Genomic DNA, 144,179 nt, shown 5'->3' on the forward strand with positions numbered 1-144,179 from the left:
CCTTCATCTTCATACCATAGATGATGGGGTTGAGCACTGAGGGTAGCAGAAGGTAGAGATTGGAGAGGAGAATATGGACATGAGGTGGGATATTTTGACCAATACGGTGGGTGACAGACGAAAAGAGTGCAGGCACATAAGTGACCAGGATGACAAAGAGGTGAGCTGAACAGGTGTTGAGGGCTTTGAAGGTGGCATCTCGAGAGTTGAGGCGTACTACAGCCTGCAGGATCAGGGCATAAGAGAAGCCAATAAGCAGCAGATCAAGTCCTACCACGAGCAAGATCACAAAGAGTCCATAAATTCGATTGGGTCTAGTGTGACTACAGGCCATTTTCACCACAGCCATGTGGTCACAGTATGTGTGAGGAATGACCCTGTGGCAGAAAGTTAACCTTTGAAGTCGAAGAGGCATGGGCAGGATAAGAATCACTCCCTTGGCTACAGCCAGCAGTCCCAGGCGTCCAACTAGAGAATGGCTCAGAATTGTGTTGTAGTGTAATGGCTCACACACAGCCACAAAACGGTCAAAAGCCATTGCAACAAGGAGGGCTGATCGTACTACGGATGCTCCATGGATGAAGAACATCTGGGTAAAACAGGCACTGGAAGCTATGTCTCTATCATTGAACCAGAAGAGACACAGGACCTTGGGCATCAGAGTTAGAGTAGATATGAGGTCAGTCACCATCAGCAGGGCCAGGAACAGGTACATTGGTGTGTGAAGCGTGGGCTCTGTGATCACGAGGAAGAGGACAGCACTGTTGCCAATGAGGATAGCCAAAAACATGGAGAAGAAAGGAAGAGATAGCCACAAATGCTGTGACTCTAAGCCAGGTATGCCCATCAGAGTGAAGGTCATGAAGCTGGAATGGTTGAAGAGTAGCATGATGGAAACTTGTTGGTGATTGTTTAAAACAAAGTTTAGACACCTGCCAATGAGATATGCATGGCAGGTTGTTTTTATTTGTTTATATTCTTTTTTAAACTTTATTTTCATTGCTAATTTTTTAATTAATTTTTTAAAAATAAATGACAGTGGAACACATGACAATTCTTATTACACATATACAGCACAATTTTTTCATATCTCTGGTTGTATATAAAGTATGTTGACACCAATTCCTGTCTTCATACGTACTTTGGATAATGATGTCCATCACATTCCACCATCCTTGCTAAATGCCTGCCCCTTCCCTTTCCCTCCCACCCCGCTGCCCTATCTAGAGTTCGTCTATTCCTCCCATGCTTCCCCTCCCTACCCTACTATGAATCAGCCTCCTTATATCAGAGAAAACATTCGTCATTTGTTTTTTGTTTTTGTTTTTGTTTTTGAGATTGGCTAACTTCACTTAGCATTATCTTCTCCAATGCAATCAATTTACCTGCAAATGCCATGATGTTATTCTCTTTTATTGCTAAGTAAAATTCCATTGTGTATATATGCCACATTTTTTTATCCATTCATCTAGTAAAGGGCATCTAAGTTGGCTCCACAGTTTAGCTATTGTGAATTGTGCTGCTATAAACATTGATGTGGCTGTGTCCCTGTAGTATACTGATTTTAAGTCCTTTGAGTATAAACCGAGGAGTAGGATAGCTGGGTCAAATGGTGGTTCCATTCCCAGTTTTCCAAGGAATCTTCATACTGCTTTCCATATTGGCTGCACCAATTTGCAGTCCCACCAGTAATGTATGATTCTAATGACTTGCTGAATTGGGGGCCAGAGAAGATTGTAGGAATTCTTAAAGCCAAAATCTGGTTTCAGTTCTATGTCTCAATACCTTTATTATCCCATAGTGAATTCTCTATGGGGATTTGGATTCTTTTCTGCATAATACATGATGTAGCAGACCTTTATTTTCACCCCTCCCAGTTCAGCAATCCTATACTCCATTTTTTTTTTCTGAAATTCTGAGTAAGGATAGGATGAAATATTTTTTATCCTTGAGGAAATAAAGGAAGAACATAATGCACTTACTGGACAGCCCTTTGAGATTTTGACCTATTTTATGCATCTCTTTGGGTTCTGCTTTTTCTGGACTTCATGTGTAGATTGTATTACCTTCAATCATGAAGCATTATCTTTAATCAAACTATTCTTCCACTGGGCTACTTAAGAGTACTCATTTTTATTCAACCCCTTTTTATACCAAGTAGAATTTCCTCTCCTTGTAGAGATGTATCGGCAGTATTAGCAGTAATTAAATTAAGGAGGCTTTCTGCTGATAAACACCTGTATTCCATCATTCACACATTGTCCACTGTATCTATGATTATTAGGACATTGATATTTAATTTGATTTATGGCTAGTAGCCTATTCTTATGGCTCTAGATGTTAGGAAACAAGGTAATGGTATTTAAAATGATATTTAGAAATCCTTTTAGCTGCTCTGTCATGAGGATGATTGTTTATTCTTATAAGATGTATGTATGTATTAGTATATAGGCAAAATGAGGGAAATCGGTATTACACCTGTTCTTCTAGAAAGAAGCTAATGTTTCCAGGGATTACTGGTATAGTATAGTGCAGAATATGGGACAAAAGGACCAATAACAGAGGAAACTCATTACTTGGATAAATGAAAATATATTGTCACCAATACTTTGAAGGACAGATAAAGGAAATAATCCTCCTTATAAAAGTGATTCAAGGTGCAATTTGAAGGGACCTTCACTTGTGCCCAAAAAGACACTAAGAATGGTTGGTTCTGGAGAAGGCAAGTAACATCCAAAATGAGGTTTGCCAAAGAGGACCTGTATATCCTATACTGCATAAGAAGAAGTGCTGAAGATGAAAACATTTATGTAGTCATGTGGCTTGGATCTCCTTAGTAATATGAGAAGGCCACTGTAAAGAATACCCTGACATTTTCATAACTTGGTGACATAATTTCATGAATCACTAAGTTCATTAATATTATTCCAGAATATAATTACTACCATAAAACGTAGGGACAATACTGGGATATTTAATTTTCTCTTTTAAAACCTTATAATTTCATAACCATTTGTTTCAGGTTATCTGTAGTGCAATTAATATGACTTCTGTTTAACTTAAACAAAATGCACCACACACAGGACCATTGTAAATTACATGCATGTAGTAGAATTATAAATATTAAATTTATTTATGCTAAGTATATTATGCATATTCTTTGTCTTTTTAAAAACAATCATACTTCAATATGGTTCACATTTTAGAATCTGAATTCACTCTTAATTATCACTCCTCTTGTTTTTATTCATTCTTCAGCTAAAAATCCCCTTGCTTTTTTTTAAATAGTGATATGACCTTCACTCCCTATTACCAACTAAAACTCTCAGTGAGGAGCACTCTTTATATATTACTCTTCCAGACAACTAAAATTTGGCACTCATAAATTTAGTACCTTTGGTGAGGTTTCTATAGGAGTACACAGAATTTAAACTTCCAGATTCTTTTTTTGGGAGTGTGTGGGGGGAATGAGGATTGAACCCAAGGATGCTTAACCTATGAGTCAATCCTCAGCCCTTATTATTTTTTATTTTGATACAGGGTCTCACCAAATTTTTAGAGCTTCACTAATTTGCTGAGGCTGATCTTGAACGTGGAACACTCTTGCTCAAGCATCCAAGTCACTCAGATTACAGGGGTGCACAACCATACTTGGCTGAGCTACCAGATTCTTTCCCTTTCTTAAAGCTGATCTCCATTCACAAAGTATCTGTATTAGGTTAAGGCAAAGCATTTAGCTACGAAAATAATTGATGGGGTATTGATGAGTTTCTTTATTGATTCTGAATCTAATCACACATGAACAGAATGGGAATGAAAATGTGAACAGGGACATGAAAGGCACTACTAAAGAAACAGAGCAATTATAGATCATACTTTTGTACTTCATCATTCCTGCCTTGCTTCTAGATCAGTTAAATATTGAGGCAGATGAAGTGATTTCACAATTCAGTGTCTATCACCATCCCTGAACACACTCACATCCTTCCAACCTTCAAACTCACCCTGCCAATAATCTATTTTTTATGGTATAAAGATTTCTGTCCTCTTGTTCTTTACTTATCTCTAAATCAGTGTACTGACTTTTTTAATATCTACAAAATAGTGCAAAATTCCAATAGATCCAATCATCCATTTATAGTTAGTCATTCTGAATTGAGCTCTAAAATACCAATAATTATTTTTCATATAACATTGATTTCAAAAGTCATTACCTTTCATAATAGCTACCATCTCACATTTAACTTACAAATGCTCTCAGACAGCAGCATTTGTTTTGTCACAAACATAAAAAAAAGCAAGGGGATTTTTAGCTGAAGAATGAATAAAAACAAGAAGAGTGATAAATAAGAGTGAATTCAGATTCTAGAATGTGAACCATAATGAAGTATGATTGTTTTTAAAAAGATAAAGAATATGCAGAAAACACTTAGCATAAATAAATAAAACACTTCAAGTTTTGAAAGAAATAAAATTGTCAGAACTTGAATTGTGGATTACAAAGAATTATAAGTTACATTATCTCCTGGCAAAATTGCTCTAATTCCACACATTGATGTCAGCCTCTGTAACATCAAGAGAAGTCATGTTCTCAACAAGACTGATAGTGTCCCAAAATAAACACAGTCCACAATGGGAGTTACAGGAGACTCAGAGATCTCCTTATGCTTTTGTTAAGCCAAAACTCATCCCCCAATGTACACTTCCTCCACTGTCAACACACAGCACTCCCTGTCCCCTTTGCCACAACAACCTATTTATAGGAGGTACCACAAAATTATATAATTTGGATTTGAACAAAAGAATGTGTTAGGTTTGGACATCCATCTTCCCCTCAGATGGTTTCAGAATTAATCTCACCATATCTTACATCCTTATTTCCTGTTTCCATTTGAATAAAATCTAGGTTCTCAGTTAGGTTTATCATCATGTTCTTTCCTATTTTTTTTAATTGGTGCATTATAATTTTACACAATAGCGGTATTTATTATGGCATATTTTTTCATGGACATAATATTATTTGATCAAGCCCATTCCCCAGTTTATCACCAATGGTCTTGTCACTTAGTTATGGATTCTCCTAATTATATTCAATGCTCTCATTACCCATGCCTTCCAAATTCTTTACATTGTGCACTTCAGTTTCGTTTTTGGTTACTGCTACAACTCCTCACTGGTCTTTCTGCTTATCTTTCTGCCTACACACTGCTTGTTTCCCTGTCAGCAGTCATATTATCTTTAATGTATATAAATACAAATAATAGGACATCATAACCTTCAGTGGCTTCCTGTTATAGTGGAATGAAATCAGACCTGTACCATGGTGCATGAGGCCCTCTGATATACTCTGTCATGAATGCTGTGATGCTCGTGATGAGCAAGGCAGCTTCTGGCTTCAGCTCACCCCTTCAGTTTCAGCATCTGTCACTCTCCCCTGACTCACTTTGTTATTGGCTATTTAACTCTTCTTGAAAGAAAGCTTTGCCTGCATCACAGTGCTGGCCCTTGCTTTTCTGTTCCCAGAAAACTTCACAAGACTCCCTTTTTGTACCTTAGACTGAGAAAATTCCATTGCTTCTTAAATTTATGTTTTGTCCATACTAAACCATTTACCATTTTTTAAAATGACCTTTGTTTCCAAACACCTTTATACTTCATGGAATCTAAAAGTGATTCTCAGTTCTGGCTGCACACAAGAAGCACTAAAGAGTTTTAACAATTGTGATAACTGGGTTCCTCCAATTCAATCAGAAAGCACAGAATCAGAGCCCAGCAAATTCTTGAAAGTGCTTTCCTGGGTGGCCTCATTGAGAAGGGCCAGCCCCACACAAGCCAAATTCCAATCAGTGCATGCCCCTGCGTTCGCCTCACTCTCTCTGCCTTCTTCTTTTGTCCCATTGCTCCTTATCCTCCTTCATCACTCTTTGTTCCAGAGACAAACTTTCTGTAGTGACAGCACAGTTTAACAAATGCTACAAGTTGGGATATAAAGGAGTTTATGGAGTATGAAGAAACTCTTCCTTCCCAGGGATAAAGAAAATTTTGAAGAAGTAATGTTTGTTGTAGCCTGAAACAATAGCAAGATTTATTCAAATGCGAAGTAGGGGAGAACATTCTGGATAAAGGAAAGAAGCAAAAAAGATACATTATCAGAAAATGTAGGTGTATGGAAGAAATTGAGAAATTCAACGTGCTGTGTCAATGAGAGTCCTGAGGACAATGTCAGAAACAGACCCTTGACTGTCATCTTCTTTGGAATAGGATGTTTTCCTCATCCCTCTACTCAAACTTTTCTTCACTCTTGCTCTGGCTCTCACATCATGGCTTTGCCTGTTTCCATACTGCTGTTGTCAAGTGCTTAGGCTAAGTGTTTTCTTTATGCAGTTCCTCTCATTTAATTGCTGTTTATTAACTGCTGTCTATGAGACAGCATTTGTAAACTAACTCCATCTTGCCATAATTTGTAACATCCCATTAGTACTATTATTATTAATAATAATAATAGTTATTATTATTATTATTATTATTATTATTATTATTATTATTTTGGCCATAGCCAGGGTACTCTACCACTCAGTTACAAACCCAGCCATTTTTTTTTTGAGACAGGGTCTCACTGAGACCCAGGCTGGCCTCCAAGTTTCACCCCTGCTTCCTCAGCCTCCTGAGCAGCTGGGTTTACAGTACATGCATGTGCCAGTGTTTGTTGCTTCTTTCTTCATTATTTTGAAGCCCTATGGTCTTGGAACTTAATTCCTTGACTCCTTAAAACTTTTGTATCCTTGCTCAACTTTCAGAAGGCAGACAGTCATTTACGTATCTACAGTAGAATTGCTGGGAAGCTAGGGAATAAGTAGCGGCTACAGAGATAGGAAATTGAGAGAAAACAATATGAGGGGAAGAAGGGGATGCAGGGGAGTGGTTTTAATTATTTAAATCAGAACTTACCTGGAAATGATCTACTATATTCTGTTTAACAACTTCTTCGCTTCTGATAGCCAGAGCATTTTTACTTGAAAGTCACAACTTGGATCTGCCTATCCCAGAATAGAATGTGATTTCTCTTTTTTGCTAACCTTGGGAAGCACGAGTGGAGGAGCTTTCTGCCAACACTGGTTCTCCTGTCTTTCTTTGCTGTAACAGAACACTTAAGTTTCCTTGGAATAGTGGGCAGAAACTCTCCCACTACAGAAGGGAAATTTTGAACTCTATGATTTCATCTTCCAAGAATTCTGGGCACAGCTGACTCTTTGGAGACCAAGAGGGCGGGTACAAGAAGTAGTTCATTAGGAGATCCCTTTGGGCCATTTATTCAAGGGGCAATAAGACCTGAAAAGCAGTTCCCAGAGTAAAAGTTATAGTACTTTTTTGTTGTTGTTTTTCTTTTTTTCTGGAACAAAATAAATTGTACTTTTATTGTGTCTATCATTTTTTTTAAAGATGGACACAATATCTTTATTTTATTTATTTATTTATTTATTTATTTATTTTTTATGTGGTGCTGAGGATTGAACTTAGTATCTCAGAAGTGCAAGGCAAGCACTCTACAGCTGAGCTATAATCCCACCCCCATAATTCCCATTTAAAATTTTTTTATTTGTTTTAGTTAGTTATAGATGACAGGAGAATGCATTTTGATTCATTGTGCACAAATGGAGCACAACTTTTCACTTCCCTGGTTGTACACAATGTGGAGTCAAACCATTTGTGCAATCATACATGTACCTATGTAATGATGTCCATCTCATCCACCATCTTTCCTATCCCATGCCTCCTCCTCTACCCACACTCCCCTCTGCCTAATCTAATGTTCTTCCATTCTTCCTATGATCTGCCCCCACCCATTAGGGATCAGTATCCACATATCAGAGAAAATATTTGGACTTTGGTGTTTGGGGATTGGCTTATTTCACTTAAAATGATATTCTCCAATTCCATCCATTTACCCACAAATGCCATAATTTCACTTTCTTTTAATGTTGAGTAATATTCTATTCTGTATGTGTACCACTGTTTCTTTATCCATTCATCTACTGAAGGGCATCTAGGTTTGTTTCATAGTTTAGCTGATGTGACTTGAGCTTCTATGTACACTGATGCAGCTGTGTCACTGTAGTATGCTGATTTTAAGTGGTAGAGAAATAGTTTGACCAGTCCCAGTTTTCATGTAATTTTTAAGCCCTTTTTTGCTTGTGTGGTTGCATTATTTTCACTTTTGTCACAATATGAGCAGCTGTTGGATGATGTTTTTACCCTACAAATCCAGGAGTTTCTTTAACAAAAATATGAACTTTGCAATTAAACTTTCTTACCCTTTGATGAAATGCTAAACAGTATTGCTATTCATATTCATTTTTAAATGGTATGTGATAATTATAATTTTTGTGAAAATCTAGATGGCACTAATACAATTTTTCTGCTTTTTGTTAATTTGTGGTCCTTCTCTTCTCAAATCCAGTGTGCTAGTGATTAAGTGATTCTTAATTAGGAATCTATATGCATAATCTACCTATTATGGAATAAAATCTATTTACTATTCTAACTGTAACATATAAGAGCAATAAAAATAGTTCACAATATATTTAACAACTGTATGTACAATGCATGTAATGCACACATAAGTATATATGTATGTATAATACATGCAAAAAAGATGTTATATTTTTTTCAAAAAGTGATCTGAGACATAAGAATAGAAAACTAATTAAGAAGTCAGAACTTTATCTCTAGAAATAGGTAGATGGTGATGTTGATTCGAGCCATGTCACCATGTTAGATGTCACAGGAGAGTGGGGAATTGAAGTTCTAAACCTCAGTTTTGTGTTCTGACAAGATAATCGTTATTATTAAAATTAATAATAATAATAATAATAATAATAATAATAAAGTCAGATATGAAAATCCCAGTTCTTTTTCGATATTGTCAGAATTTGAACAATTAGAACAATTGATTGATGGTACCTTCTTGGGTATTTCCCTACAAAGGAATGACTGAATACAATAGAATTACGATGCTTAATGCTAGAAAAAAAAGGAAAAGGTGTGCTCATTACAAATCACTATCCTTGGAGTTATGTTATGGCCTATAAATGTGACCTTGTTACACCCAGGTCATTGGAAAAGTTTCACATTAAAGTAAATTGCCTTTTCAGTTTTCATAGATATTAAGGCACAATTGAGTTATTTTCCTTATTTTCCATAGTTAATGACAGAATGTCAAAGACATGAAAATATTTAGTATCAAATTTGGATGAATACGTATGGCTCATATCCACCACAGGAGATGTAAATCAAAGAGCTCCAATCTGTTGGAAGCAATGTAAGCACACTTAATGATAAATGGACTAATTTGGTTAAGGAGTAAGGATGGACTCCAGAATCTCTTTTCCAGAATCTTTTTTTTTAAAGAGATTCCTTTAAATGGGCCGTTACATTGTTCATTTATTTATATGCTGTGCTGAGAATCAAACCCAGTGCCTCACACATGCCAGGCAAGTGCTCTACCACTGAGCCACAACCCCAGCTGGTTTCCAGAATCTTAATGTCAATATAATTGTGATTTTACAGACTAATGATTGGCTTGGGAATAATTGATTCTTTTTGTCCAGAATTAAATGGCCTACTGCTAATGGGGCACAATAGTTATTTGGAACCAATTTATGGCCCCAGCATCTATGAGGTTGCTTGGGAAGATGTATTATAGGGTTCCCATGAATGCAAATGAGATGGACACAAAAAACAGCAAAACATGTAAACCTCCACAATTTCAAGTATAGATGGAGATATCTGTGTTTTATTGGTATGATCATTTAACTTCACTGTTTATCCCACAAATTGGTCAAGAGGTTGCAAGTTGCCATGTGGAATCTCTGACCAATTATGCCACAGTCAGGCTGCAGCAAACTAACCAGGGCGTGGTGATGAGGAACTTGTGTACATTGATACAGCAGGAGTGGGAGCCCTTTATTGTAGGACAAGAGGGGTGTATATACATTCCACACAGCTTATCTTAATTAACATAAACTAGATACAGCAGTCAACCAATAAGGAATCTCCACACTTAATGGCTCGCTGGCGTTACTTCTTGGCGCCATCTTGACTTGTTTACAGACCCTAACAAATTAGACTGAAAAAGCTCTCAATGACACTGTGAAAGGTATTTCTGTCCTGAACTCAGAGGTGACACTCAGGAGAAAAGCTGTTTTACCAAAGCAAATGGCTTCAGATGTTCTCACAACAGCACAGAATTGTACTTGTGCCATCACTTAGACTAGATATCATATTTACATTCTTGATAATGTGATTCAAATTTTCGAAGATTTATACTCCCAAATTTTCACCAGCTTTATTTTGGGGACAGCTATATTTTCACTAGCTTTATTATGGGGACAGCTTTTCAGTTCATGTCTTTCCACTTCTTCCTGGTGGAAAAAAATTGCTGATATGTATAATCTGATGTTGCTGTGTGTATTTTTGCATTAATCTTAAATGTTTGTGCTCAGAGGACATCCATTTCCCAGACAGCTTTTCAATCTATTTCTATTGAATCTTACATAGATTTACCATGAACCCTTAGTAGACCTTGTCATAATCAAAGCATTTCACTTAAACATAGCAAGAATTAGACATCCCAATTTATATGTCTACATCCTCAATCACCAGGGAATAGTTAATAATTTAATTTCATTATTTGATGTAATAGAAGAAAAGTCCTTTTTGAACCTCACAAACTGTTGTCTACATCTCAGAGTTTAAGACAAGTTTAAGGCGTTCCCAGTTTAAGACAATATGGGTTTTAGGGAAGTTGGATGTTGAAGATTATTGCTGCTGGGAATAGGGCTTTCCTGCTGCTTGAGTTCCCGTTGAGTTCTCGGGAGATTCAAAAAGTATTAGGAAAAGAAAGCCTCGTGGAGTAGGTGAATTGGGCGGCAGCAGAACTGTGATTTCCCCAGAACGTGTGTGTAGAGGCCGGTGTGAGTTCGGGAATAAGGAATTGCTGTTTGAATCTACAAGGTGTGCGGTGGCTCGTGATTCTGTGCCCAGCCAAGACTGCGGCAATAAATAATTTCCTTATTTCAGAAAATCCGGACGATGAGATACATTCCATTCATAATATGCTTTCATGTTTTCTTTAAAGCACCATCTCAATCTATAATTCTCTGTTTGATTGATTTTATTAGTAGAGGAGAGAATACTCTTTGTAAAAATTTTTTATATTTATTTTTTAGTTATAGTTGGACACAATACCATCCTTTTTATTTATTTATATGTGGTGCTGACTATGGAACCCAGGGCCTTGCACGTGCTAGGCAAGCACTCTACCACTGAGCCAGAACCCCAGCGCACAGTACTCTTTTATTAAAGAAAATAATCTCTCTTTTTTCCCTCCTAGACCATAATTTTCAGGAGACCAGCAACAATTACTTTATAAATTACTTTAAAAAACTCTACCATGTTCTCCAACAGTAGAAAATTTCCCTCTGTTTTTGAATGAATAAATACTTTCTTTTAAAAAAATATATTTAAAAAATGCTCTGAATTTTTATCACAAGAACAATTCAAAATTTTCCACCTGTCATAGGAATACTTTGGTTTCATGAATGACATATTTTTATAAATAGAAAATGTAGATTCTCAGATTGCATTGATGAAAAAACATTTCTGAGCTAACCTTCTTGTTGCTATTTTGGGATTTAACATCTTAGGAATTCCCTTTCTTTGTGGGCCTTTTTCTCCTCATGCCTTAAAAGGAGGCCTATTGCCCTTACATCACTTAGCTGTTTACTCCTTCCCATAAATTCTTGATGTTCATAATTTGTGTGTCATATATCTTTTGAGAATACATCTTGATCTCATAACAAAGCTTTTCTCAAAATGCTGTTTGCCTAGTAAGAAAGTGTTTCCATTGTGAAGACATCAGACTCTGTCTCTGCTCATAACCACAGTAAATTCTAAATCATATCAAGGGCACACTGGCTAAACCTTGGATCATTTGTGGTCTCATTCTAAACACAATGTTGTATTGCTAATGTCCTGGAAGAGATTGACCTTGCTCTCTGCCCTAGCACAATACAGATTCTTGTAAAGCCTCTGCAAAAAGGTGCTAAGTGTAAAATAAGAAAATATGAGGATCATATTGTATAAGAGAATTTACCTGTCTGTAAAAGAATATAGTCTTAGGATTTATATAATATTAAATGCTTTCATAACAAAATCACATTTTATATTATGTTAGAATCTAACTGTTAAAGACATTATTATTGCAGTATGTATATACGTGACTGTATGACCAATGTGATTCTGCAACCTGTACAATCAGAAAAATGAGAAATGATACCCCATTTGATTCAAATGTCTGAAATGTCAAGATCATTATATTGTCATATGTAACTATTAAAAAATAATAAAAAGGGTTGGGAATAAAAAAAATGGCAAGCAATGCTTTTTCTGTAAGCTCAGATTCATTCCTTCTCTTAATTGGATCACTAGGGAGAAACAAATGTCAACCAGGGAAAAACACTTAGAAGAATATGGGGAAAACTAAACATGGAATTTCTCTATGATCCAGCAGTTCCTATTCTGGGTATGTACACAAACGGTTTTAAGTCAACATTTCAAAGAGATATCTGAATACTCATGTTTATTTCCATGTTATTTATAATTGCCAAGTTATGGATTCAATCTAAGTGCCCATCAAGAGAAGTCCAAATAAAGAGGAGTGATATATACAAACAAAGAGTACTTCCGACTTCAAGAAGAAAATCTGCCTTTTGTGATATTAATGGAGTTAGAGAACATTATGCTAAGTGAAATAAGCCAAACACAGAAAGACAAATACTGCAAACTCATGTGGAATCTAAAACAATGGATATCCTAAAAGCAGAGAGTATAAATGTATTTACAAGAGACTGCAGGTTAGGGAAATGGGCAGCTGAGGCAAAAAAGGGGACAACACTTCTGTTAGATGGGAAAAATAATTCTGACTTTTAGGTCAATTAAACAGAATCCTGAATATAACTAATAATTGATTACTGAACATTTCAATCACTGAGAATAAATTTGTAAATAATATTACAAATTTATTTAATATTATATATCAAATATTAAATATTTGGGGTGATGAGTACATTAATATGTTTAACTTAATCTTTTCACAATGTATTACAAATTTTAACACCACTTTGTGCCCCACAAATAAATACAACCACAATTTGAATATAATGAGTAAATAAATTAAATAAATAAAACATATAGCTTAAAAAAGAAAACAAATGGGAATATATCAAAGAGAAAAGGCTATGAAACATGAGGCTATAAAGTGATAAATAAGCATTTCACAGAAGTAGCAGGTTTTGCATAACCAAATGATTCCCATTCCAGTTCTCTTTTGGAATTCTCATCTAATTTCTGGAAAAGAAAAAGAAGACTGCTTTATCTCAAAACCTGTTTCCGACTTGACTGGTTGGGTGACCTTACAAGATAAAGACAATATGAAAAGCAAGAATTTTTGAGGAAAGATAATAAGTCTAATTTTGATAATAAGTCTAGTTATTTAATTTTTAACAATTCTGAGCATCCCCTGAGAGTTTTCTCAATATGATAGATAAGTCATCTTGCTAGATAGGATAAAATTTCTACTCAGTGGTTACAAATCTCAGAGACCTTTTGTTCAATATTATACCTATCATCAACAATTCTGTATCATGCACTAAAAATATTAAGATGGTGGAAATCATAGTTACTGTTCTTAACACAATGGTTTTTTTAAAAAAAATCATATTGCTTACACCTAATCCCACTTTTCAAAGTTCTGTAGGACTCAACTAGGGGAAAAAGTGCTAAGATCTATGCCATTATGTGATTCTTATTTGAAATATTCATCTACCATCACTTAATTTCCTGTCAAGCAATTCTTTTGTGATCTCCTTAGATGGGCACACAAAATAGTATAAAAGGAAATATTACTACGCCCAATCTGTGACATAGTTTATTTCTGCAAGTCACAGAAGTTTATTATTACAAAATTTTGGTAAACTAGAATAAAACATCAATGGAATCAACTTTTAATAAAATGGCCAAAAAAATTTCATCACTCATTTATAAAAGTCTACTTATTATTAGTTGTTAAACACCTGAGTCAAGGAAACTTGGGATAAATATGAAGAAAACAAGAACATACACTTAATTGCAAAAGTTTTGGAAATGCTAGAATCATTACATAAATATTCCATCATGGGATAACTGAATATGATACAAAAGGATATTTGAAATTCTCTAGATAGTTAACATAATTATTGTCTTTGTTGTTGTTGTTGTTGTTGTTGTCTTGGCAGTGTTGGGGATTGAACCCAGAGGCTCATGCATGCTAGGCAATAACTCTGCCACCAAGTTGTACACCCAGTCCCGAAATTGTGATTACGTTTCTTTTCTTGCTAAAATCCTAGAACTTTCTTATAATTAACCTTAAATTACTGTAAGAGATAGACTGGAACAATCATTTTGTTATAGCCCCAATCTAAACAGAGAGAGTTCAAAAAAATGTTTAATAATGATAATATTCAGAGATAACAATGCTGAAATTTTTTTTTCCTTTTATTATATAAAAATATGTCTGCATCTTTCAAGGGCTCCAATAGCTCCAAATTCCAGGTCTCTGAGTTCATTCTGATGGGATTCCCAGGCATTCACAGCTGGCAGCACTGGCTCTCCTTGCCTTTGGCTCTGCTCTATCTCTCCACAATTGGTGCAAACATCTTCATACTCAACACCATCTACCAGGACCCTTCTCTGAAGCAGCCTATGTACCTCTTCCTGGGTATCCTCTCTGTGGAGGACATGGGCCTGGCTACTACCATCATGCCAAAGATCCTGGCCATCTTCTGGTTTGATGCCAAGGCCATTAGCCTACCAAAGTGCTTTGCTCAGATTTATGCCATTCACTGTTTTCTAGGCATGGAGTCTGGTGTCTTCTTCTGCATGGATTTTGATTGATATGTAGCTATTTTTCATTCTCTTTGCTACCCAGTGATTCTCACCAATTCCTTTATCATCAAAGTTACTCTCTTCATTGTGCTTAGAAATGGCTTGTCATTCCAGTGCCTGTACTTGCAGCCCAGGGTCATTATTGTTCCAGGAATGAAATTGAACATTGCCTGTGCTCTAATCTCAGGGTCACAAGCCTGGCTTGTGATGATAGGAGGCCCAATAGTATTTGTCAATTGGTTCTGGCATGGCTTGGAATGGGGAGTGATCCAAATCTTATTATACTGTCCTATGCTTGATCCTGTGCTCTGTCTTTAGGCTGAAGTCTGCTAAAGCTGTCTCCAAGGCTCTGAGCACTTGCAGCTCCCATCTCATCCTCATCTTCTTCTTCTTCTTCACAGCTGTTATAGTGGTTTCAGTAACTCACCTGGAACAGACTAAGAATGCTTTGATTCCAGTTGTACTCAATGTGCTGCACAACAACATCCCTCTTTCCCTCAACAATATTGTTTATGCAATAAACAAAGAGCTTAGGGATGTATTCACAAAAGTGTTTTGCTTAGGTTTAAGAAAGAAGTAAGACACTAGAAACCTTCTCCTTAATGAACAAGAATTTTAGCTTATTCTAACTGTATAGTAGAATTTCAAAGAGGACAGAGGAGTGAGTGCATGCCTTTGAGATCCTTTTTGTTCATGTTTTTACATATATAACTGTGAAAGTTTCTGAAAAGGCAAAAAAGAAAAGTGCACATAGTCAACCTAGGAAATAAGTGACAAGAGCATGAATTACACATCATACTCTCAGAATGTTATTGCATCTCTTTTTATAATCTTAAAACCAGTGAAGAGAAGAAATAAGGTGTAACATATTTTATTTTATATTTCAATCTAACCTGTGTTGCTTTGCTTTGAAATTTGATCTTGTCTGCTTTCTTTTGGATATAGACTCAGAGTCTATCATGAAGCAGCTGGGATATTTTACAAGGTATATATTGAAATATGAATATTAATTTGGTGTTCAGGTCTACCAGTACCTAGAAAATCTATCATATATTATGTACTGTCACTCTCCTTTCAGTTAGATTAAAAAGGGTCCTTCTACTTGGGTCTCAGGTATGATGAAAATAATGTGAAGAGTTTCCTTTATTAGCCTGAATATATTTCTTTGTGAGACTTGAATATTTTTTCAGGTAATACAAGAGAGACAAAAGACATGACGTTTTATGGATCCATGAAACCATTTTCTTTAATGACACTGTATTTCAGTACATTAACATAATTTAAGAAAACATGTGTTTGATATTTTCAGTTTCTCCCAAATAAGCATTACCACAATAAATAGGGGAACTAAGGGAAATAAATAAAACAGAGATGACAGATTTTCTCTGTGTTTTTATTTGTACATTATAACCAAAGATGCCATGATATCCCAGTACAAAAATGTACACACTACAGTCCAGAAGAAACAAAACTATCATGAATATATGCAAGGGCCTATAAAATGCTGCAAAGCATAAAGAAAATGAAGAGAACATTGTGAGAAGAGGTAAGGAGTGTAAACCATGGATTCTAAAAGCAAGCCATGATGTTGTTACAGAAAAGAAAACCAAGCAAAAGGCACCCCAGTGTTTATTTAATGTGGATGCAGATTGAAGAGCATTTATTTTACACCATTGTCCTGAGTGTGGAAATCAAGAGGCTTCTCTGGTTTAAGTGGTTTTTATTCTCACTTCATCCCACATCAGCCAAAAGTTTATAACCTAACACAGGATATAGAGGTTTACCACAGAACCCAGTCAGAAGTGCAACTCATTTTTTTTTTTTTTGATTTGGCAGTTTGAAATTCATAAGAACTAACTTACATCCAGTCCCTTTAAGCTACATGGTCTCTCTTCTAGTGTGTGGGGCTGTGTGTGTATGTGTGTGTTTCTATGTGCATGCATGTGTCTCTGTGTGAGAGAGGTGGGGTAGGGAGAGGATTGTTCTCTTCTCACATGGAATGGTTTCCCTGTCTTCCTGTAGACTGCCAGGTTCAGATCCAGGTTTTCTACAGTGAAAGTTTATTCAAATTCAAGGACTTTCTGTAGAAAATAAGAATTTGAAAATAAACAGCTATTTATTTTAAATGAAGAAATAATACAACTTTAGAAGCTGCCAGCAATATCACAGAATCCTGAACAAAACACAACATTTTAAATAACTTATTTTCTGCTATATTATCTATAACATAATTTAAATTGTTTATATTTTGATGTTATTTTAAGTTAATGGAAATGTAAAACTAGAAAAAGAAATTATGCATACTCTTTATAGATATTCATCAAATATTTACATTTTGCCTCATATGATTTTCTCTTTATTTCCATGTGTACACCTTTATATGTGTTTATGCACCATTTTTATGAACTAATTGAAAGTAAGTCATAGACACTCTGTCTGTTCACTCAAATAATTCACTGTGTATTTACAATAATGAAGACAATGATCAATGTAACCATAAAAAGAAAAAAAAAATACACTGATACTATAGTACAAACTAATCCATAATACATATCTGTATTTTACAAAATCTCTATAATATCCATTATGGCAATTATGTCCATGTTTGAGATTTGATCGGAGACTAAATGTTTTATTTAGTTATCATGTCTTTTTGTAATATGATTTTTAATCTTGTTTTTCCACCAGCTTTACTGAAGTAGGATTAGTCAATAAAATTTTGTATGTTTACATAAGAGATTTATGTCAGACTCATTCCCTTGTCATTCGTACACTACTTTGAATCTCAACATCAGGTTCATGCATAAGACAGGGATCCTAATTAGAATTAGCATAAGACAAAGATCCTAATTAGAATAATACAAGCATATTCCATGTTTGTATCAGTACATCAAAATAGATTCTACTCAAAAGAACAACAAAAAAGCCATTGCGTATAAAAGAACAACATCAAAAAGCCAATTTCACAACTAATAGGTGAAACAAAATATCACATTGCATAAGGGATATAGCCACAGTATCTTTTTCTCCATCCTAACCTTTTAGATATAAAGTGATCACATGATTATGATGGTTAACATTTCCATGTCTGTATAGATAAGATGTACTTTTGTCAAGCATATATAAAACATTAAGACAATTAGATCATATTCTTATTACTGAAATTACCCAATTACCATCAAGTCCCAAAAGAAGAAGTGATAAAAGCAACTTCCATCACAATGCATTAAATTTGGTTAGACTATTTTTATTTCCAGTACTGGGTTTTAACCCAGGGGCATCTACCACTGAGCTACATCCCCAATCTTTTCTAAAATTTTATTTTGAAGACAGGGTCATTAAATTATTCTGAACTTTCAATCTTCCGGCTGCATCCCTGCAATTTGCTGGGATTATAGGCATGTGACACTGAGCTCAGCTAGGAATATAAAATTTTAAAACAGTATTTTTATTCAGCAATCAGTAGCATTATAAAATGATAATTATAGTTTATTATCAATTTGGCAGATATCTATTGGCATGAAAGAAAGGATGGAGAATCTCATACACAATAGAAATTTATTTTGAGAAGTAATTAGATCAGAAATGTCATAAAAGTTTCACAGTGATGCTCATTTATCATAACATTTCTTCTCAAAATGTTTGTATCTATATATACCATGTATAAATAAATTGTACACATATGCCATCACAAGAATCCTTTTTTGGAATGTACCACTTAAATAACTGTAAATCAATATAGTAGTCATTATGTTGTAAAAGAGTAGCATCATATTTTGTTAAAACAATAAATGCATATCAATACATACATATACTTATTAATGTAGAAATATATCTAACCATTTTCTTTAAAAATAATATATTTCAGGACAATAAGATAATTTAAGAAAATATGCATTTGATAATTTCAGTTTTGATGATGTTTAAGACCACTATAATATTGATCCTTCATTTTTCTTACACGAAAGAAAACTTTTTAACAAGGAATCGTGTTCACACAATCCCTAGCCTAGCTCAGAAAGTAAAAAAAAAAAAAAATTTCCATAAACATTAATTAAGTGGATAAAGTGCTACATTAATAATGAAAGAAATTTAATAAATGAATTATGGTATGAATGCATAAAACATACTCTGCTTACGTACTTTTGATCTGTTTTACATAAATTATGCAGTGAATAAGAAGCAAACATATATCTGCCATAGGATTAAATCTCACTAAAGTAACATACATTTTTATTTTCTTCCTTTCTTGTGTATATTTCCTAAGAGACAAAACACACATAGGATATTATTTCCTTTCTTATCATAATGTGGGCACTATGAATTCAAAGTCTCATTCTTTTTCTCTCCCCATAGAACTTGATTTCCATGGCAGAATCTGTATCTCTGATATTCTGAAATAGTCTCTTGGGGACACATGGCATACAGTATCCTTTCAAGGATCCATTAATTAGTACAGATATAAAAGAATTCAGAGTTTGACATCTGTGCATGTACATTTATTCTAGGATTGTGTTTTTCTTCAACCAAGACTCTGAACACCTGGACAAGATTATATTCAGCTATTGCCCAACACAAAAATTAAGGTATTCAAAACTATAAAAGAGGTGATAATGACAAGATTATTTTCTGTAAGCTGTATGATAAAGTGGAGAGGAGTGTTGGATATAAAATTAATTGCTTATTATTTTTCCAGAAATAAATCTGATTATATTCATATAATTTGAAGGCGACAATGTTGTGTGAGGTTGGATTGTCTTGGAAAATGTTTGTGTTCCCAAATCCAGCACTAAAATTCAGTTGCTTTTGGGTGACGATGATAATCCATGTTATTTCAAATACTTATTTGGTAGTGATAGAAGTCAGATGTGGATCATTCCCATTAAATGAAGAAATGAAAAAAAAAAAACCCTATAGAACAGTTCTGTTGCTTACTTTTTACCTGTTGTTCCCTTATTCTTTGAAATCAGGGTCTAATTTTCCTTGGTTATTTTCTGGAAAGACTGAGCAATGTCTTTGTTTTGTGTAGCAAAATCTAGATAGAACAAGCAACCTCATATGAAAAGAAGAATGATACAAATAACTGAAGATGGTTTAATAGAAAAACGTATTACCTACAGAGTTTAAGAATGAGGACAAATAGCAGATAACATCAAAGTTATATTTTAGATGATGATACTCATGCATAAATATTACTAATTCAGTTTTTCTGCCCACACCTCAGCATAGCTGAATCAATTTCTCTGCAGAAGAAATGAAATAATGATGTGTTGAAATTGTTTTAGGTTAATACTAGAGTCTTTAATTTCGATCTTGGAGAGCTTTGTGAATGTATTGAAGATGGAACTAACTTGTGTAAGCAAAAGACCAGTGACAAAGCCATACACATAACAAGTAAATATGAGAAAATGTTTATCTAGTATTTTAAAAGTACTTCAGAAAAGTGGACAAGTAATCAAAAATATTTTCTGTTTAGAAGTTATTTATTATTTTATTATTCCTTTTGTGTTTATGTGTGTGGCACCAGAGATTGAACCCAGTAGCTATTGCACCACTTAGCTACATACTTATGCCAATTTTGTTTTTTGAGACAGGGTCTCACTAAGTTGATGATGTTCCTGCTTCAGCCTCTTGAGAGTCTTGGAGATAACAGTTTTGCACCACCAACCAGAAACTCCGCTTAGTTTTTCTTTCTGCTTCTGATGCATGGATACATATTTAAAGGGTAATAGAACTACCTGCTCATACTTGGATACATGTACGTCAGTATATAGCCACAGTATCCTTTTCTCCACCCTAGGCAATTACTCTTTCTGCATAACTATAATTAAAACAATAATCTAACATTTTTCACACTTTAAATAAAATACTTTAACTCCAAGAGAAGCTGTGAATGTGCTTTGTGCAATGATATTTACAATGCAATGTATATCTTGAAGCAAGTACTGAACTTTACAGTTAAGAGGTACTGTTTAATGTACTAAAGAGGTATAGAGGGAGGAAAGAATAATGACCCTATTGACTAGTTCATACTAAATAGTTGTAAATTATTGAAACATAATTTTATAAACTTCTTATTTCAACCTTAATTAAATGCATATTATTTATTTGTTTGTGTGAAAAAAATATAAATATATCCACACATGTACAGACTATATATGTTTTAACCTAATAATATATGTGTAAGAGTCCTGAATATGTTGAATAAAAATATAATTTACAAATTTACTGAGTTGTAAGGACAAAACCTTGTTTGTAATTTTGGTTTTTAAAAGAAAATCCTTTCTTTGTTGAAAAGGCCAAATTTTCTGCTTTATTCTAAGATAAAAATTAATACACTCCTTGAAATTCCAAGGTTAACATTTTAGCTTATGTCTAATCCACTTATCTTAAATAGAAAATTAAGAGTGGTTTATAAGAAGTCCATATTTTAACTTTCCTTCTGTGTTCACAAAATATGAATGTTAATCTGTCTTTCATCATTTGTATTATGAAACTATCTTATAAGGCCTGGAATCAAACATGTTGATACAATTAGCTTTAATGTCAAAATGCCAAGCATTTTATTTCTCCAAAGTGCTCTTGACCCAAGTGTTTTTCCTTTGAATTCTCTTTGTCTAACATTAATATAACCTCCCTGATACTTTGGGATACTGTTTACTTAAAAAATATCTGTATACATTTTTAAAATTTGTGTTTTATTTTTATTCTATACACTCCTTCAAGCTGCATAAGTAATTTAAAAGTAATTATAATTGTATTTTGTAATCGGAAGTTTAAATGATTTGTTTTTCTTGCCCAAACTAATATAAACATATTATAATATAAATATATATCTTTGTCATTTTATATTTTCTTTTCATTTTCTTTTTCTCTATACTTTATGACAATAAAGCTTTATTTATTTATCTTTCTCAGTAATCTTAAGGAATATAACCTGTAGTTTTCTTTCTTCTAGTGTGTTTTATGCACTAAGTGATAAAACTTAGATTACAATTTAGTAATTCTCAAAGTGAATTTCAACATGTCATGCATTCATTATTCATCTATTTTATTTTTTATTTTAAAGATACCTTTATAAATATGTATTATTTGTAAATTGATTTGATAGACACTGGTGATGTTTTGTTGTATACTGTCCTTAACATAAATGATTTTATTAAACTGTGAAGGATTACTAAATATGAATTTATTTTTATGGTATCATCAGATAAGGAGAAGTAAAGAGAATAATTTTTGAACCAATGGATTTCTTACGATTCATCGCAGCTGTTGGTAATTGCATTATTTTTTGAGCATTTAGAGGATGAATCACTATCATGTCTTAAGGACATCTTTGTCTTCCTGATGATGGTTTTGCTTGAATAATGAGTAGGATTTGGCCATATTTGAGGAATGTAGGCAAAGGGAACACCAAAAAATAGAGGATTGTCCATCACAAAACCAAGAATACAAGTTTATATAAGTAGGAAAAATAGCAAATAGGAAAGAATACGATCCCCACCATTCTGATATGTCAGGATTGTCATAATGCTTCAGGTCTACAGCATTTGCCCATTTTGCTGATAGGTCCTCTTGAGACTAGGTTAAATACACAGGTGCTCCTTTGACACCAGAATAGCTCTAAGACTTTGTCATAGCCTAAAATTATGCCCTTGAAAAGTGTACTAATTAATGTGTACAACCTGAATTTTTTCACAGTTTTTGAAAGAAGTTGCCTTGTGATTTATCTCACTTGTCTTCCAGATGTTGGTTTATGATAAGAAAATACAACTATGCAGCCTGAACAATTAAATGATGGCGGTATGCTTTAACAAAGTCTTTAATTTTCCCCAGCAATATCATTTTATTTATTTATATTTTATATTTTATAAATTCTTTGGTAGTTGTAGATGGACAGAATGCCTTAATTTTATTTGTTATGTGATGCTAAGGCTCCAACCCAGTGCCTCACATGTGCCAGATAAGCACTCTGCCACTGATTCAAACCCAGTCCCATGATTGTATTTTTAATAAATTATTTTTAGTTGTCAATGCCTGGCCATAATACATGAAGATTTATAGAAACAATAAAAGAAATGACCTGTTACCATTCATAGATTTTATTATTTTTTAATAAAGTCATTTATGTTAAGCACCATTAGCAACTTTCAATTATGAGTAGAAGTTTAATTTGAGAAAAAAAATTAGAAATGCACATAGACTAGATATTGGAAAGGACAAGAAGCATGCATCATAAAAAATGAGAAGACTAAATCAAGCATTTCATTGGCTGGTGAGATCCCAGGATCCTTTGAGAAATGTCATTTAATAATTCTAGAATGCTTTGAACAGTGCTTGGTAACCAACAATAAATGTCAGTCATTAATTTTAATTTTATTTTGGTACTCGGGAATGAACCCAGGAGTACTTAACTTTTCCAAGCCCTTTTTATATTTCACTTTGAGATAAGGTCTCACTAAGTTGCTTAGGGCCTCACTGAATTGTGGAGGTTGGCTTCCAACTTCTACTGCCTCCCTGAGTTGCTAGGATTACTGGTTTATACCACCGTGCCTGGCATCAATCATTATGTTTTTTGGCCATCAGTGAGGTGATCAAGGCATTCTTCTTTAAGATCACATACACAGTGATTGTGCACAACAATTAACAGTTAAATCAGGTATTCTAACAAAAACTCCTAGTTATACTTTGTTATGAATTATGTAGATGTGAATCAGTCTTTAAAATAATTGATGTAGATTCAGTGTTGGTGATCAAAACAGACTGCATAATAAGAATTGACTGAATGAAACAATGAATTAACAACAAATAACAAACAAGCAAAGCTGTCCTTGGCCACTCAGAAAAAATTGGTTTATAATGGGAAGAAAATACAACTATGCACCCTGAGTACTTAAACCATGGCGGTATGCTTTAACAAAGTCTTTCCATCAATATGATTTTATTATCTTTGGTAGTTGTAGATGGACAGAATACCATCATTAAAATGTATTGCATGATTTAAAAAAGTGTGGTTGAGGGGAGAAAGTACCCTTAACCTATGCTTTCTCTTCTCTTTTTCCTGTTTCAGCTGATTCATGACCATAGTAGCTTGATCATGCTGATCTTGAATCAAACAGATCTGACCCCAGCTTCGTTCATTCTTAATGGAATTCCAGGGCTGGAGGACATGCACATCTGGATTTCCTTCCCATTCTGCTCCATGTATGTTGTGGCTGTGGTTGGGAATTGTGGACTCCTCTACCTCATCCGCTATGAGGACTCCCTGCACAGACCCATGTACTACTTCTTGGCTATGCTTTCTCTAACTGACCTTGTCATATGTTCTAGCACAATCCCTAAAGCCCTCTGCATCTTCTGGTTTCACCTCAAGGAAATTGGATTTGATGAATGCCTGGTCCAGATGTTCTTCATCCATACCTTCACGGGGATGGAGTCTGGGGTGCTCATGCTTATGGCCCTGGACCGCTATGTGGCCATCTGCTACCCTCTGCGCTATTCAGTCATCCTCACCAATGATGTCATTGGAAAGGTTGGGCTCGCCACCTTCCTAAGAGGGGTGTTGCTCATTACTCCTTTCACTTTCCTCACCAAGCGCCTTCCCTACTGCAGAGGCAATGTCATCCCTCATACATACTGTGACCACATGTCTGTAGCCAAATTATCCTGTGGCAATGTCAAGGTCAACGCCATCTATGGTTTAATGGTAGCCCTCCTTATCGGAGGCTTTGACATCCTGTGCATCACAGTCTCCTACACCATGATCCTCCGGGCGGTGGTCAGCCTCTCCTCAGCAGATGCTCGGCAAAAGGCCTTCAGCACCTGCACCGCCCACATCTGTGCCATCGTCTTCTCCTACAGTCCTGCTTTCTTCTCCTTCTTTTCCCATCGCTTTGGGGGGCACACAATTCCTCCATCTTGCCACATCATCGTGGCCAATATTTATCTGCTTTTGCCTCCCACCATGAACCCTGTGGTCTATGGGGTGAAAACTAAGCAGATACGAGACTGTGTCATGAGGATCCTTTCAGGTTCTAAGGAAACCAAATCACACAACATAAAATAAATAAGCATGTGCAAGTGGAAAAGAAGAAAATAATTATATCTAAAATTTGCCTGTTTTTTTTTTTCAGGACATGATAAATTCCTTAGCTGTGTAAAATAATACATCTGTTTTAACCACATATATACATACAGATGGAGCTTGTAGAATTGTGCATTTTCCAAAAGTGCCTTGATAATTTTTAAGTCACTGGTATGTCCAGCAGTTTTCTTTGAATTTCACATTCTAATATGTGTGAAAAGTTGTCTAATAAGTATACCAAATTTCCCTTAAAAAGATCTCAGGAAAAATGAGCAAAGTCAAATAGTAATTTCCAGATTGATGGCCAGTAGTTACATTCTTCTGGAAATATGTGCTACATATTTCTTTTCTTTTTGTGGGGTCCAGGACTAGGAGTTGAACTTAGCAATTGAGCCATATCCCCAGCCCTTTTTTATTTTGGGGGGACAGAGTCTCACTAAGTTGCTGAGACTGGCATTGAACTTGTGCTTCAGTCTCTCTCCTAAGCTTACAGACATGCACCACCATGCCCGACTACATAATTCTTCCTTTTTTTTTTTTTTGGTTTTTGGATTTCCGTTATATATAACATTATGATTCATTTTGGCATAATTATACAATCATGAAATGTAATTTGCTCTAACTCAATCCCCAGTACTTCTCTTTTCCTAACCTCTACCCTTCCCTTGTTACCAACCTCTAGTATACTGATATTTGTTCTATATTTTTATAGTTTTTTAAAAATGTCTTTCTTCAGTGACTTCTTACTGAAGAAGAAGATGGAATACACCCCATGAAGTCATTACTATTATGAGTTTGAAGTCTTTCAGCATCTTGCTAGAATCATAATTTTAGTCTGACTAGGTCTTCCCTTGTCTGGCCACACACATAGTTATTTCACAACAGAATAATTGGACATTTAGTTTCCTTCAACAGACCTTTAAAGAGCACACTCTGGAAAGAGAGGTAGTTTTTTAAAACCAAATTTAAAGGTAATTATAATATATATTTGGTAGGAACCACATGAGAAGTGATCAAAATCCATTTCTTTTAGCTTATTTCCAGTTGTGAACACTATAAGGAAGTTAGAAACTGGATAAAATTTTCATATTTATTGCTTATTCACTAAACCAATTAGACAAGGAATATAGAGTAAACTGAATTTTAAACTTTTTATTTGTTTTATTTAATTTTACATAACTGTGGGATTCATTATATCATATTTGTACAGGCACATAACATAATTTTCCAATCTCTTCCTAAATACCTTTATTTTCCTCTTTTTCTCCCTCTCCCTGATCACTTGCCCTACTTTACTGGTCTCCCATCTATTATTTTTATTATTAATTTCAATTAGTGCATCATATACATATATGTGGATAAACTGTGATATAATTGTACATGAACAGCATAATTTGGCAGATTTATGTTTTCTCTCATATTCAGAAGTGAGAGAGAGAAAAAAGAAATTTAAAAAGAGGTGTTGGGTGTGGTAGTACAACCTGTAATCCCAGCAACTCTGGAGACTGAGGCAGGAGGATCACAAGTATGAGATCAGTCTCACCAGCTTAGCAAGATCCTATCTCAAAATAAAAAATAAAAGGGGTTGAGAATGTACTCAGTGGTAAACTGACCCTGGATTAAATTCCAAGGACTAGAACACAAAGGAGGGTGGGTGTTGATATTTAGGAAATCTTCAGGAAAGTGATATGGAATTTATTTTTCTATACAACTGCAGAATATTTGTTATCTATCCCACATTCAGTTAACTATAATCAAATTATACTTTTTATTTCATGAATCTTTCTATATAATCCTATTGCAAAATGTGCAAAATATGTGGCACATACATGGTTTAATGTATTTTATCTTCACTTATTCTTCTTCAGCATCATCGTCTGAAGCATTGTCTATGAACTAATTATTCCTCAGAGGAAGGCAGGCTCCAGGAACTGTTTTCCACATGTACCTATAGGGCACTCTTCTTCAGACAATCCAAGATGTTTTTCCTTCTCTCTTAATCCTCCAACTATACTCCTATTTCCTATCTCCCTTGATTCTCTAATTAATCTCCCCAGTAGTTTTGGCATATATTTTCATACATGTTTCTTTGAAAACAGATGTTATCATTAGTCATTTTGTTTCAACTTAAATCTGCTTTGTTATTCTAAAGATTTGAACCTATTTCTTACATTCCCACTGAGCAGATTAATATATGTTTCTCTTGGTATTTATTTTTCATATTTACTGACTAGTAACATTAATTTATATTTGTTTCAAAACTAATAAGGCTAGATACAACTTCTGTTTAAACATGTGTCTCCTAACTTTGCAACAGAGAAATTCAGTTGTGTTTCTATACACTAAACAAATACTCCAAAAAGAAAATCAAGAGAACAACCTCTTTTTTAATGATATAGAAGTGAATGAAATCCATGGAAATAAGTTTACCCAAGCAAGCAAAAGATTTGTGCAGTGAAAAAAAATCAAACTGAAAATATTAAAGATAACACAAAAAATTGGAACGATGTTCCATATTCTTGAATTAGAAGACTTGCTATTGTTAAAATGCTGTTTTTAAAATACCCTTATTACTCAAGGTGACCTATAGACACATCACAATCTATAGGTAACAATAATTTTTTATAGAAATAGAAAAATGTCATAATATTCATATGGAACCACAAAGAAGTCTGAATATTGAAAATGATTTTGAGAAAGAAGAATAAAGTTGGAGACTCAGATTTATTATTTCAAAACACCTTATAAAACCCCACTCATTAAAGCAATTTAGTAAATTCAAACAGTTTGAGACATAAATAGACATCGACCTATGGAAGAAAACAGAGAATTCAGAAATAAACTCTCACTTGTAGGGTCAACTAACCTTCGACAAGGGGGAAAGAATAAACAATAGGGAAAGGATGGTCTCTTCAATAAAAGATTTTGGTGAAATAGAATGTCCATATGCAAATGAAAAAAGTGGATGCTTATTAATTTGTAATTTTTAATTATAATTGTAAATAAAATAGAAATTGTTGTGATACATTCCATCATGCACAACACATATTTGGTATATCTGTCTCCCCTAGCCCCACTACCTTACCTTTTTCCTTCTCTGATCCCCAATTCCTAGTCTACTGGTCTCCCTTATATTTTCATGAGGTCCCTTTCTTTCCTTTTTTATCTCTAGAGAGAAAACATATGACCCGTGACTGAGTCTGATTAATCTCACTTGGCATAATGTTCTTCAGTTCCATCTGTTTTTCTGTGAATTGGTAAATTTTTTTTCTTTATAGCTTAACAAAGCTCTATTGTATTCTATACCACATCTTTTTCTATTCATTCATTGGTTGTCAGACACTTAAGTTGGTTCCATGACTTGACTCTTGCAAATTGTTGCTGCTAGAAAAATTGGTAAGCAGATATCACTATTGTATGCTGACTTTAATTATTTTGAATAAATATCAAGGAGTAGCATAGCTGTGAGCGCTTCTAACACACACACACACACACACACACACACACACACACACACAAAAGGGACTCGAAGTGGTTTGTAGTCTTAAATATAAGACCTAAAACCTTAAAACTGTTAGAATAGATCATAGTGAGATCATGCACCCTGAGATCCCTTGTATCTTCTCTTACTTCAACAGCATTTGGATGAAACATACCCACAGACTCCCTCTCTTATGCCCTCCAGTCATTTTCACATCTCCTGACCTATCACAACCACTAGGAACACACCTCTGCTTCCGGGAAAGCTATGTTTATGCTTCTTTGTTGCTAATTTTTTTATTTAGTTCCTTATTGCTGATAAAATCTGTCAGAATTGGATTTTTCAGAATTCTTGATACTAATTAAAAGCATTTAGAAATTAGAGAAATGGTTAATCAAGAAAAAAAAACTAGCTGAGTCTTTGTAAAAGAGATTTTGGTGTTCTTTTAACAATTATAGTAAATGTCATATAATGTAGAATTTATTTCAATGGCTTTTATTGCATTAACACTACTAAGGCCTTTAACACTATATAATTCCCAAAATGTTTTATTCCACCCCCCAAAAAATGTCATACATTTTTTAATTTTTTTTTATTAGCTACACATGACATTACAATGATCTTGGCACTTCATACATGTGAATCAATTGGGATATAATTTCTCATTTTTCTGATTGTACAGATTGCAGAATCACATTGGAATATAGTCACCTATATACATACAGCAATCATAATGTCTATTATTCTGCTGCCCTTTTTATCCCCCCCTTCTTCTCCCCTCCCCTCCATCACTTCTCTCTATCCAATCTAATGAGACACACTTTTTTTTTCTTTTTCCTCCTCACAACATCATACATGTATTCTGTATAATGATTAGGATCTCCTACCATCTTTTGTGCAACTCCCCTTCTCCCTCCTTTTCCCTCCCACCACTCTTCCCTATTTAGTGGTAATCTTCTTCTCATGCTCTTCCTCCCTATCCCATTATGAGACACCCCCACCACCTTATATCAGAGAAGACATTCAGCATTTGTTTTTTAGGGATTGGCTAACTTCACTTAGCATAATCTGCTCTAATGCCATCCATTTCCCTGCAAATGCCATAATCTTGTTATTTTTTAGTGCTGAGTAATATTCAATTGTTTATAAGTGCCACATTTTTAATCCATTCATCTATTGTAGGGCACCTAGGTTGGTTCCACAGTCTAGCTATTGTGAATTGATATTGAATAAACATTGATGTGGCTGTGTCCCTGTAGTATGCTCTTTTTAGGTCTTTTGGGTATAGTCCAAGAAGGGGAATAGCTGGGTCAAATGGTGGTTCCATTTCCAGCTTTCCTAGGAATCTCCATACTACTTTCCAAATTGGCTGAACCAATTTGCAGTCCCACCAGCAATGTATGTGTGTACCTTTTTCCCCACATCTTCACCAGCACTTATTGTTGTTTGACTTCATAATGGCTGCCGTTCTTATGGGAGTGAGATGGTATCTTTTGATTGCTAGAGATGTTGAGAATGTTTTCATGTATTTATTGATTGATTGTATATCCTATTCTGAGAAGTGTCTGTTGAGGTCCTTGGCCCATTTTTTGATTGGGTTATTTGTTTTCTTTGAATGTCACTTCCTTCTTCTAGTCCCTGGTATCCACAATTTCTTCCAAATCTATGAATCTACCTATTCTGCATATTTCAAATGAATGGAATAATATAATACCTGATAATGTCTGTCTTTTTATACCTAACATACAGCTCCCAAGGTTTGTCCATGTTGTAGCATGTTTCTATATTTCATTCCCACTTATGACTGAATCATAGTTCATTGTATGAATATGCTACATTTGTTTATCTATTCATCAATTGAACAGATTTAGCTTCTTTATAACTTTTAGCTATTGTGCATAATGCTGACATTAAACTTTTGTAAAAATTTTAACAGAACTATGTTTTCAGTTGTTTTGGGTTTACAGTTGTCAATGGAGTTTCTGGGTGGTGCAATAAATTCTTTAACTTTTTGAAGAAATTCCAAACTATTTTCCACAGTCACTGAATCATTTTTATATCTTTGTCAGCCACATACAAAGATTTCAATACTTTTATATCATCTCAAACATTTGTTATTTTGGATATTTTTGAAAATTTATATGCAGCCATCCTAGTGTGTATAAAGTAGAATTTTTTTGTAGGCATTTATTGTTTTTTTTTTTTTATTTTGTTTTGTTTGTACTGGTGACTGAACTGAAGGGCACTTCAGCACTGAGCTACATCCTAGTTATTTTTTTTTTTTAATTTTGAGACAGATTCTCTAAGTTGCTAAGGGTCTTGCTAAATTGTTGAGGCTGACTTTAAACTTGGGATGATCCTGCTTAACTTAAGTTATGGAGATTACATGAGTGCTCTACCATGACCAGTTCATTATAGTTTTAATTTGCATTCCCCTAATGACCAGTGTTTTTGATGATCTTTTCATACATGTCTTACCCATTTATGTATTTTCTTTGGAGAAATGTCTATTAAAATACTTTTCCCATTTGTTAATTGCATTGTCTTCATTGTTGAATTGTAATAATTTGTTATGTTTTCTTGAAACTAAATTCTCCTAATGCCTGTGATTAACAAATATTCTTTCACATTTTGTCAGCTGTTTTTCACTTTGGATAATATACTATTATGCACAAAATTTTCTTTTGTTTAAATTCCAATGAAGTCCAATTTATTTGTCACCTCCTTCCCAACCCCACATTGCCACCATGATCATCCTTTTGGAGATATATCTAAAGAAGCATGGAGCAATTAAAGGCATGAAAATTTGAAATCATTTTTTCCTAAGAGTTTTAAGATTGTAACTTTTATATTTATACAGCTAATTCATTTTGAGCTAACTTTTGTGTATGATCTGAGATAGAAGCCTTTGCTTCTACCCCTCATACTCATTTCTCCTCCTCTTCTTCTTCACATACTGATATCCATGCTTTTCATTGCCATCAAAATTAATTTTTATTTTTTTCAAATTAATAAAATATGGGATTTTTTTAAATTATCAAATTAAAGAAATGTAAAATTAAAATTAATCATTTTAATATTGCAATTCTCACCACTGAGTTATTATCACAAGGTTTAACATCTAATTATTTATAGTTCAATATGCATGCATAACAAACCTTAATTTCACATTATTTTTACTATAAGGACAGTTGTCCATATCCCCAGAGTAAAGTGAGTTAATTTTATTAACAATTAAATTATGATGTATTGAAATCATTTAATTTGTTTTTAGATCAGTGTTATATTACTTTGGTTTAAGTGTGGATTTTTTACTAGAAGTTTTGCAAATGTTCTCAACATAATTTAATATGTATTCATAATAATCTCAAACTTATACAATGATGTAATAACTATCACCAACCTCACTAGAAGTTAAACTGCACTAAAACAAGAGCCCATATTTTCTGATCTTTTTTAATAGCTCCTAACCTTATTTAGGGAGTACTAAGAGTTCAATGATGTGATTTAGATGTAGACATGTAAAAAAAAAAATGAATACAAGAACACCTGAAGCTTTGCTTACAAGTGATTGAAACATTCTGTACTTAATGCTTTTAACTTGTTCACTACTAGGCTTTTTGCAGAAACACAACTCAGCACCAAATGTTAAAAATATGTAATTTATTAAAGATAGCTTGGGTTCATTCTTATCTCCCACCAACTGTGTACATGCTATGACACAAACACACAGATACAGGCACACATGAATAGAGTGATATCCTTATTTATGTTTCATGCATTCTTTTTCCCCCTCCCATGGTGTTGATTCCCACACCAGTACCTGTGTTTCTGACACAGGATCTGAAGTATTCCCTTGGGATATTTAACAGATTTTCCTTTAAAGGCTCAGTTCAACAGTAGTTATCAAGGTGTTTAAATATACATATATTGTAGAGATGTGATTATTTTTAGGAAGACCCTGAACACCCCGACCAGACTACGTTCAATGTTTTGCTGACCAAAAGCTAGGTATTAAAAGGCATACATAGTGGGGCTAGTGGCAGGAAATTTTTTTAAGCAATAAGTTGCATTGGAGAGAGGCTTTGGTTGCATATAAGTTGGCTGTGGTAGTTTCAGAAATACAGTTATGATTCCATTCATCATGTTTGAAAGCAGAAATGTAATGAAAGATTGGGTTTTCTTGGAAAATGTTTTTATTTTTATAGTATTTTTATATATTTTATTGGCTCATTCTAGTTGTACATAATGGTGTGGTTTCTGTTACATGTTCATATATGCACACAATATAACCATATACTTTGGTCAACATCATTCTCCAGTATTATCCCTTTCAAAAATGTTTTTGAAAATTATTATCAGGCTACAATTCAGTTAAACTTTTCATTATGGTTACAATTGTTATTTCCCCGATGAAACAGAAATAGTTGGATCCACTATAATGCAAGTCAGATAAAAACAAAAAAACTACCCCTGACTGAAAGAAATGGGACTAGCTAGAGAATAGTGACTAGTCTTTCATCATAATCAGAACACTTTGCCTCTCCCCTGCCGTCCTTTCATTCCTCAGAATGGGAAAATAATCTTCTTTGGTTCATTTTGTGAAGGGCTTGGTTATGACTGTTTCATCCACTTAGGTATCAGCAACTATCTGGAGGGACTGCTGTCATGTTCAGAGAAAGAGTGTGGATCATAAAGATGATCTAGTGAAGAAACAAATTCATTATCTATGAGATTTGTGAAGAAAAATAGACATCAGATGCTATCTGTGTTATACTTTATAAATGATGGTATTTGTGTACTAATGTCACCATTTCCATACAGCTGTCTACATCCATGGAATATTATGAGTTAATTTTCCTTGAAAGCACAATTACATCTTGATGCATTGAAACTATTAGAAATTGACTTGGGGAAAATTCTAAATTATTTTGAGATTAATATCATATTATTTTGGTATAAATATGGATTTCTTACTGACAATTTTTCAAATATACTTAACATGGGACAAAAGATTCAAGTAACATTTAAGTCAGCTTTAATAATTAAAGCTACAGTTACAAAAACAGCAGGTCTAAAGGTATTTATTTATATTGTATTTAGGAAAGATGTTCTTCAAGTTATATAACAAGTAATCTTGGAAATAAATTTTCTTTTTAAATTTAAGGATATCCATGCTTTCCCTAATTTCAATATTTGCTTTTCTTGAGTCGTCACAAAGTCAAGATTGACTACTCAAGTGTTTTAAGGAAAAATTAGTAATGGTACTCATTTTTTCCCTAGCAACTTATGAATATTCAGTATATACTATCCAAATATTTATAAAAAAACAAATTTCAAGATTAATTTTATTTCCTGGTAATGAAGTATATATGGTTATATGTATTCATATACATATGTGTGCATATAGGTGTATATATACCCACATACAAGATTTATTATAAATTTATTTCTTTTAATAATATCTGGGAAAACATGCTGTATGCAAACACAAACTACACATTTATAAGCCTGACAAAAGAACTTTGATGGAAATTTTGGTATTCATGAAACATGATTTTAGTATAAACAAGTTTTTTTTTCCAAAAGGATAATCATAAGTCTTTTGTTAGCCTTGCCATTATTGGTTTAATATAAACCATTGGTGCTAAAGAAGGAACTGAGGATCAGATAATACACTGTTTATATGATGCAAAGGATAGAGCCATTTAAAAAACTCTGTGTACTAACAAAGCAAGAAGAAAATTATTTCACTGCTTGATATTTGTTGTGACAGAATTTACCGAATCAGAAATAAAACAGTTGGTATATGAGCTTCAAACGACCTACATTAAGATTTTTAAAATTGCTTTCCAACATGATCAAGATCTAACATTTTCTTGTTTTTATTTTTATGTGTAATGAACTTAATATTTCTATCACTTTTAGTATGTTTTTATTATGCCTGTGTGTTTTCTATCTACCCAGAAAATCCTAGTGCATACTTTGAGGGAGATTTATATATTATGTACCTCCTTTTAATTGTATTAAAATATTTTTTAAAAATCACTCTGAATTATGACCAATTGCTAGTGTAGTTCAAATAACTTATTTCTCAAACAAGTGTATTTAAGTTGCCTACTACATTATGCTTTTATGCTTTCTTGGAATTTCCCCTATTTTCTCCAATTCATGATGGATTTCTGAAAAATCTGTTTCCTGATATTTATGAGGTAGATATTTTGGTTTCATTTCTTCTGGTAATTGTAGTTCCTTTTATACTTTCCAAGTAATAATATTTAACAATTCTTAAAGTCGAGTATTAAATATGATTAACTAAGCCAGGATGCTGATTGTTGTTTTCTTTCTAGAAAAACTGAAGGTTCTCAAGAAAAGATCTATGAATACTGAAACTAAGAATGTCTCCGGTAGAATGAGGTTCCTGCTTGAGCACTCTGAACCTTACCAATTGATGAGATTCACCTAATACCCAATGTTCCAATCAGCTTTCTAAAGCCTCTTTGGTATGAATTAATAATTAAGAATAATAGATGCTTGGAAATATTTTAAAGAAATTTTTATAAATAAAATACAGAAAAAAAAACTATAAAAATAAGTAATCAAAATAGAAAATGTGAAAACAGCATATGAAGCAGAAATGCATCATAAGTATGTTTGTATGTGATATATATATATATATATATATATATATATATATATATATATACACACACACACACATATATAAAACATTTATTTGTCAGATTCAAAGGAAATAAGATTTTGGAACTTTTCTATAAAGCAGATGAAAAAATAGATTCAACATAGGAAAAATTTCTAAAAAGAAAAGAAGGATAAGTGCATAGAATAGTTAATTTGATTAAAAGAAGTTGTGGAAAAATAATAAAGAAATAGTGGGAAATTAATTCTTTCAAACTTAAAACAATTTTTAAAACCAAAGGTCATAGATTTTTAGACTCAAAAACTGCAGCATGTACAGGGACTGGGGTTGTGGCTCAGTGGTATAGCACTCCCCTAACACGTGCAGGGTGCTGGGTTCAATCCTCAGTACCACATAAAAATAAATACATAAATAAAGTAAAGGTATTGTGTCCAATTACAACTCAAACAAAAAGGCTTAATGTACTAATGTACGTCCATTATCCCTATAAATATCATTATATTCACGAGCATAGACGTGTTCAAATATTCTCAAATACATGTCAGGGAAAAAAACAAAAGCAATGGATGAATAATTCATATACAGAAGATCAAATTTCAGAATTGTTCTTTTAATATCTACACTGACATCTAGGAGATTGATAGACCAATGTTTGCAAAATATTGAGGGAAAAGAACATAGAACCTCAAATTCTAAAACCATCAAAATCATGTATAGAATATGCCATATACAAACATTAATATTCTCTTTAAGAAAATATTTTCCATGCCATCATTAAAATATATAAAGAAGAAAAATCAAATCCACACATAGTAATGTCAAATGTGTGGTAGATGAAAGGGAATTTCTGGTTCAGAATTATGTAGCAAACCTAGGGAACAACTATATTTCATAGAAAGTAGAAAGTTCCCCAACATGTACTGATGGAAGGTCCAGAAAAATAACTGTCAAGAGCATAATATTAAAAATGTTTTATTATTCTCATAATCTGTTCAAAAATCTTCAGATGTCTATAACAAATCCTAAATAAAATAAAATAATGAATAAACAATATAGAATGGCTAACAAAATACATGTGTCTTATCCAGATACTTAGCAAGGAGTTAATACCTATATTATGATAAAATATAAATCTTAAATAATAATTTGAAAAGATAATTTCACAGAATAAAGTAACGATAGAATGAATGTATGTGTTGTACAGGAATGCAAAGGGCAGAGCAAGTATAGACCTGAAACAGGTGAGAGGGAATGCCTGAGAGGATGCGAACTTCCACAGACAGATAGTGGAGCTGGTTGTTTGTATTGTTATGATTCTCTTTAAAGTACAAATTAATTTTAAAAAAATAAATACATATTCTGTGGCAAGACGTAGAAAAATAATTTCAAAACAAAAGGCCAGAGAAGTGTTAAGTTTTGTACTGGTACATGAAGAAACCACATCTATATAGTGCTTCTACTTAATTATGAAATTATTGCTCAGATTTTATTGAGAATTAAAATGACTGAATACAAATAAAATTCTTAGTAGGGTACCTTCTATGTAATAATAATAAATATGACCAATTAATTAAAAATAAGAACAACAGTAAATGCATCCCCAGAATATCTGCTATGTCACTCATGAGATGATCAATGACTTTCTCCTTAAGAACATACCCAAATGGTGGCATGTAGAGTTATGAACAATTATAGACATAACAAAAATATTATCAGAATGCTCATATTACACTTAACCATAATTTATGAATATTGTATCTATGTCCTTTTTGTCTTGAAACAATAGCAACAGAACCTGGTGAATAGTAGGTGCTAAATATGTATATATTGAATGCATTGATAAGTTAATGAATTAACAAATGACACATGTGTTATTGAGACTTTATTTAAGTAAATATTACCTGTCATTGTAAGTTTGGTTATTTGATATTGAAGTGCACTATTTAATAAGTAAAAGTCAGAGACAACACTACTAAGACGTTTTTATTTTTCTACCTTTCCTAATCTTGAAAGGTCAAAAACTAAAACAAACAAAAACTAAAACAACACAAGCCTCCAGAAGACTACCAAGCTAATCATGCCATTGCTGAATCAAACAGATGTGACCCCAGCTTCATTCATTCTCAATGGAATCCCAGGGCTGGAGGACATGCACATCTGGATTTCCTTCCCATTCTGCTCCATGTATGTAGTGGCTGTGGTTGGGAATTGTGGACTCCTCTACCTCATCCGCTATGAGGACTCCCTGCACAGACCCATGTACTACTTCTTGGCTATGCTTTCTCTAACTGACCTTGTCATGTGCTCCAGCACAATCCCTAAAGCCCTCTGCATCTTCTGGTTTCACCTCAAGGAAATTGGATTTGATGAATGCCTGGTCCAGATGTTCTTCATCCATACCTTCACAGGGATGGAGTCCGGGGTGCTCATGCTTATGGCCCTGGACCGCTATGTGGCCATCTGCTACCCTCTGCGCTACTCAGCCATCCTCACCAATGATGTCATTGCAAAGGCCGGGCTTGCTACTTTCTTGAGAGCAGTGCTGCTCATCATTCCCTTGATTTTCATCACCAAGCAATTACCCTATTGCAGAGGCAACATGATACACCATACTTACTGTGATCAGCTATCTGTAGCCAAGCTATCCTGTGGAAATATCAAGGCCAATATAATCTATGGTCTGATGGTTGCCTTCTTGATTGGGGGCTTTGACATCTTGTGCATCACAGTCTCCTACACCATGATCCTCCGGGCGGTGGTCAGCCTCTCCTCAGCAGATGCTCAGCAAAAGGCCTTCAGCACCTGCACTGCCCACATCTGTGCCATCGTCTTCTCCTACAGTCCTGCTTTCTTCTGTTTCTTTTTTAACCGTTTTGGAGGCCACACAATCCCTCCATCTTGCCACATTATTGTGGCCAATATTTATCTGCTTTTGCCTCCCACCATGAACCCTATTGTCTATGGGGTAAGAACAAAGCAAATACGAGACTGTGTCATGAAGATCCTTTCAGGTTCTAAGGAGATCAAATCCCAGAGTGCATGAAAGACACATTTCTCAGGAAAAGGGAAGAGGATCCAGGGAAAGAGAATAGGAAAAATGATAGTTTTTTCTACTTATTTAGTCAGAGGCTAGTGATGCCTTCCTGAGAGTCCCATTTTGTCCATGACAAGAGGGTGTTGAATGGTACATCCCTATTAAATAGTCTCAAATTCCAAGTCACTAACAGGTCCTTTCTCTGAGTTTTTATTCTCCACAATTCTATGAAGAACTTTTCTTACATTTAATCCACATTTCCATGAACAAACATGAGGGGAATTGGAGTCAATTTTCAGTAGAAGTGTCCAGAGGATGGAGATCATGAGACCATATACTAATTCATCTTGTTTTCAAAATAGTGATCAGAATGTCCAGTTTGAAGGGCAGTTGTGACTTCCCCCTACAAAATGCACGCTGTCATTACCAAAATTCCTCTACTGTCACAATGTGATCTTCCTAATGGATAAGCTATGAAACATACATGAGGACTTTAGTGTGAAATTTAACTTTTTGGAGTTTTAATTTGTAAATATGTCCACTGATCACATTTCTCCCAAGTTGATCCAAACAATACACTTCCCCACAGACTAAAGAGATACATAGTTCTTTCCAAGATCACCTTCAATATCAAACACACTAGAGAGATAGAGAAGTCCTTTACTTACACTAAGAAGAATAAAAATAAATATTTTCTTAAGAACATAGTATAAGGGAGGTACAAAAATACTTACCTTGCCTTCTTCGTATTTGAGAAGGAAACTCATGAAATAAGCTACATTCTCTAATTTTTAAGATTTTTACAAATTAATAATTAGAGGACAGACTTAAAAAATAGTGCTTTGATGTGATTCTACATCATGTACAACCAAAAGAATGAGAAGTTATACTCCATTTATGTATGATGTGTCAAAATGCATTCTACTCTCATGCATATCTAATTAGAACAAATAAAAAAATAGTGTTTGATATTAATGTCAACAAAGTGATATCAATTAAATAGGAATACACAATAAAGTCAATGATTTAATCTCTCCCCATTCAACAAATAAGAATGCAAATATATTCACCTGAATCAAATAACATGTACTCATGAATTTCTATTTAATGATGGTATTTCTTTCTGTTATTCTTATTTAAAAATCCTACAAAATAGCCATGCCACTACTCAAAATACAATCACCCCTTTAACTACTTAATTAAAGGAAAGCTTCTGTTAAAAGAAAAAAAAAAATTAACATTCACTTTCTTCATTTTCTCCACCAAAATCACTCTTCCTGAACTTGGCATTTATCCCAGTTTTCTTGAATTGCTTTTGTCAATTTAACCTGTGCCTTTCATGTTAAATTGCATAGATAGTTCTCTGTTCTCATCTAACAGAGCCTCTCAGAAACTCTATCAGAAAAAGAAAAAGAAAAACAAAAAACACTATTATTTATTTATTTCTTCTGCCTTGAAACACTACTTCAAAAACACTGATCAATTCATTTTTTTAACTTCAGAAACACTAATCATTTCATATTTTCCTTGCTGAAGACATATCACAAGCACCAGAGTTATATGATGACATTGGATATCTTTGCCTTGCTTTTGAAGCAGATGGGAATGATTTTAAATAATCTCAGTTGAGTGTCATGCATACTGGGTTTTGTACATATACTTTCTTAAGCTAACAAGACTTGGTTGAACTGAGTGTTTTTCTTATAAATCAGCATAGAACTCTATAAAATCATTTTTTCGATGCTTTATGTGCATATAAAATAATTATAAGTTTCTTAGTTTAATTTTAATATAGTAAAAATATTTAAAAGTGAACTTTGCCTGGTAAGTCATGCATTATCATTGTGGTGAACATGATGTGATCATAATCTTATTTCAAAATATCACTATTGATAACTAATATTTCAATTATATTTTTATAAAATCATGAAGAAACTATGTGCATATTTTGTTTATACTGTCTGTAATGAAATTGCTTTTGAAATTAGTGTTAAATACTTTGCAAATGAATTGAACCATCTTTTCCTATTTTACCAAGTTATGGTGATACTTTGCATAATCCAAGAATAATCTATCTTGAAGTGTACTCATCAAAATAGAGAAACAATATGGCTCTGTTGTTTTTTTAACAGCATATTTACTTATTAGAAGAAAAACAGTGAGCTGTATTGGTTTGGATGGAATATTAACTTCTTTAGTAAATTTGCTCTATTTGTATTTGCATTTGCATTTCTTGTGTTACTTTTTATTGTCAATTTTGTTAGGAGCTATTGTTTGTAATTTGATTGGCACTCTATATTGAACTCATGTAGTTTATTTTTTTGCAGGGTGATTTTACTTGGGAGGGAGCTCAAATGTGACTTACGCTCTGAATTTTCCTTATTTCTCAGAGATGTATCTAAATTAATAATATTTTTACATGTAAGCTTTTCTTTCCACTAATCTTATATATTCTTATGCTTTACCTCTGGTTTTGTTGTTTTAATTTCTGCCCTTGTTCTTTTTAAGTAACACATATTTATTGTAAAAATAAATGGTATTTACTGTGGCATTCCCATACATGAATATATGGAGCTTAGTGCAGTTCTATCCTCTTCTACACCCTGAATCCTATTAAAATTATCTCCTTCTCTACTTTCAGGATCCCATTTTTTGTTGTTTCCATATGTGAGCAAAAACACAATATCTGCCTTTCTGTATCTGGTATATTTTGCTTAATATGATATCTTCCAGTTCCATTCATTTTCCTGCAGATGAAAGAATTTCATAACTCATTACATTTGAATGATACTCTGTTCTGTATTATTGTGTTCTTTATCCATTAATCTATTGACCGCCTCATAGAAGAATGAAATTATGCCATTTGCTCCTGCAAAAGAGATCATCATGTTGAGCAAAATAAATCAGAAAGACATATATTACATATTTTCTCTCATATGATAAAACTAAAATAAATGGGGGGAAGTATATCATGAATGTGAATGTAGCACTATTAGTGTAAAGGAAGAGAATCAGGGTAGAGAAACAAGAAGACAAAATGGAGGTAATAGGGAGTGAATATAACCATGTTATAACCATGTACAATACGTGACACAATGAAACAAACTATACTATATAAGAAAAATTTGAAGTAAATTTTGATGACAGCGTTCCATGTGATATTTAGCACATGTTTTGGAAAGAGCATAAGTAACTCAGTAACAACATTAAAAGCAAAAGGAAATGAATAAAGGAACATATGAATCGTCATCTGTGAATGATTGAATCATTTTGTACTTAAATACTTTCTATCTGTATCTCACAAGGCCTTAAATACAAAGAAATGTCTAGAAAATACTATTGAAATCATGATTTTTATTAAAAATAACATGATCATTCTCACTCCCTTTAGTATTCATATGCTCATGTGCAAACATGCACATAGGTACACACAAATGAAATTATTTCACTTTTTTATGTATTATCACATAGGCCATAGAAAGCTCCTGAAATCTTTATTTCACTTCCCTAAAATTAATGTTGTTTCCACACCAACTCTGATATATCCTTCAGGATATATAAAATAAACCTTCTTTTAAAGGTTCAGTTTAATTCTACAGATATCAAAGGATTTAGACAGTGAGTACAAGGCATATATATATATGGTAGAATTCTGATATTTTTTGAATAAGACCCAGAATAGCTACATAAGATTGTTTCCATTTCCCTGTTTTGTCATTCAAAAGTGAGGTGTTAAAGGACATGCAAAGGGGGTACTACTTACAAAGTATTTTTTGTTGATATTAGTAGGTACATTGGCGAGAGCTGCTTTGAATATAACCTAATTCGTAACTATGACCTCAGAAATACAGTTTCGATTCCACCCACCTAGTTTAAAACAGACAACATTGAGAAGATTGCTTTTGTCTTTGAAAATGTTTACTTTTTACAATTATTAGATTTCTATACAGTGCTACTTTTCATAATGAGTATGAATATTTGTTTTCCCTAGACAAATTGACAGTATTGGAAATGGTAGAAATCAGGTATAAATTGAAATGGAAAAGAACCAAATTAATGCCATTTTGTTCTGACCTGACTCCATGTTATGGTTACTTAACAGGTTTCTTTTCAGCCTTCTGACATCTGGATCTCTGTGGACAGTACAGTAGGACCTTCCTGCATCTCTAACTATGGCCCTTATGTTTAACAAAGATGACTCTGAAATATGTCATCAAACAATTTTCTCATGTAATCAAAATATCTGTCTCATCAGAGTTTTTCTGACCTATATGTGCTAATTGTTCTTGTGATTTTTGCCTTTATGAACTCTATATCTCCAACATTCAGTTGCTGGGAGTTCTTTGATGTGGTAGCCTGCCATACTCATTAAAGGACTTTTCTCCCATTTCTATTCAGCTCAATATGTGTGATAGTTTGTAATTCTCATGCACTCTGTAACAGAATCACCCATGAGACGAAGAAAGAGCTAGAGAAGTGTTGTTAATCACGGCCTGTACCCTATTGTTTTTACCTGTCCTTCCTTGTTCCTCCAGAGAAGAATCTAATTAAACTGCTCTTTTCAACATAGACTTAGACATGACTATGTTTCACTCATCTTAGCAGAAGTGACTGGAATGAGCCCACAGTCACGTGGACAGAAGAACTTGGGTTGAAAAAATTGAGTATGATCATCTGAGGAAATAAACTTACCATTTATGGGTTTTGAAGTGAGAATAAACACTGGATGCTTTCAAAATAATATTTTGTAAGCAGTGATGCTCTTGTTCAGAGTTATTACTTCAGTTGACCTTACACAGAATAATGTGTGCCCATTTTCCCTGCAGAAATGTAAAGACATATGGTATTAAAAGCATTTTAGATGCATTGTAAAATGTCTGGTTTAATTTGTTCTTAGTTCTATATATTATTTGGTATCAGTTAGAATTTTAACCCAGAGATTTAAAAATACAATGAACATGAGACATAGACTTTTGTTACAATAAAACCAATATTACCAATTAAAATTATAACTGTGAAGGTGTGATGAGAGACATAGATAGGATATTTAGAGAGAGTTTGGGAATATAAACTCTTGAGAATACAACAAATGTCACCTCAGCTATATATATCCTATTATCAACTAAGGGCATCTATGTTTTCCCCATTTTTTCTACTTGTTTTTGTTACATCAACACCTAATAGTTAAGAGTTGACTCTTAAGTCAATTTTATTGAGAGCGAGTGTTATGGTTTGGATTTGAGGTGTCCCCCAAAAGCGCATGAGTGAGACAATACAAGAAAGTTTAGAGGTGTAATGATTCTGTTATGAGAGCCTTAACTGAATCAGTACATTAATTCCCTAATAGGGATTAACTGGGTGGTAAATGTTGGCAGGTAGGGTATAGCTGGAGGAGGTGCATCTCTGGGGACATGGCTATGAAGTAAATATTTTGCTCCTGTTGAGTGGACCTCACTCTCTGCTTCCTGGTGCTTTGTTCTCATCTGCTTTCCTCTAGCACACACTTCTTTCATGACGTTCTGCCTCCCCTAGCCTAGAGTAATCGAGGCCACCATCTATGGATTGAGACCTCCAAGACTGTGAGCCCCCAAATAAACTTTTACTCCTCTAAAGTTGTTCTCATTGTTTTTTTTTATTTTTTGTTGTTGTTGTTTTGTTTTGTTTTGTTTTGTTTTTGACCACAGGAGAAAAAATCTGATTAAGACAGAAATGAACAAGTAAAGATTGCAATTTTTCAGCAATTAGTGACAATGTTGAAGATAAGAGACAGGTATATTATACTATTTTATTATTTTGTTTGGGTTTAAAAATCTGTATTAAAATTCTTGTATAAAAGATTAAGTTTATCTAACATTTAGCTCTTAGGATTTTGCTTACCTTTGGGGACAAGGAAAGGAGAAAGCAATTTTCATTAGGGTATAAGAGAAGCTGGTCTGTTTCTTGTTTAAACAAGTGTTTTCACTGTGCAATTATGCAGAGAACTTTATGTATTCAAGCCTGTGCATACATTTGTGCATGCATGTGATCTATGAATAAAAAATTTAATTATTAGAAGCTGGGATGCAGCCCATTGTTGCACTGATTGCCCAGTCTATGTGATGCCCTGGGTTCAATCTCCAATACCACCTAAATATTTACTATTAAAACCACATCTATATGTCTAGCTTAATTCCACCATGATTAATTATGACTTAAAAATATGTTTGTTTAAATATATATCTCAACACACACATACAAGTTCATAATATCTCAAATACATACCTTTAAAAAATTATTATATAACCTCCATCAACAGAAGTTTCATACATTAAAAAAAAACCTTTATTGTGTCTGCACTTTAGATCTCTAAAGCAAACAATTCATTACCAAAGCCAAACCTCACAGACTGTGATATCAGATCACTTTCATCTTCTGCTGCTATTATGACCTACAACATGAATGATCTTTAACAGTCCTGATTTTCTCTAATAGTCAGTTTAGTTAAAAACATGGAAAATATATCACCTGATTTATGGAATTTTAAAATGGTTTATAGAATAAATGAATCGGTTGTGTCTCCTATTAGAGTTTCTTTTTTAATAAGAAAGAAATAAAAAAAGTGAGTGAAAGGATGAGAACATGAAAGAGACTAAATTCTCCTTTACATTATGATCCTGGGTTAGACAATTTCCAACACTCTCACACTGACAGTTAAGAGGTGTAACATTCAGCTTTTTTTTTTTCTATTACTAAGGATGTTCCAGGATCTCAGAGATTCCAACAGCTCTCAGTTCCAGGTCTCTGAGTTCATACTGATGGGATTCCCAGGCATCCACAGCTGGCAGCACTGGCTCTCCCTACCCCTGGCTCTGCTCTACCTCTTAGCCCTTGGGGCCAACATCCTGATCCTGACCACCATCTACCAAGAGGCAAGTCTGCATCAGCCCATGTACCATTTCCTGGGCATCCTGGCTGTGGTGGACATGGGCCTGGCTACCACCATCATGCCCAAGATTTTGGCCATCTTATGGTTCAGTGCTAAGGCCATCAGCCTCTCTGAGTGCTTTGCTCAGATGTATGCCATCCATTGTTTTGTGGCCATGGAGTCAGGCATCTTTGTCTGCATGGCTATAGATAGGTATGTGGCCATTTGCCAACCTCTGAGATATCCATCAATTGTGACTGACTCTTTTGTGACCAAAGCAACCTTGTTCATGGCAGTTAGAAACTGTCTAAGTCCAATTTCAGTGCCCATCTTAGCTGCTCAGAAAAATTACTGTCTTCATAATCAAATTGAGCACTGTTTTTGTACTAATCTTGGAGTCACTAGCCTCTCCTGTGATGACAGGAAAATCAACAGCATCAATCAGATATTTCTGGCTTGGCTGATTATGGGAAGTGATCTGTGTTTGATTATTGTATCATATGTTTTGATTCTTCAGTCTGTACTGAAGCTCAACTCCAAAGAAGCTGCATCCAAGGCCCCAAATACCTGCACTTCCCACCTCATCTTAATTCTTTTTTTCTACACTGTCATTGTTGTTATTTCCATCACTCATAGTGGAGGAATGAAACTTCCCCTCATCCCAGTTCTACTCAATGTGCTACACAATGTTATCCCCCCTGCTCTCAATCCCATGGTGTATGCCCTCAAGAACAAGGAGCTCAGGCAGGGCTTATGCAAGTTGCTCAGGCTGAATATGAAGAGCAACTAACATGGAGAATACATGCTTTTTATTTTCTCCACATAGTTACCCCACTACAGTGTTCAGTGACTGCAAATATGAAGAGTTAATAATAGACATACAGTAGCATCTTTTCAATTTTCATAGGAAAGCTATGGCAGCAACAAAAGCTTCTGAACAATACATGTGGAGCTAATATATGAAATCTCTGTATTACCCACAAAAATCTCATGACAAGAGTAACATATGATGCTATTCGTTTCAAGAAATCCAAGGGAAAGATGTGAAGAATTTACAATTTATTATATTATGTATTTTCCATGACTAGAATGTTCAAATAATGTTGAGTAAATATGGTTAGAGCAAATATTTATCAATATCTACTATTAAACTGAGTGTATAGTACTTTTATTTTGATGTAATTATTGATAAAATAGGAGCTATTTTAATTAATATTTATTGATGCATTATTATTACATGTAATAATGAGATTCATTGTGACATATTTGTACACACATATAACAAAATTAGTCACTTTCACTCCCCAGTCCTTCCTCTTTTCCTCTCCTCTTCTGCCACTGAATTCCCTTTCTCAGATCTATGCCTTCCTTATAATTTTATGAGAACCCCATTTTTTCACTCACTTTTTCTAACCTTGCACTTATGAGAAAATATACAATGCTTGACCATTTGAGTCTGGCTTATTTCACTTAATATAATACTCTCAATTTTCATTCATTTTCCTGCAAAAGTCATAATTTTATTCTTATTTAAGGCTTAATAAAACTCCATTGTGTGCATATATATGTGTGTGTGTGTGTGTGTGTGTGTGTGTGTGTGTGTGTTGTATTATCACATTTTCTTTATGCATTCATCTATTGACAGACACATAGATTGGTTAAATAAATTGGCTATTCTGAATTGTACTGATATAAAACATATATAGACACTGGAGTTGTGTCTCAGTTATGGAACACTTGCCTTGCATGAGTGAGACACTAGGTTCAATCCTCGGAATGGCATAAAGATAAATAAAATATGTATTGTGTCTATATACATCTAAAAATGTGTTTGCATTATATGTCACTATAGTATGCAGACTTTATTTCTTTGGGATGATTACTAAAGAGCAATATTGCAGTGTCATATGGTGATTCCGTTTCTGGTCTTTTAAAAAATGTCTTATTATTGCATTATAGTTGCACATTATAATGGTGTTAATTTTGACATAATCACACATGCATAGAATGTAATTTGCTCCATTTCAGTTCCCAGTATTTTCTCTTTCCTTTCTCTCCTTCATTTTCACATCCTCTTTCATCTACTCTCATCCTTTCTTCATCCTTTTATTTATTTGTTTTTAAATTGATGATTTATAAACATAAACAAAAATAGAATTCCATATTGTGTATTTACTTACATGCTTAGCATAATTTGGTCAATTTCATTTCCTTTTATCATTGCTGTTCTCTTCCTCCTCAATCCCTAGAACCTCTACTCTACAGATCTTCCTTTTATTTTCATGAGATTCCCCCCACCACACACATCCTTTTCCCCTTATTTTACTATAGCTTCTGCATATTAAAGAAAACATTTGACCCTTGACTTTCTGATCCTGGCTTATTTCACTTAGCATGGTGTTCCATTATTTGCCTGCAAATGCCATAATTTCATTATTCTTTATGACTGTGTAAAACTCCATTGCGCATACATACATACCATATTTTCTTTATCTATTCATCTACTGAAGGGTACTGAGAGCTGGTTTCATACCTTGGCTTTGTGTATTGTGCAGCTATAAATATTGATGTTCTCATATTAGTGCAGTGTGCTAAATTGAGTTCTTTTGGATAAATACCAAGGAATAGGATAACTGAATTACATTGTGGTTCCATTCCTAGTCTTTTGAAGAATATGGTAGGAATTAATTCAGCAGTTTATCATTTGTCTTATTATGTGTCATATCTTTATTTGAGCGACAAAGGACTTGAATATGCATTTCTCTGAGAAGTTATGCAAATCACTAACAAATAACTGAAAATATGCTTGATATTTTTATTCATTAGGCAAATTCTATTTAAAACCACAATAACATATCATTACACCTACTAAAATGGCTATAACTAAAACTACAAAGAAATCAGCAAATGTTGATATATTGTTGTTGAGATGTAAAATTGTACCATAGCTGTGAAAAATTTAGACCATCACACAGTAATTGTAATGATGATAGGTTCCAACATTTAACTCTGGTGTATAAATCCATCATCACTGAGATCATATATCAGAACAAAAACTTATACATGAATATTTATAGTAGCGCTATTACTCAAAAAGTGGAAAGACACTATAAGTATATTTAACTTCCTGAATGGATAAACAAAGTTCAATATAATTATCTATACAAAACAATTATTCCATCAAAATATAACTGTGAGGTAAGATATCAGTTTAACTATAATCACTATTTTGCTCTTTGTTATGTATCACATCACATCATCTTGTAAATCTTGATATACAGAATAAAACTTTATCTTTCAAAAGTTCTATTCAATTAAGGAGTTAAGGGCTTGCTGCATATTACAAAAACAAATCAAACATTAGTGCAGTAATAATTCAAAATAATTAAAAAATTAATGAACCAAATGAACAAAACTGACAAAGTACTGGTACATGCTACACATACACTTGTTTTATATATACTACATGTATAGTTTCTTTCCACATTTTTAATTGTTGTATTAGAGTTGTACATAATAATGGGATTTGTTGTTATGTATATACACACAATATTAAAAGATATTTTGGCCAATATCACTACTTAGCACTTCCCCCATTCCTTTCCTACCTTTCACGCATGGTCCTTTTCCTTTACTTATCTCCCTTTGATTTTTATGAGATCTCCAACCCCCAACATTTCTTTTCGTTTTTCCTCTCTACCTTCCACATAAGAGGGAAAACATACAAATCTTCACCTTCTGAGTTTGGCTTGTTTCATTTAACACAATGATCTCTAGTTTCATCCATTTTCCTGGAAATGACATAATTTCATTTTTCTTTATGGCTGAATAAAACTCTACTGTGTATATATACCATCTTCTTTATTGATTCATCTTTTGATGGAAATTTGGCTAGTTCTATAGTTTGTGTTGTTATAAACATGGCTATGAATGTGCCACTATAGTATGATGACTTTCATTTGGATAAATACTGAGGACTGGTATATATGGGTTATATGGTAGTTTCATGCCTAGTCTTTTGAGGAACCTCTACACTGATTTTCATAATGGTTGTACTAATCACCACCCCACCAACATGTAAAAGTGTTCATTTTTATCCCCTTCCTCTCAATATTTATTATTAGTAGTATTATTGAAGACTGCCATTCTGACTAGTGTGAGATTAAATCTCAGTGTAGCTTTGATTTGCATTTTATTAATTGCTAATGAGTTAAATATTTTTCATATATTTATTAACCTTTCATATTTCTTTTTAAAAGTGTCTGTTTATTTAATTTAACCATTTATTAATTGGTTTATTTGCTTTTTATGTTTTTGTTTGTTTCCTTCTTCATCTATTCTTAATATTAATCCTCTGTCAGAAGAGTGGCTCACAAATGTTTTCTTCCACTCTGTAATTCTTTCTTCATATTCCTAAAGTTCTCTTTTGCTGTGAAGAAGTCTTTAATTTTGTTTACATGCTTTTATTTTAATTATACATTATAGTAAAGTACATTTTGACATATTTATACAAACATGGTTTGTTTTACCCTATCCAATTAATCAACTTTTGACTATTTCCTGAGCTTTAGGGCTCCTATTGAGAAAGTTATTGTCTATGCCTATATATTGTTTTTTTGACCCTACATTTTCTTCTAGGAGTTCCATAGTTTGTGGTATAATTCCTAGGTCTTTGATCCACTTTGAATTGATTTTTGTGCAGGATGAAAGATAAAGGTCTAGTTTCATTCCTCTATATGTGGATAACAAATTTTCTCAGCAACATTTTAAAACAATGTGTATTTTTTTTAAATGTGTATTTTCTCCAAGTATGTTTTAGGCACCTTTGTCAGGTTTCATTAAAAAAGTGTACCTGTACTTTTCTGAGTTTCTCTCATGTCATAATATACATCATCAACCTCACTTGAAAATAAATTTTTTGAAAACCAGAGTCCCTGCTATGTAATATTTCTTTTTTATAGTTACATTCTGCTTTGGTGAGTACTAACTACTGTAAATTCATGAAACCATAAATGAATAAGAAACATATAAATGCATATGTGTGAGTGATTAAAATGTTTTATACAAGTAATGTTTTCCTCTTGTCTCCAACAGGCCTTAAGCAGAAACAAATCTGTAATAATAGGAAAATTATGAATTTTTATTCAAATTATCTTGTGTTGATTATCATTCCCCTCCATCTACACATGACCACCTTCAAGCACAAGTACTGACATAGGCATAATAAATTATTCATGTATTAATGTGGTATCGTATCATGCAGGCGGTAAAGATGAAAAGCAACCTCTGTTTTCCTGTTTCCATATGAATTATCTTGATTCTTCATCAGCATCTTTGTCCTAAAGCTGTTAAATATGCCTTTGGGGTTTTGTTTAAAGGCTTAGTTAAAACCTACAGCTATCAAGGGAATTAGATATTTAGGGCTATACATGTATATATGTTGCAGAATTCTGATTTTTTAAAATACCAAACCCACAATGCTTGGACCAGATTGTATCCTGCTTACTCTTTCTACATGCGGAAATTAGGTAATACAGGGCATGAAAAGGCAGACAAAGTAGTGTCAGAAAACTTTTAGTTGTTGTTTTTAATAGCAGAGATATTTTGTTTGTGTGAACTCTGTTTGAATATACACTAATTGGTTATAATATTCTCAGAAATGCAGATTTGATCGACATCACCAGGTTTAAGACATTAATGTTGTAAAAGGTGGCTTTGTCTTGGGAAATATTTACTTCCCAAATTCTCATGTTGCAATTAAAGGTGACTTTTCATGATGATTGTGAATATTTATTCTTTCAATGAACAAAGAAAAATCTCCAGGATTGATAGAAAACAGATTAAATTACACCATGATGAGTAGAAATAGCTGGAGAGGAGTTTGGTAAATTTCAGAACACTCTCATTTCTTACCTGCACTCAAAAAAAAAAAAAAAGAATGTAATTTACTTACCTCATAGCAAGTCTCTCTAGAGAACAATTATGACTCTCTTTCAGCCACTTTTGATGGCAAAACTGACTTAGATGAACCCACTACCAAGAGACTTGATCATAGGTTGTAAAGATTGAGGATGTTCAAGTGTGGACACAAACTTATTTTCTATGAGTTCAGGAGTGAAGACAGATTACAGATGCTTTGAAAGTTGTATTTTCTATGGTGATAATTGTGTTTATTGTTATTACTTCAATGAACCTACTTAATCACAGCATAATATGAGTCTATTTTCCTTACAGAAAAGTGAAATCAAACAGTATTTAAAACACCTTAAATTTGTGCTGAAAAAGTCTAATTTAATTGTAGTTATTGCCACATTTCATGGTATTGACTTGGATCTTTCCTCAAAAACATGAGAATACATTGAAGATAAGAACTAGGTGTTCTCATGTATTAAAAGTTAAAATCATATTTATAAAGGAATTGTGTGAATCATAAATGGGATAATTATGTCTCACATTTAGGAAATAAATTCCTCAGAATACAGCACAAATCATCTCAAAGATGTATTTCGTATTCTCTATTCACAGATATCCATATTTCCCTTATTTTTTTTACTTAGTTTCTGTTACAAAACAAATATGAACTAAGATTTGATCATTCAAATAAACTGAGAGGAAGTAACAAGTAATGATCTTACATTTTAAAGTAATTTGTGACAATTTTGAACTTAAGGAATAATGTATAAATTTTATTTATTTTGTAGACTTTTAAAATTGTAATAAACAATTGAATAGAAAGGCAAAGTTGATCTACAGTGTTAGCTCTTACTTGATTGCCTTTGAGGAGAAGGGAAACAGAAAGAGATATTCAGGAACATGAGAGAAGTGAGTCCATTTCTTCTTCACATGAGTGTACTCAGTGCTTGTTCATGCACTGAACTTTACATGAATGCTTTCTGCATCCATGTTTGTACCCTTTTGATACATAATACATATAGAAACTAGTAAGAATGCATTTTAAAGTATACCTCGTTTTTATAGTAACCAATTATAAGTTACATACATTTTAACGTACATCTATGCATATACATATATGAAAGGTTTAATTTAATTTTTAATGAAAAATTTTCAAGGAAATTTGAAAAATGTATTATTGAACACAAACAGTAATAAAAATTAACAAACCAGACAGAAAAATTTGATGACAAATTTTTGGATACAAAATGTTGGATACATAAGGAAATACTTTCTTATTATGCAAATTTATCTTATTCTTTGTCCATAATGTAAATTACTTGTTTTTTGTTAAACTTGCAATTTTGACCATAGTTCTTAACAGTGCTGTTGAATAGGAAACAAAGCATCAGATAAAATGTTCTGATTAAGTAGATTCCCCATATTTCAATTTTGTACTGTGGACTAAATACAGTGAGGAAGTCAATTACAATTTTTCCTATTATTTTACTTGTGGGAAATTATCAAACTGATAAACACATAGGATGAAACAATTTGGTACTATCAGTTTGAATTACACTGTGTCAAGCATGTTATCTACTGATTCTAAAAGTGATATCGAGATAGTGTTTCCTGTCTTTGGTTTCTACAATTGACTGACTTTGATGTTTCCTCCTAACTTTTTTAGTAGGTTTTTATGTTTGCATGATTTGTGATTTCCAAAAGATCTTTTTTAGGTATATTTTGGCTTATGAGTTTTCTTTTGCTTTTTTTATCGCACACATATACATTTTTGCATATACATTATATAAATTGTATCTGAAATAAAGTGATTTGTAGTAGGTCTTAATGAATTGATTTTACTTTATTTTATTTGTTTTTTTGAAGCACCTCAATGTTTATTGCAGCTCAATTCACAATAGCTAAACTATGGAACCAACCTAGGTGTCCTTCAATAGATGAATAGAAAAAGAAAATGTGGTGTATATATTCAATGGAACATTTTTCAGCTTTTAAAAATTGCTTATATTTTTAAATACATGACAATGGGATGCATCACAATTCTTACTACACATATAGAACACAATTTTTATATGTCTGTTTGTATATAAAGTGTGTTCACACCAATTCATGTCTTCATATATGTACTTTGTATAATAATGTCCATCACATTCCACCATTATTGCTAATCCCATGCCCCCTTCCTGCCCCTCCCACCCCTCTGTCTATCTAGAGTTCCTCTACTCCTCCTATGCTCCCTCTCCCTACCCCACTATGAATCAGTCACCTTATATCAGAGAAAACAGGAATTGACTTTTATTGCCCAAACCAGGACCTTTGTTTTGAAAGTTTCCTAATTTTTTTGCTTTCTTGGATTTTCTTTCCTTTTTTCTTTTTCTATGATGGGAATTTTGCTGAGCAATGTACTTTTTCTGATGATCTAGGAGAATATTTTATATTTATATTTATAGTGAATATTTTATATTTTCAAAGAAACAACATATACACACCAATATAAAAATTTCTAAAGTCTATTATTATATCACATTTATTGATTCATTAATCAGCTCATTAATTCTCAAATGATATTTAGCATCTGCTATGTACACCATACCTTCTCAAATGTGGCAAACATAAATAACATGCAATATGATCAAATATTATAGTTATGCTTTTATGAGTGATTCAAAACTATAAATAGATAATCATGATACCATTATATTTAAATAACAACAGATACAGATTCCATCAGCCTATATATTCCTTCCTACAATCCTTCCAATTTCCTAGTTACATGATGTTATGGTGAACTGAAGTGTGGTCTGCTATCTTCTCCAAAAGAGCTGAGTTTTCCTACAATAGGGATTCCTGATGTGGTGGGGAAGAAGGTGAGGTCACAGCATCAAAGAAAGAACTGCAAAATCACAAAGAAAAAGAATGTAAGTGTGATATGAATAGGAAATGAGAAATAACAACTGAAGAAAACTCTGATCTGGCAGAATACCAGCAATCTTTCTGGTATAAGAATATTTGTCTTTTCCTTTTAGAAGTTGTTCTTGATCACCTACTTGCCATTTCTGTATATTCCTGAATGATTCTAACATCTTATTATAACACAAGAAAAGAACTTTGAGCAATACTCTTATTAAAATATTCATCCTGTTACTTTGCTACTTCCAGAAGAAGTTGCCTTCTCATTGTCACTCTTCAGTGCAAAACAGGGAAGTAGGGAAAGAACAGCAAATGAGGAACAATGAGCTATGTCTGATTTGTCCACCAGCCTAAGTAATATAAACTATCTTCTTTTGATGTCTGAAAGTTTATTCAAAGTAGACATTTCAACTAATAATACGTACAGGTGTACATTATATATGAACAAGGCCAAAGAGGAGGCACGCTAAAAGAATGGGATTTGAATCAACATTCACATTGAGGTATGAAATTCCCAGTAACCTTTTGTTACTCAAGTCTAAGACACTCATTGCCATTTTGTTATTTCAACAATTTGCATATTGGTGGCTACTTTTTAAAAACAATTGGAAGTGTTTTGGAAAGACCTGTGAACAGTGCTAATTAAGAATGTCTACAAAGAAGCAAACGGGTCAGAGAAGAGCACCCAAAATTGATCCTCTCAATGATGCTCACTCATCCACAGTCTTGGTACAGCTTTTCAAAGCCCTTTATTAAGTCTGAGTGAGTTGTCAAAGATAAACAGAATAGAGTACGAATTTTAAAACAAAAGTCTGAATTCGTAGTGAAAAATAAGCAGACAATTTTGTAGTAAGTAACTCTAAAACAAATTTATGAAAGTAAGTGATGAGAAGATAGGATTTTGTAAATAATATACTTAAAGAGAAATAAATACATTTTTCTAATTAAATAGATTTAATAATGTAACTTCAGTCATTTTAAGGACAAATGAGGATGTCATTGGGGTTAAGATGAAAGTATTCACCAAGTCTACACCTGCATTGCATCCTCTGGTAGTTTTTTCATTCTAATCTGCATTATTTTAAAACATTGTGCATATAATTTTTATTCTTATACTTTGAAATATTCAAAACAGAAGAAAAAGCACATGGTAACATTTAGTAAGAATGCATATTGGACATCCATTTTAAATTTTTGCACTAAAATATTGGCAAATATTTATATTAAAGAAGTATATTAAGTAGAAAATGTTTTGATGTTAGTAATAAATTTATGAAAGCAGATATATAAATGCATATATTTTGTGCTTTTTAAAAAATTATGCTCATTGATTGAAGCATGATTATAAGGACTTCAAGAAACATATGTTCAAGTAGATCAAGTAGGTGTAAATTACTATAAAACATAATTAATGAAATTTAAAGATCACTGGGGCTGCTAAACTACATTATGGCCTTTTATACTTGCTTGGCTTTAGAAAGGTGTTTACAATTTTGATACATCAGTGTCCTTAGTATAAAATGGGTCTACTTTGCTTCATACAAGTTTACCAAAATTTAAAAGAGCCTATTGGTACTTTATAAAGTCTCATGTACCTGAATAAAAAAGAACTCATTAACATATGTCCTATAATCTAAGCTCCTAAAGAAGAGGTCAACATGCATGAAAGCTTCTAACAAATCTAAATATTAGGTCTCAAAGCAACCAACTTATTAGCAAAGCCAAATCTCACAGTCAGACAATGATGTCCACACTGTTGTAATTCAATGACTTTCTACTTGAAGGTCGTGAACAAAATATTGATTTTCTTTAATAGTCTATTCTTCACTTATGAGAAGAAAGAAAAAATTTGAGCTACATTATGGAATTTTAGGGATGAGAATGAGAATGTTACCCTTATCACAGTTTCACTTTTGTAAGAAAAATTAAGTGAGAGTTAATATCAGAACAGGAATGATAAAGACACAGTATCAATGATAAAGAATTATTATCCTGGGTGAGGCAATTTCCAACACTCTGACAGTTAAGGGATGTAACATTCAGCTTTTTTCCCTCTTACTAAAGGATGTTCCAGGATCTCAGAGATTCCAACAGCTCTCAGTTCCAGGTCTCTGAGTTCATACTGATGGGATTCCCAGGCATCCACAGCTGGCAGCACTGGCTCTCCCTACCCCTGACTTTGCTCTACCTCTTAGCCCTTGGGGCCAACATCCTGATCCTGATCACCATCTACCAAGAGGCAAGTCTGCATCAGCCCATGTACCATTTCCTGGGCATCCTGGCTGTGGTGGACATGGGCCTGGCTACCACCATCATGCCCAAGATTTTGGCCATCTTATGGCTTAATGCTAAGGCCATCAGCCTCCCTGAGTGCTTTGCTCAGATGTATGCCATCCATTGTTTTGTGGCCATGGAGTCAGGCATCTTTGTCTGCATGGCTATAGATAGGTATGTGGCCATTTGCCAACCTCTGAGATATCCATCAATTGTGACTGACTCTTTTGTGATCAAAGCAACCATGTTCATGGCAGTTAGAAACAGTCTGTGTCCAATTTCAGTGCCTGTGTTAGCTGCTCAGAGAAATTACTGTCTTCATAATCAAATTGAGCACTGTCTTTGTTCTAATCTTGGAGTCACTAGCCTCTCCTGTGATGACAGGAAAATCAACAGCATCAATCAGATATTTCTGGCTTGGCTGATTATGGGAAGTGATCTGTTTTTGATTATTGTATCATATGTTTTGATTCTTCAGTCTGTACTGAAGCTCAACTCCAAAGAAGCTGCATCTAAGGCGCTAAATACCTGCACTTCCCACCTCATCTTAATTCTTTTCTTCTACACTGTCATTGTTGTTATTTCCATCACGCATAGTGCAGGAATGGAACTTCCCCTCATCCCAGTTCTACTCAATGTGCTACACAATGTTATCCCCCCTGCTCTCAATCCCATGGTGTATGCCCTCAAGAACAAGGAGCTCAGGCAGGGATTATGCAAGCTGCTTGGGCTGAACATCAAGGGCAACTAACATGTAGGAGATACTCAGTCTTTTTTTATTTTTATTTTTTATATACTCACCCTTTATATTTATCAGTGACTGTGAATGTGAAAAGTAAATAATATTGACACTTGACACTGTGGCAAGTTTTCATTTATCACAAGTAATTATGATAACAATCATAATTGGAGAAAAATACATGGGGCAATTTTATTTGAAATCTTTGTGCGTCAAGAAAAAAATCTTCAAGACAATAAATAACATAATGCTGCTATTTGTTTCAAGGAATCTAAGGGAAAGATATATAGAATATATCTGTATTTGGGGTAAAAATGGGAGTTCATAACCCACTTGAATCTAATGTATGAAATATGATATATCAAGAGCTTTGTAATGTTTTGAACAACCAATTAAAAAAAGAATACACTTTTCATTATGTTTTATGGCTTCTATAAGTAGAAGGTCCAGAGGATGATGAATAGATGTCGTTTGATCAGGTACTTACCAATATTTACTTTTAAATTTGACAGTTTAGTCTTTTTTATTAATTATTGATAGAGTATAAATTACATTTGCATTTTTATTTGCCTTACTATATGTTCTTATTTTTAATTAATTTATATTTTATTAGTGCATTATAGTTATATGCAATACTGGGATTTATATTGACATAATCATGCATGCATGGAATATAATTGGTTTCACTTCAGTCCCCTGTACTTCCTTTTTCTCCTTTCACTTTGATCCTTCTGTCCTCTTTCTTCTACTCTACTGGTATTCCTTGTACTCATTTATAGTTTTTTTTTTCTAAAATTGTTGCTTTACAGATACACCTAAAGGTGGAATTCACTATGGTATATTCATATATGTACACAGCACAATTTGGTCAATTTCATTCCACCATTTCTCTCTTTTCCTTTTCCCTCCCCATCACCTGCAATCATACTCCATAATATCCTTTCTATTTCCATGGAATTCTGAACACTGTTTTTCCTTAGTTTGATCTAGCATCAGTACATCAGAGAAAATATTCAACCCTTGACTTTTTGAGACTGGCTTATTTTACTTAGCATAATCTTACCCAATTTGATCCATTTACCATAAAATGCCATAATTTAATTTTACTTTGTGAATAAGTGTAACTCTATTACATTTTCTTTATCCATTCATCTGTTTTAGGGCACCTGTTCATCTGTTGATCATTGCCCAACTTGGTTCTTGGAAATGGCTGTTCTAAAATCAATGTTCCTGAATCACTGTAGAATGCTACTTTTAGTTTCTATGGATAAATACCAAGGAGTGGCTATAACTGGGTCATATAGTGGTTCCATCTCTAGTCTTTGAGGAATCTCCATCCTACTTCCAAAATGTTTGTACTAATTTGAAGTCCCATCGACAGCATGCCACTTTTTCCCCCCATATCCTTAACAGCATTTATTATTATTTGTATTCTTGATGGTTGCCATTTTAACTGGAGTGAAGTGAGTTCTTAATGTAGTGAAGTGAGTAATGGAGTAATAGAGTGAAGTGAGTTCTTGATTTGCATTTCCTTGATTGCAAGAGATGTTGAATATTTTTTTCATGTATATGTTGGTCTTTTGTATTTCTGCTTTTTAGACACATCTGCTTATTTCTTTGGATGATTTATTGAGTTATTTGTTTTCTTGGTGTAAAGTTTTTAAAGATATATATAGATATAGATAGATATAGATATACACTCTAAATTTTAATCCTTTTCAGAGGAGCAACTGTCAAAGATCTCCCAGTCCATAGGCTATCTACTCATAGTCTTGTTTTCTTTGCTGTGTAAAAGATTTTTCAATTGATGCCCTCCGACTTATTGATTTTTGGTTTTACTTTTTGTACTTTAGAGGCTTTATAAGGAAGTTAGTGCCTTTACCAAAATGTTGAAATGCTGAAATGGCATTTTCTCCCTAGAAATTGCCGAGTTCTAGTCTAATTCCTAGGTCTTTGATCCACTTGGAGTTGAATTGTGCATGGTGAAAGACAGGGAGGTAGTTTTTCATTCTTCTACTTTTTTTTTCCTTATTCACTATGATGTTTGCATTGGTTTGTCCTATATAACCTTTATAATGTTGAGGTAAGTTCTTCTATCACCATTTTCTCCACTGTTTTTGACATGTATGAATTCATCATTTTTGTCATATGCTTTTCCTGGGTCTATGGAAAGGACCATATAATTCTTATTCTTAATTCTATTCATGTGGTGAACTACATTTTTCAATTCATTTATTTTGAAGAAATCTTGTATCTTTGGAATGAAACCCATTTAGTCATGGTGATCATCTTAATGTTTTTTAATGCAATTTGCCAAAGTTTTATTAAGAATTATTGCATTTATGTTTATCAGAGATGTTGGGCTATAGTTTTATTTTCTTGATGTGTCTATGTCTGATTTTGATATCAATGTAATACTGGCTTTATAGAGTAAATTTGGAAGTGTCCCCTCACTTCTGTCCCATGGAATCATCTGAGGAGTATTGACATTAGTTCTTCCCTAAAAGTCTGATTGAAATTAGCTGAATTAGAATCCATCTAGTTCTGGGCTTTATTTGTTGAAAGGCTTTTAATGGTTGTTTGAATCTCATTGCTTGATATTGGTCTGTTTAAGCTGTGTACATCTTCATGATTCAATGTGGGTAGATGATGTGCTATCCAGAAAGTTGTCTCTATCTTCACGTTTTCCAGTTTACTGGAGTGCAAATTTTCAAAATAGTTTCTAAGGATCCTCTGAATTTTAAAAGTGTCTGCATTAACATTTTGTATTTCTTCTCTAATTTTGTTGATTTGGGTCTTCTCTCTCTTTCTTTTGATTGGTTTGGCTAAGGGTTTACCAATTTTGTTTATCTTGTCAAAGAACCATTTCTTTGTTGCATTGTTCCTTTGTCTTTTTTTATTCTCAATTTCATTATTTCCAGCTCTGAAATTCATTAATTCCTGTGTTCTGCTTATTTTAGACTTAGTTTGTTCTTCTCTCTCTAAGGCCTTGAGGTATAAATTTAATTTATTTGCAACCTTTCTATATATTAATCTTTACATATTATTAAGTAGGAACTTAATGCTATAAACTTTATAAATGTAGTTTTCCCCATTTGATATATAGTACCTCAATTCTCATTTGTTTCAAAGAATTTTTTATGTCTCCCCTGATTGCTTCTGTGATCTATTTCTCAAGAAGAAGAAGACTTAATCTCCAAGTGTTAAGATAGTTTTTAAATAAATATTTTTAGTTGTTGATGGAAACAATACCTTTATTTTATTTATTTATTTTTATGTGGTACTGAGGATCGAACCCAGTCCCTCATACATGCAAGGCAAGTTCTCTAACACTGAGTCACAACCCCAGCACCAAGACAGTTTTTGTTTTTAACTTGTTGATTTCTAATTCCATTCCATCATAATCTGATAAGATATAAGAAATTATCTCAATTTTTTCATTTGCTAAGACTTTTTTGCATCTTAAAATATTTAAGAATCTTGAGTTCCACATTCTGCAGAGAAGAAAGTGAACTTGGTTGTCAATTTTTAATGAGCAAAGAATTTGAATACAACTTTCTCTAAAAAAATGTACAAATCACCAAGGAATACCTGTAAATATAATCAGCATCATTAGTTATTAATATAAAGCAAAGTCAAGTCAAATTATAATAATGTATAATTATACCTGCTAAAATAGTTATCATTAAAAATTAGAAATCAGCAAGTCTTTATAGGCATATAGATATATTGCTATTGATATGTTAAGTAGTAGAACAGCTGTGAAAAAAATGTTTGGCAATTACTCAGGCATTTAAAAAAATTGGGGAAAAAAAACAGCATTTTGTTCCTCAGTATAGACCAAACATAATGGAAAGCAACTGTTATAACAAAAACTTGTTCTTTTCTTTTATTGGTTCTTTTTAGTTATACATAATCGTGGAATTCATTTTGACAAAATTGTACAAGCAAGGAATATAATTTTTTTTCTAATTTAGTCCCCAGTATTTTATCTTTGCCTTCTCTTCTCCCTCCCCCTATTCCTTTCCCTCTGTTCTAATAATCTTTCTGCTATTTACTTACAGTTTTTAAAAAATTACTGTAATGTATGTAATAGTGAGATTCACTGTGATATATTCACACACGTACATAGGAAAGTTAGGTCAGATTTGTTCCAATGTTCATTCTTTATTCTATCCTTCCTTCCTCACCATCAATCCCTTTGTCTACTCCATAGATCTTTCTTCTAATTTTTACCCTCATCCCTTATTTTGGATAACCTTCCACAAATTTGTGCATACATTTTTATAATAACACTATTAGTTCAAAAGTTGAAACAACCTACATGAATTAACAAAATTAAGTGGATCTACCACTAGAAGGCATGAAAAGAGCAATGAATTAATCTTCCTATCAAAATCACTTCAACATAATGCCATATTTATACTGTAAATTCAATTTGAATACTTTTGACCTAGGGCATAGATTTTCTTTATCTTAAAATATTATTTAATAATAATTATTATTATTTCATAATAATAATCTATTATTCACAAGAGCCAAGAAGTATAAACAACCAGAATAAGACTCCATTAAATTTAATGGTTATTGACTTAAAATTTGTAATGTAATTATGACTCTCACATGGTGATGTTTTAAATATGTAGCTTTCCAAAGGAAACAGTACAAGTAGCATGGAAGATTTTTGAGATCTACAGAACTAAATCAAAAATATCCATTAATCCTCATAACCACCCAGAGAATTTCAGGTCTACCTCTAGATCCCGTCTGGTTCACACAGAGATGTGGAATTTTATCAAACTTCAGTGAGGGAATTAGACTACAAAAAGCAAGTATCAGTAACAGCTAAATAGAGACCATGGGTCCCTATTAGCAACATACTGTGTTTAACTTGCTAGGTATCTTAAGGTAGTGGATAAAAGAAAAAAAAAGTTTCTTCAGTGTATGTTTTTGGTACCTTTGTGTAGTATAAGATAACTGTATTTATGTGGGTTTGTCTCTGTATCCTCTATTCTGTTCCATTGGTCAATATGTCTGTTTTGGTGCCAAAAGCAGGTAATAGATATTAATCCAGGTATCCATAGCCAACTGAATTTTTACAAAACTGTTAAGAATATGCATTAGAGAAAGTATAGTCTTTTCAAGAAATGGGGCTGGGTAAATTGGTTATAAATGTGTGGAAGAATAAAAATAGAGCCCCATCTCTTACCAGTTCTAAAAACCATTTTGAAATAAATTAAATATTTAAATGTAAGACACAAAATAATGAAGGTACTAGAAGAAAATGTATAGGAAATTCACTTAGAACCTTGGAATGTGTGTGGATTTTTTAAAAATAAGACTCCAAAAGTATATCAAAGAAACACTTGGGCTACCAAATATATTGCTATATTACTCATAATAGCCAACAGTAAAATGATGAATTGATAAAAAAGTCATACATACATGCAATAGAATACTCTTCCATCATAAAAAAGAACAAAAATCTGTCGTATGTATAAATAGCGTTAACTAGAGATAATTATGCTAAGCGAAAAAACTAGGCACAGAAAAATGAGTGCTGTATGATTTTATTCATAAATAGAAATAAAAAAGAAAGGAAACCATAGTGAATTTAACTTGTTGAAAACAACAAAAGATAACAAGTACTGGCAAGGATATAGGGGGGAAAAGAATAACTGTACACTGTTAAGGGGAACATAAATTAGTAAAGCCATTATGGAAACAAACTCTACTTAAAATATTGGTAACACTACCAAGATCTTTGGATTTCATTTAGAAATCCAAAAAAAATGAAATCAAAGAGGTATGCAAATAGGTAGATAAATGACAGGTAGATATAGATATGTAGATCTAAAGAAATCCAATGAATACAGAGTTTCATACCTGGTGAAACTTTTCCTAAAATATTGCCAACATCAGTCACCAGGTTCAATAGATTTCAGCTGGAAGTTCAAAAATAAAATTGAAGAAATATTTAGGTAGGTAGATAGAGATGGAGATAGAGATATATATGAAGCCAAAAAAATTCAGAAATACATCAAAAATTAATATATCAAGTTCAAATGGATATTGAAGGATGTTTAACCTTTTATTTTTGAATCTAGTATATTAATATTTTCAACTAATTTTATATAGTGTTTGATGTCTCTTTGAAATAACATGTTCTTGAGTATTTTTGTTTATAATATTAACAAAAATAATAATATTGTTTATACTGATATGTAAATAAATGTTTACTATGTAAAAAAACGTTCCTCAAAATATTGAAAATATAACTATCATGTGATCCAGCAATTTCTTTGCTGAGTATGTATCTAAAGGAAATGAAATCAATATCTCAAAGAGAGGAACACATCATTGTATTCATAGTAGCATTATTCACAAGAGCCGAGAAGTGGAAACAACTCAAATATTCATTGAAAGATGAATGGATAAAGAAAATGTGGTATATGTGCACAAGGAAATATTACTCAGCATTTAAAAAGGAGGAAATTATGCTTTTTGTAGCAGCATAGATAAACCTGGAGGATGTAGTAAGTGAAATAAACCAAGTACAAAAAAACAAATACTGTATAATCTCTTATATATAAATATTAAAATGTTTATATTATATCATGAAATAATATGAGAATTATAAAAATTATTATCAGCATAACCATAGTTCACAGAAGAATGTAAGTCTGTTTTGGATCTTTATTTTAATTTTCCCACTTGGTCTATCTCCACTTTCAAATGGAATTTAAAAATTCCTTTCTCAGCAATGAGCTTCTGACTCATGTCTAGGTGAGGTGCTTGGTGATATGTTTTTATTGCATCTACCATGTAGCAGGCAATAATTTTGGAATTTGAGATACCTTGGTAAATAAATCGGGTAAAGATCCTGATTTCATGGCACTAATAACCTAAACTTGGTCTTAGTCAAAAGGCTAAGAAGCAATCATGGCAGTAATCATCTATATAGTAGGGTTGGTGGGGGGGGGGGGCACCCAATAAAAGTCTTGAAAGCAACATGCTCCATGAAAAACACAAGAGCAGGATAGAGAGCACACGTTTTCTCTTGCAATTATGTGCACTTGAGTCAAATATTGTGTGGGACCCTTAAGAATCTGATGAAAGTTCTGTATTTTCATAAGTCATTCTCTCACACGAGAATGAATACTCTTCAGTCATAAAGAAGTACAAAAGAGAATCTCTTCACCCAGGGCAGGGACACCATAAGGGACTTCTCATTATCCCAGTCATAAAAAAAAAAAAAATTATGCTTCAAACTTTTAATTCCTTAGAAAACGATGTAGTATATTGCAGTTGTTAAAAATAAAGACACTGGGTCCAGGTGGCCTGGATGTAAATCCAAGTTCTGCCACTTGTTGGCTATATGACTTTCATTGTCTAGCCTTCCTGTGCCTCAGCAAGCTTGCCTGTAGAATGGACATGAAATAGTGCCATCCTCAGACTTGTTTTAAGAACAAACGAGCATAAAATACTTAGAAAAATATCTGGAAAATAAGGGCCATATATGTTTTTTGTTGTTATAATCTTGAAACCATGTTCTTATGAAAATACTCAACATCTTCAAAAGGAAGACAAGGAATCTACACTGTACCCAGGAACACCCTTTGAAGAACTCAGGCTGGTTCACCAAAGAAGGAAGTAGTACTGAGAAAATAGAGTCTATATGGAAGACAGAAGAAAGCAGGGAGGGAGACAGGCCTTAAGAGACAGAGGTTATGGTGGAAACATGAACAGTCCAGGAAAGTGACCAATGGACAGCAGCTGCTCAAGGTTAAGGGCCATTCTAGGGCCCCTGTGGCCTCTCAGTGCTGATGGAGGAGCAGCACCTGATGCTCCTGGTGTCCTGCCCAGGCTCACAAGCAATGCACCTCTCAGCAGGGCTTCTACCTTTCAGACCCATCTTTTTGTCTTCCTCTTTATCTTTTGCTTCTGAAGACATTTATCTGCCCAAACTTGATATTGTTTGTTTAACCTTAACATTTTACACAAAATATATGAAAATATTTTATTGTTTCAAATAATCCCATTTTCTCTTTATTATACTCATAATTATATATACTCTTAATTATATTCATGTATAATTCAAGATTCATCTCAAATTCTACCTTCCCTGTGAAGAATTTACTTACTAACTCTAATAGATATTGATGATACTTTTCTCAGTTTCCATGATTTTTGAAAATCTGTTACACTATTTGCTATTTTTCAAAAATAGCAAACAAAACTTTTTACATTGTCTGGTAGCCATTCCATTCATTTTTTATCCTCTATTAGAGTAGAATTCACTAGAGTTTTTGTAATCATTTATATTTCACAGGACATAACATGAAGTCAGGTACCTAGAGGGTACCCAGAAAAACTTGTTTGTTCATATTGACAAAATGTTTGTGAAAACTCAATGCAAGCTTAACCATAGAAAACTAATCATCCACTGACTGCACAATTGGAAAGATTTCACCTGCCACTGTGATGTTCAGAATGAGTCAGAGTAGAAACTAATAACTCATAAAAAAAGCAAAACATATCCAAAACCATGCTACATGCTTTTACTTTTTTAAAAATTTCGTATTAGAGCATGTAATTGGACAGATGCATCTTTGTTGTTGTTTTTTTTCTCACTTGAAAAAAAAAATGGAGGTTGAGACTTAGACTAAGTAGTCTGTTAAAGTCTATTCACTAGATATTAAAATACAGAGTATTTAAACTTTGGGACTAACTAGATATTAAACTCATGTCATATCTCCTCAAACTCTTTCCTACTAATCTTTTGGTTCCTCCACATTTCATTCATTTTTAATCATCTCTCCTCCTTTTTTCACATGTGTTTCCTCTCATGTATCCTGGTCCAGCATCTAGATTCTACACACTGAGACCTGGGACTGAATTATTTTCAATTCTGCCTCTCTTTCATTAAATTCAAGGCATGACAAATATTATTATCAGTGTCTCAAAATTAATGAATGAGTGAAGGAGTGAATTAATTAATAGGTATACTAATAATAACACATTTGCCTCCTTGATATTTAACAAGACAACTATATCCTTTAGATACATTTTAAATAAAGGTTGCAAAATGATTACATAGGACAAAATAGAACACTTAGAAATTTTTGTATGAAACAGGATTTTTTCAAAAATAGTGAACAAAACTCAATGATTTTATAAAACATCAAATCTTGCTTGCCTTATAAATTATTAGAAAATATTGCAACCCTAGACCCTTATGGCCCCATGGCAAAAATTAATTTGATCTTCATAGAATTTGTTCCTAGTGGAGAGGATTTGCTTGCCCACATTAGTCTAGCCTCCTACTTCTCCACACAATGTGTGGATACATCAGGCTTACCTTTTGCCTTTTATTAGCTTTCTGGTGTCACTAAACATATGATTTTATAAAAATTCATGACAAACATAATGTTTATTGGGAATGAGTATTTTACCTTTTTAATTCTGCATTCTCTATTTTGGCAGATATTTACAAACAATAAACATTTAAAAATATACACTTGCAAAGACTTTAGAAAATCTATGTTCTAGAATGATTTAATATTTCATTTGCACCTTTTATGAATTCTTCTCCACTGTTTTCTCTCCATGCCATGAATTTTGTGATTTGCTTGTCTTAGGTGAGGCCAATCTTGTCTCCAAGTAGGAATTTGATGACTCCTTCACGAATCTGCTTGGTCTTGACTCCATAAACAATGGGGTTCATGGTAGGAGGCAACAGCAGATAAAGGTTGGCCACAATGATGTGTATGTGGTGGGGAATATTGTGGCCTCCAAATCCATGAGTGAAGAAAGTGAAAAAAGCAGGTACATAAGTGATCACAATGGCACAGATATGAGATGTGCAGGTGCTAAAGGCTTTGTGAGGAGCATCTGCTGATGACAGGCTCACTACAGCCCGCAAAATCATAGTGTAAGATACAGAGATACAACAGATATCAAACACCCCAATCAGGAGGGCAACCATCAGACCATAGATAGCATTTACCTTGACGTTGCCACAGGACACCTTGGCCACAGACATGTGGTCGCAGTAGGTGTGGTGGATGAGGTGGCCCTGGCAATAGGGCAGGCGTTTGGTGAGAAAAGTGAATGGGATGATGAGCATCACACTCCTCAAGAAAGTGGCAAGACCAGCCTTGGCGATGACAGGGTTGGTGAGGATGGTGGTATAGCGTAGGGGGTAGCAGATGGCCACATAGTGGTCCAGAGCCATGAGCATGAGCACCCCAGACTCCATCCCAGTCAACATGTGGACAAAAAACATCTGGACCAGGCAGGCATTAAAGTCTATCTCCTTGAGGTTGAACCAGAATATACACAGCATGTTGGGCACAGTGGTGGTACACAAGGTGACATCAGTGGAGGCCAGCAGGGCCAGGAAGTAGTACATGGGTCGGTGCAGGGCTTCATTATGACTGATGAGATAGATGAGTCCCACATTCCCCACAAGAACAATGATGTACATGAGGCAGAATGGCAGGGAGATCCAGGTGTGTGCAGCTTCCAGCCCAGGAACACCATTCAAGATAAAGAATCCTGGTGTCAGGCTGGAGCTGTTGGCTCCAGACATAATGGCTGACAGGAGGAGAGCATTTTAGACTCTTTAACAGTGACAGTTCCCTGGGCCAGAAAGGAAACCAAAGGTAAGTAGAGAGCATGAAAACATCTTTTTTTAAATTTTTTTATTTATTTTATTTTATTTTATTTTTACTCTGTGAATTCTTTTTTTTAAAGTTTGTTCCTTTTTTATGTACATGACAGGATAATGTATTTTGACATATATACATGGATTATAATTTATCATAATTTAGGATCCCACTTTTGGATAGTAGCATGATTTGGAGTGCCTTTAGTGGTTACCTGTGTGATTTCAATAAGGCCTTTGCAAAGAGAATCTATCAGATTCCCCTGGAGTCACTCTGTCTAGTTTCATGTTCCACCTGTTTCTCACTTCACATAGCGTATGATATGAAAGTGTTGTTTAACCACATTATGCCTCAGTTTTCTCCATCTAAATGAGATCATTGCATTCTTGTCAGGATTATTTATCAGGATTATTCAATAACTTAATTTAATATTAGGTGCTAAAACTTTGAATGGTGCAGACTGAATACTTAATAGATATAAGTAATAATCACGACTGGTATATTGTCACTTCTGAGTCAGCTTAGAGCATCCCAAGAGATCAAGCTTACCTTGGAAAATAAGTGTAGATTCAAATAAACCTACTCACCCTTTGTGAACTCAAGTGCCATTGCATATTTTGAGCTAAAAGGATAGTGTGGAATTTTGAAAATCTCAGCTATATCAAGAGATTGGCAAGTCAATTATAGAAAATACGTATGTTACTATGACAGGAGATTTAAACATGTGTCTGTGTTTTAGATAGAAAAAAAATATAAATATAAATGTCTTTTAAGATCTGGAATCAGATCCAGGAAAATTTCATTCAACTAAATCCTGTCAAAGGTCTTCCTATTTCTAAGTTAACTAATCCTGTGTCTATTGGAATCACCAAGAATAGAACTGGTCTGTAGGGAATGCTGCCTGTGTCTCTGTTTCTTTTCAAGTAGCCAGAAGCCACCAGAGCTACAAGACTGGAGAAAAGACAGGATGTCAGGAGAGATGGGGATTTTAGGCTTTACACTGCTGGTTTATAAAGCTGGTCAGCCATCACAGACTCATCCAAGCATCAATAATATCAATAAACATCAAACCATATTCGTTAGTTTACAAACAGGCACACAAATTCAGAGCCGGTTTATCCTTCCCCCTCCTCAGTTCATAAATATTTGTGTACAACCTCCCTCACAATGACACTCAAGGATTCACATGGATTCTGCTGTTAGGCAAACTAATTATAAAATTAGAATATATACAAAAGAAGGAAAAGTAGATGACTAAGTGTCTGCTCTCAGAAAGTATGAGATCTGATTTTTTACTTGCTTACTATGGAGACATGGGCACCCCAGACTCCTTGGGCTAAATCTTGTTTCCAACACTTACTAGCTGGATGGACTTGAGCAAGTTGCACATTTCACCTTGCAAGTATATTCAAAATTCTCAAAGGATACTGATAATAATATATACCATAGACATGTTAGAAGGCTAAATGATACTCTTTTCAACAGTGCTTGGAATGTGGACATCAGCACATGCTATGTACTTCTAAAATTGTCAGAATATATGATGAGGTATACACTATTTGCTTAACAGGTATTTATTGATTGTTTCCAACATTTGTGACACCTTTCTAGTTTCTAGGGATATACTAATCAACCAAGTCAAATCTCTTCCACTCAGGGTGCTAATATTTCAATCTAAATATCACAAATTTGTTATAACTATCATTTTATACATGAGGAGATGGAGATGCAAGTTTAATTAAAATATCTATCCTCATAAAAACTTGAAACTGGTAAAGGCAAAGTTCAATCAAATTAAACATTGACTTCAAAGCCACTTGTCTAATCAGACTCCATCTGTTATAATTATTTACTAATCCTAAACATTGAAGAAGAGTTGCATAAGCTGAACATAACTAGACTAATCAACTCATGGTGACACAGAAAGAAACTGATTTTCAATTGCAGGAGAGAAAAAATCTATTTTTATTGGTGCATAATAGTTATACATTATAATGGAATTCATTGTGGTATATTATCACATGCACAAATGTTTCTTAATTGTATCTTAAAGAAGAGGTAGAACAAATATGCAAAGTTATAGTTACAGCAAGTCAAAGTTACAGCAAGTAAATCCTTAGCAAAGAGAGCTCTGTGAGCAGAGAGAATGTATCTGTGTCATTGCTGAATTCTCCTCCTTGGACTTGTTCATACAGATGCTATATGTCACCCATTTGCTGAGGGAGGGGATCATGTGGAAGGATTTCTCTATTGAAGCTTCTTTTAGCAAGTGCCCTTAATACTTCCTTGGATTCATGTCTGATACTGGTTCACTTTCCACTTCCCCACAAAAAACATCCCTACTGAAAGCAATTCTGAGTGTAGTTATGCAATAATTAAGGCAAAAGGTTTTGTTTTCCTTTTATTGCAACACACTATTGCGCGTATTTTGCTATCTCCAGTGAATTATGACATAGGTTTTAAATTTATTTCACAACTCCAGAAAGCCATTCCCTTCTTATTCCCCAAAGAAATGGTAATGTATTAGGGTGAGAGCAAAAAAATAAATCCTGAATTTGCCATGAACCACGTATCACACACTTGTGTTTCTGGTCTAGATGTTTTCATTTGTTGAAAATATGAGTCTTTTGGAATCAAATTAACTCACCTCAGTGTTAGCAAAGACCAGACTGGTGTGCATGCCTGAGAGTTCTGAGCACCAGGAGTCCCACAGCAGTCAGGTTCTGCCTGTTCTGAGCATCACTGCAGCTTTTGAAGATTATCCAGACTCTAATGTGTGCACCTGCTTGGGTCTCTGCAGTTCAGTGTCTCAGGAGGCTCTGGTTCAAAGGAAAAGATCCTTTGGGACTTTTGAGACAATTTCTGCATTGTTAAGCTTTTTACCCAAGGAGAAAACTATAGAAAAAATTGTGTTGAATTTGTTTGTCTTCTCCCTGAACTTCTGACCAAGGTTCTGATGGTTCCAGGAAACACTTTTCATTTATCTTGATCACAATATTATGCTCACCACAGCTCACCACTCACCATATACATACGTATGTATGTGTGTGTATATACATGGCACTTTAACATACACATACATAAATATCTGTATAGATACATAATTCATAAAAATTAATAAAATAAAAAAATTATACACTTCAGATGAGTAATAGAGGACTGTGCTCTGTCTAGTAATGCTTTGTCTTGAGTTTCTCAAGTTGATGAATACATAAATGTGTACAAATAAGCATATGAATGTTCACGTGTTTATTTTGGAGAGCAAAAGTTTTGGCAAAACAGTTCTAAATATATTTTGTGTACATTTTGCTACCTGAGTTTTCCTTTTTATATTTTATTGTTAAAAAAGACTGATACTGAAGGGACTGGAAACCTAATTTGAATGATTTTTCTCACTCCAGTTGGTGAATATATGAAGATTTCTTTAAGTTTTAAGATTTCTATAAGTATGAATTCAAAGTATATCACAACCCTACCCCAAAGGTATAAATCTAATAAATTGATAGTGTAAGTATAGGCTGGTGTAACTATTATATATAGTTGATGTATGTGTAACTTAATAAGAAACTGCAGGAACTTGAGCAGTTTCTTGTTAAGTTAAAATACACTAACCCTATGACCTAGAACTTTCATTCTTAGGTTTTTAGTGAAAACATGTGTTCACAAAACACACATATATGTATGTTCCAACAGCAAAAGCAGTGTTACAAATGGAACAGGAATGAGTAGTGACTTCATGGAATGATATATAACAGAGAAAAAGGAATAGACACTATGAAATATAACCTAGATGAATCTCAAAAACATGGAACAGAATTAGATAAACACAAGACCATAATATATGAGTCCATTTATATGCAGTCCCAAAACAGGTAAAACTAATCTTAAATTGATAGAAAAGATATCCTCTGGGGAGTGATAATGACTCATAGGAGCAAGAAGGAAATGTCTGGGGATAGAAATGTTCTTTTCCCTATTTTATTTGGCATTATACAGATTTATGCTACTGTCAAAATTTATCAAATTGAACACAAGAGTGCTGCATTGTATTATATTTGATAAGTTTAATGGAGCCGAGCATGGTGGTATTATATCCACCTATAATTCTGGTGACTTGGGAGACTGATGTATGTAGGAAGATCACAAGTTCAATGGCAGCCTCAACAACTTGGTGAGACCCTAGGCGACTTAGTGAGAACCTACCACAAATAAACAATTTTAGAAAGGGCTGGAGTGAGACTCAGTGCCAAAGTGTTCCTGGGTTCAATCCCTGGCAGCAAAGAAAGTAAAAATAAATAAATAAATAAATAAATAAATAAATAAATAAATAAATAAATAAATAAATAAATAGAAAAAACACAAGATAGTGGGGTAGGGAGGGGGGCACGGGAGGATTAGATGAATTCTAGATAGGGAAGAAGGGTGGAAGGGAAAGAGAGGGGGCAGGGGATTAGGAAGGGCGGTGGAATGTGATGGACATCATTATACAAAGTTCCTGTATGAAGACACCAATTGGGTGTCAACATACTTTATATATAAACAGAGATATGAAAAATTATGATATATGTGTGTAATAAGAATTTAATACAAAAATGTACATGTATAAAGGCATGAATTGGCGTGAACATACTCTATATACAAAGATATGAAAAATTGTACTCTATATGTGTAGTAAGAATTGTGATGCATTCTGCTGTCGTGTAATTTCAAAACTAAAATCAATAAAACTAAAAAACAAAAGGAAAACCAGAAGCTATCAGTGTACTTAATGTATATAAAATATACAGTAAGCACTGTAGTTGGTGAAATATTAAAGGCATTTATTCAGACATCAGACCAAATCTAGGGTTCCAGCTATAAATACTTCTATTCAGTATTCTGATAAAATTCCATTTAATGAAAGAGCACAAAAATGGAGAAGATTAAACACAAATGATTAAAGGTAATATTTGCAGAGCGATTATAAATGCAGAGAAGTTAAATGAAATCTGCAAATTATTAGCACTAATTTATTAACTTAAGAATGTCATTAGAAACAAATGTTATTGGTAAAGAAAAATATGCTTTATCAATAATCTACTAATAGGTTAAATAATTAAAATTAAAAACTGAGGCCATTTGCAATAGTTTTAAATATCTAGAATTTAATTTAGTTAAAGGTGTGAAAAACTTTACTGAAAGCTTTATAAAAACTATTTCCACAGATTAGAAGACTGATGTGGTACAAAGATGAGTTCATCTCAGTGTATATATACACTTAGTGAAATGCCAAATTCCAGAAATTATTATTATTATTATTATTTCTTTTTAAATAGTTTTATTGAAATATAATCACATATCATATAATCCACCCATGTAAGATGCACAATTCAGTGGTTTTTACTGTATTCACACATGTGTATAAGCACAATCAATTTCTTTCTTTTTTTTTTAATTTTTTTTTCCTGTGTCACTTTTTTTTTTAAATTTTTTATTGGTTGTTCACAACATTACAAAGTATTATTATTTTTAATGAGGAACAGATATTATCATTTATTGTGAAAAGCAACAATAATTTACACAATACTTTTAGACCAAGAACAACTAAAAGAAACCCCACAAAATTGTGGCTGAAGAACATTTAATTGTTGAATACAAACATTTAGACTTTCTTTTTTCAATAACCATGTAGTATATCTCCTGCTGTTGTTGTGGTTTGGTTTTGTTTGTCTTCTGTTTCTGGAAAATTTTGCTGTTTTTTTAAAGGGAAACAAAAACAATATTTGAGTACTTCATTGACTAAAAAGGTATACTATAAAATTATAATGACCAATATAGTCCAATCTTAAAATGAAGTATACACATTGAGCACAAGTGGATGCCCAGAAACAAATCCATTCTTATTTGAACACCCAGTATAAGCATTACTAAGAGGAAAGAGGCTAATGATCATAACAAATTATAAGATTCAGGACTAAGGACTTACTTTTCTCATATCGTAGCCACAGCAAAGGAAATAAGAGCATGAAGAGAGAGCCTACAGAATGGGAAAAGATCTTCGTCAGTTACTCCTCTCATAGGGGACTAATATCCATAAATTTTAAAAACTCAAAAAACTTAATACCAATAAAACAAATAATCATTAAATGGGCAATAGAAGTGAATAGAATTATTACAAAATCAATAATTATAACTTTTCTATTTCTTCTGTTTCTGCTCTGAGATTTAAATTTCTTTTCTTCTACCAATTATGGATTTGGGTTTTTTTATTTTCTAAATCCTTGATACACATCATTGCTTTTTAAAAACCTGAAATCATTCCAATATTTGATGCAGGCAATGGTTGCTCTAAACTTCCCTCATAGTACTGCTTTGTTACATATCACAAATTTTGGCATGTTGTGTTTCATTTGTTTAGGGAAATTTTCCATTTTCCCCTTCTGACTTTCTCAGCAAAAGTGTGTTGTTCAGTCTCCATGCATTTGTATAATTTATAAAATCACTCTTTTTGTTTATTTATGGTTTATTCCATTGAAAAAGTTACACAAGTTATGATTTTGATTTTCTTTAACTTATTAAAACTTTTTTTATGGCCCCATATACAACCTATTTGAGAAAAGTTCTAGGAGCTAATGAAGTGAATGCGTATTCAGCAGTTCTTGGATGGAATGTTCTGTCTGTTAAATCGATCTTGTCTATAGTATAGTTCAATGTTTCTTTGTTGATTTTTGTCTGGATGATCTTTGACTGATGATGAGTGGGTGTTGAAATCCCCCATTTTTATTGTATTGCAGCCTATATTTCCCTTTAGTGCTAATAATGTTTTCTTTATAAAGTTGGTTGTTACAACATTAGGTCTCATTGGTATATATTTGTTATATCTTCTTGATGAATTAATGCTTTGATGATTATATAGTGACCTTGCTTGTCACTTTTAGGTGTTTGTCTGACAGTCTATTTTCAGATCTAGCTATAGCTACTTTTTTCATTCTGTTTTCATTTGTTTGGAATATCATTTTCCATCCTTTCTCTATCACTGTGTGTCTTTATTTACGAGGTGAACTTTTTGAAGGCCCAGATTTTTGGAATTTTTTTTTTAAATCCATCCATCAGACCGTATATTTTCATTGGAGAATTTTGTCCATTTACACCCAGGATTGGTTGTTATAGGTCATTTAGCTGAGTTTCTTCTGGTGTTTTGAATGTTCTCTGTTCTCTTCTTCTTCTCTTATTAATCTCTGTGGTTTGATTATTTACTGCAATTATGATGTTCTATTCTTTTCAATTTCACTTTTGGATTCCTGCTTTTGTAGTGAGATTTATACTTTCACATGCTTTCATGATCACAGTTATATTTTTTTCACTTTTAAATATACAACATGCCTAAGCATCTTTAGTCAGACTATTCTAGTGGTCATAAATTTCCTCCACTTTTAATATATTTTAAGGTTTTTATTTTCGTTCATTTTTTAACTATAGCCATGTTGGATGCAGTTATGTAGATTAGCAGTTACTTTCTTTCAGATCATGGAATATGTCATGTCTTTCCCTACTGGCCTGTAAGGTTTCTGCTGTCAGTCTACTGGGAATGCTCTTAAATGTGACCTAATGATTTCTCTTGAAGATTTTAAATTTTTTCTTTGTCTTGGCTTTTGCCAATTTGACCATAATATCCCATGGTGACAAGCCCCTTTGGTTATGTCTATTTGGGGTTTATTAGCCTCCTGTATATAGATGTCCATAGGTTTCTCAAAATTAGGGAGAATTTCTACTATTATTTTATTAAACAGATTTTCTCTGCTCTTTGCATTTATCTACTCATCATTGGTTATTCCCAAGATGGAGATATTTGATTGTTTGTTTTCTTTTGTTTTTTTGGTACTGGGGATTGAACTCAGGGGCACTCAACCACTGAACCATATTCCCAGCCCTATTTTTTTGTATTTCATTTACAGACAGGATCTCATTGAGTTGCTAAGGATCTCACCATTGCTGAGACTGGCTTTGAACTTGTGATCCTCCTGATTCAGCCTCCCAAGATTTTGGGATTATAGGCATGCACCATCATGCCTGGTTGATTGTCTTAAGTTGTCCCAAAGATCTTCAAAATACTATTATTTGATATATCTTTTTGATTTTTGTTTGTTTGTTGAGGGGGAGAGGTGATGGGATAGATAATGGGATATTTCAAAAGACCTGTCTTCAAGTTCAAATGTGATTTCTTCCACTTGATCTAGTCTGTTGCTGAGGTTTTCAACTGTACTTTTATTTGACCTATGGAACTCTTAATTTCCAGGATTTCTGTTTGATACTTTTCTAAACTCTCTATCTCTGCTAAATTAGTCATTGGTATCTTTCATAGTCTTTCTAATTTAATTTAGCAGTTTATTGTATTCTTATTTTATCTTACATTAGTGAGTTTTTTATTAATCACTTTAAATTATCCTTCCAGCATTTCATCCACCTTCATTTCCTTGTAATCTGTCGCTAGAGTTATGTTCTTTGGGAGGTAATCATATTACCTTGTGTTTTCATATTTCTTATTTTGATGTTGAGATTTGTTCATCTGGTGAATCAGATGTCCCTAGCACATTAATAGGTAATTGACTTTCTTAGTAAATGGCTTTCTCTTGAATGTGTAACTTAGGGGGTCAGTTTGTTTTGCAATGCTGCCTTGGTTCTCAATAGGCACCGTAGAGCAGTCTCCCTGTAGCTTCTTTGGCTGTGATTACTGAGTTTGGGCACAGGTCAGACAATGTCATGGTCAGATAGGCCCATGTCTCTACAGATCATGCAGTAGTGGGGACACTCTAGCAGTTCAAACAGCTGTGGGTTGACAGCAGTTGGTGTGGGGTGCTTACTCTGTGGCTGCACCTATGATGGAGGCAGTGGCCCTGGTCAGGTGATGGGGATACCCTTAGGCACTCCTGATGCCAGTTCTGCAACTAGCAAGGGCTTGTGGCACCGGCAGAAGCAGCAGAGTTCAACAAACCAAAGTATTTGTTCTCTGACCAGTCAGTGGACAGGACAGATGCTGCATAGGTAGGACCATGGCAAGATCTACAGCACCCCTCTGTGTCCTTTACATCCAGTCTTGGCAACAGCATGTGGTTAGACAAGGTGTTTCAGTTGCCAGCAGAAGGAACTGCATAGGTGGGTTTCAGCAGTATTCATGGATTTCCTCTCTCCTGCTACTATGGTAGTGCCCACCTGGGAGCTGGACCTCAACCAGAGATGGGTGGGTAAAGGCACATTCAATCTCCTTAGCCATGCACATTCATGCATAAGGCAACAGCTGGGGCCTTGTCATGGACTTACTCAAGGACTTTCAGCAGCTTCTGTGTGCAAGGCAGAAACAGGAACCTCCCCTCCCTGCCCTGTGGTGACAGATGCCTGACCACAGTACAGGGAAGAGGTGCTGTAAGCATCTGCCTTCAGCCCTATCAACAGCAGGAGTCCACAGATCATTGACCACATTTGGTCTTAGGGTTCCTTCACTCCAGACTCCTAGTTAGAGAACAGTGCCATCCATCCCCTTCTATGTCAGAGCACTGTATCCGATAGTGCAGGTCATGGTCAATCTGCTAGGACAAGTTGGGTTCAGCAAAAAGGTACCCCTTCAGTAAGAGCAGTAGAAAGTCTGTGGAGTCCCACAGGTGGGAATATGTTGGGGGTTTTGATCCATAGAGCAGTCCAAATTAAGACATCAGTTCTCTTCTGAAGAAGGTTCAAGACTGTAGCACACTAGAATTTTCCCAGGAATGATGATGTGAGATCTTTTTCTAAAGAAAGACTACAAGGAAGATTACTTATCTAAGTGGGCTAAAAACTTTTGTGGATTATGAAACTTTCCAGTCACTAGGATTGCTAGAGTCTGCACTAATAAAATTTATTGTGTCATTTTCATTCACTCTTACCCTGAGAGAGGGGAGAGTCCCTTTGTCTCAGCTGTGCAGTCAAGGTGGCACATGGTAGGTGTTTTCTCTTAGTATATTGTTGCCCCAGGTTTTTGAATCTTGCAAGTTTTCAGTCTCTCAGTTGCTAATTTCCAGAATTTCCCATGATCAATCACCTCAAAATGACACTATACACCTGTTACTTTAGGTCATCGTGGTGGATCAAGAGGTGAGTTCTAGGTATCTCCATTTACCTATCTTGAATCCCCTCTACCACACTGTCTTTTTCCATTATCATTTGATGGGCATTTTTGTTATTTCCACGTCTTGGCTGTTAGGAATAGTGCTACAATGAATATGGGAGTGCCTAAATTTTAAGTTCTGGGCCTGAATTCCTTTGATTGTCTCCATGTCATTTAGATCATATTGAAATGAATATATGAGTATTATTCTCCTTCACCTTCATAGTAGGAAGTCAACATTAATCAGCTATACATAAGATATTTTTTATTACTAAAGCAACCTGTGAAAATTATGTAGAGAAAAGAGTAGTGAGCATAAATGAATTCACTAAGATTTAAAAGTCTTTTTCCAATCTTGATATTGTTTAACTAGATTTTCCTCCAAAACCAGTCTTTATAGGCTGAGAAAGTACAATCATGTTCTTCTCCTGTACATCCTTTGATATCTGTTCAACATGCAAAATGTATTAAATTAATTGAATTAACTAATACAGCAGTGTACGAAAATTACCCTGTTGTGGATTTTTAAAAAAAACTCAAATTTAAGGTGCTTAATTTTTTATTTGTAAGATTACTTTGTTATTTATGAGTTCTAAAATATGTTCTTCAATATTCAACAAATATTGCTTTCTGCAAGATACCAGTGTTTCTCTTTTTTTTTAAATTTTACACTCAAATATCCTCTAAAGTATTATATTTATTTGTTTTTGATATTAATTAATGAATATATTTTTATCTAAGGCATCATTCTCTTTGCAAAATAGCTTGATCACTCCTTCACGGTTCTGCTTGGTCTTTACTCCATAGACAATGGAATTCAGAGCGGGAGGACATACAGGAGGTAAAACTATCAGGTGCAGGAATTTCATTAATGAGGAAATTTATATTACTGATTCTATTTCCTTACCCATTTTTTTATTGATTGTTCAAAACATTACAGAGCTCATGATATATCATCTTTCATACATTAGACTCAATTGGGTTTTGAACTCCCATTTTTACCCCAAATACAGATTGCAGAATTACAACTGTTACATACTCACATTATTACATAATGGCATATTAGTGCCTGTTGTATTCTGCTACCTTTCCTATCCCCTACTATCCCCCCTCCCCTCCCCTCCCCTCCCATCTTCCCTCTCTATCTCCTCTGCTGTTGTTCAATTCTCTCCCCTTTTTCCCCCTTACCCCTTGCCCCTCATAACCTCTTATAATTTTGTGTATCATTGAAGGTCTCCTACCATTTCCATATGCTTTCCCTTCTCTCTCCCTTTCTCTCCCCCCATTCATCTTTGTTTACTGTTAGTCTTTTCCTCATGCTCTTCCTTCCTGTTCTGTTCTTATTTGCTCTATTTATATCAAAGAAGACATTTGGCATTTGTTTTTTAGGGCTTGGCTAGCTTCACTTAGCATAATCTGCTCTAATGTCATCCATTTCCCTGCAAATTCTATGATTTTGTCATTTCTTAGTGCTGCATAATACTCCATTGTGTATAGATGCCACATTTTTTTATCCATTCATCTATTGAAGGGCATCTAGGTTGGTTCCACAGTCTAGCTATTGTGAATTGTGTCGCTATAATCATTGATGTGGCCGTATCCCTATAGTGTGCTCTTTTAAGGTCCTCAGGGAATAGTCCGAGAAGGGCAATAGCTGGGTCAAATGGTGGATCCATTCCCAGCTTTCCCAGGAATCTCCATACTGCTTTCCAAATTGGCCTCACCATTTTGCAGTTCCACCAGCTGTGTACAAGCGTACCCTTTTCCCCACATCCCCGCCAACACTTATTGTTGTTTGACTTCATAATGGCTGCCAATCTTACTGGAGTGAGATGGTATCTTAGGGTGGTTTTGATTTGCATTTCTCTGACTGCTAGAGATGGTGAGCATTTTTTCATGACTTGTTGATTGATTGTATGTCCTCCTCTGAGAAGTGTCTGTTCAGGTCCTTGGTCCATTTGTTGATTTGGTTATTTGCTATCTTATTGTTTAATTTTTTGAGTTCTTTGTACATTCTGGATATTAGGGCTCTATCGGAGGTGTGAGGGGTAAAAATTTGTTCCCAGGATGTAGGCTCTCTATTTACCTCTTTTATTGTTTCCCTTGCTGAGAAAAAAACTTTTTAGTTTAAGTAAGTCCCATTTTTTAATTTTTGTTATTATTTTTTTATTTATTTTTTTATTTATTTATTTTTCAAAACATTACATAGTTCTTAATATATCATATTTCACAGTTTGATTCAAGTGGGTTATGAACTCCCATTTTTACCCCGTATACAGATTGCTGTATCACATCAGTTACACTTCCATTGATTTACATATTGCCATTCTAGTGTCTGATGTATTCTGCTGTCTATCCTATTCTCTACTATCTCCCCTCCCCTCCCCTCCCCTTTTCTCTTTCTACCCCCTCTACTGTAAATCATTTCTTCCACTAGTATTATTCTTCTCTTACCCCTCCTTTCCTCTTATATGTAATTTTGTATAACCCTGAGGATCACCTTCCATTTCCATGCGATTTCCCTTCTCACTCCCTTTCCCTCCCACCTCTCATCCCTGTTTAATGTTAATCTTCTTCTCAAGCTCTTCGTCCCTACCCTGTCCTTGGTTACTTCCCTTATATCAAAGAAGTCATTTGGCATTTGTTTTTTAAGGATTGGCTAGCTTCACTTAGCATAATCTGCTCTAATGCCATCCATTTCCCTCCAAATTCTATGATTTTGTCATTTTTAACTCTTGGGCTATGGGCGTCCTATTAAGGAATTTGGAGCCCGACCCCACTATATGTAGATCGGAGCCAACTTTTTCTTCTATCAGACGCACCGTCTCTGATTTGATATCTAGCTCCTTGATCCATTTTGAGTTAACTTTTGTGGATGGCGAGAGAAAGGGATTCAATTTCATTTTGTTGCATATGGATTTCCAATTTTCCCAGCACCATTTGTTGAAGATGCTATCCTTCCTCCATTGCATGCTTTTAGCCCCTTTATCAAATATAAGATAGTTGTAACTTTGTGGATTAGTCTCTGTGTCCTCTATTCTGTACCATTGGTCCACCTGCCTGTTTTGGTACCAGTACCATGCTGTTTTTGTTACTATTGCTTTGTAGTACAGTTTGAACTCTGGTATCGCTATACCTCCAGATTCACATTTCCTTCTTAGAATTGCTTTTGCTATTCTGGGTCTTTTGTTTTTCCATATGAATTTCATGATTGCTTTATCTATTTCTACAAGAAATGCCATTGGGATTTTGATTGGCATCGCATTAAACCTGTAGAGAACTTTGGGTAATATCGCCATTTTGATGATGTTAGTTCTGCCTATCCATGAACAGGGTACATTTTTCCATCTTCTGAGATCTTCTTCTATATCTCTCTTTAGGGTTCTGTAGTTTTCATTGTATAAATCTTTCACCTCTTTTGTTAGGTTGATTCCCAAGTATCTTATTTTCTTTGAGGATATTGTGAATGGAGTGGTTTTCCTTATTTCCATTTCAGAGGTTTTTTTGCTGATATACAGGAATGCCTTTGATTTATGTGTGTTGATTTTATAACCTGCCACTTTGCTGAATTCATTTATTAACTCTAGCAGCTTCTTTGTAGTCCCTTTTGGGACTGTTAAGTATATTATCATGTCATCCACCTATAGCGATAATTTAATTTCTTCTTTTCCTATTTTTATGCCTTTAATTTCTTTTGTCTCTCTAATTGCTCTGGCTAGTACTTCGAGAACTAAATTGAATAGAAGTGGTGATAGAGGGCATCCCTGTCTTGTTCCAGATTTTAGAGGGAATGCCTTCAGTTTTTCTCCGTTTAGGATGATGCTAGCCTGAGGTTTAGCATATATAGTTTTTACAATGTTGAGGTAAGTTCCTGTTATCCCTAGTTTTTCTAATGTTTTGAACATAAAGGGATGCTGTACTTTGTCAAATGCTTTTTCTGCATCTATCGAGATGATCATGTGGTTCTTGTCTTTAAGTCTATTGATGTGGTGAATAGCATTTATTGATTTCCGTATATTGAACCAGCCTTGCATCCCAGGGATGAATCCTACTTGATCATGGTGCACAAGTTTTATGATATGTTTTTGTATTCGATTTGCCAGAATTTTATTGAGAATTTTTGCATCCAAGTTCATTAGAGATATTGGTCTGTAGTTTTCTTTCTTTGAAGTGTCTTTGTCTGGTTTTGGGATCAGAGTGATGTTGGCCTCATAGAATGAATTTGGAAGAGCTCCTTCTTTTTCTATTTCTTGAAATAGCTTGAAAAGTATTGGTATTAATTCTTCTTTGAAGGTTTTGTAGATCTCCGCTGTATACCCATCCGGTCCAGGGCTTTTCTTGGTTGGTAGTCTTTTGATAGCTTCTTCTTTTTCTTCCTTTGTTATTGGTCTGTTTAGATTGTGTGTGTCTTCCTGTCTCAATCTGGGCAGATCATATGCCTTAAGAAATTTATCGATATCTTCACTATCTTCTATTTTATTGGTTAAATCAGATTTTTCTATTCTTGATTCAGTAGTTTCAGATTCTATGTTTCTAGAATTTCATAGGTTTCTTCTAGTTTATCCAATTTGTCTGTGTAAAAATAGTGACAATAATCTCATGGTATGTAAATATCTATGGATTCTGTTATAATGTTTCCTTCCTCTTTTTTTTCTTAATGTAGCTAAGGGTTTGACTATTTTGTTTGTCATTAAGAAAACTATTAGATTTATGGATCTTTATTTTTCTCTAGTCTTTATTTCTGCCATGGTCTTTATTTTGTCTTTCCTTCTCTGAATTTGCATTTAGTTTGTTCTTTTTTAAGTTTTTCAGCATATCATTAAGTTGTTTGAGATCCTTTTTTTTTTCTTCTTTGATATAGACATATGTAGTTCTAAATATCCCTCTTAGAACTATTTTGGTGCATCCTGTAAATTTTTCTATCTTATATTTTTGTTTGTCTCAAGATATTATTTAATTTCTATTTATTTTTTTCTTTTATACTTTGTTGTTCCAGAAAAGATTGGATAACTTCCACATATTTTTTCTTATATTATATGAAAGTTTTCTTATATTTCTCCTACTATTGATTTCTACTTTCACACCATTGTAGTCAGAATGGATATTAGACATTATTTCAATCTTCTTAAATTTATTAAGACGTGTTTTATGATATATACAGGAAATTGAGTTATGTGTCATTGAAAAGAGTGCATATTCTGCTGTTACTGGATTAGACAACCACACCACCTTTAAACAAACCTCTTTTCTTTTGAATCAAATACCTTTTGCTCCATATTTTAAATATAGAAGAGTGAATTCAAGGTCCCAGTGTATTGTGTGATCTTGCTTATTTATCACATTTTCTATAAGATGACTTTGGAAATCATTTTAAGGTTGGCTCCAAAGTTTAGCTATTGTGAATTGTGCTTCCATAAACATTGATGTGGCTATGTCCTTGTAGTATGCTGTTTTGGGGTCCTTTGGGTATAGTCTGAGAAGAGGAATAGCTGGGTCAAATGGTGGTTCCATTCCCAGTTTTCCAAGGAATCTCCATACTGCTTTCCAAATTGGCTGCACTAATTTGCAGGGGATGAATGGATAAAAAAAATGTGGCATTTATACACAATGGAATATTACTTGGCACTAAAAAAGAATAAGAACATGGCATTTTCAGGGAAATGGATGGCATTAGAGAAGATTATGCTAAGTGAAGTTAGACAATCCCCAAAAAACAAATGCCGAATGTTTTTCTGATATAAGGGGGTGACTCAAAGTGGGGTTGGGGGGAGAGCATGGGAGGAATATTACCTCTAGATAGGGAATAGGGGTGGGAGGGAAAGGGAGGGACAAGAGAAATAGCTAGGATTGTGGAAGGAGATGGTCATCATTATACAAAAAACATGTATGAAGGTGTGAATTTGGTGTCAACATACCTTATTTATACAATCAGAGATATGATAAATGGTGGTATAAAGGTGTATTAAGAATTGTGTGCAAAAAAATAAGAGAGCTCATATATAATGGCATAATTTGGCATGAACATACTTTATATACAGAGTTACGAAAAATTGTGCTGTGAGTAGATAATTATGAATGTAATGCACTCCACTATAGTCATGTATGAAATAAATAAATAAATAGATAGATAGATAAAATAAAATAAAATAAATGACCATTCTTGGTTAAGAGATTAAAAAAAAGAAATAATTTTAAGGTTTTTTTCCCCCTTGCGTTGGGGATGTCTTTATATGTCTTGAAAGAAAAACCTCATCTATGTTATTTTTCTCTTTAAGAGAGTGTAAATTTGTCACTGACTGATAATAAGAGACAGAACTCTGTTAAGTAATATTCCCGTTGAACTTTTGGCTTCCTTTTGCCTATTCTGTGACATACAAAACTCAAGCAGCATTGGAAACTTGTGGGAGGAAGCAGGTCAGGTGGTTGCTTGTGGGACTTTGTTTCCATTTTCATCGTGTGTCACAAGTGTGGCCATCTGAAATGGTTGGCTAAATGGTCCTCGACATCAGGAGAAGCAGGACAAGTTCATTACACTTGGTTTCACTTCATCACTCCCTTCCTTTCCCTTTCATTGAGGATGTTAATATTTCTTATGGTTAGAAAGAAAATTGTCGTTTTATTAAATTGAAACCTTGGATTTCTTTGAATCTAATACTTTGGTTCTAGATCTAATCAAAGTTTGTGAGTTTGGTAATGAAATACCAGGTCTTTTTCACCAAACTCCCCACTGATCTCTATCTCATAGGCTAGGTATCTGGGTGCAAGATGGAATTTAACATGAGGCCTCTAATAATTAACTCTCCAGTCCTCTCTTCTCCTCTGTGTTCCCCCTCAACTGTCTCTCTCCTCTCTCTCTCTCTCTCTCTCTCTTTCTCTCCCATTATACCCCCATGAACAAGGATTATAATTTGTTTCATTACCACCTACTTTATTGTTCTTTTAACAGTTCTCAAAGATTCCAGTATATGGGCTCAATTCAGGTATGTCCTAATTTTTAGAGTTATGGCATTTTCCCTCTGAAACCCATTTTTGAGTTCATAATGGAGAACATAATAAAATAAACTGGAGATGGTTACTCACATGACATAGATGAATTTTATCCATTCAGATTTTTAGCTATGGTCTAGTTTTACACTGTGGCTATTAAAATTCCCCCATCCTCCACCCAATCACATAGACCTAAGAGCATTGTAATTATTAAATTTTAATCTTAATGCTCTAAGATGCACCCAGTTTTGTTGCTTATAGTGTTTATATTCCTCATTCATAAAGTAGTTTGATTGACCTCATAATGTTGAGGAAAAATCTCAATGAAATTAATATATATGAAGAAATGGTATAATGCCTTATAATATGTATATGTTTAAAACTGGCAATTTTAAAAAAGTAATTTTTGACTAGTGTGAACATATTTGGTGTGGCTTAAATGAGATTCCCTGATAAACATAATTTACCAAATTCAAAAGCATAATTCTTTGAGTACCTTTAATGATGAAAGCTTACAATGTGCATTACACTGAGACAGATATAATGTTGACAAGCTTTAAAAACAATATTCGGGGTTTTGCTTCCAAACATAAAAATCATACTGAAAAAAAATGGTATTATTAAGATATCTCAAAATCACTTGACCACATATACAACATGATATTAAAAATATATCTTTCATATTAACAGACAATAATTTTCATCACTATATTATCTTCATCGACTTATCCATTCATATCCATTTCCTGAAAATATTCTATGTGTTACAGTTATCCTTTGGATTGTGTCTTACTCTTTCACTGTTTAGTCAATCTTCCTATTTATTGAGAGTGGTATTCACTACTCTCAACATCTTACTCCCATTTCTTTTCTATTTTTTTTCTGTAACTCTAGAAATCTAAATAAGGCACTCCTTTTTATAGTCATTGGACACATTGTTTCTCCTTCTACATTAAAGTCAGAGCAGTAAAGCATGAGTTTCTTTGCTTGGCCAAATATATAAATTTTCTTTACATTTCTTTCTTCTACTAAAAAGTGCCCTAACACTGCCAAATAACATCCATTGTATTCTTCAAAATTCTTTTTAATATTAACTCTAAGGAATTCTTCCAAGAATGTGATAAACTTCAGTAACCATACATACTTACTGCAAATATTTGTATACACAGTGGTACAATGACAAGAAGCCAAATAATTATTAAGGCAGCATAATGTCAGTGATAACAAGCAGGCAGAAATTTGATGTTTGCCCCTGAAATTGATACAAGTTTCATGTATATATGGAATAGAAAAGATGACAAGATCCTTGGACTTCAACACAAGCATTCTGGAGAACAGTTTCCTGCTTCTCTGTAACAATGGGGACAGAGTGTGTCTCTGCCTTCTCAGTGTTCTTTATTCTCTGTGGTCTATCTGTCATCCTTTATTCTTTCCTAGGTACTCCCTAGAGTGCCTAGAACACAGTTCATTCATCACCAATAATTCACTTGAAGTTGAATATCTTACTGTTCCCTACATTATACACATTCCAGGAGATCCAACTAAACATTAAAAAATGTAAAAAGCATGTTTTGTGTTTTCTATCAAATCAGAGGTCTTGGATTAAATATTTTGTGATGGTTTCATGAATATTTTTGGAGAATATTCACTAGTACTTTCTCCTAGACTTACAATTTTGAATTTTGCAATTCCTCCTCAAAAACATCCTTGAGCTTTATGCAAAATACAAAATTATATATCACATAGCCATCACAGGTTGAAACCTTCTTTCTCCTTACAAAACAATTTTATCACTCCTTCACGGATCTGCTTGGTCTTCACTCCATAGACAATTGGATTCAAGGTGGGAGGCAGCAACAGGTAGAGGTTGGCTATAAAAATGTGAACATGGTGAGGTATGGTGTGTCCCCCAAAGCGGTGAGTGAAGAAGTTGAAGAAAGCTGGGACATAGGTGATAATGATAGCACAAATGTGTGATGTACAGGTACTGAAGGCTTTGTGGCGAGCATCTGAAGATGACAGATGAATTACAGCACGGATAATCATGGTATAAGATACGGTGATACAGAGTATATCAAAGCCCCCGATCACTATGACAGTTAGGAGACCATAGAGAGCATTAGTCCTGATATTGCCACAGGATAATTTAGCCATAGACATATGGTCACAATAGGTGTGTTGGATAACGTTACCCCTACAGAAGGGAAGACGCTTGATCAGGAAAGTAAATGGGATTGTGAGCAACACACTTCTAAAGAAGGTGGCAAACCAAACCTTGGTAATGGCAGTATCGGTGAGTACTGAGGAATAGCGTAGAGGGTAGCAAATAGCCACATAGCGGTCCAGAGCCATGAGCATGAGCATGCCAGACTCTGTTATTGTCCACATGTGGATGAAAAACATCTGTACAAGGCAGGCATTAAAGTCGATCTCTTTGAGACTGAACCAAAAGATACATAACATATTGGGAACAAAGGAAGTGCACGCAGAAACATCGGTGAAGGACAGCAAGGCTATGAAGTAGTACATGGGTCGGTGCAGCGCCTCCTCGTGGCCGATGAGATAGATAAGGCCACAGTTCCCCACTACAGCAAGGATGTACATACAGCAGAATGGCAGGGAGATCCAAATGTGTGCGGCTTCCAGCCCAGGAATCCCATTAAGGATAAAGTATCTTGGTGTCAGGCTGGAGCTGTTGGCCTCACCCATGGAGATCAGCTAAAAACATAATACATTCTGTGCCAATAGAGGCATCCTGTAAGAGAAGAGAACACTGAGATTATTTTGCCCCAGAGACAAAACATGAATATATATTTTACATGATATAAAGAATAAATTTAGAGTGAAATTTGGACCCAGATCATGTTCTTTGATCATTCTGAGTGATGTTAAGCCTTTTACTAAATCAAAAGAATGTACATACAGTGCAAACATAGTGCCAAAACAATGGCCTGGCAGATATCATACAGGAAACTCTTTTTTTTTTATGTACCTACTCATGTTCCCATGCCAATCACATAGGCTGGATTTTGCCCCCTCAATCCATTTCCAAATATGGACTCTGATTATATAACATTAATTATATTAACTATCCACAAAATTTCACTTCCTCCAAGAAGTCCTTTCCCTTGAATCCACTGGGTTACCCTCCATTAAATTATGTGAGCACCTACTTAATACGCAAATCTATAATGTGGCTTAGATTGATTTGTTTACATATGTAAGTATGAATTTTCCAAATGAGAATAATCAGAAAGTGAAAACACAATAAAGCAAAAAACAAATAATTACTTACAATTGATAAAGCATAATCATGTGCATTTTACAGAATAATTCAAATTATTTTTTGCTCATAAAATATGAAGAGATTTTTATAATATTTACACTTAAAAAATTGCTAAGCTTTAATTAATTATCTTCTTCTTGTTCTTTTCAAATACCTCTGTAGATAACTATGATATATAAAAATATTATGCATATAATGCCTATATACTTAATCATGAAAAATATATATCATGCTATTAATCCATTCTTATAAAATGCAATATAATAATTTGTGTTCTTTTGTAGTATGACTTTTATTCTCGAAATCGCCAGAGACAATTATGTTCAGTAGGATATAATCCTTATTTTGTTAGTCTATGTTTTAAAAATATTTCTTTCCATCATTCTTCTTTATTCTCAGATTCCATCTTGAAAATCATCCTGATTAAAGTCATAACACTTTTACATTCTTTTAAAGAAACTCTTTCTTTACCTTATATTAAACAAATATTTCCATTGTTTTTATGGTTTTAGATTATCAACCTGAGTTATCCATTTTTCAAAGACCTGCATATTTTATTGCAATTTCACAATTCATTTTATTTATATCATTTTCGATATTTTAATCTTCTGCAAATAGAAGCCGTTTCCTAACTTTTGTTGCTTTTCTCTCTCCTTTCTGGTAGAATTTAACCTATAGTGTTTCTTTCTTTTTTTAACCACTAGGTTGAATCCATTGAGAAGTTTTCAAAATGGTGGCATATATATAATATAAAATATAAAAAGTAAAATAAAATCTGGAAAGCAGAAAAAGATTAGAAAATATAGCTTTAAAGCATTTTCCTCTTTTTTCTCCCTTTCCCTCCCACCTCATGTCTCTGTTTAATGTTAATCTTTTCTTCCTGCTCTTCCTCCCTGCTCTGTTCTTAGTTGCTCTCATTATATCAAAGAAGACATTTGGTATTTGTTTTTTAGGGATTGGCTAGCTTCACTAAGCATAATCTGCTCTAGTGCCATCATTTCCCTGCAAATTCCATGATTTTGTCATTTTTTTAGTGCTGCGTAATACTTCATGGTGTATAAATGCCACATTTTTTTTATCCATTCATCTATTGAAGGGCATCTGGGTTGATTCCACAGTCTAGCAATTGTGAATTGTGCTGCTATGAACATCGATGTGGCAGTATCCCTGTAGTGCGCTCTTTTAAGGTCTTCAGGGAATAGTCCGAGAAGGGCAATAGCTGGGTCAAATGGTAGTTCCATTCCCAGCTTTCCCAGGAATCTCCATACTGACCCTCGTTGTTATACAAAATTACATATAAGAGGTTTTGAGGGGAATGGGATAATAAACAAGGAGGGAAATGAATTACAGTAGATGGGGTAGAGAGAGAAGATGGGAGGGGAGAGAAGGGGGGATAGTAGAGGATAGGAAAGGTAGCAGAATACAACAGTCACTAATATGGCAGTATGTAAAAATGTGGATGTGTAACCGATGTGATTCTGCAATCTGTATTTGGGGTAAAAATGGGAGTTCATAACCCACTTGATTCTAAAGTATGAAATATGATATGTCAAGAGCTTTGTAATGTTGTGAACAACCAATAAAAAAAGAAAAAAAAAGCATTTTCCTCAATTGTAAAATGCTCTCAGCATTAAGTAAACTATAAAAGTTTTCAATTCAACTTGGAATATAGACCACAAAGTACATAGTACTATCATAATTATTTTTAATACAATTAGCATGAATTTTTCTCTGCAAAATAAATGTAAATAAAATAATCTCTGGCCATTTCTTAATCCCTCCTGTATCCTTCCATCCCACTGAGAGCAAAAACTGACATCTCATGTTTTTTTTTTTACAAAATCCTGTACAATTAGGAGCTTTTAAATGTCTGACTATGTCCCAAGTATCCTATCTCTGACACTCTCAGTCCATCTTTATCTCCTGAGATTTCTCAAACTCAGCAAATGTGTGCACTTATGACATTTCCACTGGCAATTTTCACTGCTTGCTGTGCTCTTCCTAATATAGGACCATGGCACATACCTTCTACCAATTCAGATCTCTCTGCTCAGTGTTATCCTCAAAGCAGAGCTTTCCCGCCTCCTAATTTAAAACTCCAACTCCCAGACCCCCACCCTCCTGGCACAACATCTGACTTTACAGCCTTTCTGTACTCCACAGCCATTAGAAGCACATGTTTCCCCTCAACTACTAGTTGCATTAGTAGTGCCTTTTGGAAAATCTGTATGTACAGGAACTTCTGTCTACTTTGTTCACTACTAGATCTCAGCAGACGGAAAAAAAAATGGATCAACAAATTCCAAATCCTCCTTTTTGGTTGGTCCTAGTGTTTGTATATAGATATCATAGAAAATTAGTATTAAACATTGAAATAACAAGACTGGATCTGGAGAAGGCAAACATGGTTTCAAGATGTCTTTCAGACAAGTATCTCCCCTTTCCTTGTTTTCCCTCCCCTGCTCCCTCTGGTAATCCTCACTCTTCTTTTTACTTCTCTGTGTTAAACTTTTTTAGATTCCATTTATAAGTGATAGAATATTATATTGGTCTTTCTTTGTATTGCTTATTTAATTACCCAGACATCTACTAGATTCATCTAGATTGTTCCAATAACAAAAATTCCTACATTTTAAAGGCTGAATAGTAATTCATTGTGTACATACACTGCATTTTAAAAAGTCCATTCGTCCATCAGTGGGCACTGCAGTTGTTGCCACATCTGATTCTTGTGAATAATGCTACAATGAACATAATGAACATGGGGATGTTTTGAAGAACATTTTGTGCTGCCCAAGAAATATATAAATGTAAATGAACAATCAAAAAGAAAAGCAGTTTATTGCTACACCTAAATACTGCTTAAGACCAGTTATAAGGAAATATTGAAAATTAATAATACATCATTTTACTTAAATAACACTAAAATGTTTCCCCAACTTTATGGGGTTGTCACAATGCCTTCACCACCACTCAAAATCTGTAAAAAAATTGTGAAAAAAAAGTATTGAAAAATAACTGAAAAGGCTTTAAAATCAAATAGTTTATATAGTACTGTTGATGTCACTGCAAATATTTGCATTTCAGTGATATCTGTATACATGATGAAGATATAGTAGTGTAAATCAGACATTTTAGCATTTTCCAGTTACACATATTCTGAAATCATTTATTTGTAAACCTCCTTTTAATATGATAAACCTATAATTGTGTAAGAAAATTGACATTTTCCATAGAAATAGGCTGATTCCCATTTTTAGCTATTATCTTGAAAATATACATTTGCCATCAATATCATATGTTAGATGTCTTAAGAAACACAAACATTTGACTACTAATTAGCATTATTCTCAAAAATTGAGAAAGTACAATAATGACAACCTGCCTTACATGGATTAAGTTTACTCATTAAATTGTAACCATATCACAATTTAACATATAGTATAATTATTTAAAATTTGCTTATGCAAACATCCATACATATCTAACATGCACTAAAATAAGCTTTTATTGCAAAATGGAAAATAAAAAATGAATAAATTGAATCTATTAAGAATTTAGAAGTGCATACAGTAGATGCATATAAATATGCTCCTTGTATTATTTTACATGCTTGAAGGGCATATAAACAATTAACAGAAAATTACCCAAAAGTAGATTTTGGTTTCCATAATGTTACTCTTTTATGCAGATAAAGTAACATGAGAAGATGATGAGATCTCTGTCATATATGTGTTTCAGAAAAGAGAAAATGACAAGAATATGAGCTACAGATCACTGCAATATCTTGCAACTCTTGAACTAATTCATTTCCATTGGTAGATAGCTTACCACTTCCCACAGAAGACTTTTCATTTTATGGAGAGTAAAAAAGTTTTCCTATTATTTTATGGAAATGAATTTGAAAGAAAAGGAAGAAAGATGCTTGCCTGTACACATCAGCTTCATGGCGCCTTTTTTCCTCCAGTGCCTGAACAGCATTTATTTTCCCTCTTTCATGTCCCTTCTCAAAGCAATTTGCAGAATTCTAAAGAGAGAAAATTAAGAATCTTCTTTATGCAGCCTCCCTATGACTTAAATGCCTTTTATCTAGTAGCACTTTCTGGTGCATCTTATGTTTGTTTTCTTCTGTTTCATCTAAGCTCACCCTGATGCCAGATGTTTTTAAATACCCACTCATGACTGATATTACTCACAAATAATTGTGCTTTATTAATTGGGAAACTTCTATATAATAAGCAATCTTTTCTCTGGGGATTTTATAAGGAAAAGTACAAAAGTTATGATTCTTCATTTAAGGTGCCATAGATTTCTATGAGGCAGAGGAGGTAACTTTACCTTTGTGAAAAAAAAAACACATTTTGAATACAATGCAACTTACAATAGCCAAATTAAGGAACCAGCATGGATGCTTGTGAACAGTTGAGTGGGTTAAGAAGCTTTGATCTATATGCACAAATAGAGTTTTACTCAGCCATAAAGAAGACTGAAATGACATTTGCTAGTAAATGGATGAAACTAAAGAACATCATCATAAGTGAAAAATAGCCATACTTAGAAAGTTAAGTATCAAACGTTTTCCCTGATATGTAAAAGCTACAGAAAACTAATGGGATAAGGGAGAACCTTGTGAAAATAGAAGAGAAATCAACGGAGTAGATGAAAGGAATCCAGAGGTAAACAGGAAAGACAGGGAAAAAGGACGATCTGTGGAATGAAATTAACCAAATAATGTTATGTACAGGTATGATTATACCACAGGGGATTTTATCTACATGTATCCTTATTAAGAATCAATTTCAAAAAATAAACAAATAGATAAATAAAAGGCAGATCAGTAGAACAGAGGAACATGCATGGGGAAAGGGGGAGGGAAGGGAAAGAGCAAGGACTTATTACTGAGTGAAGCCAGTTACATTCCATGCATGCATGATTATGTCAAAATGAAACTCAATATTTTGTACAATCATAATACACTAATAAAAACTTTAAAAAAATCTTCCTGAAGTGGATACATTGTTTTTGACCTGTTTCTTAGGTGTAAACTCATACACATCAAATGAGGGATTATTTTTTCTTCTTTTACTTATGAAAGTGCAAACACTTTACACTGAAAATGACAGCACTTTATTAACACATCAAAATCTGACTTCAGGTAAGAAGGAGTTTTAGTTTAAATTTTTTCACATGGATTAGTTGCTTTTTAACTGTTTTTTTTTTCCACAGTAGAAAATAACATTGGTGATTTGTTAAGTGTTATTATGGGTAAGATGGAACTACATGTTCAAGAATTTTCTTTTTTGAGTTGGTGAGTTGGAGCCTGATGAAAGATGAATTTGCACAAGATTTGGAAGGCAGAAGTGGAGCAGTAGCCATTGCTCTTTAAAAGCTGTTAAGTTTATGTGCATTCCAAGATAGATTGCAGAGGGGATAGTCAGTCCATTCATGCCTATTTTTGTATGCCCCCAAAATAACAGCAGAAGCATTCTTTTCAATTTGGGGGTACCAATATAGGACAAAATAAATTTAAATACACAGAAAGTATAATAAATATAACCTTTTACTAAAAGATGCTGATTAGAAATCAATAATAATAAAATACAGAACGTATATGCAATTAAATTCTATGCAAATATGGATCAAAGAATATTACCATACATTAACCTATCTAAGTATGATGTATTAAGCTTTATATGTTAAACTTTATATATTAACAAGACTCCTAAATGAAAAGTCCAAACCATAATATGAATATCTGTTGAGATGTATATAATTCAAATTAAAAAAAAAACTCTGCTCATTCAAAGACACTATTCATAACATACAACATGAAAAAACAAAACAGAATGAGGAAAAACTTTCAGAAAATATATCTTACTAACAATTTTTTAACCAGAATATACAAAGAAAGCCTCCAACAATAATATCAACAACTCAATTAAAAATGGCAAAATATTTGAGTGAACATTTCACAAATAATGGCATACTTGCAATAAATAATCTTTCACCATTTCTATTCAGCAGAGTCCTAAAACCCTAGCCAAAAGAAAGAAATTTTAGAAAGCGATACAAATAGGAAAAGAAGAGCTCAAACTACCTCTATTTGTTGATGATATATTCTATATTTAGAAGACCCAAAAAAAACTTTCCTAGAAAGACTCTAGAATTCATGAATGAATTCAGCAAAGTAGGAGGGTATAAATACACACCAATAAATCAACATAATTTTTATACACCAAGAATATATTAGCTGAAAGTGACAACAGGATAACTATCCTCTTTAAATAGCCTCAAAAATAAAATATATGGTAATCCACCTGTCAAAAAAGGGAAAAGACGTCTACAATGAAAACTACAGAACACTGAAGAAAGTAATGGAAGAAGACCTCAGAAAATGGAAAGATCTCCCATGTTCCTGGATATGCAAAATTAATATTATCAAAATGTCCATATGACAAAAAGTGATACATAGATTTAATACAATTCCTATTAAGATATCAATGATGTTCTTCACAGAACTACAAAAAGCAATTATGAAATCCATTTGGAAAAATAAGAGGCCTAGAATAGCAATAGAATAGAATAGCAATAGAATAGTCCTTAGCAGAAAAAGTGATGAAAGAGACACCTAAATGACAGACCTTCAATTATACTACAGAGCTATTAGAACAAAAAAGCTGGTATTGGCACCAAAACAGACATGAAGACCAATAGAACAGAGTAGAAGGCATAGATACAGTTATCCTAGACAAAGGTGCCATAAACATACATTGGAGAAAAGATGATCTCTTCAACAAATAGTACAGGAAAAACCATAAGTTCATATATAATGAATGAAGTTGAACTCCTATATCTCGCCCTGCACAAAATTTAACCTAGGCCTTAGACCAGAGACCCAGCACTTACTAGAAAAAAAAAAGTAGGCCCAATTCTCCAACATATTGGCTTAGGAACTGACTTCCTTGACAAGACTCCTAAAGCTCAAAAAATAAAATCAAGAATCAATAAAGGGGATGGTATCAAACTCAAAAGCTTCTTCTCAGCACAGGAAACAATCAAGAATGTGAACAGAGATTCTACAGAATGGGAGAAAATCTTTATTACATGTACCTCAGATAAGGCATGAATTTCCAGGATATACAAAGAACTCAAAAACTTAACACCAGAAAACTAAAAAAAAAAAAAAAAAAAAAAAAAAAAAAAAAAAAAAAAAAAAAAAAACCAACCAATAAAAAATGGACAAAGGAACTGAAAAAACATTTCACAGAAGAAATATGAATGAACAACAAATATATGAAAAATATTCAGCATATATTTGAGTAGACATTTCACAAATAATGGCAGCAGAAGCATTCTTTTCATTCTTTTCTTTTTTCTAGCAATTAGGTTACTTCACTTAGCATGATAATCTTAAATTCTAGCTAATGTAAACTACACTGATATTCCATCTGACTCCAGTCAGAATGGTAACTATAAACAACACAAGTAACAATAAGTGTTGGCAAGGATGTGAGGAGAAAGGAACTCTCATACGTTGTTGGTGAGTCTGCAAATTGGTGCAACCACTATGGAAAACAGTGTAGATTCCTTAAAAACCATAGAATGGAACCACCATTTGACCCAGTTATCCTACTCCTCTGTCCATACCCCCAAGGGCTTTAAAAAAACTTACTATAGTGACACAGCCACATCCAATGTTTATAACAACTCACCTCACAATAGTCAACCTATGGAAACAACGTAGGTGTCCTCAACAAGTTCATGGAGAATAAAAATGTGGTATACATTCAAAATGGATTATTACTTAGCCTTAAATCAGAATGAAATTATGGCATTTTCTGGTAGATAGATAAAACTGGAGAATATCATGCTAAGTGAAATATGCCAATCCTAAAAAAAACAAAAGTCAGAATGTTTTCTGAGGTTGAGAAGGGGAATAATAGAAATCAATTGGACTAAATAAAGGGAAATGAAGGGAAGGAAAGGGGGGATGTGGGACAGGAAAGACAATAGAATTAATCAGACCTAATTTCCTAGCCTTGAATTTGACTACACGAGAGTAGCTCCTCATCATGAACAACAAAAAGTGTGGGATCCTAAATAGAAAGTTACACTGTGTGTGTGTATAATTTGTCAAAATACATTCTTACTGTCATATATAACTAAAAGGAACTTTTGACATCATCTGAAAAATATAAAGTAAACTTATGATGCAATGAAACTATACATACACAACAATAACTTAAAAAGAAGAAGATATAGAGCATCTGGAATGTTTCTTTATTAATTTGGGAAACTTTAATTTGGCAAGATCACTTTTTTCCTTTATTTTACTTTATTTTATTTTATTTATTTTTCTGTGCAAGGGATTTAAATCCAGGGCCTTGCACATGCCAGCAAGTGCACTACCACTGAGCTACACACCCAGGCCTGTTAAAACTAATGGTGATAGGCACACTGGATATTCATATGTAGAAGAATGAAACTTGACCCCTATCCTCAACCTCCACCAAAGGCAAGTGAAAGTAGATCAAAGACCTAGGAATTAGATCAGAAACTTTCCAACTGTTAGTAGGAAATGTAGGCCCAACACTCCAACATGTCAGCACATGAACTAACTTCCGTAACAAGTCTCCTAATGTGCAACAAATAAAACCAAAAACCAGAAAGTCAACGGCATCAAACTAAAAATTTCAAATGAAACTATGTATTTTTCAAATATTTGAAAAATACATAGTTTCTGCAGAGCAAAGGGAATAAGGGCATGAAGAGATAGCCTATAAAATGGAAGATTTTTGCCACCTACTCTTCAGTTAGGGCATTAATTAATATCCAGAATGTATAAAGAACTCAACAACACCAAAAAACAAATAACCCAGTTAAAAAAATAGACAACAGAACTAAAAGAAACTTCTCAAAAGAATAAAAATAAATGAACAACAAATAGATATTCGTCATTTCTAGCAATTAGGTAAATACAAATCAAACTACATTCATTTTAAATCTCATTCCAGTCAGAATGGCAATTATCAAGAATACAAGCAATAATAAGTATTGGCAAGGATGTGGGGAGAAAAGTACATACATTATGGGTTATACAACAAATAAGTTCCACCATAATATACTCCAGATTCATTTATATTGCACAAAATGATAGGATGCCTTCTCCTTTTTTTGGCTAAGTAGTATTCCAATGTGTGTGTATATACTGTATTTTCTTTATGCATTCATTTGTTGATGAACAATTAGGTAGATCTAACACCTTGGCTCTTTTGAAATGTCGTGGGCAGATGCTTCTTCAACAGACAAATCTCATTTCCTTTGAATATATACATGGTAATGGTATTGCTCAATCATATGACAAATCTGTTTTTAATTTTTTGAGGAACTAATGCACTGTTTCTCATAATGACCATAACACACCATAAAGTATTTTCTATAATTGAATTCAGAATTGGTGGTTTAATAAATGCTAATAAATGACAAAATACCTAAAAAAGTGTTGATATAAGATAAACTTGGACACATCTTTGTGAGAATATATGATATACTCTATCAGCAATTTTCGACATAAAATGTATTATTGCTAAACACAGTCATCGTGCTCTATATTAGTCTTTCTCAGCTTGTCCTATATCTGCACACTTGCATTTGTGGACCAACATCTCCCTATATTTCTCTTATACACCTGACTCCCTTCTATTTTCTGTTTCTATAGGTTAAGTTTATTTCATATAGCACAATGTCTTCAAGGTCGCTCCATGTAATCATAAATGTAGGGTTTCCTTATTTTTTAACTTTTTAAAAGTTGGCACATAAAAATTATACAGATACAGGAATATAGATAATGTTTAAATATACACATCATATAATGTTGGAAGCATGGTGACCTATCTCCACAAACATCATTTCTTTCTGGTGAAAATATTCAAAATCCTTTCTTCTAGCTTTTTAAAAAAGTATAGAACCTGATTATCTATAGCCATCCTATTGTGCATTTGAATACCAGAACTTACTCTACTAATGGTAACTCTAGCTTATCACCTACCTCTCTTTTGTAAGTTTTGTTCTGTTTTGCGTTTTTTTTTTTTTTTTTTAAGATCCAATGTAACAATGAACTCTCAATTCCAGCTGTGGACATGAGGTTCCCACCTACATCAGTGGATCGCCTGCTCTATTAGACTTCCCTTTACTAATGTCTATGCTTAGAGGAAACTAGCTACTAGTGTAGAACCTCACAAAAGGAAGTGACAGACCAACTTGACATTGCTTCAAAGGGTACAGAGTTTGAGTGCAAAGTTTCTAGGGGAAATTTGATATATAAGTGATTTAAAAGTAGTATATATTTAAAGCAATACCTATTAATTTCTACAAATTTCTTAATAGCATCAGCCATGATATGTGGATGATCATCATAAAGCTACAATGTAACATACTGAAAATGAACTCAGTGTTTTTAATTAGAGAAATATTTAAAGGCAGGTGGATAGCCATAAAATACACTACTGTGTTAACTTTGAGACACTTTGTAAAGTTATTGATGAATGTTTATGATCTATTTTTAAATGAGAAGCAAAGAGTAGTGAATAACCTGTGAATTATGATCATGATTTTCAGAAAAAAAATAGTATGTTTGTGGATACAAATACACAAAAATCTATGAGTAGGTATTTCTTTTCAGAGAAATAGGTTACTTTTTAATTTTATTTTTTTTATTGGTTGTTCACAAGAAATAGGTTACTTTAAAATGTCTTCATTGTTACTATTTTCTTTTTTCTTAATTAATAAGCATTTACTATTTTGGAATTTTCAATAGTAAATAAAAATTCATGAAATATTACATAAATATCAATCTTTAATTTAGTTTTAATTGTATTAGACAAGAATTTTCAACTTGTAGTCCTCATTGTGGGATACCTTTGGCAGGGAGTGACCTTCTGGGCTGCTTTCCTCTGGGGACCACCTATGGCTAAGGAAATAGTCCCCCAGGAACATGTGAAGCTTTGTATCATGTTTTCCCTTAAGGACTCTATGCTCTGTGGGGGCTCTTAAGCCTGATTCACATTAAAACTCAGGACTTCTGAGGACAGAAGAGATTGTGTTGGTTTCCTGTGGGATCTCCACTGGCCTAAACACTTACACTCCAGGCTATAAGGTGAAGCCATGGTGCTGACACCATGTACTATCCCTGACATGAACACCTCTCATGCTTCTTATCTGCAGCCATATTGTGGGTAAGGGATGATTTCTGCCTTCCAGGCATTCGTAGGCTCATTGTATAGCAAAGCCTAGCATTGTTTCATTCTGTCTCTGTCATCACAGGCACAAAGCTACTGACCTATAAAGGATGTTGTTGGTGATTTCTTATGCTGAAAAAAAATTAAGATATGTTTATTCCGCACTCAAAACAGTACTTATATAGAATGTGTGTTGTTGGTGGGGACAAAGGTTCGGGTCAGATGCCCTTAAAATCTCCATTGGAGTTAGAGAACACTTCTTCATAAATGTGTGTGTACACACACACACACACACACACAAATACATATTAATATTAAGCAGATTTTTATTGTTTATAGCAGCACAATCATAATAGCTAAGCTGGGGAACCAACCTAGGTGTCTTTCAATAGATATATGGAAAAGAAATTGTGATATATATATACAATGGAAGTTATTTATTTTTTAATATATATGCTGTCCTGTGGAGGATTAGAAACAATCCTAGGATGCTTTAAATCAGGAAAAGATAAATAGGTACAATACTTTTCCCACTAAATCAGTAGCCCGCTCTTCCCCACATTTCCCGTTCCTCAATTCGGTCACACAACTTACACTCAGTCAATAAAACCTCAATTTTTTGAGAATTCTTTTTAGTCCAATACTGTCCTCATTCAAAGTAGATAACAAAGTTGGAAAATACACTAAAACAGCTTACAGGTCAACTCAGGGAAAGGAAAAAGCTAAATTGTTCCATACAGGTCTCCGGGTTATCATCATTGTGGAAAAAAAAATGGAGAGAATGTGGGGGTGGAAAAGAGGAAGGAAGGGGAATCTCAAACAATGAACCTGGTTTGGTTTGACTTAGGAGAGATTGGGAAGTTCTTGCTCCACCACTATTCAATACAGAGACACAAAATTCTGAATCTCTAAGCAGGCTATGCAGTATACTGCTTTTGTCAGATAAAGGAGCTTTAACAATATTGAATTGATAGACTCATTATAAGAATGCAATTAAATTCACAGATCAACTTCAATAGTAATCATGTAAATATGTTAAATATATAAATATAGATAATCAAATGGAATGGTTGCTATTTTATCCATTGACATACGGATAATTATTTGAGTTGGAATGCAAATTTGGTATATATGCATTCAGTGAAAATAAAAGCTCCTGAGTAGAGATGAAGAAAGTCCTTCTGCCAAGTGCCCAAGTATATATTCCCTGCCACATACAGTGAATGTTCAATGGATTTTTTTTAAAATTTAACAAGTAGAATTCATAGAATTTAATTTAGAGTTTATACACTAAAGACATCCAGGTTTAACGATATCACGTTTTGTCACTAAACGCTTGGATTGGACATTTCAGAACAAATGTTTCAGAACAATGACCTCAGTGAACAAAAAAGAGTATTGAAGAATCTAGAGATCTTTTTTTTTTTTCTGAATAGAGTTTATTTCTCACTTTCCTAGCCAGGGGACTGGGGAAGTGATTTTTGAAATGTTGATAAGATTTCATTCTGTATCCTAGTGACTACACCTCAGATACAAAACGCAGATCTGGACCATCACTAGAGAAGCTAGCATGAAAGTGAAAAGGAGTTTTCTGGAAACTGCAATCAGGCGATAATCCAAAGGAGGCTGCTTTCTGTTATAGCAGCCAGAGGCGACCATGGGTGTTATATCCATTTTGTTTCAAATGGCTGCCCAGTGCAAGATGTGAAAACAGCAGATGCAGCAGGATGACATCCACTGCCTGCTTTCCACCTGGATGAGGTAATGGACTTCTTGCCTTCAGAAAAGACTGATCATGCTAATTCTACAGCATTTAATCTCTATTCATTTTTGGTTGATCTTTTCTATATGGTGGGAGAAAATGGTCTAATTTCCTTCTTCTGCATTTGGATCCAGTTTTCTCAACACTCTTTATTAAAAAGACATGTGTTTCCCCACTGTATGTTATTGGCCCCTTTTTCCAAATGTACCAATATTTTTCTGAGTATTATTTAGCTTTTAATACGTGGATTTATTTCTGCCCTCTGTGGGCCCCCCACTGATCCATGGGTTTGGATGCCTTTCTCTCTCAGTACCTGATGTTTGTGTTACTATATTTAGTGTATTTTGAAGTCATGCAGTGTGATGACTCCAGCTTTGTTCCTTTTGCTCAGGATTTCTTTGGCTATTTAGAATCTTTTATGGTTTTCTATGATTTGGGAGACAATTTTCCTATTTCTATGAAGGATGCTATTCCTATTTTTGTAGGAATTGCGCTGAATTTGTTGAGTGCTTAACAATACTAATTCTTTTAATACGCCAAAAATTGTGTTTTCATTAATTTGTAGAAAGAAATTCTCTGATTTCTTTCATCAATGTTTCATATTTTTTTCTTGTACAGGTCTTTCACCTCCTTGGTCAAGTTTATAGACACACAAACACACACACACACACACACACACACACACACACACACACACAACCTGCTTGGTCACTTGTAAATAAGATTGTTTTCTACATTTCTTTATCAGATAGTTCACTGTTCATATATATATGCAAATATGCTGATGATTAATGTATATTGGTTTTATATTCTGCAACTTTACTACATTTGGTGATTGTGGGTTTTGGTGGAGTGTTTAGTGTTTTCTAATATATAGAAATATGCATCTCCAGACAGGACCAATTTCACTTCTCCTTTCCAATTTGATTCCTTTTACTTTTTCATGATGCCTATTTGCTCCATCTATGTCCTCTAGTCCTAAGTTAAGTAGAAGAGGGGATGTCAAATTTTATCAAATGCTTTTTCTACATTTATTAAAATTATTATAGAATTTCATCCTTCATTGTGTTAATATGATATATTGCATTTATTGACTGGCTTAGTACATTGAACATACCTTTTTATTCCTGGGATGAATACCACTTGATCATGGTGAGTGACCATTTTAATGTGCTATTGAATATAATTTGCTAGTAATTCATAATATTTTCTTCAAATCCTTTGTATTTCTATAGTGCCAGTCATAATGTCCTTCTTTCATTTCTGATTTTATTTACCCTGGAGTTCTCTTTCTCATTTAGCTAAATGCTTGTCAACTTTTTTTTTTTCCTTTAAATTAAAGCAGTCTTATATTATTGGTCTTTTGTTTCTCTAGTCCCTATTTCATTTATTTGTACTCAGTTCTTTATTATTTCCTTCCTTCCAATCATGTTACAGAGATTTTCAAATAAATGAAAGAAATTGTGCAAGGCATACCTAGATATAAATTCTAGATAGCATTTTGCAATCAGCAAGTAGTACAGCTCAGTTCAAGAATGAAAGTTTGTGATACATTGGCCATATGACCTACCATCTAAGCCAGGATACATTTGACTAGAGAATGGGAAGAAATGAAATAGAAAAGATAAAATCTAAATTTTACTGGTTTGAATAAAATGCCAAGGTATTTGAGCCCTATCCTTAAAGTAATGAGAAAATGTTGATGTTTATTAAACAATGATATAAAATATCTTCAAAATTATGCAATAGCACAAACTGATTTGAAAAGCAGAAGAGGCAAAACAAGGAGATAGACAAATTGGATGGTCTTTAAAAAGTACAGTTAAAGTGGTGATAAAAATGAAGGGCGGCTATTAGAAATATTGCTGGTCAATTTGTGTTCTGTGCATGAACAAATATGCCACAATGAATTGCACTATTATGTATATAATTACATACCAATACAACTTAAAATATAAGTTGCTGGGCATGCTGGCACATAAGCTTGTAATCCTAGCTACTCAAGAGGCTCAAGTGAGAAGATCATAGGATCGAGGCCAGCCTCAGAAACTTAGTGAGACTCTAAATTAAAAATTTTTAAAAGGACCAGCTAGGTAGATTAATGGTAAAGCTCCATTGAGTTCAATGCTCAGTATTCCCTCCCCCCTCCACCTGCCACACACACACACACAAAATACAAATTCATCTTGTCTCAGGAAATCCAGGAAAATAGATATGTTGAGGTAACCTGAATAGAGTACCAATTGGGACACTGGATTATAAAGAAATAACACTAAGATGAGGTGGATGAATATCAGAGATCATAAAGTATATATAGTTCAGTTTTGATAATGTGGTGAATAATGACACAATTATCCAAAAAGCCTCAGGGATAAAGTCTGTTTTGGGCATGGGTACATTTTGCATTGATGAGTTTAATATTTGACATGGTAAATTTAAGGTATTTGTGGAAATTTAACGTTGTAATATCCAGCAAGATTTTAGAAAGACACAACAATTATGACGTGGCTTACTCATAAATTTAGATATTTGCAAACTGTCTTCACCATAGACAGAAAACAGGAAGAGTCCAGAGTATATGTTTGTTAAAAATTGCATTTAGAAAAGAAAGAGATTGAAAAGAAATAGATTATCTCATGGGGAGATCCTAAAGTATTTGACAAAAGGAGATTTCTTTTCTTATCTTTCTTTCTTTCTTTCTTTTTTTTTTTTTTTGATACTGGGGTTTGAACTCAAGAGTGCTTAACCACTGAGCCATATACCCAGCCCTTTTTATTTTTTACTTTGAAACAGAGTCCAACTGAGTTACTTAGAGTCTTCCTAAGTTGCTGAGGTTTCTGCCTCTGCCTCCAGAGTCTCTAGGATTACAGGCATGTGCCACCACACACAGCACAAAAAGGAGGTTTCTTTCTTTTTCTTGGAAAAATAAATTAGATTAATATCCATAGCATTATCCTTGTACTTAATATTCATATATCAACTACAACTGCATTCCAAAGGATTCCTATGATCAATCCATCAGAATGCTAACCTGAGATAAACTAAACTTCTGCTTATTTTTCAGAACTCTCTAAGGTAAGCACCAATAGTCTTACATTATAGATGAACAACAGAGGTTGTAAAAATGAAGTAAATGTCATCAAGATACACATGGATATAGAAAAAATTAAAATGTAAATAAAGTGTTATTTGATTGAAATAACCATAATCGTTCCATTAAAGTTTTCCACAAAAAAAAATAATTTAATAAACACATTTCACTATTATTCTGTACCTGAGTACCCTTGCTATCATAGGACACATGTTCTGTCAAGTGTTGGAATCATATATGAATACCATTTCTGCTCCTGAATCTAAATGTGTGACAGTCAACATTATCCTATATTTGTTACCAAGTTTCTACTTCTATTTCGTAAAAGCAATTACAACTTTCTATGTATGGCTTGACATTACTATCAGACTGTTTATAAAAATTGTTGAATAATATCAGGATTTTAATACTATTCAATAAATTAAGTAATTTCAAAGTTATCATTATTCAAAATGTTTGGCAATATTTATTAATATAACTTTCTTACAGCTTTGAGTTTGCATTTTCAAAGATCTAAATCAAATTTCTATTTCTTAATTCCTTTTCCTCAGGACGGAGACTTCTGCAAAAAATCAAGTTCCTCTCCTGAATTAGTTATGTTCAATTCCAATAATTCATATGTGGCCCCCCAATCTTTTATTCTTAATGGAATTCCTGGTCTGGAAAGATTCCATGTGTGGATCTCCCTTCCACTATTCACAATGTACATTATGTCCCTTGTGGGTAACCTTGGTCTTGTGTACCTCATTTATCATGAGGAGGCCTTACACCACCCCATGTATTGCTTTCTGGCCATGCTTTCCCTCACTGACCTCCTCACCTGCACCACCACTCTACCCAATGCACTCTGCATCTTCTGGTTTGATCTAAAGAAAATTAACTTCAACGCATGCTTAGTCCAGATGTTCTTTGTCCACGGGTTCACAGGTGTGGAATCTGGAGTGCTCATGCTCATGGCTCTGGACCGCTATGTGGCCATTTGCTACCCATTGCGTTATGCCACCATACTCACTAACCCTATCATTGCAAAAGCTGGGCTTGCCACCTTCCTGAGAGGTATGCTGTTGATGATTCCATTTCCATTCTTGGTCAAGCGTTTGCCTTTCTGCCAGGACAATATCATTTCCCACACATACTGTGACCACATGTCTGTGGTAAAGCTATCCTGTGCCAGCATCAAGGTCAATGTCATCTATGGTCTGATTGTTGTTCTTCTGATTGGAGTGTTTGACATTAGTTGTATATCTGTGTCTTACACCATGATCCTCCAGGCAGTGGTCAGCCTCTCATCATCAGCTGCTCGGCAAAAAGCCTTCAGCACATGCACTGCACATATATCTGCCATCATCATCACCTATGTGCCAGCATTATTCACATTTTTTACCCACCGTTTTGGGGGCCACACCATTCCTCCTTCTCTTCATATCATTGTGGCTAATCTTTATCTCCTTCTTCCTCCAACACTGAACCCCATTGTTTACGGAGTAAAGACAAAACAGATCCAAGACAGTGTCATAAAGTTCTTCCAGGGGCAAAAAATTGGAAGTTCATTCAAGACAACTGAAATGAAATAGACTAACAATGAATAAAAGTATAACAAAGAGAAAACTCAGCTGTGTGTCAGACATTCTCATTGTCTCTCCAAGAATGAGTTTCTTGAAACTCTATTGAGGAAATTCATAGCTCTTTCTGGATTCATGTCTCAATGTCTTTCTCTTCTTTTTCTTCCATCAACATTTTTTTTAAATTAATACAATTTAAATGATACAATTGTGATATGTATGTATATATGGTGGTAAATCTAGTTGCTCTCATAGAAGTTGAGAGTAAAATGTTGGTTTCCATCACCAATAATAATCAAGTCATTAGTATGAAATTGTAACAACTTACCTCTAATTCATCTATCTAAGATATTAACCTTTGAAGGAGTCCTTAAATGTCTTATTTATTTTGGCAGCTCTTCCTAATAGACAAGAAATGAGGTGCTAAGGCTGTAGCTCAGTGCCAGAGCACTTGCTTAGCACATGTGAGGCACTGGGTTCAATCCTCAACACTACATCAACAGATAAATAAAATAAAGGTATTTGTTCATATACAACTTTAAAAATAAATTAAATAGCTTTTCAGGAATTTTTTTTAACTTAACAGTCTTCGAAGCTGAAGTTCACTTTATAAAATAATGTTAAGGAACATACTTTTCTCTGTGTATCCAATTCTGAAGATATCCAATATCACCACAGTCTATACAATGGACACACAAGTCTTATTTACCTGAAAGCATAGACAATCCAGGAGTCACAATGGAGGAACTATTTGGTATATGGTGTAGCATTCCTAACTGAATGCCTTCTAATCAGTAAAAGAATTGAAAGGTTCTTCATTTATTCATTCATGCTCCCTTTGTTCACATTTTTCGTTTTCCATATAAGTGAATATTGTTATTAGCACAAGTAACATGTGAAAAATGAACTCATCATTTCTCTTCCAGGTCATCCTATTATCATAAAACACTTAGAGTAAGTTTGTTTTCCATATTTGTTTATTGACTTCTAGAATATGTTGTTTTAAAAGACACTGGATATCTATATTAATCTTTGTATTTCAAGCTGACGATAATACATGCAGATAGTGAAAATCACATAATATGTATAAACAAATATTCATTAAATGGCCAAGTGAATGAGTCTACATTTGTTAGGCCCTGTGTAAGGTACTAAAAATTAGAAAATTGTAGATATTCCTCCTGTCAGATATAAGCTCACAGAATAGTTGAGAGGTGAAATATCAATAAAAATCTGCTAAATTACCTGCTATGATAATAGTCTTTACAGGAGGCAGGAAAGAGACAAGTCCCCAATTCAAACAAGAAAGTTAAGGGGTCAAAGGTGTTTACTGGAACATCTTAGCAGGAGATAAATCAAGAGTGAATGAAAGTTTTTTTCACTTGAGAGAAAGAGGACGCATACAATTAGAATACATGTTAGAGGACCAGTAAAACAGTTTTTCCCAAGTGTTAAAACATCACAGAAAATTACCTGTAATCCCAAGAGAATTAGAAAGTCACAGAGAGATGGGATTTAATTCAGGATGTAATTTAGGAGGAAAATCTATTTATAAGGGAAACAGAGTATTGTTTCTTTCTTCAGGCAAGGCTAGGTGGTCTAATCCCTTTGGACAAACTGCCTTTACAACTGGCATTTATAATATCTTTATAATTGAGGAATTTGTACCTATTTATTAAAGTTTTTATAACTCAGCCAATATAACTAGAGGTATTATGAACAAATACATACTTACTGGTGATTAAAGAATTATTCTGATCTTATACAAGTAAAAATAGCAGTTATATCAATTTAAAAGAATACCAATCAGTAAACATAATATTTTAAAAAGTTGTACCATCCAATTTACTCAGGAAATAAATAATAAATTCTATATGTTCCCTTGAAAGATCATGCATGACTCAAAATGCTTATGCTGTTTCAAATTTTGAATTATTTTCATCAGCTATTTACAGATCTCAGAATTTCTTTCTGTCGAGTAAAAATAGTCTGTTAAGATTACCCATGTCATAATACATAAATAATACGACAACCCCGAGATATGCAAAAAAGCCTTTGATGTACAATTAAATATAATGTACCAGTTAAATCATGTCTTTTCTGGCTTGCTGATCATCAGTGAACTCCAGTTTCTTTCATTTTACGTCCAGAGTAGCTAATGCAACATTGGTTCAGGTGTTATCTACAGAGCCCTGAGGGCCTAAAGACCATTGGTGATATCCATGATGTCCCAAGAATTTCTGTAGTAACATTAGGCATTATTTCCTTTTGTTGTTTCATTCTTAATAATACACAAAGGAGCTTTTCAGAGCCCACATGCCGAGTGGTAATATTGCATAATAAACTGCCAACATTTGAAAGATCTGTACAATGAAGAGAATCAGTATTTCCAATAACAAATATTAGAAGTTACAAAATGATGCATGGGTAAAAATTAACTCATGTACAAGATAGACCAGTGGATTTTAATGTACCAGAGCATCAAAAATTCTTTGTTATAGCTTTGAACTCTATATTGCAACCAATATTTGGCAAACTATTTCTTTTTTATTGTGTGTACAGTAATAAAGAACAATATACACAATATCTAAAAACTTGTTATAAAATCAGCTTCTCTGCCTTCAGCTACATATTTGCATAATGTCATATTTTCTTAATAAACTTTAAACAAAACAATGTATTTTAACAGACTGCATACACAATTAAATGAGAGAATTTAACTGCTGTCACTGAGTCATAATTTTGTGAATACTTGCAAAGAAAGAAGAATGTGAAATAATTTTATTTTCACCAATTTTTTGTTGAAAAATTTAATAAATTTTCATAACAATGTCCTTTTGATGACATGTAATAGACCTTATTTTAAAATAAATAATAAATATCTTAAAGTTACTCAAGTTAATTTTGACTGTAGTGTTTGTAAATACAAGTTAGTATGTGCAAATCCTTTTAAAGTCTCAGTGAAATTAAATAGGGTGATTTGAGGACATAAGATCCAAAATTTTGAGAATTGCTGATCTAACATATTGGGAACAATTCAGCTATAATGTCAATAATTTCCATAAAGTGTTCTCTTATTGCTTCTATTTAAGATATAGCAAATAAAGAATAAAATGTACAAGTCTGAAGCATAGAGCGTGATTTTTTTGCATATGAACATAACTATGTTACAACAATCAGACACAAATATAAAACATTTCCATCACCCCAAGTGGCTTTCATGTGGCTTCCAAAGATAGATACTCTTTTAACGTCAACATCAAAATTCCATTTTTTTTCCATAAACCTCACTTACTAGAAATAAACCAGGATGTACTTTTATCTCAGGTTTTTCTCAGTCTAGAATAGGTTTTTTGAGATTTAGACATATTACTTCATATAATAGCACTTTAGGTTTTTTATTGCTGTGTAGTATTATGTTACACAAATATATATATATGTGTGTGTGTGTGTGTGTGTGTGTGTATGTGTATGTGTAAAATAACACACATGTATGCATATATATATATATACATATAAATTTTTGATCATTTTTTACATTTATCTATAAATACAAATTATGGGTTATAAAATATGTGCATTTTAGCTTTAATAAATACTGCCACTTTTCCAAAAGTTTGTACCAGTCTATATTCCCATCAGCAATACAGAAAAGTTTTTTTGATACACATATTGCCAATAATTGATAATTTCAGCTTTTTAACTTTGTATTACTCTTCTAGTTAGTGGTATCTCATTGTAGTTTCTTTAGCATGTCCCTAGTATACCTAATGGCTTTCTACATTTTACATATAATATTGGTATGAATGAAATGGCATTCTCTTTTCTCTTTTTCTTTTGTGCTTGCTATGTCTGCCCACTTTTCTATTAAGTTTCCTAATTTGTTATTCTGTATTTCATTTGTCAAATATGGTCATTGCAAATATCCACTTTTTAAAAATTCTTTATTTTTTTCTCTTTAGTATAATTGTTTGTTGAGAGCCAAAGCCCAGTCGGAATGGCCCTGGCATTTTACCAGAAATAGTGGTTGAGAGGTGACACCAGCAGGCCATTAAGATGATGACTTTTGAGTTCTCGTGGAGTTCCCATTGAGTTACAGTTGAGCTCTCGCTGGGATTCCTAAAGAGTTCACGTTGGTTGGTGGAGTTCTGGTGGAGTTCTGGTGGAGGGAGTTCCGGTTGGGGAGTTCTGGTCGGTGTGTGGTCGCTGGAAGGACCGTGTGGGTGGTGTTCAGGGGAGTTCAGAAATAAAGTTTGTTGCTGCTTGAGTGGCTTGTGATATCTGCCCAGCCAGACTGCGGCAATTGGTGGCCCATGCAGGGAACGCATGAGGGTAAATGATAAGGTAAACTGCTTGCTCCTGAGGGCAGGGCGAGAGGATAGGTAACCATTTAAAGATTCTTCTTTCGTTTTGTTTTGCTTTTGTTTTGAGTTGCCAGTCCCTGGAGATGGGTGGGACAGAAGAAAAACCCCCTCACATATGAGGAAAAACTATTTGCGTCTGAGGAACACATAGGGAGAAAGGACGGATGGACATCTCACGAGGACAGAAAGGATGATATAATGAATTTTTGTTCCGTTTTTGTTTCATTTTGTCTCGGTTTTCTTTTGCATTATCTTAGTGAGGGGTATCTTCATCACAGAAATATGGAATTAAAAATTAGTAAGAACCAAACCGAAAGGGTGTTAACTAAAGTGCTAGAGGAAGGAGACATCTCAGTAAAATCAAGAACAGTTAGGGCATAGGTTAAGACGATACAAAGGTGTAGCCCATGGTTCATTAAAGAGGGGTTGTTAAATATATCACAATGGAACCATCATGGTGAAGATTTTAAAAAGATACAAAAGGAAAGCCCAGGAACTCTGCCAGTTGGCACATTACCATTATGGACGTTGGTACAATTTTGTTTGCTTAGTCTAGGAGAAGACATCTTACATCAAGTAAAAGAGGAAGTCTCTGAGTTAGTCAGACAAAGGAAAAAGGTCTAGAGGAGGAAGGGTTATCAGGGGAGAAGTTACAACAGGAGGCTGCTACTAACACCTTTCTATCACCAGAGGGTGTAAGTGTCCAACCAACAGCTCCACCTATGGAGACAACATATGCTGGGGGGCCCCAACCCCCGTAGTTGATAGATGAGATCCTGAGACAGGACCTCAAAGATTAGCAGGCCCTGTATTTGAGATTGCAGGAGGGCAGCGAATTCACCATGCTTTAGATTTCAAAACAGTGAAGCAGCTAAAAGAGGCTGTAACAACCTATGTACTCAAGCACCCTTCACTGTAAGCATGGTCAAATCCATTACCAAATTGAACATGATGCCAGCAGATTGGACTAGTATGTGTAAAGATGTGCTAAATGGAGGACAATACCTGTTATGGAAGGTTGCCAATGAGGAATTTTGCAAGGAGACGGCTAAGTGAAATGCACCAGCCGGGTATCCTCAGAGAAATGTAGATATGTTGTTAGGAAAGGGACCTTATGAGGGTCAGCAGCAACAAATTGCATATGATCCTGCCATATATGCACAAATTGCTGCAGATGCGGTTAGGGCATGGAAGACATTACAAGGACATGGAGATTTACAAGATCAATTATCTAAGGTAATACAAGGAGCTAATGAACTTTACACTGCATTTGTAGATAGGCTGATTCAAACAGCTACCAGAGTTTTTGGGGATACAGTACAAGCAATGCCATTAATTAAATAGCTAGCCTTTGAACAAGCAAATCGATGGTGCAAGGAGGCCATTAGACCATGGAAACATGAAGATTTAAACACATATATTAAATTGTGTAGAGACATTAATGAAAAAGGGCAAGTCTTGGCAGCTACAGTACAAGAGGCTTTAGATGCCAGGCCAAAAACATGCTATAATTGTGAACAAACAGGACATTTTAAAAGGAATTTCCCCAAGGAGGAGGGTTTAACAAAACTAGGTATCAAAGGAGTAGAATACTGGGTATTTGCCCACGATGCCATAGAGGGAGACATTGGGCTAATGAATGCCGTTCTCAAACCACCATAGAGGGTACTCTGTTATTAAAAAACAGACAAGGACCAGGTGTTTACCCACGATATCATGGAGAAAGGCATTGGGCTCCATTGCTGAAAAATGGACAGGGGGGCCCAATGCTCTGGGGCCCATGACCACATATATATGGGCACTGGAGGAACCCAGGAACACCATCAGGATAGTGCCCAGGACACATTATCCATTAGATCCCTCACTAGACAAACCAGACGGAGTGCAGGATTGGACATCTGTGCCTCCTCCAGAGCAGTACTAACTCCAGAGATGGGAGTTCAAATCATTCCCAGAGGGGTAAGAGGGCCTCTTCCCCAAGAAACAGTAGGCTTATTATTGGGATGCAGTTCTTCTACTCTAAAAGGACTTATGATAAGTCCTGGGGTAATTGATCCCAATTATGAAGGTGAAATAAAAATTATAGCCAGTTTTCCAAGCAGTATATCAGTAATTTCACCAGGAGATAGAATATCACAGTTATTAATGGTACCCAGCCTACATGATAAATTTTCCAGTCATACTATAGAAAGAGGTTCCAGGGGATTAGGCTCCACTGGTGTAGATTGGGCTATGCTTTCTTTAAATTTAGATTCTCGCCCAATGCTAAAACTAAATATTCAAGGACATGATTTTAATGGGCTACTGGACACAGGTGCAGACCTTAGCATCATCTCTCATCAAGAATGGCCAAAACATTGGCTATTACAACAAGCCACTCAAACACTTCGAGGCCTAGGAGTGGCAACTAATCCCCATAGAAGTGCAATGATATTAGATTGGAATGATCCTGAAGGATGTGAAGGAAGTATACAGCCATATGTATTGGATTATTTTCCTATAAATTTATGGGGACGAGATATCCTAGATCAATTAGGTTTGACATTAACAAATAACATCAATCCAAATGTGCCCACTCTTATGGCTAGACAAGGTTTTAGGAAAGGAAAAAGATTAGAAAAACAAGAACAAGGTATAGCAGCACCAATACAAATCGATCAAGGAACAGACAGACATGGATTGGTTTTTCAGGAGGGGTCACTGAGACAATAATAATTACTTGGAAATCAGTAAGACCAGTATGGGTTCCTCAGTGGCCCCTGACTAAAGAAATGATACAAGCAGCCCATGACCTGGTCAATCAACAATTAGCGGAGGGACATATACAACCTTCCGTATCTCCCCATAATACTCCCATTTTGTCATCAAAAAGAAATCTGGTAAATGGAGATTATTGCAAGATTTAAGAGCCATTAATAATGAGATGGTTATTATGGGACCTGCTCAATTGGGGATCCCCCAATTGTCTACTTTGCCAAAAACCTGGTATGTTTTAGTTATAGATATTAAAAATTGTTTTTTTTTTCAATTCTAATTCATCCTGAGGATAGTCCACATTTTGCATTTACTATCCCTGCGCTGAATCATGAAGGTCCCGATCAGAGATATGAATGGAAAGTACTCCCGTAAGGGATAGCTAACAGCCCAACTATGTGTCAAATTTATGTTAACAAAGCAATCCAGCCACTTAGAAATCAAAATCCTGAGCTACAAATATTTCACTATATGGACTATGTATTATTGGCACACAAAGATAAAAACACATTGCAGGAATGTTATGCCACACTTAAAAATTTATTTAAAAATTATAATATAGACATAGCAATAGATAAAGTACAATTAAATTTTCCAATTAATTATTTAGGAGTTCTATTATCCTCAACCATGGTCCGTCCACCAAAAATTCAAGTACGAGTAGATCAACTCAAATCACTTAATGACTTTCACAAGTTATTAGGAGACATAAATTGGATAAGGCCTTATCTAGGCATACCAACAGGAGAGTTGGGACCTTTATTTGATATCCTAAAAGGTCCATCAGATCCAAATTCACCCCGAATGTTAATGCCTGAAGCAAGAAAAGCATTAAAATTCATTGAAATATATATGAGAAATATGCATTTGGATAGAATTGACATAAGTTGGCCTTTATTATTTATTGTACTACCAACAAAAAATATTCCTACAGGAGTATTTTGGCAAGAAGGTTCATTATTGTGGATACATTTATCTTATTCTCCTAACACTATTCTTACTAGGTATCCTGAGGCTGTAGGACAATTGATACTCAAAGGAATAAAAGCAACAAAGGGAGTGTTTGGAATTTCTCCCAATAAAATTATTAATCCATATACACTGGATCTAATTGTTGAGTTAGCTAATGAGTTAAATATTTGGGCAATAATCATGTGTAAATCTAATGTTTCATTTGATAATCACTTACCATCTAACCCTTTATTGTCTTTTTGGTCTTCTCATCCTGTAGTTTTTCCAAAAATGACAAGAAAAACACCTATCATGAATGCTCCAAATATATTCACTGATGGGTCAAATAATGGTACAGCAGCAGTAGTTACACCTGATCAAACTTTTTACATCTTTAGTACCCAAACAATCAGCTCAAAAGGTAGAGCTTAATGCAGTATTACAAGCTTTTGTGATGTTTAAAGATTCTGTATTTAATTTATTTTCTGATAGTCAGTATATAGTTAATGCTATAGTATCCCTTGAAGATACTGGTAGGATTTCCCCTTCCTCTACTGTTTTCTCTTTATTTTCCACTATACAAAGTCTAATCTGGGACAGAAAAGATCTATTCTTTATAGGATTTATCAGGGCACATACAGGATTGCCTGGAACCCTTAGTTTGGGCAATGATTTTGCAGGAAAAAACTACACATGACATACATATTTTCTCTACACTAGAAGAAGCTTATAAGTAAATAAAGAACCAACTGCAATCAGGAAACAATTTTTCTCTGCTTGGGAGGCCCAGATATAGCAATTACTCCAGTTAATCATCTTGTAGAGTAGTAACCAGTCATCCTAATGAGCTCACTATCTCTACTCACCAGAAGAAAGCTAATATAAATATTATAATCATAGTATTCATGGTTCAGACAGGTTACTTATCATAAAAACTTAGATTTGATGGATTTATGAGAGCTTAGCTTGATATAGAATTGCTGTTATAAGCAATGAGATATAATATGGAGATAGACCAAAAACAAAACAGCTCACCTTGTGCACTCAATTTCTACACATTTATGCCTGAAAACATTCCTCATGTTAAATAAAAACCATAAGCCTTGGGTTAGTTATTTATGTCCAAAAAATAAAGCTAGATTTTATCTTACACCATAAAATTAAATTAAAGATGGATCAGAAACCTAAATGTAAAATTTGAAACTAAAAACTTCTAGAAGAAAACTTAGGGTGAAACTTCATGGCATATGTCCTGGGAATGATATTTTTTGGATATAACAATGAAAGCACAAACCACCAAAATGAAAAACACACAAGTGGGATTACAGCAAACGAAAAAGCTTTTGCTTTTAACAATCAATGAAATGAAAGGTGACATCTGAGGTAGAAGAATATATTTACAAAATATATATCTGATAAAGAATAAGTCTGCAAAATATATAAAACTCACACATCTCTACATCAAAAAACAACCTGATTTAAAAATGGGTTAAAGACTTAAATAAATATTTCTTCATGAAAAAGTGTGAACAGATTTAGGAAAAGGTACTTAATATCACTAATCATCAGGGAAAACTATATCAAAAGTACATTGTTATATCACTTTAAACCTATCGGTAAAGCTATTATTTAAAATAAACAAACAAAAAAAAAAGATGTGCAGGTGAGAATGTGGGAATGCAAAATGGTACTGCCTCTGGAAAATAGTATTGAAGATAGACTTCTAAGAATTAAAAGTAGAACTAGCATATGGTCTAGTTATTCCACTTCTGAGTGTTTATCCTAAAGACTTAAAATTAGATCTCAAGGAAATATTCACACTCCCATGTTCATCACAACACCATTCACAACAGCCAAGATATGGAAACAACTTAAATGTCCACCAAAAGAAATACGAATAAGGAAAATTTGGGTTACACACACAATAGAACACTATTCAGTCTTTAAAGGGAGGGAAATTAGCTGGGTGTGGTGGCAAGGACTACAATCTCAGCTACTTAGGAGGCTGAGGCAGGATCACAAGTTCAAAGCCAGCTGGCCAACTTAGTGAGAGCCCATCTCAAAATAAAATTAAAAGAACTAGGGATGTAGCTAAGTGATAAAGTCCTCCTGAGTTCAATTCTCAGTAATAGAAAACAAAAAGGAGGGAAATTATGCAACGTATGCCATTAAGAATGAACCTTAAGTATATTGTGCCAAATGAAATAAGCCAGATACAGATACTACACGATTGGACTTATGGGCAGTATCTAGAATAGTCAAATTAGTAGAATCAAAGGGGGAAATAAGGCTTACCTGGGGCTGGTTAGAGAGACATGGGGAATTACTCTTCCAGGTGAAGTTTCACTTTTGGAAGATATGTAAGCTGTAGAAGTCAGTTGTACAACACTGTGCCTATAGTTGACAACATCTTGTACACTAAAATTTTGGTACAATAACACATCTCATATGAAAGATTTTTACCACAATAGTATAAATTTTAAAAAAGAAAAATATATGGAACATATTTATCAAATTTTTTATTACAATACATCTGGAGAAGGAGGTAGAATTGGACAGAGGTCACAGGAAAAGAGGAATTTTCATTTATTCTCTACTTCTGTGTTGTTTGAAGGTTTTTACAATAATAATATTTTATTATTTAAAAAACATTATGATATTCCTTATTTGTTAAACCACTGAAAACTTTTATACTAGTTTGTATGAACTTCATTTGAAAATTAAGCCCTTTTGTTATCATCCTGTTCTTGAACTTTAAATAAATGTGATAGTATGGATTATATAACAACATGTATATAATATACATAACAAAACTTTTTCTATCTGACCCATTTCATTCAATGTGTTTATTGTTGTTACAGTTTGCTCATTCCCTTTGGTACTTAGTATTTATATATTCTATTCAATATATATTTGAGCAGTATTATTGATTTGTATATGCTTCTGTGATAATTGATGCACACATTTCCAGGAAAAATGTGAAAATCTCCCCATGGATATATTGCTAGGAAAGAAATTTGGAGGTCCTAGGGAGTGTATATGATTAGATTTTGAAAATAATGCTAATTTAAAAAAATGATTCTACCAATTTACTTTCTCATTATCAACATATAAGCATTCCAGTTAACTTCACATTCTTTCTTACCATTCAATATTTTTCATTTTTGCCATCCTGGTCAGTGGATAGTGAAGCTACTCAATGGTTTTAAATGTACTTCCCTTATGACTAAGGAAGTAGATCTTCTCTTCATATTCACTAGAAATTTGGATGTCCTCCTTGGAGAAATCCCCATGCATATTCTTCACTCATTTTTCTATGTGGTTGTGGTCCCTTAATTGCTAATTTTTAGGAGTACTCTTCATATTCCATATGCAAGCCTTTTGCCTTGCCTATTTTCTTTGTAAATGTTTGTTTGCTGAGAGTTTTTACTTTTAATATTCACTGGCTAATTGATATGTTTTCAATATTGTTAGCATGTATGTAGCATGTATATGCTCATGTACTTGTGTTCTGTTTTAGAATCTATACTTATTCCAAGGTCATGGGGATACTTTTTTTTTCTAAAAGCTGTATTGTTTTTGCTTTCAACTGTATACACACAATTCTACAATTGGAAACATATTTTGTATAGTATAAGGTAACCATCTAGATTCATTATTTTTCATATGAGTATCCATTTGACTCAGTATCTTTCATTGAAAATAACATCTTTTCTCATTGTGCTGCAATATTATCAAAGCCTTAATTCAGGAAAAAACATATCTTTGGATCTGTTTCTAGCCTTTATTTAGTTTGATTTGACTGGTATTCTATATTTATACCAAAAATATAGTGTCCTTATTACTACAGCTTTAATAATATATCTCTACTATAAATCAAGAATGGATCTTGTCTACAAATCAAGACAGGCTATATTGTGCTTATATCACACCATCCCCTTCCCAAATTTCAGTGTGTTACATAATACTCCATGATTTTATTTATATATGGAACTTAAAAAAGTTGAACTGATAGAAACAAAAAGTAGAACAGTGTTACCAGGAGCTGAGAGAAGGGGCAATGGGAAAACATTGGTCAAAGGGCTAAAACTTCAAGTCATGAGGTGAACAAGTTCTGAATCAGTGAACAAAGGGGGCATTGATAGCTATGTTATTTTTGTTATGGTAATCAGAACACAATGCATATATATCTCAAATTATGACATTGCCCACATTGAATATATATGGTTTTATTTTACAACTAAATATCTTAAAACATAAGTAAATAAATAATAATTGATTAAATAAGAGTCAAGACAACTAATTTCAATGTGATATTTTTATATCACATTTTATATATTTTTTATATATAAGGTATCTGTCTTATCATTTCCTTAACAAGATGACTATGTGGTTTGCTGTTGAATTTTGTCTTCAGTGGGTTCATGGCAGACAAGCCAGAAAAAAGGACACACATCCAAAGCTTCTTCTTAAATTCTTCTTTCTCCCAAACCTGTCTGAGTCCTTTTTGAATGAATTTACTGGTAATCACATGCCCTCCAAATCCTCAGAAATATTTGTTTATCTCCACTATTGTAGAACTAGCTTATTATTTCTTCTTTCCCAAAGTGCTTAGACAAAAGTATGTGACTATATATATTTCTATTGATCAAAAACGTACAATGTAGAACATGTTAAAAGTTTGTGTGTATAGATATATGCATATATAGTGATATATATATAGTATATGTGAATATTATTTAAGTAACTAAACTATTTATAAATGAATAATTCATGAAATGCTGAGACTCCATTTTTCCCTTTAATTTCTAATTACTTTTCTAATTTTATTACTATATCTGCTTCTTTCTGTGCTTGGGGAAATTAAATATAATATTGGTAATGGGTATATGTGTGTATTGTAGCCATACCAATCTCTTTGAGATGTATGTATATGTGTGTGTGTGTGGGTGTGTATGTGTGTCTGTGTATATGTGTATATATATATATATATATATATATATATATATATATATATATACATATATATTATATTGTAGATTTATAGTAGATTCATATGCCATGTTAGGGTAAGCTATTATTATTTTAAGAATTCTGGCAGCCACTTAATCTTTTCATGATTTCTCTGAAATTAGTACTTTCATTCTGTATTGTCTTAAATTCTGAGACTCCCTGGAATGAATAAAACAAATTATTACAATTTGGAGAAACTTACTTGAGTTAAATTACTACTTCCTACTAAACACAAAATTTGAATAAGTTACTTGGCTTTCTAAGACACTAATATATTCATTGAAAAAGTGTAGAAAATAGTATATGATTTATAGGAGTGTCTTGAGGATGCAACAATATTAATGAAAGTACTTGTAAAAGTAGATTTTTTTATTGATTATTTAAAGCATTACATAGCTAAAAGTAGATTTTTTTATAAATTCCAATGTTCTCACTATTACTCTCAAAAGAAAAAGCTTCAATTCACAGACAAATAACATGGTCGATTACAACATTCTCCTCCATCTCCTTCCTTTCTACTGGGTCATATATAAAATAACTCTACTTTGAATAATAGAGGAAACAAATTCTAAAACAAACCCACCAACCTCCAATTGGCTAGTGATCTGTCTTGAGAAAAACCCTCATCACTCGTTCCCGAATCTGCTTGGTCCTGACCCCATAGATTACAGGATTGAGGGCTGGTGGAACAACCACGTAAAGGTTGGCCAAGAAAATGTGAATATACTGGGGGATATTATGACCAAAACGATGTGTCAAGAAAGAGAAAAATGCTGGTGTAAAAAAGGATAAGATAACACCAATGTGGGAGCCACAGGTACTGAGAGCTTTGAACCGGGCCTCCCAGGAAGGCAGGCAGAAGACAGCATGGAGGATCCTAGCATAGGAGAGAATAATAAGAAACACATCCAATAATAAGAGACAGATGTTGCTAAGACCAAACATAATGTTGACTTTGATGCTGGCACAAGCCAGACGGGCAATACCCATGTGCTCACAGTAGGTATGAGGGATGATATGGTGCCCACAGAAGGGCAGCCTCAGGAGGAGAAATAACAGTGGAACCACCATGTACAGGCTTCGCAAGATAGCAATGCCTGCAATGAGGCTGATGATTTTGGTGGTGAGAATCATGGTGTATCGAAGGGGTTTGCAAATGGCAATGTAGCGGTCAAAGGCCATGGCCACCAACACGATGCTCTCCATGACAGTGAAAAAGTGGATGAAGAACATCTGAGAAAGGCAGCCTCCAAAAGATATTTCCCCAAGATTGAACCAGAAGATGCCCAGCATTTTAGGGATAGTAGCTGTAGACAAGCCCAAGTCAACAGAATCCAACATGGCCAAGAAGTAGTACATGGGCTCATGAAGACTGTGCTCGGTCTGGATCACAAATAAGACAGCAGCATTCCCCAGGAGTGCAACAAGATACACAAAGAAAAAAGGTAGTCCAATCCAGATGTGCACATCTTCTAGTCCTGGGATGCCCACCAGTAGGAATGAAGAAGGATGGAATTGGGTGTCATTAGACATAGACATTGTTTTTCTGTCTTAAATAGCCTTTTGTGTATGCCAGAGATAATTACTGATTTTCCATTAGTGATTCTTGCTCCACTTCTTGCTTTGTCTAGATACCTAGTCAAATGTAAAATGACATTTTAATCTTACTTTATTCATATTTATAAAAAAAATAATTCTCAGTCTCTGCTTATGTCTCATGAGAATTATATGGGACAAGTAATAGAATCTTCCTTACCCTACTGTGCTTTATCTGATGACAAAGACCGATTAAAGAGGAGAGGGCAGAGGGATGCCTGCTGAACACTCTGGAGTGTAATCAGAATTAACGGGGAATATTAAGTGTCAGGTCTGTGCACCTCATAGTGTTATATAGGTATATTTTTGTTTAATATGCTTGCTGTTTCTCTTGGTATTTCTTATCTCACATGGAAGTTCTCACTTAAGATTTTTAGAAACATACAAATTGATTAAAAAGAGACAGAACTTCAGGTAATTTCAATGTGATGTTTCAGAAAATAAATAATTCCTTTCTCATTATAACTTATTTTTGAAAAATAGTACTCATCAGATTTAGAAAACGGACAAAGACAAGGAGAAAGAAATGTGTGGCAAAGAGTATTTTGCAATATGAATTAAGAGGTTATTTTAATAAATAAAAATCTATCATTTAGTCAGTGTTTGAAATACATCTCATAAAGAAACTGACCAAATAAAGTCCAGTTGTTGGAAGGAAGACTAAATATTTGAGCTATACCATTTCCAAATATATCTCAGCCTTCTATTCATGAGGAAGAAGCAGCTCTGTAAAAACCTACAGGTTGTTTTCCTGCATAGATTCTATCACACCTCTTATGTCATTATAGATGCCTGTATTGTAATAAATTCTGCACATACAGTAAATTAAAAAATTGAAGAAAGGAATATGTTCTTTCCAGTGAACTTATTTGAGGAAACCTAGTTGTCCTAATAATGTGCAAGTGATTGAATGTGATGTGTACAATTACACAGAAAGATTTGATTCAATTTAAGAATGCACAAATGTTAGGAGAAGTCAAAACACCTATCAAAAATATGAATTTCAGTACATCCAACTTTAAATCTATTACAGAACAAATCCTTGCTAAAAGTGTCCATTTGAAGTTTACGTAGATTAACCAAAATGATACATAACCTAAAAATTTTGGAAATTCTGTTAGGAAGAGAGAGAGAGTGTGTGTGGGGGGGTGTGTATGAGAGAGAGAGAGAGAGAGAGAAAGAGAGAGAGAGAGAGAGAGAGAGAGAGCAGGGTGGTGTGGAGGGACTTGGGCTTACTAGTGCTAAGGAGGGAGAAGATAAGTCCTCAATTTTATAATGTGAAACTACAAGAGATAAGATTATAATTCTTCTGTTTTCATTAGTTAAGAATACACAAGGTAGGGGATGGAGAAGTATCTTTCATAATTTATTCCATCAAATATGTCAGAAGCTCTCTGAGTATCAGCATTGATCCAGCAATTTGAATAAAACTGGTCACATACCCTCAAGGAGCACCACCGTGTAGTAGTATAAATTTTTAAAAATATGCTGAAAGATATACAGTAGAAAAATACACAGAGGTTGTTAAGTTTAGAGGTGGGACAAAGTGGGCAAACAAGTACAGTATCCCTTCAGGACCTAAGAAGGAATCTTTCAGCCTCTCAATGACCTTATCCAGAGATTTCATAGACTGATGACCAGAATCAACTCACTGGTGTCTTGGTCACTCTTAAGGGCTCCCTAGAGCTGAAACTGAGAAAATAAAATATGAGTAAATCCCATGAAAACTTGTCCTACTTATCTCTGAGGATTTTTTAAAAATTGGTCCTTCCATCTTCTCTGGAACAACATTCTTTCCAAGTCTATAAACATTTATCAAAGCAACTGATCATTTAACCGTCCTATATATTTATACTGATTTTTCCTCTATTTTGTTGGAGTATTATAGTTGTACATAATGGTGGAATTTGTCATTACATATTCATACATGCACACAATATAACAATGTAATTTGACCAATTTATTCCCCCGTATTTTCCCTATCCACCTCCTCCTCTCTCCCCCAGCTCCTTTTCCTCTACTATACAGATCTTCCTCAGATTTTTCTGAGATCCTCCACCACATTTCTTTTCTATTTTCTTCTCTATCTTCCACATGAGAGAAAATATATGACTCTTGACCTTCTGAGTCTGACTTATTTTGTTTAACATAATGCTCTCAAGTTCCACTCATTTTCCTGCAAATGAAAAAATTTCATTTTATGTCCATTGGGCATGTATATCATATCTTCTTTATCCACTCATTTAATGATGGCTGATTCCATAGTTTGGCTATTATGGAGTATGCTGCTATAAACATGGGTATATATGTGTCACTGTAGTATGGACAACTTTAATTCTTTAGGAGAAATACCCAGGAGTAGAATAACTGATCTATTATTTCAACATATATTCATATATTTTCTGATCTGTCCTAGGTTCAAATATAACATGGCCCAAGCCTATTATTTGATCCACTCACTCACTCTAGAGTTCCATGTGGGATTCTATCCAGTTGTCTATCACCATTTTGTGAATGTATCACCTTCTTAGGCCACTAATTTCCTCTGGTTTCCAGACATCCACATATCCTAGAGCTGATAGCATAAAGAGAAGAGCTAAAGCCACCTTCTTTCTCACCTTCACTCATCTTGCAGACTCATGGCCATCCTGCAATCAGACAAATTCTCCCTCTTTCTTAGATGCTTATTGTCTAGCCCTGGGTCCTATTTCACAACAGTCTATTCCTCAGGGCTAAATATTTGTTTTCATTGCTTTAAAAACATGTTTTGGATCATCTTTGTTATACCTGGTACAGTTCTTGGAAGAGTCCTTGACTCTTTATTTTGTTGGTGCATTGTAATTTCACATAATAGTGGGATTTATTTTGCCATATTGACACATGCATATAATTTGACCAATCTCATTCCCCAGTACCTTTCCTTTCCCTCCCATCTTCCCTTCCCAAATCTGCTTGCTCTGCTTCACTGGTCTACCTTCTGTTGTTATTTCACTTAGTGCATTATAATAATAGATATTATGCATGTGATTCATTGCAGTATATTCACACAGCTTAGATGACTGTCAGCAGATGAATAGGAAAAGAAAATGTGATATATACACACAATGGGGTTTATTCAACCATAAACAAGAATAAAATTATGACTTTAGCTGGGAAGTGGATGGAACTGGACATTATGCTAATTTAAATAAGCCAGACTTAGAAAGTCAAGGGTCAAATGTTTCTTTTTCCTATGCAGAAACTAAGAAGAGAGAGAAAAAAAAATGGGGGAGAGGAATCTCATGAAAAAAAGAAAGGAAACTAATAGAGTAGAGGAAGGGGGTAGAGAGAGAAGAAGGAGAGAGGGCATGTGGAGGTACCGGGAAAAGAAATCTAGTCCTTGGATCTTGTTTATTCTCTGTGTGCATATGTTTACAGAGTCAGAAGCAATAGTTAAACTGATGCGATATATATTGGCCCAAGTCCTTCCTCATGAGGTTTCTCCCTTTAGTTTTACATGTAGACTTTACATGGTCATACATATAAGTATGGGTAGGTGCCTAGGTATAAGTGTGAGTGTGGATTTTCATTCCCTCTTCATCTTATTTTTATACTTCTACCTTTCCTCTTCTCTCCCTAGTAGCTTAGCTGAAGCTTTCTCCATCTCTTTTGCCATTTTTCACAGTCTAACCATGATATAACTTACCTTGATCTCCAAATTGCTAAGAAACAACCCTCGGCGTATTCTTGGGGAACACCACTTAACATGCTGAATAGAGGGTATTTATGTTTTTCTTGTATCCCTGCTTCCCCTGAGATGGGCAGCAGAGTACCTTGGGGACCTTGATAGAGTTCAGTTAATAAACTCTGGAGAATTCTGCTCAATCTCTTTCTACTTATACTGAAACAAAAAGGCAAGATTTTGTTACTACTCTTTTGCTTTCAATTCCTCTATCAACATGGATAGGATATGTTTGCTTTCTCATTTCCAAATCAAATCACTAAGCTCCTGGGAAACAGTTGGATATTTGTCCTCATCTTCCTATCCAATCCTTGGTTTTCTCTCTGTCACTTTCTCTCTCCCACACCCTAACCCCCATCTATACGTGCCCCCATTGTCTCTAGTTCTAATAGAATATTTAATTTTCCATTTAAAAAGTTCTTTGATATGTTTTTTGTTGTTGTTGATTTGGTTTCTGGTCATCTATTCATTCCTTTCCCTTCATTTACCCCCCCTATATTTTCTGAATTATTCAATCAAAACCCCTTAACATGGCCCACTTATTCTTTGATGTTGTTTACATAGACATCACCTAGGACTCATTCTGTCCTCTCCACTGTAGGCACATGAAACTTCACGCTGCTCCTTAGATACTCTAAGCGCATTCTTTGTTCGGGGATTCTGTGTGACCCTGGAGCACTCTTCTCTAAGGTGCTCAGGGGCCTTGCTTCATGCAGTATCTACTCAGAGGTCTCTTCACAGTCTTCCCTGAGCACTCAGCAAAACTCACCTTACTCCCAACTGTATCTATCTGTTACATTGCCTGCTTTAGTTTATTTAAAACATATTCACTATCAGAAATTATATATTCTTAAATTTTTTACATGTTCCAACTAAAACATTAGCTTTATGAAAAAGATACAATATTTATGCTTTTCAAGAGTTTATCCTCAGTTGCTATGAGTGTCTGAAATTAAGTGTTCATTTAATTAATTTTTATAAAGTTATAAATTAATTCAGATAAATTCAAAAGAGAGGAGTCTACATTCACTGGAGTACATATTTTAGTCTTCGAATTTCCTAAGTGATATCTACTAGGCCACCTTCTCTCACAACTCAATGTACAATGTCCAGTCAAAGACTTTTTTTACTCTCTTATGATTTCTTTTGCATAGATTAACCACTTACCTCTTTCTGGTATGGTGATCTGATTTCTATAATAATAAAGCCTGGTATTTCTCCCTATATCTCACTGACAGCAGACATTTACCCATTAGATATTGAAAAAGCATTTGTTCCATTAAAAAAGCATTTGTTCCAGTGTGATGTGCACGGAGTGATGTGCACAGTGCACAAAGAGTAAAGACTGTCCTTTAAATGCATACAGATGGCAAGAAGAAATGCTGGAACTGTAAGTAAACAAAAATGGCAAACTCAAACACAACAAAAGTAGAAGGGATTGAACAACAGAGAATAAACTAGTGAAGTATAATACAAAATAGCTCAATAAAGAAAGAAAGAGTGGTTTTTCTGAAAGACTATTGATATTAAAAAGCTTTAGCAATAGTGATTAGTGATTTTTAAAAAAAAATGAGACAAAAATTAGCAACATCGAACATTATAAAGGATAATAAGAGGTTGCTATGAAAAATTTTGATTAAACTCATTTATTTTGTTTTACTTTTATCAGTTTAAAATTTGAGTATGTCAAATAGAAATAGTGTCCCAGGGATGCTTTGATGTATGTATACATTGCAAAATAATTGAATCAAGCTAATTAACCTGTCACCTGTAAGACCTACTCTCAAGGATTTTCACATATGCCACATTAGTAACCATGCTGTAAAACAGATCTCCAGAACTTTTTTATACTGTCTAACTGAAACTTCATGATCTTTGAACATTATTTCCTCATCATCACCCTACAGCTTCTAGCAACTGTTGTTCTACTCTCTGCTTCTATGAAAAAGACATTTTTATGCATACAAGGTCAAGCATACCTTTCTGTGATTGACTTATTTTACTTGGAATGATTTTCTTCATGCTCATCTATGTTGTCATGAATGATTTTCTTCTTTTCTAAGATAGAATAATATTCTATTGAATATAAAGAACCCATCTTTACCCATTCATCCATCCATGGACAGTCAAGTTAGATTGATTCTATGTCTTGGTTAATTTGACTTTGCAGTGAGCATGAGCGAACAAGGATCTTTGTCTTATTCTAAAATAAGATTGCTAGATTAATTATATGTGGTACTTCCATTTTAATTTTTGAGGAACCCCCCGTGCTTTTCATAACAGCTGTATGAATTTGTATTACCACCAACAGTGTAGAAGAGTTTTTTTCCCCACATGCTACCTAACACTCATATTTTTTCTTTTTGATAATAGCCACTCCACCAAGTGTGAGGTACTATCTCATTTTTGTTTTAATCTGCATTACCCTGATAATTAATGATGTTAATTTTTTTTCACTTACTTATTGTTAAACTACATTTTTCTTTTGAGAAATGTCTATTCAGGTCCTTGTCTATTTTTAAGCAAGTTGTCTGATTTCTTGGTACAGAGTTGAATTACTTATATATTTTGTACCTTCACCCCTTATAAGATGTTTGGTTTAAAAATACTTTCTCCCATGGCAAAGGTTGTATCTTCATTCTGTTGATTATTTCCTTTGCTGCACAGAAGTTTAATTTTCTTTGATGCAATTCCTTGTTTTTTGTTTTTGCTTTTGTTGCCAAGATTTTGAGATCATATAAAAAATGCAAAATTAATGTCAAGAAACGTCTTCTTTGTTTTCTTTTAGGATTTTTAGAGTTTCAAGTCTTTTGTTGAAGTCTTAAATCCACTTTGAGTCGACTTTTTAAAAAGACATTAGGCACAGCTCCAATTTTGATCTTCTGCATGTGAATATCCAGTTTTCCCAACACCATAAATTAGATTGTCCTCTCTCCACTATGTGTTCTTGGAAACTTTCCTGAAGATAAATTGACTGTACATACATACATTTCTCTGCAGGCTCCCCATTCTATCTCCGTGGTCTAAATGTCTCTGTTTATACTGGTAACATGCTGTTTTATTTATTTCACTTTGTAGCATATTTTGAAATCAGGTAGTAAGTTGCCCATGGCTTTTTGTTTTGTTTTGTTTTGTTTGCAGGGGTTGTCTTGTTTTGTTTTGTTTGTTTTGGTTTGGTTTTGCTCAAGATTATTTTGGTTATTTGGGATCTTCCTTCAATCCATGCAATTTTTTTAATATTGTTTTTATTTCTGTGACAAATGACATTGAAAATTTGAAAGGGTGTGCATTGATTCTTTAGATAACTTGGGGAAGTGTGGACATTTTAAAAATATTAAGGCTTCCAATTCATGTACATAGTATCACATAGTATATCTTTTCATTTAGTTGTCTTCTTCAAATTCATTCTCTCTCTCTCTCTCTCTCTCTCTCTCTCCACACACACACACACACACACACACACACACACACACACACACACATGCACACACACAGATACAGATACAAACTTAGTGGATTTTATTGTTACATTTTTGAATGTTCATATTCTTTTAAAAACAAACTGACAATACTTCTTATGAATATTGATGCAAACTCCTCAAGAAACCTTAGCAAACCAAACCAACTGCATATTTTAGGATTATACAAAATTATCAAGCAGAAATACAAGAGGAATCAACAAAGAAAAATCAATCAACACTATAAACCATGTTGATAGAATAAAGGAAAAATTATTATCTCAGTTGATTCAGAAAAAGCATTTGACAAAATTCAACATCTTTTCATGATAAAAATACTCAACAAAATCAGAATCTAAGAAAAGTTCCTCATATAAAGGTTATGAAAAACTCAAAGATCACGTTATACTAAATGGGGAATACTCAAGGGGAAAAGTAAACTTTTCCCTAAGTTCAGAAAGAATACAAATATACTTGCTTTCTCCACTGCTATTTAACATTGTACTAGAATTTTTTTCCTTCTTTCTTTCTTTATTTTAACCATGGATTGGACCCAGGGGCATTTAACCACTGAGCCATATCTCCAGCCCTTTTAATATTTTATTTTGAGACAGGGTCTTGCTAAGTTGCTTAGTGCCTCATTAAATTGCTGAAGCTAACTTTGAACTGGCAGTCCTCCTGCCTCAGCCTCCCAAGCACTAGGATTATAGGTATGGACCACTGCACCCAGCTGTACTGAAATTTCTAGTCAGACAAATTAGAGAAAAAAGAAATGAGTCATTCAAATTGTAAAGAAAGGAGGAAACTGTCTCTATTTGCAGGTAGCATAATCTTAGAATTAGAAAATTAGAGCCAGGCTCTGTGGCACACCCCTGTAATCCCAGCAGCTCAAGAGGCTGAGAGAGGAGGATCACGAGTTCAAAGCCAGCCTCAGCAAAAGCAAGGTGCTAAGCAACTTAGTGAAACCTTGTCTCTAATAAAATACAAAATTGGGCTGAGTATGTGGTTCAGTGGTTGAGAGTCCCTTAGTTCTATCCCTGGTATGCCCCTCCCCCCCAAAAAAAGAAAATTATAAAAAATATATTCAAGTTAATTAATTTAAAAATTCAAGAAAGTTACACAATACAATATTAACATGAAGAAATCAGTTGTATTTCTATGCACTAGTAATGAAAATTTCAAAACTGAAATTAAGAAAACTTTTCCAAGTATAATGACATCAAACATTGTAAAACAATTAAAAACAAGTTTAACCAAGAAAGTGTAAAACTTGTACATTGAAAACTAGAAAACATCACTGGAAAGACATTTTGTATTCATTCATCAGGAGATAATACTCTTTGCCACAGTCTGGCTGGGCACAATTCAGGAGCCACTTGTCAAAAGAAACTAACTTTATTTTTAGAACTACAAACGCCAAACAAAACAGCTCCTCAGGAAAAAACCCTCAGAGCCCAACTGCCACCACCGGCTTCCCCAAGGCTCTCACCCCCACACAAACCTCACCACCTCCCACAATCCTCCTGCTCTTGAGGCTGATTGGCTGGGTCGCGTGGGCGGAGACAAAGAAGTCCCCCAATGAGCAGCTCCGTGGAGGAGCCAATCAGCTAGATGTTGCTGGGGTCACTGTGAGCCAATCATCAGCTGGCAGTCTAAAGGGCAGGGAAACAACCCAATGAACATCACCGCAGAGGAGCCAATCAGCTAGATGTTGCTGGGGCCGCTGTGAGTCAATCATCAGCTGGCAGTCTGAAGGGCAGGGAAACAGCCCAATGAACATCACCGCAGAGGAGCCAATCAGCTAGATGTTGCTGGGGCTGCTGTGAGCCAATCATCAGCCGGCAGCTGGAAGTTTGCTGGCAGCTGGAAGTTTTCTGGGGCCCCTTCGGCTGTGGCTCTCAACATCTCCCCCTCTCTGTTTAAACAACAAGCATGTGGCTTGGGGACCATGCCTGCCTTAGGTTGTCCAATACTACATATGGTCCTTACCCATCTTCGGATGAGCTGACCTCAGGGTGTCAGCCTCCTGTCTTAGGTTGGTACCATTGTAATTGGATCTTACCTGTCATTGACTACCGGTCCAGTATATAGCCACACCTGTGGAGAGGTCTTTGTCATGACAAGCAGAAGGGAGGAAGATACACCAAGCCAATTGATGGCTCTTGTTGGAAAAATTGTACCACTGATGACATCATCAGCAAAAATACCCCAACACTACCACAAGTCGCTGCACCAACAGATAGTTCACAATGCATACAAGTGAGTTCACAATGCATACAAGTGACACATAGTTTAGGCAAGTTCTGCAAGCAGTTCAGTGATGGCTATTGCAGAAACTGTAGATTAGTTTTACCTTTTCTTCACCAGCACTGGGATGAAGATAGGAATTCTGGCAATAATGGCTAAAGAAAAAATTATGTAACATTCCAGAAGGCATTAAAAGAAAACAATTTTCTTAACAATTTACATTATCTTGAAGAGAATTATTAAATATAATGAAAAGGAAAGGTGAAAGTAAACAAACAGATCTGTTAACCTTCTTTTTTGTTTACATATTAAAACAATTCTTAATAGTTATTTACCTAATTTAAATTAAACCATTTAAATCATGTGAATAAAAAAAAATATCTGGATCCATTTTTTCATGAGCTCTCATCATATATGATATATGGACATACTTACATTCAAACATATAACACAAAACACAAGTGTGCACACATAATATAATACATACAACACACAACATAATAGTAAAGGCCTTATAACTTTTTACAGGTGAAATCTCCATTGCAATGTTTAAAAACTCTATAGTCAAAAAAAAAATAGAACTGATCAGCAAAACATTAACTTAGGTCTGTATGAGCTCAAAAACCAAAATAGAACTCCATGATATGGGAAAGGGCAATAATAAAATAGATATTGAAAAAAGCATCCTGGTTCTGTCGCAGATGTAAGGATAGCCAAATTGGAGTTTTGGATATCAGCTGTTATGGATTTGAGCCAAATCATCTTCTTTTTGGTCTGTAGAAATCGCTTTACTTAATCTCTCTGGATCCAAATCGGCTGCTGTTCTCCCTGTGGAAATACACAAACAGGCCCCCGACTCCAGACAATCACTGGGTCAGGACTTTAGTTAATCTCTCCGGAATCCAAATAGGCTGCTGTTCTTCCTGTGGAAACACACAAACAGACCCCCGACTCCAGACAATTACTGGGTCAGGACTTTTCCATTGTCCTGTTAGAATATCTTTCCAAAGTACCTTGGGCTTATGTACATTTTTTGGACACATATGCCTTTCTGCAGCACTAAGTCCTGATGAATCCAAATTTAAAAAGTTTAGAGTAAAAAGGATTATTTTAAGTTTATCTTTGGGGAATATATACCCCTTCCAATTCCGTCTTTTTGCTTTAATAAGTACATTTTAATAGTTTGATGAGCTCTTTCAACTATGCCTTGTCCCTGTGGATTGTATGGGATTCCTGTTATATGAATAATGCCAAATGATGGGCAAAATTGTTTAAAAGAGGTAGAAGTATAACCAGGGGCATTATCTGTTTTTAACTGTTTTGGAATGCCCACAGTGGCAAAATTTTGTAAGCAATGAGCTATAACATCTTTAGTTTTTTCTCAGGCATGAAGGGAGCCCATCAAAAATCCAGAAGAAGTATCAACTGTAACATGCAAATATTTTAATTTTCCAAATTCTGGCAAGTGTATGACATCCATCTGCCAAATATGGTTAGGTATCAATCCTCTAGGATTGACTCCAAGATTAACTTGTGGTAAAAAGGTCACACAATTTTGACATTGTTTTATTAGTTGTCTAGCTTGTTCCTTAGTTATTTTAAAACGCTTTTGTAAAGTATTAGCATTGACATGGAACCTTTTATGAAAATTTATAGCTTCTTCTAGTGTAGAGAAAATATGTATGTCATGTGTAGTTTATCTGCTAAATTATTGCCCAAACTAAGGGCTCCAGGCAACCTGTATGTGCCCTGATATGTCCTATAAAGAATGGATCTTTTCTGTCCCAGAATAAACTTTGTATAGTAGAAAACAAAGAGAAAACAGTAGAAGAAGGGGAAATCCTACCAGCATCTTCAAGGGATACTATAGCATTAACTATATACTGACTATCAGAAAATAAATTAAATACAGAATCTTTAAACATCACAAAAGCTTGTAATACTGCATTAAGCTCTACCTTTTGAGCTGATTGTTTGGGTACTAAAAATGTAAAAGTTTGATCAGGTGTAACTATTGCTGCTGTACCATTAGTTGACCCATCAGTGAATATATTTGGAGCATTCATGATAGGTGTTTTTCTTCTCATTTTTGGAAAAATTACAGGATGCAATGACCAAAAAGACAATAAAGGATTAGATGGTAAGTGGTTATCAAATGAAACATTAGATTTGCACATGATTATTGTCCAAGTATTTAACTCATTAGCTAATTCATCAATTTGATTCATAGTATATGGAGTAATAATTTTATTGGGAGAAATTCCAAATACTCCCTTTGCTGTTTTTATTCCTTTGAGTATTAATTATCCTACAGCCTCAGGATACCTAGTAAGAATACTGTTAGGAGAATAAGATAAATGTATCCATAATAATGGACCTTCTTGCCAAAATACTCCTGTAGGAATATTTTTTGTTGGTAGTACAATAAATAATAAAGGCAAACTTATATCAATTCTATCCAAATGCATGTTTTCCATATATGTTTCAATGATTTTTAATGCCTTTCTTGATTAAGGCATTAACATTCGGGGTGAATTTGGATCTCATGGACCTTTTAGGATATCAAATAAAGGTCCCAATTCTCCTGTTGGAATACCTAGATAAGGCCTTATCCAATTTCTGTCTCCTAATAACTTTTGAAAGTCATTAAGTGATTTGAGTTGATCTACTCGTATTTGAATTTTTGGTGGACGGACCATGGTTGAGGATAATAGAACTCCTAAATAATTAATTGGAAAATTTAATTGTACTTTATCTATTGCTATCTCTAGATTATAATTTTTTAAAAAATTTGTAAGTGTGGCATAACATTCTAGCAATGTGTTTTTAGCTTTGTGTGCTAATAATACATCATCCATATAGTGAAATATTTGTAGTTCAGGATTTTCATTTCTAAGTGGCTGGATTACTTTTTTAACATAAATTTGACACATAGTTGGGCTGTTAGCCATCCCTTGAGGGAGTACTTTCCATTCATATCTCTGATCAGGACCTTCATGATTTAGTGCAGGGATAGTAAATGCAAAACGTGGACTATCCTCAGGATGAGTTGGAATTGAAAAAAAAAAAACAATTTTTAATATCTATAACTAAAACATACCAAGTTTTTGGCAAAGCAGACAATTGAGGAATCCCTGATTGAGCAGGTCCCATAATGACCATTTCATTATTAATGGCTCTTAAATCTTGCAATAATCTCCATTTACCAGATTTCTTTTTGATGACAAAAATGGGAGTATTATGGGGAGAGACAAAAGGTTGTATATGTCCTTCCGCTAATTGTTGTTTGACCAGATCATGGGCTACTTGTATCTTTTCTTTAGTCAAGGGCCACTGAGGAACCCATACTGGTCTTTCTGATTTCCATGTAATTTTTAATGTCTCAGTGGCCCTTTGTGAAAATCCAACCCATGTCTGTCTGTTCCTTGATCTATTTGTATTGGTGCTGCTATACCTTGTTCTTGTTTTTCTAATCTTTTTCCTTTCCTAAAACCTTGTCTAGCCATAATAGTGGGTGCATTTTGATTGATATTATTTGTTAATGTCAAACCTAATTGATCTAAGACATCTCATCCCCATAAATTTACGGGAAGATGATCCAATACATATGGCTGTATAGTTCCTTCACATCCTTCAGGATCCTTCCAATCTAATACCATTGCACTTCTGTGGGGATTAGTCGCCACTCCTAGGCCTCGAAGCGTCTGAGTGGCTTGTTGTAATGGCCAATGTTTTGGCCATTCTTGACGAGAGATGATGCTAAGGTCTGCACCTGTATCCAGTAGCCCATTAAATTCATGTCCTTGAATATTTAGTTTTAGCATGGGGCGAGAATCTAAATTTAAAGAAAGCATAGCCCAATCTACACCTGTGGAGCCTAATCCCTTGGAACCACTTTCTACAGCATGACTGGAAAATTTATCATGTAGGCTGGGTACCATTAATAACTGTGATATTCTATCTCTTGGTGAAATTACTGATATACTGCTTGGAAAACTGGCTATAATTTTTATTTCACCTTCATAATCGGGATCAATTACCCCAGGACTTATCATAAGTCCTTTTAGAGTAGAAGAACTGCATCCCAATAATAAGCCTACTGTTTCTTGGGGAAGAGGCCCTCTTACCCCTGTGGGAATGATTTGAACTCCCATCTCTGGAGTTAGTACTGATCTGGCGGAGGCGCAGATGTCCAACCCTGTGCTCCCTCTGGTTTGTCTGATGAGGGATCTGATGGACAATGTGTCCTGGTCACTACCCTGATAGAGGTTGCTGGGTTCCTCCAGTGCTCCGTATATTTGTGGTTTTGGGCCCCGGAGCATTGGGGCCCCCTGTCCATTTTTTGGCAATGGAGCCCGATGCCTTTGTCCATGATATTGTGGATAAACACCTTGTCCTTGTTCGTTTTTTGATAATGGAGTACCCCCTATGGTGGTTTGAGAATGGCATTCATTAGCCCAATGTAATGGAGTACCCTCTATGGTGGTTTGAGAACGGCATTCATTAGCCCAATGTCTCCCTCTAGAGCATCGTGGGCAAATATCCGGTATTCTACTCCTTTTGATACCTAGTTTTGTTAAACCCTCCTCCTATGGGGCAATTCCTTTTAAAATGTCCTGTTTGTTGACAATTGTAGCATGTTCTTGGCCTGGTATATAAAGCCTGTTTTACTGCAGCTGCCACAATTTGCCCTTGTTCATTAATGTCTCTGGCATCTAAAGCCTGTTTTACTGCAGCTGCCATGACTTGCTCTTGTTCATTAATGTCTCTACATAATTTAATATATGTGTTTAAATCTTCCTGTTTCCATGGTCTAATGATATCTCTGCACCAACGATTCGTTTGGTCATAAGCCAGTTGTTTTATTAGTGGCATTGCTTGTTCTGTATTCCCAAAAATTCTGGTAGCTGTTTGAACAAGCCTATCTACAAATTCAGCGTAAGATTCATTAGCTCCTTGTATTACCTTAGATAATTGACCTTGTAAACCTTCATGTCCTTGTAAAGTGTTCCATGCCCTAATCGCCTCTGCAGCAATTTGTGAGTATACACCAGGATCATATGCAATTTGTTGCTGCGGATCCTCATAAGGTCCTTTTCCTAACAACATATTAAGATTTCTCTGAGGATAACCAGCTGCTGCATTTCGCCTAGCTGTCTCCTTGCAAAATTCCTCATTGGCAACCTTCCATAACAGGTATTGACCTCCATTTAGCACAGCTTTACACATTTTAGCCCAATCTGCTGTTGTCATGTTCAAGTTGTTAATGGATTCGACCAAGCTTACAGTGAAGGGTGCTTGAGGACCATAGGTTATTACAGCCTCTTTTAGCTCCTTTACTGTTTTGAAATTTAAACCCTGGTAAATTCGCTGTCTTCCTACCTCAAATACAGGGCATGTTAATACTTGAGATCCTGTCTCAGGATCCCAACTATCAACTGCAGGGGTTGGGAGCCTCCTAGCATATGGAGGTGGTGCTGTTGATTGGACACTTATGCCCTCTGGTGATAGAATGCTGTTAGTAGCAGTCTCCTGTAGAGGTGGTGCTGTTGGGTGGACACTTACGCTCTCTGATAGAAAGGTGTTATTAGCAGTCTCCTGTTGTAACTTTTCCCCTGATGGCTTTTTCTGCTCTAAACTTCCTTCCTCTGTCTCACTAGCTCGAAAGACCTTCTCTTTTACTTGAATCTTTTCCTCTTTCTGACTAATTTGAGAGACCATCTCTTACTTGAATCAATGTGTCTTCTCCTTCCTCTACCTTTGTCTGAATTGAAGGCTTTGGACTAAGCAAACCAGATACGAACGTCCACAATGGCAATGTGCCAACTGGCAGAGTCCCTGGGTTGTTCTTTTCTATTATTTTTAAATCTTCACCATGATGGTCCCACTGTGATATATTTAACAACTCCTCCTTAAAAAGCCATGGGCTACATTTTTGTATTGTATCAACATATGCCCTGACTGCTCTTGATTTTACTGGGATGGCTCCTTCCTCTAACAATTTACTTAACAGTCTTTCGGTTTGTTTTTTACTAATTGCTGATCCCGTATTTCTACTATAATACAACCCAAAAAGATAACACCAAACAAAACTGAGACAGAATGAAATAAAATTGGAACAAAAATTCATTATATCAGCCTTTCTATCCTCCTGAAATGTGCATCCGTCCTTTCTCCCTATCTGTTCCTCAGACGCAAATAGTTTTTCCTCAGATGTGAGCAGTTTTTCTTCCGTCTCACTCATCTCCAGGGACAGGCAACTTAAAACAAAAATGAAGCAAAACAAAAGAGGAAACTTAGAATGGCTACCCATCCTCTCGCCCTGCCCTCAGGGGCGAGCATTTTACTTACCCTCAGTTGCTCCCCGTGCGAGCCACCAAATGCCGCAGTCTGGCTGGGCACAATTCAGGAGCCACTTGTCAAAAGAAACTAACTTTATTTTTAGAACTACAAACGCCAAACAAAACAGCTCCTCAGGAAAAAACCCTCAGAGCCCAACTGCCACCACCGGCTTCCCCAAGCCTCTCACCCCCACACAAACCTCACCACCTCCCACAATCCTCCTGCTCTTGAGGCTGATTGGCTGGGTCGCATGGGCGGAGCCAAAGAAGTCCCCCAATGAGCAGCTCCGTGGAGGAGCTAGTGGAATGACTAGTGAAATTAGAAAACAACTATAGCTTCAGCTATAAATCCAAATAAAAATCTATTTATCCTGCAAGTCAGACCATACAAACTTACCTCTGTCCAGATTTTGATAACATTCATATATATATATATATATATATATATATATATATATATATATATATATAAAGTCATCTGAATTGTTTCCAATTCCCCATTAAGTTTTTTCTCCTAGGTCAATGAACCAATCATACAGTTGACTCCATAACTAGCAATGGGAAAGATACTGTGTCCAAACCATGAAATCAGGAGACAGCACCAAGAGATGAGGCAGAATGAGACAGGAGGGTGATATGAAGGCAGCTAGGATTACTGGTCCTATCTCATCTGGTGCCTCCAGGGCAAATTTCTGTAGGGAGTTTAAATTGTATTTGGGAATATAAACTCATTGAGGATTTCCTAGTCTCCAACTGCTATAGGCAACAATGAAGGTGTAGGTGTAATTCAAAAGCCCTCACACTGCAAATCTCAGTTTTTCTAAATGGGTAATTGTATCATTCCTAGACCAAAGAGGGACACTAATATGCCCCCTTTCTGTTCCCAATATCTAGTCAAGTTAAGGGATCAATAAGGGCAAGCCTGGACCAGAAACTCCAGAAACATATTATCTTTAAGGAAATGGACTTCTCTTATGCACCTTAGGAACTAAGACAAGTCAGTATTATCTGTAGGAAGACACTTTTGTGCATGCACACCAGGTACTTCTCAGGATGCTGGTCAGACCAGCTAACTAAAGAAGTTAACACTGATGATGTCACTGCTTCTGCAGCCTGACATATAAATTCCCTCTCTGAATGGGGATGGGCATGGAACTCAGGGCACTGTAGAAAAGATACACGTCACTCATCCAGCTGGCCACCACTGGACAAAACACCATGAGGGAGGGGAGGCACTGCCTGGAAAAGCACCATAAGGACTGAGGTGCTGTCAGCCTGTAACCACTGAACTCTTCTTAGAGCAGGCTCTGGTCTCTTGTAAGCTTTCCCAAACAAATCATACGTCCCCCATGCTGTCTCTGGCCACGTTTTTTTAGGCCTGTCTGAGTCCTGTCTTACTGACCTGGCACAACTAGTCTCTGGACAAGACAGTAGTATACAGTTCATGTTCAAAAACTTTGCCCCCATAGAAGAAGAAGGGAAGAAGCTGATTTGGAGAAATTGGCAGAAACTGAATCTGAAACTCCAGACCCACTATAGACCTACCAGAAGAATTTCTTCTTCATACTTATATTGGACTCCTGAGTCCCTACATGCCTCATTATTGCCCTCTTCATAGTTTTCCTGGTTCTGAACTAGACCAAACAGCTCAACGCTGTACTTTAACCACCACTTATGACCATTTGGTGCACCATTTGGCTCAATCCCTTGGGGGCTCCAGAGGATATTTTCACTCCCTTTTGACCCTCCCCCTCCCAGATGCCCACAGTGGCAAAGCCATTTTTGCCATCAGAACCTTGGACCATAAGGCCATTGCTCAGGGATGGGAAAAGAAAACACAGAAGACAAATTTAATATGGGATAAAAGTGAAGAGAGACAGAAAGTTGAGGAAAATCCAGACAACTTGGAGCATCCAAGGTAAAGAATATATGCATCTGGGAACAAGCATTTCTAGACATAGGAAAGAGAGACCTCTGTTTTAGACATTAAGTGTACTCCTAGAAAAAATACATTTAAATAAGAATTTAGCATTTAACCTACAATGGCATGACAATAAGCCAATCTTCAGGTGATAATATTATAAAATTGAAAATATACTTAATACACCTAACCTACCAAACATCATAACGTAGCAACAGTACACTGTAGAGTATCAGAAGTTTACCTTATAATCAGGCCCCTGACTGGGAGTTATGGCTCACTGCTGTTACCCAGCATCAAAAAAGAGAATCATACCAACATCACTAGCCCAGAAATTATCAAAATTCAAAATTTGAAATGTGGTTTCTACTGTAACACTATTATAATGACAAAAAATCAAAAGTCAAGCCATCCTAAGTCAGGAACTATTTTATTCTTTTTCTTTTTTTTAAGAGTGAGAAAGAGAGAATTTTTTAATATTTATTTCTCAGTTTTCGTGGACACATCTTTATTTTATTTTTATGTGGTGCTGAGTATCAAACCCAGCGCCTGCGCATACCAGGCAAGCGCATTACCACTTGAGCCACATCCCCAGCCCCTTCTTCTACTTTTAATGTCAATACATTTTTAATTAATTTTGTTTTTGATTGACACACTACATTTATATGCATTTTTGAGATACCAGGTGATTTTTCAATTCATATCTATATATGTATATATTGGGTAATAATCAGCTCAGGTAGATTAGCAAATATAGCACCTTAAACTTTTATCATCTCTTTGTGGTAAGTACATCCCAAATTCTCTTCTAAATATTTTGAGATATATATATATATATATATATATTGCATCATTCTGCTGTGCTACAGAGCATCAGAACTTATTCCTCCTATCTAACTGTAACATGGATTGTACCTGTTCTCCCCAGTTCCCTGGCCACTTCTCTCTCCAGCCTCTGGTAACCACTACCTTATACCAGTGTGCCAAAACTAGGCATGTTGGAGACATATTACTTCCCCTATTACTACCCACAGTGTAGTGTCTTGATTGAAAATTGAAATGAGCAGATGAATTATTCATTATTAATTATAGAACATGACTAGAGTATGAAAATCTGACTCACTTGCTGGGATGAGTCCAGGATTTCTTTGCATATGTGCAGTAGTAATGGGGAAATGCCTTAAAAAGCTGCAGGGTTTTGCAAAAGGAGCACAGGAGCTGAAGAGGATGCTGAGGCAAAGCCCTCTCTCTTTCCTACTTCCCAAGGCATAATATCCAGGACTGGGATAGCAGTCAGGTTTCAGATGAGGGGGCACAACTGGGCAAAAAAAGACCTGTCCTTTTGTGCTTGTGTGTCTCCTAAAGGACACCTTGTGGTGGATGACAACCTCAATTTGCTGGTCCAAGCTAGAACTGCCCCTAAATAATGCCAAGGAGTAGAGATGGTTCTATTATATGCTACCCTTTGAACACTGCCACCTCCTCCTGGACAAAAGCAATGGACCCAGGGAGGGTCCTATGACTGCTTGGTTTATGCATTATCAGTGTTCCTGTACAGAAGTCCTAACTCAAGAATGGTAATAAATCAAAGGAAAAGGAAATTACTCAAAAAGGTGAAAAGCAGACAAAATCAATGACACCAAGGGACAATATCATTCCTTTCTACTGAGAATGCTTCAGTAGAAATGGACAATAATAGCTTAGCAGCATTTTTTTTAGACAAAGTGTCAGGTGACAGCTGATTCTGAGAGAGACTACTGGAGTAATTCTACCCCAAGAAGGAAACTGAACTAAAGTGAGGCTTCAACGAGATTGTCTAGAGAAAATATGTGTTGCAGAATTTGTGGATTCTTAGTTTGTTATTTTACAGCTAAACTGAGAGTGTCAATTCTCTTTATGCTTAGGGAAGAGGTTAGGAAGTAATCAAGCACCAGGATACTAAGTGGACAGGAATCAAAAAGATAATTTACCAAAAAAACTGCTTGGGGGTGTGGTCAAAGCAGATTTTTATTTTACATTTACTGTGTCAGAGTCTGTCTTGGTCCCTGAACTATGTCAAAAGGTATTGTGGAAAGAACTGGGGATGGGTTGGGAGGAACTGGCATTGGAAGCCAGGTAGCCTCAAAAGGATATGAACATGGGGTGGTATTGTAGTCTCCTATCACTGATAGCCGTCCTGTGGCATTTCAGAAGGGATGCTTGTGAAAAACTTTATGGAATACCCAGACTGAATTGGATATAGATGGAGTTTGTCCAATTGACAATTTTATGGGAAACCCAATACTTTTGGATTCCTACATTATAATTCTCACATAAACAAAAGAATTTCCCAAGCAAATAAACTGTGGAGGCTAGCACCTGTGAGGCACTGGGTGCAATCCCCAGCACCACATAGAAATCAATAATTAAAATTAAGGTCCATATACAACTAAAAATATTTTTAAAAAGAAAATAAACTATAATTAAAACAATTATAGGGACAGAGGAGGAATCAAGTGACATGGATACCATTTATCCCATGTTTTTTTGTTGTTGCTGTTTTTTTTTAATTTTTTTTTCTTTTTTTATTGTTGGTCGTGCTAAACATTACATAATTCTTGATATATCATACTTCACATTTTGATTCAAGTGGGTTATGAACTCCCATTTTTACCCCATATACAGATTGCTGAATCACATCTTTTACACTTCCATTGATTTACACATTGCCATTCTAGTGTCTGTTGTATTCTGCTGCCTTTCCTATCATCTACTATCCCCCATCCCCTCCCCTCCCCTCCCCTCCCCTCTTCTCTCTCTACCCGCTCTACTGTAAATCATTTCTTCCACTTGTATTATTCTTCCCTTACCCCTCACTTCCTCTTGTATGTAATTTTGTATAACCCTGAGGATCGCCTTCCATTTCCATGCAATTTCCCATTCTCTCTCCCTTTCCCTCCCACCTCTCATCCCTGTTTAATGTTAATCTTCTTCTCATGCTCTTCGTCCCTACTCTGTGCTTAGTTACTCCCCTTATATCAAAGAAGACATTTGGTATTTGTTTTTTAGGGATTGGCTAGCTTCACTTAGCATAATCTCCTCTAATGCCATCCATTTCCCTCCAAATTCTATGATTTTGTCATTTTTTTAATGCAGAGTAATACTCCATTGTGTATAAATGCCACATTTTTTAATCCATTCATCTATTGAAGGGCATCTAGGTTGGTTCCACAATATTGCTATCGTCAATTGTGCTGCTATAAACATCGATGTAGCAGTGTCCCTGTAGCATGCTCTTATTAGGTCTTTAGGGAATAGACCGAGAAGGGGAATAGCTGGGTCAAATGGTGGTTCCATTCCCAGCTTTCCAAGAAATCTCCATACTGCTTTCCAAATTGGCTGCACCAATTTGCAGTCCCACCAACAATGAACAAGTGTACCCTTTTCCCCACATCCTCGCCAGCACTTGTTGTTGTTTGACTTCGTAATGGCTGCCCATCTTACTGGAGTGAGATGGTATCTTAGGGTGGTTTTGATTTGCATTTCTCTGACTGCTAGCGATGGTGAGCATTTTTTCATGTACTTATTGATTGATTGTATGTCCTCCTCTGAGAAGTGTCTGTTCAGGTCCTTGGCCCATTTGTTGATTGGGTTATTTGTTATCTTATGGTCTAATTTTTTGAGTTCTTTGTATATTCTGGATATTAGGGCTCTATCTGAAGTGTGGGGAGTAAAGATTTGTTCCCAGGATGTAGGCTCCCTATTTACCTCTCTTATTGTTTCTTTTGCTGAGAAAAAACTTTTTAGTTTGAGTAAGTCCCATTTGTTGATTCTAGTTATTAACTCTTGCACTATGGGTGTCCTATTGAGGAATTTGGAGCCCGACCCCTCAGTATGTAGATCATAGCCAACTTTTTCTTCTATCAGACACCATGTCTCTGATTTGATATTAAGCTCCTTGATCCATTTTGAGTTAACTTTTGTGCATGGCGAGAGAAAGGGATTCAATTTCATTTTGTTGCATATGGATTTCCAATTTTCCCAGCACCATTTGTTGAAGATGCTATCCTTCCTCCATTGCATGCTTTTAGCCCCTTTATCAAATATAAGATAGTTGTAACTTTGTGGATTAGTCTCTGTGTCCTCTATTCTGTACCATTGGTCCACCTGCCTGTTTTGGTACCAGTACCATGCTGTTTTTGTTACTATTGCTTTGTAGTACAGTTTGAACTCTGGTATCGCTATACCTCCAGATTCACATTTCCTTCTTAGAATTGCTATTGCTATTCTGGGTCTTTTGTTTTTCCATATGAATTTCATGATTGCTTTATCTATTTCTACAAGAAATGCCATTGGGATTTTGATTGGCATCGCATTAAACCTGTAGAGAACTTTGGGTAATATCGCCATTTTGATGATGCTAGTTCTGCCTATCCATGAACAGGGTACATTTTTCCATCTTCTGAGATCTTCTTCTATCTCTCTCTTTAGGGTTCTGTAGTTTTCATTGTATAGATCTTTCACCTCTTTTGTTAGGTTGATTCCCAAGTATCTCATTTTCTTTGAGGATATTGTGAATGGAGTGGTTTTCCTTATTTCCATTTCAGAGGTTTTTTTGCTGATATACAGGAATGCCTTTGATTTATGTGTGTTGATTTTATAACCTGCCACTTTGCTGAATTCATTTATTAACTCTAGCAGCTTCTTTGTAGACCCTTTTGGGTCTGTTAAGTATATTATCATGTCATCCGCAAATAGCGATAATTTAATTTCTTCTTTTCCTATTTTTATGCCTTTAATTTCTTTTGTCTGTCTAATTGCTCTGGCTAGTACTTCGAGAACTAAATTGAATAGAAGTGGTGATAGAGGGCATCCCTGTCTTGTTCCAGATTTTAGAGGGAATGCCTTCAGTTTTTCTCCGTTTAGGATGATGCTAGCCTGAGGTTTAGCATATATAGCTTTTACAATGTTAAGGTATGTTCCTGTTATCCCTAGTTTTTCTAGTGTTTTGAACATAAAGGGATGCTGTACTTTGTCAAATGCTTTTTCTGCATCTATCGAGATGATCATGTGGTTCTTGTCTTTAAGTCTATTGATGTGGTGAATAGCATTTATTGATTTCCGTATATTGAACCAGCCTTGCATCCCAGGGATGAATCCTACTTTATCATGGTGCACAAATTTTTTGATATGTTTTTGTATTCGATTCGCCAGAATTTTATTGAGAATTTTTGCATCCAAGTTCATTAGAGATATTGGTCTGTAGTTTTCTTTCTTTGAAGTGTCTTTGTCTGGTTTTGGGATCAGAGTGATGTTGGCCTCATAGAATGAATTTGGAAGAGCTCCCTCTTTTTCTATTTCCTGAAATAGCTTGGAAAGTATTGGTATTAGTTCCTCTTTAAAGGTTTTGTAAAACTCTGCTGTATACCCATCCGGTCCTGGGCTTTTCTTAGTTGGTAGTCTTTTGATGGTTTCTTCTATTTCCTCAATTGTTATTGCTCTGTTTAGGTTGTCTATATCCTCCTGACTCAATCTGGGCAGATCATATGACTTAAGAAGTTTATTGACGCCTTCACTATCTTCTATTTTATTGGAGTAGAAGGATTCAAAATAATTTCTGATTATCTTCTGTATTTCTGAAGTGTCTGTTGTGATATTGCCTTTTTCATCCCATATGTTAGTAATTTGAGTTCTCTCTTTTCTTCTCTTCATTAGCATGGCTAAGGGTCTGTCGATTTTATTTTATTTTTTTATTGATTGTTCAAAACATTACAGAGCTCATGATATATCATCTTTCGTACATTAGACTCAATTGGGTTGTCGATTTTATTTATTTTTTCAAAGAAACAACTTTTAGTTTTGTCAATTTTTTCAATTGTTTCTTTAGTTTCGATTTCAATAATTTCAGCTCTGATTTTAATTATTTCTCGCCTTCTACTTCTTTTGCGGTTGTTTTGCTCTTCTTTTTCTAGCATTTTGAGATGAAGTATGAGATCATTTATTTGTTGGTTTTTTTTCTTTTTTTAAGGAATGAACTCCAAGCAATGAATTTTCCTCTTAGTACTGCTTTCAATGTGTCCCATAGATTCCGATATGTTGTGTCTGTGTTTTCATTTAACGCTAAGAATTTTTTAATTTCC

The 144,179-nt window shown here is 34.4% G+C and overlaps 9 protein-coding genes and 1 pseudogene across 10 annotated transcripts in view; 6 read left to right on the plus strand and 4 right to left on the minus strand.

The window, feature by feature from the left end:
* Nucleotides 1-889, minus strand: part of LOC308634752 (olfactory receptor 52P1-like) — a gene marked incomplete at both ends in the record, with an annotated part of 936 nt that extends 47 nt beyond the window's left edge. The window contains one exon of the mRNA XM_081268819.1: nucleotides 1-889. This exon is cut by the window's left edge and continues 47 nt beyond it. Coding sequence (XP_081124945.1) covers nucleotides 1-889 — 889 coding nt within the window.
* Nucleotides 890-14,607: 13,718 nt separating this feature from the next.
* LOC308642056 (olfactory receptor 56B1-like) lies at nucleotides 14,608-15,562 on the plus strand (annotated as a pseudogene). Its single transcript has one exon. The product of its transcript is annotated as an olfactory receptor 56B1-like (transcript).
* Nucleotides 15,563-24,079: 8,517 nt separating this feature from the next.
* LOC308634756 (olfactory receptor 52N4-like) lies at nucleotides 24,080-25,048 on the plus strand (the record flags this gene model as incomplete). Its single annotated transcript, XM_081268824.1, has 1 exon — nucleotides 24,080-25,048. One exon carries the CDS (start codon nucleotides 24,080-24,082, stop codon nucleotides 25,046-25,048), a length of 969 nt encoding a protein of 322 aa, XP_081124950.1.
* A 12,237-nt stretch (nucleotides 25,049-37,285) lies between these two features.
* LOC308634766 (olfactory receptor 52N4-like) lies at nucleotides 37,286-38,251 on the plus strand (the record flags this gene model as incomplete). The annotated part of the gene is made up of 1 exon (XM_081268835.1): nucleotides 37,286-38,251. One exon carries the CDS (start codon nucleotides 37,286-37,288, stop codon nucleotides 38,249-38,251), a length of 966 nt encoding a protein of 321 aa, XP_081124961.1.
* Nucleotides 38,252-44,976: 6,725 nt separating this feature from the next.
* Nucleotides 44,977-45,936, plus strand: LOC308642043 (olfactory receptor 56B2-like; the record flags this gene model as incomplete). Its single annotated transcript, XM_081280647.1, has 1 exon — nucleotides 44,977-45,936. The coding sequence occupies one exon, from the start codon at nucleotides 44,977-44,979 to the stop codon at nucleotides 45,934-45,936; it is 960 nt and encodes a 319-aa protein (XP_081136773.1).
* Nucleotides 45,937-56,034: 10,098 nt separating this feature from the next.
* Nucleotides 56,035-56,994, plus strand: LOC308642044 (olfactory receptor 56B2-like; the record flags this gene model as incomplete). The annotated part of the gene is made up of 1 exon (XM_081280648.1): nucleotides 56,035-56,994. The coding sequence occupies one exon, from the start codon at nucleotides 56,035-56,037 to the stop codon at nucleotides 56,992-56,994; it is 960 nt and encodes a 319-aa protein (XP_081136774.1).
* A 9,625-nt stretch (nucleotides 56,995-66,619) lies between these two features.
* Nucleotides 66,620-67,576, minus strand: LOC308642050 (olfactory receptor 52N2-like; the record flags this gene model as incomplete). Its single annotated transcript, XM_081280653.1, has 1 exon — nucleotides 66,620-67,576. The coding sequence occupies one exon, from the start codon at nucleotides 67,574-67,576 to the stop codon at nucleotides 66,620-66,622; it is 957 nt and encodes a 318-aa protein (XP_081136779.1).
* An 18,929-nt stretch (nucleotides 67,577-86,505) lies between these two features.
* Nucleotides 86,506-87,465, minus strand: LOC308634774 (olfactory receptor 52N2-like; the record flags this gene model as incomplete). Its single annotated transcript, XM_081268848.1, has 1 exon — nucleotides 86,506-87,465. One exon carries the CDS (start codon nucleotides 87,463-87,465, stop codon nucleotides 86,506-86,508), a length of 960 nt encoding a protein of 319 aa, XP_081124974.1.
* A 17,263-nt stretch (nucleotides 87,466-104,728) lies between these two features.
* LOC308634781 (olfactory receptor 52N5-like) lies at nucleotides 104,729-105,706 on the plus strand (the record flags this gene model as incomplete). Its single annotated transcript, XM_081268858.1, has 1 exon — nucleotides 104,729-105,706. One exon carries the CDS (start codon nucleotides 104,729-104,731, stop codon nucleotides 105,704-105,706), a length of 978 nt encoding a protein of 325 aa, XP_081124984.1.
* A 13,667-nt stretch (nucleotides 105,707-119,373) lies between these two features.
* On the minus strand, nucleotides 119,374-120,315 carry LOC308642107 (olfactory receptor 52E8; the record flags this gene model as incomplete). The annotated part of the gene is made up of 1 exon (XM_081280706.1): nucleotides 119,374-120,315. One exon carries the CDS (start codon nucleotides 120,313-120,315, stop codon nucleotides 119,374-119,376), a length of 942 nt encoding a protein of 313 aa, XP_081136832.1.
* Nucleotides 120,316-144,179: the final 23,864 nt, after the last annotated feature.

The sequence above is a fragment of the Spermophilus citellus genome, assembly GCF_964194105.1.
Source record: "Spermophilus citellus genome assembly, chromosome: 2".
Taxonomy (NCBI): domain Eukaryota; kingdom Metazoa; phylum Chordata; class Mammalia; order Rodentia; family Sciuridae; genus Spermophilus; species Spermophilus citellus.